Below are 107075 nucleotides of genomic sequence, written 5' to 3'. Positions count from 1 at the left end.
ATCTTGTCACATCAGATAACTAAAGGGAAGAGGGGTTTTGGAAAGTCTGGGGTCGGTCTGGATAATAAGAAATGGTAGGGACCAGGGATGGAGCATCTCACTGCTAAAAGGAGAGTGTTAGAAGCAAGAAAAGTCTAGGGTCATGAGAGGACTTTGAATAATCATCTCACAGATACCTCTAAATTAGATTTATGCCTTTAATTTAAACTGGAGATAATCTACCGTAATTTTGTAGTGGAGTTAATATGGTATATATACAATACCATATTTCACTGCATAATGGTTGCAGATTTTATGCCAAATTTTTTTTGCAAAAAGTGGGGTGCAACCATTAAGTGAAGCTTCTTTAAAAAATTGTGCCTTAAAACTTAAAATTATTTATTGATAAACTGTCTTTGGTGCAAGATTAGGATGCATGGAATACTCCATGAACATATGTTAAGATTTAATACTGACAATTCTAGCGTGCTGGGAATTCTAGGGCTCACAGAGCACAAGGGATAAATGCCTATCCATACTCAACTGATGAATACATTGCTGCTCTGTTTAACTTTTAAGTGTCTGATGAACAGAATTGTACCATGCCACAATTAAGTGATGAAAGGTTATAAGCCAATTTTTGGACTAAAAAAAAAGGGTAGGATGATTATGTAGTGAAATGTAGTACTTATACAGGGAAATGTGATATGTGTGTATGCTAAAAAGGAGGCATCTGATGTAGCTACATTTAGAGCCAGAGCCTACTACTGCTACTAGCCTGCTACTCACTCATTATCTTAACTTTGAGCAAGTTACTTAAACTCTACGTTTCGGTTTCCTCTTCTGTAAAGTGAAGGAATTGAATTAAGTGACCTCTGAAGTACTTTACAAATTTGAAATTATGATGACCCTGTCATCTCTAAGGCCCCCTTTCCTTTTTCTATCACTAGCTTTAGTGATTCTAAGTCTTGAAGGGAGATAATATTAGTAAAATGTGTCATCAGAACTGGTCATTTTGAAACAAAAATCAAAGGAACCCTTAAAGAAATCAACACTGTAACATCCTTTTCTTATACTGATACAAGTAGCTTGCTAGCACCTGTGTATTTACATATTCAACAAGTACCTATGACACACAGTAGTTCCAAGAATACATGTACTGTTGACTTAGGGTGGAAGTCTGGCAAATTTTCAGAAATGTGACATTGTTTGAGATAGAGGAAGTCTCTAATTTATAATCTGTACCCCAAAATTATGTAAGTTATTTCATTGGAACCTGTAATTAATTTTTCCACATAAACAAATGGTGCTTAGAATAGCCTAGAAAAGTCTAGTTAGCTCATATTGTAGCTTTTATGAGGGGGTTAATGAAACTGTGTACACATACAATGAAAACAGTAGAAAATTATTCAGTGTAAACATTCATTAAGCATTTTATGTGCAGACGATGAAAATACAGAAAGATGAGACACAGGTCCTACTCTCAAGAAGTTTACAAATATAATAAGGGAAAGGACCAAAACCAACTAACTACAATATAAGAAAGACTAGAATGAGGAAGTATCTCTTGTGGAAAGAGCCTTGATTCTGAAGTCAGAGGAACAGGGTTTAAATTTTACCTCTTATACTACCTATATGCCTTCAGAGCAAATACCTAAAGCCTCAGCTTCAATATTCTTATATGTAAAATGAAGGGGTTGGACTAGTTGACCTCTGAGATTCCTTTTAGATCTGTGAGCTGTGATCTGAAAGTACAAAAGGAAAGGTGTAGTCCAAGTGTTATGAGAAATTTGAGACAGAAGAGATCCCTTTCACCTGAGGTGTCAGAGGCTTTATGGAGAAGTAGCATCTGAATTGGACCTTGAAGAAAAGGCAGTACTTCAACAAATGAAGAAAGCTTGACAGGGAATCCATTCCAGGCATGGGGGACAACATCATCAAGGCATGGAGAATAAGGGACAGAATGACAGTGGAGAATAAAGAGCAGTCCAGTATTCTTTGTGTAGACTGCATGAAAGCTACTTATAGATAGTAGTGTGAAATTAGGGTAGACAGACAGATTGAAGCCAGATTGTGGTAGGCCTCTCAAGTTCTAGATAAATAATTATCAAGTAGAGGTGCTGGTCTATTGATCTATCTAGATTTATGATTTAGGTAGTTAAATTAGTAAAATTTTTAACTAGTTAAAATTAATTATAATTAAAAGAAAACCTTAAAGAAACCAACATTAGTTTACCTTTTTGTTATAATGATGAAAATAGCTTGTAAGCATCTATATATTTACTCATTCTACAAGTTAGTTTTATTTATCTATTTCAGTCTATGATCCTTTGACTGCTAGAGTCAGACTGTACTTTATTTCTTAGGCAATAGGGAACCTAAGAAATAAAGCCCTAAAAAGACCTTTTTGTAAAATAATAATAATAATAATAATCAGGCAGCTAGGTGGCACAGTGAATAGAGCACCAACCCTGGACTCAGGAGGACCTGAGTTCAAATCAGGCCTCAGACCCTTAACACTAGCCATGTGATCTTGGGCAAGTCACTTAATCCCAATTGCCCTGCCTTCCCCCCTCCAAAAAAAAAAATGCCATGATCATAGCCATATGCATTAGGAAGATTACCTAAACATTGTTATAGAGACTAGATAGAGGAAAAGATGGGGAGGGGGCAAGAATGCCAGTTAAGAGCCTATTAGAATAGTCTAGAGGACAAAAGAGGAGGACTTGAACTAGAGTGGCTGCTGAAGAAGTTAAAAGCAAAGTCTAGAGAGGAATTATGGAAGTAGAAAAGGAAGGATTTAGGTATGGGTGAGGGATAAGGGGAGAGTTTTGTCTTAATCCCAAGGTTATGATGTTGCAATGCTACTAATGAAACAAAACAAAAAATGACAACAGCAAATAAGATAATTTTTAAAAATTCATCTTGAATACTGTTTCATGATTGAAGGAATAATTTTAATTAGAAGAGAAGTAGGGAAACTTCTGTAGTGTTTCTAGAGACTTCTGAACACTTAATGGCTTTAAAAGGTGTTGGCATTAGTTTATCATTCTATCTGATTTCACTTAAAAACCTATAGCTTTTGTTTTCTTTGATATAGGTATGAAATTTTTACTACTCAAATGATTACCAGTCATGGTTAGCATTGACTTTTGGCTCATAAATGTATATCATAAATCTATATAGATCAATATCTGTCTCTGTTCTTTAGTGATTGGTAAAATTTAGAAGAAGGATATCAACTATGTAAAGCTTTGTTACATTTAGTATTATATTTTTTACTTCTCAAATATGTTTAAGAATGCTAAACTGTTGAGAAGGTGTACTAATATTTTTCTGATTTCCATTCAAAGACCAATGACAAGAATACATTAATGGAAGACTGCAATGAAAAGAAGTAGCTTAGCTGTTTGTGTAAAAGTAATAAATAAATGGTCTATCTTTGAAATAACCAGTTAATTGGGGCGGCCAGGTAGCACAGCAGGTAAGAGCGCCGGCTCCAGTGTCGGGATGACCTGGGGATCGAATCTGGGCTCAGACACTTAGCACCTACCCAGAAACACCTGGCCGTGTAACCTTGAGCAAGTTACTTAACCCCGATTGCTTTAAAAAAAAAAAAGAGCCAGTTAATGATTAATTATTCAGGAGATAGCGATAGCAGTTGTAGGTTCTCCACACCACTTCCTTCTATGCTTTGATGCCTTAAGGTGACATAACTACTTATAGTATAGTTGTACAAACAACTTATGAAGAAATAAACAGCCTAAACTTTGGGAGACAAAGTGAATCCCTCTTCCCTTGGCATTCTTTACTATTCACTTGTCATACATAAATGTTTAGTTAACTTAGTTTGTAGTCTATCAGAAGAAAGGTAGGAGGGATAAAAGAAAATGAAACTCCAATCTGAATTGTTAGCTTTTCCAAAAAAAATTTTCCCATGTGAGGAGGAAAATAATGGCCAAAATGAATGTACATGAATTAGGTAGGTATTCAAGATATTCAAGGTGTTCAAGAAATACTTGAAGAATTGATTTTAATCTGGCAAAGATTTTTTTAAAATATTTATTATGTGCTCAGCATTGCTGATTCTGATCTATAAGATATGGTATCTTTCTACCCAGATTTTATGATCTGTGTGGATACATACATACAACCATTAGTAAGCACTTTAAGACATTAAACAATTAAGTGTTGAATTGTGTGGAAAAGAATATACAAACTATATAGGTATAGTAAGTGATATAAGAGTTAAATAAAATAATAATTGGAGTAGTTAGGGAAGATTTCATGAAGATGGTGAGACTTGAGCTAACTAGGCCTTGGTCTAGATTTAAAAAGGATAGGAAGAACAGGACACTCCACAAAATAGAGTAGCATGACCAAAGGAACAGAAGAAGGAATTAGCACAGTATGTTCAAGGGAAAGGTATCTGACTAGAGCCAAGAAATCAGAAATAAATGGTAAATATAATTGAGGTACCATCCTCCCGTGCCTGAAATTCACTTTCTCCTTATGTCTGCCTCAAATTTCCCTGGCTTTCTTCACATCTCAGATAAAATCTTAACTCCTACAAGAAAGCCCTTACTATATGGGTGGCTAGGTGGCACAATGAATAGAGCACCAGCTCTGGAGTCAAGAGGACCTGAGTTCAAATGTGATCTCAGACACTTAATGCTTACTGCCCTGCCTTCCCCACTCAAAACAACAAACCAAGAAAGCCTTTACTAGTTCTCCTTTATTGAGTGCTTTCCCTCTGTTAATTATCTCCAATTTACCATCAGATAAATATAGATATAGATGTATGTGTATCTATATACGTACATCTTGTATATATATAGTTATTTTCATGTTGTTTCCTCCATTATACTGGGAGGTCCTAAAGAGCAGGGACTGTCTTTTGTCTTTCCTTGTATCCCCAGAACTTTACACAGAACTTGGAACACAGTAGAGGTTTAAAATAGGCTTACTGACTGACTTCTTTAAAGCAAAGCAAATAGGTTTAGACTTCATAAAATGTGTGTGTGTGTGTGTGTGTGTGTGTGTATAGAACCATATGAGATTCATCAGCAGATTGACATGATTAAAGGGTTGTTTAAAGATTAGTTTGGAACTCCCTAAGAAAAAATACCCAGGATCAAATGGATTCACAAGTGAATTAATTACAATTAATTACAATACTATTTAAATTATTTGGAAACATAGGTAAAGAAGGAGTCCTATCAAATTCCTTTTATGGCACATATATGGTGCTGATACCTAAATCATGATGAGCCAAAACAAAAAAGAAAACTACAGACCAATTTCCCTAATGAATATTGATGCAAAAACTTTAGATAAAATACTAGCAAGGAAATTACAGCAATATATCACAAGGATCATACACTATGACCAGGTGAGATTTATACCAGGAATGCAGGGCTGGTTCAGTATTAGAAAAACTCTCAGCATAATTGACCATATCAATAACAAAACCAACAGAGATCATAGGATTATTTCAACAGATGCAGAAAAAGCTTTTGGCAAAATACAACAGCCATTCCTATTAAAAATTTCTATTAAAAACACTAGAGAATATAGGAATGATGGATGTGGTAATTAAATCAATATATTAATATTATAGTATATTAATTTTATTAACAATTAATATTATTTAATTAATATTAATTACTATATTAATATAGTATATTAAATCAATTGTTTCTGGAAAGTAGTGTCAACTACTGTCTTACAGATTAATTTACTGTCTCTGTGATTTCCCAGACCAAAACCTCCTTGGCCACTACTTCTTTACATGTGTTGTTTTCCTATTAAAGCTTGAGCTTTTTGGGCCGGCTAGGTGGCACAGTGAATAGAGCACCGGTTCTGGAGTCAGGAGGACCTGAGTTCAAATCCAGCCTCAGAGACTTAACAACTACTAGCCATGTGACCTTGGGCAAGTCATTTAACCCTGATTGTCCTACCTTCCCCCCTCAAAAAAAAAAAGCTTGAACTTCTTGAAGAAAGAAACTGTCTCACTTCTGACATTAGGGTTGGGGGTTGAATTTGTGATCTTGGGCTTGGCAGATGACCTATTGTGGTTTCTACTTAGGTTTCCTAATCACCACTCTATGTGGCATTATTTGTTGAAATAGTTGAGGGAGAAACTGGACTATACTTTTCCTACTTCCACTGTCTTTGCTGGACTTTCTCAATTCTGCATTTTTATGCCTGGCTTATTTGGCCTAACTCATAGTAAGTGCTTAATAAATGTTTTTATAGTTATTCATTTCATTCAGAGTCATTGTAGAGATTTATGTATAAAATTCTAATGGGATAGAACAAGGAGAGTAGAGAATGGACAGATATGAAAAACATTTCAAAAGAAAAACTGTCAGGACTTAGTAACTTTCTCTCTGTAAATGTGAAGGATGAGTTATGCAAAAAATAGCTTTAATTGCCAGAATGACTACGAGGATAGTGATAACATTGACAGTGTAGTTAGGAGGGGAATTTGTATTTGTTGTTGTTGTCATCACTTTTTTGGAAGGGGTGGTAGACATATTTGGTTTTGGACACTTGGAGATTAAGGTGACAGTGAAATATTCAAGTCAAGCTGGAATGTTCAATAGACATTTGGATACAGAGAATTGGCCCTTGAATATGTGGACAATACTGGAAATCTTTGGAGATCATTGGAGTAGATGTAGGTATTAGCCAAATACATCATTCTCCAGATGAGTTATCTGAGGAAGAGAGTATGAAGAGAGAAAAGCAGCCTATTCACTAAATAATAAACATTTATTAAGCACTTACTATATGCAATGAAGATGTTTGGTCAGAAAAGTAAGTAGGTTGACTACATTACAAGAGTGTGGAATAAACTATGAGCAACCCAAGTTTGGCATTGGTACCCAAGTAATATCAAGAGATAAAAAAATAGTTCCCTGGACTTTGGGTGACCTTATGAATGATTTTGGGTCCCCAGTAATTTGATGGTTAAATGTCCCAATGTTCCAAAATCGTAAGAGACTAGATTGTATAAAGTACAATTTAATACATTTGAACTCAATCCTCATAAAATTCTAGACCAGTTTATTAACTAACTGGCTTGTGAGTACTTAAGAAAGAAATTGAGAGAGCCACTGTACCATTTGTTCATTAAAAACAAATCATGCCAAAATAACTTAATTTCAATTTTGGATAGGGATACTGGACAGATAGCTCAAATTAGTATCCTATATAGAGTATTCAGAAAAGAATATTATAAAGTCTCATAGTGGACAAGATGGGAAGAATATAGAACAGAGGATAATATAGTTAGATGATTTTTTAATCAACTTTGTAAACTACTTTAACTGCAGTGTTGAAGTGTCTAGTTATATTCTGTGACTCTGTCTTTGGCCTAATCTTTTTCAAAATTGTTCATGTTTTGTGACTTGGATGAAAATAGAGAAGTCATTCTTGTCAGATTTGTAGATTACTCAGAACTGGAAGGGATAGTTTCTAGATTATCATTCAAATCAGAATGCAAAAAATCTCAGCCAACTAATGAACTGAACTTCACTTTATATTTTACTGAGAAAATTAAGGACATTGGCCATAATAAGATCCTTCTTTTCCCCTTCTCTTTACCTAAGAACCCCTTGACATAATACCCTTTTAATCTTTTCCCCCAGTTTCTGACAATGAGATGACTCTTCTCCCTGACAAGGTGAATTAAAATTACATCTTGTTCTGGTCTCCTTGACCACCCTTTCCCCTTTTTAGTCAGTATAGCATAGTAAATAGATAGTATAAAGGGGCAATAACAGGAAATAAAATTCCAAAGGTGAACCTGGAAGTCATGTGCAAACCGTGTGAAAGATCAAAAGAATATAATTTATGAATTGTATCATATATTAACCAAAATTCACATCCTGGTAATATGTGCTGAATCAGCAGAAGCCATCTAGTTATTGCTGTCAGGATTCTGGTCCTATGATATGTAAATCCCAGACAGATTCCAGACCTCCACAAGTTTCAGACCAGTAGAACATCAAAAGGTACTGATAATTTTGAGATGATTTGTTTATGTAAAAGAACTAATCTCAGGGAGGCACAGATAAGAGTTAGTTTCTCTCCAAATCTTATAAAAACTAGACCTCAAACTCCTGCCTCCCCTACCCCCTTCCATTTCCATTGGATCCTTGCTGCCTATTGCTCCCAAATCTAATCCATGGTTATATGCATGATCTGCTCTGCCTTACCCCTTCCCCATCTTCTTCCCCATGTGACCTTCCTTCTTTTACCATTCCATCTCCCATTCCAATGCCATCTGCCTCTGTACCCCTTTTGTCACTTTTCTCTGTACCTTCTGTGCCTAAATAAAATGTGATTGCTGTTCCACTTCCCTCTGCAAGTCTTAGTCTTTCCCAGTGAGTACCCAAAGGACCAAATGTGCCTGCCCCCATTTCATAATTTCATAAATTACTTATCAATTCACAGAGCTAACCCCTCAACAGGTGTCCTCTTTTTCTCAAACAAGTTCATTGAAAAAAACTGTTTATACTAATTTTCTCCCTTTCTTTTCCTCTCATTTTTCAATCCTTTGTGATCTGGCTTCTAACCTCATCATTCAAGAGAAACTGCTCTCTTCAAAGTTATCAGTGACCTGATTGGTATCTTCATCGCCAAACTCATGGGCTTTTTTCATTCCTAATCCTTATTTACCTCTCTGCCGCATTTGACACCGTCGACCCTTGTCATCCTAGAAATTGTCCTGTCTTGAATTTCATGACTCTACCCTCTCTTGATCTTACCTACCTTTAGTCTCTTTCATTAGCTTATTATTTCTTATTATTAGCTTATTATTTCTATACCTGTGGGTATTTCCCAAGATTCTGTCCCATGTCCTCTTCTCTTTCTAAGTTATCTCTCTTAGTGACTTCCTCAGCTCTCTTGGGTTTAATTATCATTTCTATGCAGATGACTCAGATCTATGTATCCATCCCTAGTTTCTCCCCAGAGCTTCAGTCTTGCATCACCAGCTGCCTATTGGACCCTTCAAACTAGAAGTCCTGGAAATCCTTCAAATTCAACATATCCAAAACTGAACTCATCTGTCCTCTGAATCCCATCCTTCCAAAATTCCCTATTCCTGTCAAAGGCACCACCATTATATCACTCTCCTAGATTTAAAACCTACCTGCAAAACATATAGATATCTGGGAGGGAAAGGTTATTTCCTAAAATGTAGAATTGCTTGGTTTATATTTACACCTTTTTTTCTGACTTTTGTTACAGGGTCAATTTAAATTAAATTAGTAGTATATATTTGTTTCATAAGGAGCTTGGCTCACAGAATACAGCTCCTTATTTTAATGTTCACAAATGGTTGGGAAGTAGTACTATGGTAATACTATAGTAGTACTATATTTAGAGTACTATATTTTTTGAAATCAAGTACCTGACATAGTATTATACTTACTAGATGTTCATTGGACTTTGTTTTTTGGCTTGGAAATGAAAATCAAATCCCACAAGTCTCCACTCAATCTTCTGCTTAATAGAGTTATTCAGAGTATATGTATTGGTCTTAGAGGCAAGTGATACCAGGCAAGTGATCCCTGCCTCTGACATTTACTACCCTGTGTGACTATATAGACAATCAACTGATGAATAATCAACAGGTATTTACTGACTGCTTACAATGTTCCAGTCACTATGCTAGCCAAGGGAGATACAAAGAAAAAAATGAAACCATCTCTCTTTCCTTCCAGAATTTATTTATTTATTTTCAGTTTTCAACATTCATTTCCACAAGATTTTGAGTTCCAAATTTTCTCCCCATCTCTCCCCTACCCCCATCCCAAGATGGCATGCATACTGATTCCCCCTCCCCCCGATCTGCCCTCCCTTCTATCTCATCATGTTTCTCCCCCCCCCCATTCCCCCTTTACTTTCTTGTAGGGCAAGATAGATTTCTATACCCCATTGCCTATATATCTTAAAATGTCTCTGTTTTCAATGAGTTAATATTATTTTTCTAATTAATTTTTATATTTATTTTTAGTTTACATCATTTATTTCCACAAGATTTTGAGTTACAAATTTTCTCCCCATCTTTCCCCTACCCACCACCCCAAAACATTGATCTGATTGTATACCCCCTCCTCCAATCTGCTCTCTCCTATTCCTATTCCCCCTCTGACTTTCCAGTAGGGCAAGATGGATCTCTATACCCCAGTGCCTATATATCTTATTTCCCAGTTGCATGTAAAAATAATAATTATTATATATAATGCTTTCCCTCCCTCCCTTGTCACCCACCCTTACTGGGAAGATAGGCAGTTCAATATAAGTTGTACATGTGTAGCTAGGCAAAACATTTCAATAGTGGATATATTGTGAAAGACTGACTATATTTCCCTCCATTCTATCCCGCCCCCCACTTGTTCTATTCTCTACTTTGACCCTGTCCCTTTTCAAAGGTGTGTGCTTCTGACTTCCCTCCCCCCCAACCTGCCCTCCCCTCTGTCATCCCCCTCATCTTGTCCCTTTCCCCCCAACTCTCCTATACGGTGAGATACCCTATTTAGTGTGTATGGCATTCCCTCCCTGATCCAAATTCAATGAGAGTAAGGTTGACCCATTCCCTTTTGCCTTCCTGTTCTTCCTCTCCATTGTAACAGTTTCCCCTTACCTCTTCTATATGAGATAATCTACCCCATTCTCTCTCCCCATCTCCTCTCATTATATTCGTTTTTTTCTCTCAATTTCACCTTTTAAGTATCATCCCTTCCTATTCAATTTGTCCTGTGCCCTCTGTCTATGTATATCTGTACACATATATACACACACTCACATATAATTCATATGCCCATATACCCTCCTATATGGACATACATATGTATATATATATATATATACACACACACACAAACACACATTTCTATTCCCTTCAACAATTCTCAAGCTGAGAAAAGTTTCATAAGTTAAAATTATTGTTTTTCCATGTAGGAATATAAATATTTCAACTTTGATAAGTTCCTTATGATTTCTTTTTCCCTGTTTACCTTCTCATGCTTCTCTTGCTTATTGTATCTGAATGTCAAATTTTCTATTCAACTCTGTTGTTTTCATCAAGAATGCTTGAAAGGGGAGGCTAGGTGGTGCAGTGAGTAGAGTGCCGGCCCTGGAGTCAGAAGGACCTGAGTTCGGATCCGGCCTCAGACACTTCACACACACACACACACACACACACACACAACCTAGCCGTGTGACCTCCGGCAAGTTACTTAACCCCAATTGCCCTCCAAAAAAGCAAAAAAAAAAAAAGAATGCTTGAAAGACCTCTATTTCATTGAATTACCATATTTTCCCCTGAAACATGATACTCAGTTTTACTGGTTAGGTGATTCTTGTTTTTAATTCCAGCTCCTTTGACCTCTGGAATATCATATTCCAAGCCCTTTGATCCCTCAATGTAGAAGCTGCCAGATCCTGTGTTATGCTAATTGTGTTTCCACAATATTCAAATTGTTTCTTCTTGGCTGCTTGTAATATTTTCTCTTTGATCTGGGAACTCTGGAACTTGGATATAATATTCCTAAGAGTTTTCTTTTTGGGATCTTTTTAAAGAGGTGATGAGTGGATTCTTTCAACCTCTATTTTGCCCTCTGGTTCTAAAACATCAGGACAATTTTCCTTGAGAATTTCTTGAAGGATGATTTCTAGATTCTTTTTATGATTATGGCTTTCAGGTAGTCCAATAATTTTAAAATTATCTCTCCTGGATCTATTTTCCAGGTCAGTGGTTTTTTAGATGAGATATTTCACATTGCCTTCTAATTTTTCATTTTTTTGGATCTGTTTAATAGTATCTTGATTTCTCAAAATGTCACTAGCTTCCATTTGCTCCAATCTAATTTTGAAGGAATTGTTTTCTTCAGTAAGCTTTTGAGATTCTTTTTCCATCTGGCAAATTTAGCTTTTTAAGGCATTCTTCTCCTCATTGGCTTTTTGAGCCTCTTTTGCCATTTGAGATAGTTTATTTTTTAAGGTGTTATTTTCTTCAGTCAGGTTGTTGACTCTCTTTTCATGATTTTCTTACATCATTCTCATTTCTCTTCCCAATTTTTCTTCCACTTCTCTTATTTGGTTTTCAAAATCCTTCTTAAGCTCCTCTATGGCCTGTAACCAATTCATATTTTTCTTGGAAGCCTGTGGTGTAGGAGTTCTGACTTCATTGTCTTCCTGCCATTCCATGCTTTGATCCTTTTTGTCCCCCAAAAAAGGAATCCAAAGTTTGATAGCTGTGTTTGCTTTGCTTGCTCATGTTGCCACTCAAGTACTTGACTTTTGAGTTTTTGCCACAGTAGAACTCTGCTTCCAGAGAGGACAGAGTTGTCCCAAATTGCGGGGGTTTTCTCAGCTGCCAGAGCTATTAGTTGGCTGGCCTCTTTGAAGCCTCCACACACTCTGGTTCATTGGTCACACACCTCAGGATCTCCACCCTAGGCAGCAATACACATTCAAGCAGGTTAAAGGAAGAGCAATTACCCCTCAGAATGGTTGCTTGGTCCCCCTACCATTTGCAGGCCAGGAGCTCTGAAGCAGCTACATGTTTGTGGCTGCAGGCCTCAACCACTTCTCCCTCTGGGGGCAGAAGCCAGACCACAACTCTTGGACCCCCTGTTCCCACAAAGTCCACACTGAACTCTCACTTTGTCTTTGGTATCTATGGGTTGATAATTCTGGAAACTGCCATAGCTGCTGGTAATCTACTCTTCTGAAGTCCCTCTAGCTGTGGCTGGTTGGGCTGCCCTGAGGCTAAAACCGTGGGCTCACATGGGGCTGGGCTGTATTCCCAGCGGGCTGTGATGAACCCTTCCTGTCTGCCTGCTGGGCTATCTTCAGTGGGAGATTTGTTTCTCTCTGTCACTTTGTGGGTTCTGTAGCCCTAAAGTTTGTTTATAGTAATTTTTTATAGGTATTTGAGGTGGTTAGGGAGTGAGCGCAGGGAGTTTTCGTGCTTCTATGCCGCCATCTTGGCTCTGCCCCTGAGTTAATATTATTTTGAGGGAAACTACATGTAACTATACAAGTATATGAAGAATAATATAAAGTAGTTTAGGGAGGAAGAGTCCTTGTAGTTGGGGAGATTATAAAAAGCTTCATGTAGAAAGTGGGTTGAACTGATTCTTAAAGGAAGTAAGGATTCTATGAGACAGAAGAGGTATGGAGGGAGTACATTCCTAGAATGAGAGATAGCTAAAGCAAAAGCATGGAGATGGGAAATGGAGTATCATGTACAAAGAACAGTAAGAAGGTCAGTTTGGCTAGACTATATATATATATATATAGTGAGGGAAGAGAGAGTAATGAGCCTGGAAAAGTCCTTTGTGGCCAGATTGTGAAGGGCTTTAAAAAGCCAAACAGAGGAATTTATATTTTATCCTAAAAATAATAGGAAGACACTAGGGTTTACTAAGGAGAGGTGACTTGGTCAGACCTGCACTTAAGGAAATAACTTTGGCAGATATGTGGTGGATGAACTGGAAAGGGGAGAGATGAATCAGGAAGCTACTGCTATAATTAGGCAAAAGTTGATGACAGCTTGAACTAATGTGATGATTGTGTGAATTGGGATTGGATGCAACAAATATAGAAATAGAAATGGCAAGATTTGGCAATTTATTTAATATGTAATGTGAGGGAAAGGGGAGTTTAGGATAACACTGAGGTTATAAACTGGAGTGACTAGAAGGGTGGCACTGCCCTTGACAAAATAGGGTAGTTCAGAAGATAAGTAGTTTGAAGGGGGAAAGGGGAAGGGTGGGGCTTTGGGAGAGGGGTGGGAGAAGAGGAGTGGGTCCTAAGTCTCAGTTTCTTCATCTTCAAAATGATAGAGATGCAAAATGAGGAAAATAATGCTTCTAATACCTATATCAGAAGTTTGTAAATTTATCTGTGGATCAGAGTCCCTCTTAAAAATTTGAGATATTTACATAGTATGTATGTGTATATATTTTAAATTTAATCCTCTAGTATTCCTATCCTCTACTAAAATGTTTCCTAATAATGATATGGAGGTGATTCTGGGTTATCAAAGACCATACCAATAGAGTGAAAGCTCTGGTATGTTGTACCAGGTTGCCAAGACTTCAAGTAGAACCCACTGATAGACATATGGTCTGTCATCCAAAGCCCTGTGTAGCTAAACTCAGGGAGACTCATCAATAGAAGCTTAGCCACCAAGTGATGATTTTGATTTTTTTGGACAACTCCTCAAGACTTTATACTAATTGATAAAGGGGGTATTATTTGTGTTGGTGTTGGAAGAGCTGGCATTGGTTAGATTATGAATCTTTTAAAGTCCTACAGTTAAACCTGGCAGGAAAACCATTAAAGATAGTCATTCAAAAAATTGAAATACAGCAAGTATTTCGTATATTGTACTTTTATTCTACCAACTTCATGGTTATAAAGTAAAATCCTCCTTATTCACAGACCAGAGAGTATTTATAGAATATTAAATGCCTTTATGAGGCAAGTAAGAGGTAAATATTCATCAGAGACTTTCACAGGATCATATAACAATGATTTAGAACCGGAAGGAACTTTAGAGGCCATCTAGTCCTACCCCTTCGGTTTATAGCTGAGAAAACCAAGACCCAGAAAGGTGAAGTAACTTACCCACATTCACACAGCACACACCAGGTACTTAATAAATACTTGTTGATTAATTTATCAGACTATACCATTGCTAGCATAGAGTAAAATATTTATTATAGCCTATGGCTCAGAGCCACAGCTCCTGGCTGACTCAGGCCAAGTCCCATTATGGGGGCTTTGAAGACCTCTATAGTCCTCTTGTCTTATAAGAAGAATGAACTCAGGGTATCTAAGGAGTGAAACAGCCCCCCTCTATGGTAGATTTCACTTCCCTTGGGACCTACATTTTTAGTAAATCTGCTGTTTAAAAACTACAGGTGCCAGCAAAAGGACAAGTCTAGGTTGCTTTCCTGCATTGTGACTTCCTACTGTGTTGTTCTTTATTTCCTTCTGCATCTCAGTCAGGCAATGACTCCTCTCTTTCAGTATTTCTCTCTGGTACTGGTTGCTTCTTTTCATGTTTCTATCTAGCAATAGTTTATCAATGCACATGGTTCCCTGGTGGGAAATATGGTTTCCTAGAGAGGCTATGTGGATATGCAGGTCTTTCCTGGTAATAATGTGGGTCAAGGAACTGTCATCAGATGGAGATTTGGAAGAAGAGAAGTTATTGCCAAATGGAAATGTAAAGGGGGACATGCATCAGTGTAGCTGAGCACCTATACAGAGGCAGCTAGATGGCACAGTAGATAGACCACTGGACCTGGATTAAGGAAGACCTGAGTTCAAATTCAGACTTGACATGAACTGTGTGATCCATCAGTTTCCTCAACTGTAAAATAAGGACAATAATAGCACCTGAATAAAGAATGGCTGGCTGAGACTCACCAGTTTGTTTGTTTTTTTGCCTTATTTTTTGGAGGGCAATTGGGGCTAAGTGACTTGCCCAAGGTCACACAGCTAGTTTTTGTGTTAAGCATCTGAGGCCAAATTTGAACTCGGGTCCTCCTGACTCCAGGGCTGGTGCTCTATTTACTGCATCACCTAGCTGCCCAAGACTGACCGGTTTTAATGATGAAGACAGTCAATCTAAAGAGGCGTGGTAGAAGATGCAGCCAGGTCCATAGTATACAAATTGAGCCTTCCTAGACTAGTCCAGGGCTATACATGTTGTGAGGATCAGTTGATCTATTTGATTTAGCATGGTGCCTGGCATGTGGTAGGCACTTCCTAAATGGCGATTTTCTTCTTTCCTTTCTTCTGCCACAACTAGTACTGTGAATCACATGGACTTTATAGGTTCCAAAGAGATGTGGTAATCATCAGACAGGGAGATTGCTTGACTCCCTAACAATCTTAAGTTATTTTCTCATTGTGGGGATGTGGGAAAGTAATCAACCTGAATAATATTTTGGAGGTCCTTGGAGAAGGTGGAGAGATGTTTTGATTATATATGGGCTTTTGGTGCAAGTTCCTTGTATTAGATATTAGTTTAAATAAAACCTGTTCTCAAGATGTTATTTTATTAGCCTAAGTGTTTGCATGGAGCTGATGGACCTTTAGAAATATGGAAAATCCTGCTGATGTCACCTGGGGAAACTTGGGTTTGAGGACAAACCATAGGGATTATTGAGAGAAGCCCCAAAATTGAATTTAGATTATGTGAGATCAAACTTGTGATTATGATCGGTGTGTTCAAAACTGGAGTATAAACTGATCTGATATTTTTATTAAAGAATAATCAGACAACTAATTGGTGGCACATTCAGAGATAATTCAGATTAAACACTTTGATTAAACCAATATCCAGTTATCAGATGTAATCACATTTAGTATATATACACATAAATTCCCAGTCAGGAAATAGATAGCATGCTCCATCATAGGTCCTCTGGAATCATGGATAATAATTTTTTTCTTTTTTTTTTTTAATAGTGCAGAGACCTTTTTAGTTCCCCTCTCCCACTTAATGAGAAGGCAAGAAAAACAAAACCTATTACAAATATGTATAGTCATGCAAAAGGAATTTTCATATTAGCCATGTTCCAAAAACAAAAAAGCAAGAAAAGGAAAGGAAGAGAAAAAAATATGTTTCAGTTTGAATCCATCAGCTCTCCAGCTAGAGGAGGATAACATTTCTTCATTAGTGGTGGGTCATTGTGTTGATAAGAGTTACTAAATCTTTCACAGTTGATCATCTTTATATTATTTCTCTTACTATGTAAATTGTTCTCCTGGTATAGTTAATCATTGTGTTGATAATAGTTCTTGTAACTTTCAAAGAGTATGCCTTTCAGTATTACTGTCATTTTAGAAATTGTTCCCCTGGTTCTGTACACTTCATTCTTCATCAATGTATAGAAATTCAAAATTGGTCATTTAAATAATATTGATGTTGTAATATAAAATGTTGGGTTTCTATTTGTTTCACTCTGTATCAGTCCATAAAAGTTTTCCCATGTCTCTTTGAAATCATTTATTTCCTCATGTCATACAACACCAGAATATTTCATTACATTCATATACAGCAATTTATTCAGCAATTCCACAATTGATGGGTATCTTCTTAGTTTTCAGTTTTTGCCACCACAACAAAAGCTGATGTAAATGTTTTTGTATGTATCCTCTTTTTAAAATCTCTTTTGATTATAGGACAAGCAGTGTTATATCTTGGTCAAAGGGCATGCATTGCTTAATAAGACAATTCCAAATTGCTTTCCAGAATGTTTGTATGCAGTCACAGGTCAACAGTGTATCAATGTGCCTGCTTTTCACATAACCCCTTAAACATTTACATTTGTCATCTTTGCCAGTCTGATGGATGTGAGATAAAACCTCACAATTATTTTTATTTGGATTTCTCTAATTAGTGATTTGGGGCATTTCAGGGTGCCCTGATGCTTCAGCTAGGCCAGGTTTGCACAGCATGCCAAAGGATATCCTCTACATACAAAATATGTTTTCCTCTACATTTTTTTGGCTCCAAAAATGCTTTGGTATGCTGCAAGCCACTAGAGGGCCATAAGCAACTCTCAGGCAGCAGGTTGTGTAGGCCTGAGCTAGGCTCTACCCTATGGATAGCAATTGAATAGCACCTGGTGGGCATATCTGGCCCTTTTCCACAGAATAATGGCCTACTACCCAGAATGATGGCATTAGAATCCTAAAAGAACCCTTTAGAATGTAAGCAATTCGTCCTTAAGTCCTTTCTGACTGATCATTCGTTTTTACATTTCTTATTTTTCTCTTTACTCTCTTAAATTTCCTTTTCAACTCTGGTGTTTTCATCAGGAATATTTGAAAGCCCTCTATTTCACTGAAGGTCCATTTTTTTCACTCATACAGGATTGTATTCAATTTTGTTAGGCAAGTAGTTTCAAACCCTTATCTTTTGCATCTTTCAATATCTCATTCCATGTTGTCTGCTCCTTTATAGTAATATCTGCTAAATCTTATGTGATCCTGATTGTAATTCCCCAATATTTTAATTCTTTCTGGTTGCTTGCAGTGGTTTTTCTTATATCTGGAAACTCTTGATTTTGGCAATGACATTTCCAGGAGTTTTCATTTTGGAGTTTCTTTCAGGAAGTAACTAGTGGATTTTTCTCTTCTTCTATTTTTATATTACTCTCTCTCTTTCTCTAATATATTCAGGTTCTCTCTCTTTTTTAATAGTCGTGGATAATCCAATTACTCTTAAATTATCTCACCTATATCTGTTTTGGGGTCGGATTTGTGTGTGTGTGTGTGTGTGTGTCTTACATTTTTCTCTATCATCTGAAGCTTTTGAGTTTAATAATTCTTGTTGTTTCTTGGAGTTCTAACTTATATTTAGTCCCCTCTAATTTTTAGAAAGTTTGTTAGTAGGGTAAGGTTTTATACCTCTTGTATTTACCTATAGATTCTCCCCCCCCCCACCAAGTCTCTAGCCTTTATAATTTATTTTTTTTGGTAGTATCTTTTCTAAATTCTTGAATAATTTCTTAGAGGAATTCTAATTGGTCTTGTGATCAAGCTATTTGTTTTTCCCTTTGATGTTTTGCTTGTAGGTGTTTTTGAGTTATTCTCCACTTGTGCATGTGTCAGTCATTCCTGGCACTGTAAAAATTCCCTATCCCTCATTTTTTGTTTGCTTCTTTTTGATGCCTAGGACTCAAGAGCTAAGTTTTAGATCTCCCCTACTCTAGGGATCAGATCAAGTTGAGGGCCTTTCCTTTACTCTAGGCTGTTTCTTTAGACCAGTTATGGTCCTTTCTTACAAACTGTGCCTTTTCCTTCACCACAGACACCAGGATTTTCTTTTCTTTCTGTGATTGACCTTAGTTGAAACCCTTTTCTTTGGGAGGAGGAGAAGAGAGGAAGGAGAGGCATTTCCTTCAATTTTTGGTTAAATCCTATGTTGTCACTCTTTTGGTGGAACAAACCTAGTTGAGGCCTTTTACTTGAGGGAAAGGGGCAGGGGAGAGAGATTTATTATTTTAATTTACCTCACTGAGGTCCTTTTCTTCCACAGCTCCCTGTTTACCTCCCTTTTCCCTTTTTATTTTCTAAAAGCCAGGGCAGTCTACTTTTTTCCTTCACAATGAGGTTTTTCCCCCTTATGCTGTAGTTTTTATTTTGCCCTTAGTTCTGAAGTCTTTCACTTTCACTTTCATCCTGAGAGGATCTGGATATTTACCATTTGTCTACTAGGGTGAATTAAATGGTAATTGGGTTGTTATTTAGTGATGGGGAATAGCTGAACTCTGCTTTCTCATTCTACTCTGCCTTTTTGAAGCAGCAAAATACAAGCCTTTTTGACTATTTCAAGAGCTGATGAGAGCCTCCACTTATGATATGGCTAGTTCACCTTAACCTGTAACAGAGTGTGCATGTTTCACAGTTTCTCCAACATACTTCCTGACTTCTGGTCCCTGGCCATCTCTTTTGGGTCCCCCACGTGGAGAGGCTCCATCTGAGCAAGTTGATGTGAGTCTACACACGTGCTAGACCCCCATTACAATGTGAACAAGAATATAATCAAACAGAATGAAGAGGCCTACGTTGAGATAATCTTATTAGATAAGGGAGCACCCATAAAGATAAAATCATAGAACCATCCAACTATCAAAACTAAGGGTGTTCCTCAAGAGTGAATGTATTGTGTCATGGTCAACTAGTTTCTGACTAAAGAAAGTACTAGACTTCCTGTCCCTCATCTCAGCTATATACATACAGATGTTGCAACACCAGAAAGAAAAAAAAAAGGTAATTCTGGCCAACATAACATGTCAAAAATACTGCTTATTTGAAAGGCATAGTGTGTTCTTCGCTTAGAAGTTTCCATAAACTAAAAGTTCCCCATAGTAGAATATAAATTCCTTCATATTAGGGAATGTTTCCTTTTCGTCTTTGTATCTCTTTCACCGTGTCCAGTACTTGGCACATAGAAAGCCTTTAGGAAACACTTAATCAATGAAGGAATAACCTAATATAAAACTCAGAATTCTAACAGTACCTGAAAACCAGTAATCTGGAGACATGAATTTTTCTTCCATCTCTAACCTCTACTCATCTATTGAATCTCCTTAGGAGAATCATCTTTCTTTGTGCTTTTGATTTCCTCCATCAACAAAATTGAAATAAATTATATTTACCAGTCATTCAAAGGTTCAGTGATGCTTTATTAAAGCTTTTATTAAAACTTTTTGTTTTATTTTTTATTAAAGCCCACTGAGATATGCATATAAAAGAATATTAGAGTAATGTAACAATTTTGGGACATAGGAATCAGTATCCTCATTTGTAAAATGAAGGTATTGACTTAGAAAATTTCTAAGGATCCTCCCAATGCTAAAATTCCATGGTTCTTTGATCTTATGTCCTCTTCTTGGAATAGCAAGGGTAATCACTCATTGCTCTACCTCCAAACTATCCTAACTACAAGTCTAAAGCTCTTGCCTTCTGTGTCATTCATTTCAACAAACATGTATCGTGTACCTATTACATATAACACACTGAACTAAGTAGACACTTGGAATACAAATATGAAAAGCATCACAAGCCCATTCAGTAAGGAAGATACCCAAGGTAGGCAGATACAAAGTAGAATGTGAAAGGGGACAAAGTACTCTAAAAATATCTGTGGGGGGGATCATATCACAAGGCAGCATGAGGGAAGTTTTCATCAAGAAGGAGGTAGTACCAGATCTTGGCCCTAAAGGAAAAGAAAAAAAGAAAATAGGATGACTCAATAGAAAAACTGTTGGATTTGAAGTTAGAAAAGACCTGGGTTTGAAGGGTTGATCTGATATTTATCAAATAATACTTATATAGCAATACACTATTACATTTGATTCTCGTAATGATCATTGATCATTATAAAAATAATTACCCCCATTTTATAAAGAAATTGAGACCCAGGGAAGTAAAATGATTTTTCTAAGATCACAGAGATAGTAAGAGGCAAAATTAGGATTTTAAATTTTATTCTCTGATCAAAATCCAGTGCTCTCTGTCCTAACTCAATTGTATTTCAATCCAGTTCTCTACTGACTTCAGTTTAAATCTAACTTACTCTTAGACTAAAAAAAAAACTTTATTTTGAATTTAATCATCAATACAAAACATTTTAATATGCCACAAAGAATAAAAATGATTGTATATGAAACTGTATTATGTGATTCTATATAGGACTCTCTGCTCTGTCACCATATAGATCTACTTTACCCTCCCAACTGGCTACCCCACCCTAGGGATGAGAAGTCAAGTACAAGGTGGATGATTCCACTTTGCCTGGACCTGTCTCATGAGAAGATCTAACCACATTGTTTACTCTCCAACTAAGTGTTGGAGTGGACTGAGTTCTATCAATCGATCAGTAAACATTTATTAAGTGCCTACTATGTGCCAGGCACAGTGCTAAGTATTGAGAATACTAAAAGAGGCAAAGGACAGTCCTTGCCCTCAAGGAGCTCACAGTCTAATGGAGGATGATGTTGGGATTGGCATTAGGAAGACCTGAGTTCAAATCCAGAGTCTTTTGGAGGGGGCAGTGCAGGGCAATTGGGGTTAAGTGACTTGCCCAAGATCCTATGTTAAGTGAATGAGGCTAGATTTGAACTCAGGTCCTCCTGATTCCAGGGCTGGTCCTCTATTCACTGTACCGCCTAGCTGCCCCTTAAATTCTTAATTTTATAAAAAAAATTTATTTCGGTTCAAGTGTTCATCAGCCAAATCATCAGGTGATGCCTGCAGCTCTTCTAAAAAATATTTTCCTCAATTACATGTAAAAACAATTTTTTAATATGTTTTTAAGAATTTTTGAGTTCCAGATTCTCTCCCTCTCCTCCTCCCAGATAATGCAAGCAATTTGATATAGGTTATACATTTGTTGCCTGCAGTTCTGTGAAGTTTCCTTACCAAGCTTAGGCATCTTCCTATCTCTATTTTTCCATAGCCACATTAATATAATGGGGTGATGAATCCTTGGATCCATTCTCTAGGTAAGGCCTGATGGGTATTGATTTTCCTAAGTAGTTTGTCTTCAGAAATTTCCTAACAGCCTCAAAGTTGGAAAGGATGTGAGATCATATAATCCAACCTACACATGAATAAGAGTCCCTTAGGACTCTTTACATTTAAAGCTGGAAACTTAGAGGTCATCTAGCACAAATCTCTATTTTAGAGATGAGGCCCTGAGATTAAACTATTTGCTCCAGGTCACACGCCTATTATGTAGCAAATCCAGGTCCTATGTAACCAAATTCAGGGCATTTTCCATACGATTTCTAAATCATCCCTTGTAAGTGGTATCTTTTTGAAGACCTCCAATGAGGTAAATTTTTCTCTGAGACATCCCATCCATTTCATAAGCACTCTAAATTCAGAATGCTTCCTCACACAGAAGTGAAATCTGCCTTTCTCAGATGCTGAACTAGGAATAATAGTTCAACTTTGTGACACAAAGCGGAATTTCTCCTTCATTTGAAAAACCACTAAGTCTTCCTTGGGCTACACCCTAATTTCAGGTCAGGCAAGTTCCGGGACCTAGGAAGCATGAAACCCAAGACGGGCTAAATGTGCTTCTCTCTGCTCGGCTCCTTCCCAAGTTTGCCTGCTTCTCAAGGTCACATATTTGTAAACCGGTGACGATCAGTTTCCAGCCAACACTGGAAGGTCAGAATTCCTTTCTAAGTTTCAAGGCAAAGTAAAAGCATCCATTATGAATATATTTACATGGGCATATTCATAACTAATACACTGTATATATATATATATACACACATATACATAGTGTATATATTCTTAACAGTGCTTCCCGCCCCTCGGTTTATTTTTTTTTTCTGGACAAAATAAAACCGGGGCACTAGGTCAGATGTGGATGGCCTAAGCCTTTCTGTCAGGATTGCTCCAACACTCGGTCCTCCTGCTTCCTCCGGGCATCAATTGCTGGGTGCAAAGCCACAGCCAGCAAGGTCACCAAGAGTCAGAGATCAGGGGTTATTTAGCTGCCAAGCACTCGTGGGTCACCCAAAACCCTTCATCCTACGCATCCGAAAGCACGGTGATGGGGAAACCTATTCCAGTAATGCGGGACCAACCCATAATCCCGTAAATCAACACAAGAAAAGCCCAAGGCCCCAAAGACCAGAAGCAAGGGAGACGAGAGTAAACGAAAAGGCGGGATCGGAGGAAGTGACGCAAGCACCCTCTATAAGGCAACACGCGAGTAGCGCACGCGCAGTCGGATCATGTGCCGCGTGGGGCTCTCTCCTTGCTCCCGGGCTGACTGAGCTTCCGTGGGGATTCCTCTGGGTCCTAAGAGGCGCTGTTGCGAGGCCTACAGCGCAGCTAACCGTGAGTGTGGCAATAAGAATTCACAAATTCTGGAGCGGCAGGCGGTGACTGGGCCTCGTCCCGGACGTCCCCTTACGTCCGGGCCTGCTTATTATTATTATTATTGTTATACCGATGGCTCATCACCGTTGCCTTTAGCGCTCGAGACCTTGTTCCTCTCCCTTCCCTCCTTCCTTTCTTCTCCATTCCTTTCCCACCTCCACCTCCCGGGAGGCGAGGCATGGTTGCCATGGCTACCGCGTAACCGCGGAGGGAGGCTGGGACGGGGGAGTAGGTGGTGGCCTAGGACTCTAGGCCTGGTGACTGAACTGAGGAGGGAGAGTAATGGGTGTGGGCCCAGCCATCATCAATTAAATCTCATCCCAATAACGATACCTCTGTGTAATTGTGGTTTTAAACTTTAGCAAGCTAGTTATCAAAAGCGTGCGTTCCGTTTGTATAGTCCTGCAGTGATGATGATGATGACGACGGGGGTGGGGGGGGGGGAGTATATATGGGGGTTTATAAAGCACCTTTCACGTGACCACCCTCTGAGAGGTTGGTTGTGCAGCTATCATCACCCCTAGTGAGCTCCTGCTACAAATATTGCCAAGCACCGTGCTAAGCGCTGGGCAAAAGGCAATCCCTGCCTTCCAGGAGCTTACAGTCCCGTGGAGGAGACAACACACGAACAGATAAATACAAAGCAAACTATATAGAGGGTAAATAGGAAATAATGAACAGAGTCAAAGCACCGGCATTAAGCGGGACTGGGGAAGACTTCCGTGGAAGGTGGGATTTTTAGTTGGGACTAAAGGGAGGTCAGCAGTCAGAACTAAGGAGGAAGAGCGGCCTAGGATGGGGATCAGGGGAAGTTGAGGGGCTGAGTGTTTGTATGCCCTTTGCTGGAAAAGTGTCAAGGCGGGGATTTAAAAGCTGGTGTTTAAAGATCCGCCGGTCCTACCAAAGGCTTTACCGAGGCTGTCTCCTGAAATCCTCGTTGCAGTGGTGCACGTGGGTGGTGCCGCAGGATTGTGACCTGGGTTTTCCAGTGCTCTACCCACTGCATCGCTTAGCTCCACACAGATGCCCAAGTCCAGCACTTGGTCTATGCTTTTAAAGCGTCAGTTATGGTGTAGTGAGAGCTGTCCTTGGGCCAGGAAGACCTGGTTCAAGTGTCTGACGCGTATTGGCTGTGTGACCTTGGTCAAGTCACTTAACCACTCCTGATCTACGTGTGTGTGTGTGTGTGTGTGTGTGTGTGTTGAGGAAGTCCAGGAACCCCAAGATTGGAGTTCTCTGCCAGGCTAGTCTGGAATGAATTTCTGTACTCAAGTATTCTTTAAGTCAAGGTGGCAAAGATTTATTCTTATGCTTTTCAGTGTGCAAGAGCTCTTAGGGAACCTGCAACTGGGATACATTTAAAGTTTATATAGGACATTCCATGGTAAAACACATGCCAAAGAAACTAACTAGGTGATTCGGGGTGGGATTAGGGACTGGTTAAGGAGTGGTCAGTTCTTAAAGGAACATGCACTTGTAGTATCTACTGGCCATGTGTTTTTACCCAGAGTTCACCAGGAAACGGGGGGGGGGGGGGGGGGGGACGACGACGCAAGAGGTGTGGTTTTAGGCCTGAAATGTCACTATGTCCACTAGCTGTCAGGGTGGACTGAGGAATATGACCCCTGTCAGTGTCTTATTAGACAAGACAAAGGTAAGGGCTAAGTCTAGCATACTTATGATAAGTCAGTGAGTAGTAAATATCTTTATGACCCAGTACACAGCCAGTTCAGCCAGTACACAGCTGGTTCAAACGAATAAATTTGATAGGTGCAGCTGGCTACAGTATCAGGAAGAAAGATACTGTTTTGCTAGGGCATGCAGACCTTGACTGGAGAGAAACTGCTTGAGACAGTGTTTTGAGGCTAGGGAGAGATGTGATTTTTAGAGAGAAATGTGATTTTAGGATTGGGGTCCAAGCACGGACACCCAAGCACTCCATCAAAGTGACAAGCCTTGTCACTGTTGCTCTTTGTACACTATCTCATTTTGACAGACAGTATGACTTGCCACGTTTAAAAAAAGAAGCTGAAGTATCTAAAGATTAAGCCTTTAAAAATGAGGAAGGTGAATTGATTTCTAAAGGCTCATCCAGCTCTAACATTCCATGAACCTATGTTATATCATATTACATAATACATTCTGGTGTTCTCAAATTATTTCTTGTCTTTTGTCTCAGCTAAATTGTTTCGAACTGTTCTCCATTAGTTTAGTGCTGTCATTCTAAATGAACTATAAGCTCCTCTTATCTAGCAAAATATTAAATAGTTGTGGATCATTGGAATATCTACAGTTGAAGTCTCAAACACCCCCCAGACAAATTAAGATGTAATTTAAAATATTTAGCAAAATAAATAAAAATACAATAGAACATAGATAATGTTAATATGTGGTTTTCTAAGTCAATATGCAACTTCAGGGATCCTTATTATTTAGAGTTTAGTGGCCTCTGTTTCTGTTTGAGATTGATGCCATTGTTCTATGCATCAAACCATTAATTAGAAATTTATGATTCTTTTTGCACTTTATCCTAATTCTGATCACTTGTCTAAACCATCCTGTAGAATCAGTAGTGTCTTGTCACAGATTTAACAGTGAGAAGGCTTGAATAGTCTTCATGAGAAAACTGAGGCCCAGAAGGCATAAGTGTCACACAATTACTAATCAAAGGAAATTTCACTTAAGTCCAGTCCTGTGTTAACATCTGTTAACTTTAGCAAAGTCCTGACTGGTTTACATCGTTAAACGTATGAAAGTCAAATTAGATCATAGATTTAGAGCTTGAAGGAATCTTAGAGATCATGCCAACTGAGGCAAACAGTGTCAAGTGACTTGCCTAGGGTCACACAGATAGGGATTGTGTGAGGCCAGATTTGAACTCAGGAAGAGGAGTCTTCCTGACTCAAGGCCCAGCACTCTATACTGTACCACCTAGGTGCTTGCATACTGTCCATGCTTAATAAATGTTTTTTTTTAATTGATTTATATGGATGTAAAGTTACCTTCTGGTTCATTTCAACTACTACTGACAGCTCAGTTGTGTTTTAAGCTAAAGGAAATTCCAGGCACATTGAAGTGCATGGTATAATTATTAGTTTTTTTTTTCTTTATATTTTTTCTTTTTTTGGGGGGAAGGCAGGGCAATTGGGGTTAAATGACTTGTCCAAGTTCACATGGCTAGTAAGTGTTAAGTGTCTGAGACTGTATTTGAACTCAGGTCCTCCTGACTCCAGGGCCAGTGCTGTATTCACTGAACTACCTAGCCACCCATATATTTATTAGTTTAAAAAAAAAATGCTTTTCTTAATATGATGTGGAAGAGCTATAAATTTATGTGAAGAGTTTGTAAATATTCTTCTTCCTTCAGAATAGATATGGATGCTTTCAGTGAGGAATTGATGAGGCCGGTGGAAGAGGATGCTGAAGTAGAGGCATCAGTAGGCTCTGGTCCAGAAATACGTTTACCTTGGCTCTCACAGCACATCCAGAGTACAGGTAAGTGGAGCTGACCTATGGGAATAATATACAGAATATGAAAAACGTATACAAATATGAACTTCCTGATTGTTTGGATTCTAGATAAATAAGAGTTTGCCATATCACAAGGATTTTCTTTATAAATCTTGTTCTTTCACTTGAAGTGGGCCTAATATCCTCTTACGGTTCTAGGGAAGCTCCCTAGTATAGGGTTATATGCTATATACTATATGCAGTTTAGGCCTGAAATGTCTCTAAGTTATTTCTTTTCCACATCTGGAAGTAGAGGGTTTGGGGTGTAGTAACCCCGCAAACCGGAAAATCTACATAAAATGTTTTAGCCCTCTCTTTGTACCAGAGAAGTCTGATTTTTTTTTCTTTTTTTTTTTAAGCAATTGGGGTTAAGTAACTTGCTCAAGGTTACACGGCCAGTTATTTCTGGGTGTGGTGCTAAGTATCTGAGCCTGGATTCGATCCCCAGGTCATCCCGACACTGGGGCCAGTGCTCTTAACACACTGAGCCACCTGGCCGCCCCTTGATTTTTTTCTTTTCCTTTTATAGGGTTTTTACAGTACCTTATTATAAAATTTGGGTTATTTGGTCGTAGGCTCTGCGTCATCTCCTGGCCTTTGAGTTTCATCTGTGGCTTGCCTAAAACTCCCCCAAAATTTCCATTTAATTTCTCATGCTGATCCGTAATATATTAAAACCGCAATGAGGAAAGTTGTGAAGTGGAAAGGCTTATATATCTAGAAAGAGAATTGAATTGGAAGTCAGTTGAGACTTAGATTCTAGACCTCACTCTGCCAGATACTGTCAGTATAACCTTGGGTAGATAAGTTTACCTCTTTGCTTCCTAGCTCCATTTGTAAAATGAGGAGGTTAGACTAAATTACTTTTTTTGTAGTTGAGTTTTTATTTCATAATCATAAACTTAACTCTATTGCCTAGACAGACTGGTGGAAGGAATCCAAAGAGAACTGTAACAGGTGAGAGCACAAGGATTATAGGGAAGGAGAGCATAGGAGTTTAGGGGAGCTCTTCCTGGCTACAGAGTAATGGTTTGGTGGTTAAGAAAAAAGCAAAAAAATCCAAACAGTTTATGAGAGTTGTTCACAATAAGCAGTGGCGGTCTTCTTGTTCTTCTCGCCATCCCAGGAAATGAAGTACTTCAGGTTTCCATGATGTTCATGTATTCTTTCACTCAAAGACTACATGATTGCCAGGCAATCAGTCTTAGCAGTACAATTGAAAAACTGAGTGCCGTTTGTATGGGGCCCAGCATTTGGGGACAAGATGCCAGGACCAGTGATGAAGTTCTCATCAGAGATGGACTTGCCACCAGTGCCATTATGGCAGGTGAAGTCACCACCCTGGCACATGAACCTAGGAATAATTCTTTGAAGCAGAATCTCTTATAACCAAAACCTTTCTCTCTGTGCTTAGAGCATAGAAATTTTCTACTGTCTTTGGAATCTTGCCTGCATAGAGCTCAAAAGTAACTTGGCCCAGGGACTCGTTATCAATGGTGATGTCAAAGAACACTATGAGGTTGGGTATGGTCACAGATGTTCTGGATGACAGAAGCAAAGGTGGTCAGGGTTGGTGTCTGGCAGATAGAACAAAGCCAAGGACTCCTGATGTCAGCTTCTGCAAAGCAGCCAACCAGATGAATTTTCAATGTCTCTTTCCCTCTGAAATTCAGTGGTTCTTTGAGATCTTAAAAATCAAGAACACCTTTGCTACTAGATTTTTTAACATTTTATTTATATAGCATGCTAGATTTTAGTATAGAACTTAGTGCTATCCATTTAGAGATGCCTTTTTTTTTTTTTTAAGGAAATGATGTCTATTAGTAAACAAGGGATGAAAAAATAACTTTTTTGGTAATTTTCCTTATTTATTTAAAGCTTAAATACAAAACTAGAAAAGGAAAAAAAATTGCCATGTACACAGCAGAACATGAGAGGATTCAATATAAAACAATAATTTTCCATTTGAAGAAAACCTATATATAATAAATACTACACATTGTTTTCAAAGCTGTGCAGCTTTTCTTTGCTTCTTTGTAGGTTTTCTTTTGTTCTCTGCTGTTCACTTTTTGCTTTATCTTGTCTCCCTCCTTCCCTACCCTAAAGAAGGCTACAGTTAAATTCATATATCTATATCTATAGATATACATATATACATACTTACATACACACATATATGTAATGTACACTCATACACATATATATGTAAGACTACTGTGCTTATTTCCACTTTATTTGTTTCTATGAAGGTGGTTAGTATCTTCCTTCATAAAACCATATCTTTCCATGTTTTTTTAAATCAACCAGTTTGTCATTTCCTACTCCACAGCAATATTTTAACCCAATTACATCCTATCTGAGAGATTGTCTATGAAAGTTTTTTCCTCAATTTTCTGTATTCCTTCTATTCTTGGCTACATAGATTTTATTTATGCAAGAAAATTTTAACTTAAAATAATTGAAATTATCCATTTTATACTTCAACAATGCTTTTACTTTATAATATAGTTTAGATCTGATACTGCTGAATTTGCTTCCTTTACATCTTTTTCCCCTGGTTCCTGACCTTTGTTCTTCCAAATGAACTTTGTTACTATTTTTTTCTAGCTCAGTTAGTTTTTAGTAATTTAATTGGGATGGCATTGAATAAATAGATTTATTAGGTATTTTTTTATTATGTAGGCTTTACCTACCCATGAACAATAAATATTCAGTTATTTAGTTCTGACTTTACTTGTATAAAAAAGTGTTTTATATTTATGTTCATATTTTTGTTCCTCTGTCTATTTTAGCAGGTATACTCTCAGGTTATTTTAAATGTTCTAAAATAATATTGAAAATGACATTTTAGTATAATCCATTCTGTCTTTCTAAAGCATGACTATATATATTATGTCTTATTTGCATGTAAGCAAGACAAACTGGAATTACTATTTTCAAGACATTTGAAATAGAATTGTTGTGTTTATGCTAAATATACCTGTTGAATTATGTATACTCACCGAAGTTCTTGGCAGAAAACTTTTCTAAAATCTTTCATCCTTTGGTTTTGCTCTCTGAAAATTATGCATCCATAATTACAAATTGAAAATACTTTTAATTATGACTTATAGTCTACTAAAGTAATTGCAGTAATGCCTTTTCCACAAGGCAGAGTAATAGTCCACAATAAAAGCTGAATTTGTCACATTTTTATATATTAATTTCAAAAAGAATTAGTTTTGTGCTTGGTATCCAAATCAATCTACCCAATTTACAAATACTCACATGACTTCATTTTGTTTATAAATTCAAAGTTCTCTGGAGAAAGATTGTCAGGCCATCCATTGGGCCAACTCTATTAAGAGGATAGCAAAGAACAAATTATTAAATGTCTAAAGTACTTAAAGTTATTCTTTATGTCCTACACACAGTAGGTTCTCAACTGTTGACCGAGTGAAAATAAGAGTGGAAATAGTTGGCAACATTTCATGAGAGGCTTTAAAAAGCCAAACAAAGAATTTTACATTTTATCCTAGAGCAAAAGTGCTTAATCTGGGGGTCTGTGAATTTTTAAAAAAATATTTTGATAACTATTTCAGTATAATCTGTTTCTTTTGTAAACCTAAGTATTTTATTTTGTGCATTTAAAAACATTTTGAGAAGGGATTCCTAGATTTCAACAGGCTACCAAAGGGTTCCAACACACAAAAAATATATAACTCCTAATCTAGAGGCAGTAGAGAGGCATTGGAGTTTCGGTGAGAGATCTGTGCTGAAGGAGAGTCGTTTTAGCTGCTATGTGCAGGTGGGATTGACAAAACAGTGACTTGATATGGGAAACCAAGTATATAGCTCTTGCAGTAGTGCAGGAAAGAGGTGATGAGTACCTGAACCAAGGGGGTAGTTGTTTGAGTGTACTGAGAAGGGGTCAGATGTGACAGGTGTTGTGGACATATGAACAGCAACTGTTACCTGTTGATTGTCTATGTGAGGTGAGAGAGAATGAGAAATAAAGAATAACACTAAGGTTACGCACCCTGAAAGGTATGATTTGTCCAAAGAACTTACTGGAAAAAGCAGTGATGTAGTACAAGTTACATCATCATAGCCTTATACATTACCTGGCCAGGTGGAGAATATAGATAACACTTTCCTGTTATAGATCATGAAAGCTACAAAGAAGAAAAAAACAGTGCTAGTGAGAAATTTTGCTTCTCTGAATAGCTACTGGAAGAATTACTAAAAGCAGAAAATCTGTTAAATTGCCTTTCTTTTGCAAAAAGTAGTGGAAACAACAAAGGAAATAGATACTTTGGACGTAATTCTGACCAATCAGGAAGAACAGGTTGCAAATGTGGAAGTGACACAAGAAGAAAGTGATGCATCTCAGAGTTTATGATAGCTAAGGAAGGGAATACCGAACCTAGTTAGATATATATGCTCCAGACTTTAGGAAAACTCATTTCAGAAATCTAGAGAATAACAGATGTAATCTCATTGTCTATGATTCTAAAAATAAAAATGGCCTAAGGGAAATGGGAAGTGCTAGAAGACAGATAGATGAGTATGGAAATGCTCTATATATCGTTACCCCAGAATTAAATTCTGACAATAAAATCTCCAAAATCTTCAGAGATGGAAGAAAATGAAGACACATCTAAAAAGACATATTTAAATGTATCAGGTGCTGAGCTCAGCATTTTAAAGGACATCTCTGAAAAATTCAAGGAGGGTGCATAACTGAGTTAAAGTACAAGAGGTTGACACATATTTTTTTTAGAATAATGTCAGAAACGTCAGAATTCAGATAAAGCTGATACTCCCAAAATGTTCTAAAGGCAATAATGAAGACCTTTCAAGGTTATGTGTTGGGCAAGCTGAACAAGGCAGTTGTAAGCCTGCTTCTTGGGACGGATGGTGTTAATATTAAAAAATGAGAGGCGGCAGAAGGACTCAACTATTTTGCTTCTCTCTTTTTCTTTTTAAGAAGAATAATCTTCAGACTGGAAAAGTAACAGAAATGTGATTAAGAGGGAATTGGAATCAGAGATAGTTGAGGAGATTGTTAGAGAATGCCTGGCTGCAGTTAACTGAGCTTATCACGTGGTCCAGACAAATAACATTCTGTGGTACTGAAAGAAGATGTCAATAAGATCAGCAACATGTTGTCAGTAATCTTTGTAGATTCATGGATGATAGAAGAGGTGTAGAAGACTGGAAATCTGCAAATATGCCAGTTATCAAAAGGGAGAAAAGTATAGATCCAACAGCAGACCATTGGATATATCTGATATGTATCCACACTGACTCAGAGGCATTTTAGAGAGAAACCATAAATTTATGATTTGTGAACACTTAGAAAGGAAATAAGTGATCATTATTAGCATATAGCTTGGGTTCACTTAGAACAGGTCTTGACAGTGTAATCTTATGTTCTTGATAGAATTGGTAGGTAATTCTGTAGCATGTCTTAGTTTCATCAAAACATTTGATGAAGTCTTCTGTACAAATGCAGTAGGTAAAGTAGTAAAACGAGGATGAATCTTTGTTGGTGTATCCTCTGAAAAAGATGATTCCCCTATTAGTCTTTGTTTTTAACAGTTTCTGGATACTTCTTGTTTTGAATCATGGTCATTTCTTGATATTTGGTCTTTTACTTTTGAACCCTCTCTAATAACAACAAAAAACAGGTAAACAAAACAGATCAACCAAGCAAAATATGCTAAGAACAGGGAAATGTGTTTCATTGTCTGTTCTCTATGGTCAACATTAGTTATTGCAATTAATCTTAATTCAAACACTTTTTTTTAGTATTTTATTTATGTTATTGTAGTCATTGCTTATATTGTTCTAGTTCTATTTTTGAAAATCTGCATCAACTCATGTTAGTCTTTCTATGTTTCTCGGAATTCCTCACCTTTGTCATTTATGATGCAATAATATTCTTTCTATTATATTCATTATTCACAGTTTGTCCAGTGATTGCTTAGCCAATGGGAACCTATTTTGTTTCAAGTTTTTTTTTGCAATCACAAAAAGCACTATTTGCTATATATTTGTAAAATATTTTGGTATTTATGGGACTTTTTTTTGATATTTCTAATCTCCTTGGGACATATGCCTCCTAAAGAATTGTAGGGTCAAAGGGCGTAAACAATTCAGCTGCATAATCACAGAATTTTTGAGTTTGAAGGGACCTTAGCATTCATCTATTTCAACCCATTCCTAAAAAGGAATCCCTAGGGTAGAATATGCTTGAGAAAGGGACCTAGTCTCTGCCCAAACATGTCTAAAGAGGTGAAAGCCCCTCCCTTCCAAGGCAGCACATTCCACAATTGGTAGGAAATTTCTTTTGACAATAGCCCTAAATTTGCCTCTTGGCACCTTTTGCCCCTCCTAGGCCTGTTTTCTGGTGATCAACAAAACAAGTCTGACCCTTGTTATACCTCTTTCAATACTTGGAGTCTTTCAATACTTGGAAACAGCTGTCCGGTTCTCCCAGCCTTCTCCAGGCTAAACACCCCCAGTTTCAATCACTTTTTATAGGATATGGATTCTGTTCACCCCCTGGATGCTCTCCAGCTTATCAATGTCTTCTTTAAACCATGGTAGCCAAAATTAAGCATAATGTTCCAGATGTCATCTGACCAAGGCATAGTGCAGAAGAATGATTAATTTTTCTAATTAATATTTCTAATTATTTTATTAGTAGTTCTAAAAGTTAAATCTCTGGCTGCCACATCATACTGCTAATTCATTTTGAACTTAGAGTCCATTAAAATCCCCAGATGTTCTTAGGACAAGCTGCTAAACAATTATACCTTCCCATCATATATTTATGAAATAGATTTTAAAAGTCTCAAATGTAACACTTTACATTTAAGTCTATTCAATTTCATCTTCTTAGGTTTAGTCCAATGCCCCTTCAATGCCTCAGGATACAGTAGATAGCTTCTCTTTGGAGGGCTTCAGGAAGAAAGCTGGATAACCAGTTGCTTAGGGTGTTTTCAGGATTTGGTTAAACTAGATGTGAGGTTCTTTCCCATTCTGAGATTTTTGTGACTGTAAGACAGGCCTCAGTCACCAACTATTTTTTTTTTTTGCCTTTTGGAGGGCAATTGGGGTTAAGTAACTTGCCCAAGGTTACACAGCTAGTTTTTTTGTGTGGGTGTTAAGTGTCTGAGGCCAGAACCAAACTCGGGTCCTCCTGACTCTGGGACCAGCGCTTTACTCACTGTGCCACCTAGCCACCCCTCAGTCACCAACTTTGACAAGGACTTGAGGTAACTTACTATACAGCCATACCCTTCCTAATGACATTAATTGAAGCATTTGAAGCAAGTATATTATTGTCTGCCAAAGCACAATGTAATGACTAGGTCCTTATTGGACCCAGTTCTAGTCCTACCCCTGGGAATTAATGTGTGGTTTTGTACCAGTCACTTCACCCCCTATGAAGCTTAATTTCCTCATCTGTAAAATGGGAAGGGAGATAGGACAAGATCATTCCAGGTCTAACTTTGTATGATTCTGTGGTTGTGCCACAAAACCACAATGTTATAAATGGGTTACTGGCTGAATTATGTTATACCAGTATTAATAATGTTATTATGAAATAATCTTGGTCAAGGCAAACTTATGCAGAGAATAGTTATGCTAGCAAATTTAGTTATTCCTTGTGTTCTGTGGTAACTGTCTGCTTAACTTTATTTTTTAAAGTGAGCCATGGTCATAAAGGGACAAATTTTGCTCAGACGACAAGTATTTGTTTAAATTTCATCCAAGAAGCCCTGCTGAAGCACCAATGGCAGCAAGCCTCAGAATTCCTGCAGAGTTATTTCCAGACCCTGGAGGACATTAACAGCCAGAAACGGCAGGTGGCCCCAGAGGCAAGTGAGCTGACGATGGGAATGGGAGGGAGCTCTAGGAGGTCCTTCATCCTCACCTTCATTGATGAGTAACTTTCTCAGGACTCAAGATTTTTCATCACGATGTCTTTGTTACATTTTAAAGAGTATTTAAAGCAGAAATAGCTTCAGTTGAAGATTGTGTGCATGGATAAGGGGAAGATTTATTTCCCTCTATATTTCCTGTTTCTAATGAAGTGGAATTTAAAAAGTGATAAGGTGGTTTGAATACACAATTTTAAAATTTGCAAATCATCATGATTACTTTCCATTTAATTCCATAGGTTTCTGCTTCCTTTGGCTATAGTTAATAAAATAAATAATCACTTACTTGTTCATTTGCAAAATGAATCTGTCACCTTGAGCAAATTATTTAACCTCATCACCTTAATCTCTCAAGAAGAGTATTTGAGGGGCGGCCAAGGTAGCACAGCAAGTAAGAGCACTGGCCCCAGAGTTGGGATGACCTGGAATTGAATTCGGGTTCAGATACTTAGCACCACACCCAGAAATAACTGACCGTGTAACCTTGAGCAAGTTACTTAACCCCAATTGCTTACCAAAAAAAAAAAGAAGAGTATTTGAAATAGAAAATCTCCAAGGTTTAGCTCTAAAATTCTTTGATTCTGTGATTCTACATTTTACAGATGAAATAAACATTAGTTTCTGAATTAGGAAGAATGAGCATTTAGATTAAGTCAGGTAAAAGGATACATATGGCAAACATGGTTGGATTATTCTTGACTCTTTCCTCTACCTCAACTGATTTATCCAATCAGTTGTCAGATCTTGGCAATTCTACCTATTAGTGGTGAGGGAATAATAAAATTAGGCTTAAGTGAAGAGATTTCTTTTTTGTCTTATGGTAACCTTTGGGAAAATATAGTTTACTTTTTATTTTCCACATGCCCCATCCACTCTAAATGAAATTACTTATCCTAGCTTTTAGGTAGTTTAATGCTTTGTGAAGTTTTTATTAAGTAAATAGTGGAGCTTAACAGTTTTTTTTTTCAGGTAAAAATAAAAACTGGAAGGAATTTAACATTTTGATTCTAATTCTTTTTCTCTTTACACTACATTAACTTGACAGAACATTTGGAAACTGGGCAGTACAATTTTATATCATCATCCTAAGAGCAACATTGAAACCTTCAGTGCCTTTGCTGACCGAATGAAAAATATTGGTGTCCAAAATTATTTAAAGGTAAGGAAGGGCCTGTTTTGTAGGATCATAGATTTAGAGTTGAGGCAGCTTAGAAGCCATATAGTACTACCCCCTTATTTCACAGATGAGGAAACTGAGGCTTACAGAGCAGAGATTAAATGACTTGGCCAGGGTCGCACAGCTAGTAAGTATGATAAACAGAATTTGAACCCACGTCTTTCTGTCAAGTGCAGTGCTCTCCCCACTGCACCATGCTGATAATTGGGTGGTGGGAAATTAATATCCCAGTGATGATGAAAAATGGATAGGAGAGGATAGGAAAGGATAATGGTACCCCTAAATGAATAAGGGGGTGTTTCATGAAGATTGGCTATATAGCATCTACCCACCTCATTGTTTATTTAGTTCTCTACACTATGCTTTCACGTTCTCTGACTTTTTCTGGCCCTTGAGTGTTTTCAAAAGGAAAATACTAAGATGCCTTTGTTTGAATTTCTCCCAGTTTTCCAGAGAAGGATCTCAAAGAAAGTGTGTTCTCTAGTTGTGGTTATGTGATAATGAACTAAATTTTAAAATGTTTGCATATCATTTGAGCCTTTTTTGTAACAAGTAAGCATAATGAAGCAAAAAAAAATTTACACATTGTCTATATCTGAAAAATGTATGTTTCATTCTGTACCTCCAGACTATCACCTCTGTGCAGAGTTGGGAGGCATGTCTTACAGTCTGAGTTCTCTGGTCATTTTGATACCCTGTATTGATCAGACTTTCTATATTTTTCAAAGTTTGTTTTCTTTACATGGTAGTGATTGCTATACAAATTGTTGTCCTGGTTCTGTTCACTTCACTCTGTATCAGCTCATTATGTCTTCCCAAGTTTCTCTGAGTCTGTTTCTTTTACCAGTCTCAATAATATTAATACTGTTCATCCCATTCATATATCACAATTTATTGAGCCTTTTCCCCAACTGCTAGGCATCCCTTCACTTCCAGTTTCTTTGCTATAGCAAAAGGTACTGTTGTGATTTTTTTTGCCTATACTTGAGTCCTTTCCTGCTTCATTTTATTTCTTTGGGGTGAACATCATGATTTCGTTATGTATGCTCTTCCTCCTTCCAGGAGTGCTTTCTCTTCCCCTCTCTATTTCCTCACACTTCAGAGGTTTTGCCTTTGCACTGAGCTCTGTCTTTGAGTCCCATAGCACTCAGTGTCTCTTTCTTGTACTTTAGTCCTTACTCTTAGCACCTTCCTTCAGTGAATACTTCCTCTGGCCCCCATTCTAATGTGGAGATGACCTGGGTTTATGAAGCCTGTACCAGCAGAATACAACCTCTGACAGGGTCAGCCAGGCTAGAAAGCTTCAAGTATGGGCTTACTAGCTAACTGTGTGTCTGTCCTCTGTATACCAGCCTAGCTGTTTTTGGAGAGGTTCATCACCAGGATGTCTGTAGGGTGACTAATTTTCTGTTCCAGCAGCACTAAAAGATCATCTACTAAATTACTAAGGGTTATAGTCTATGTCAGTGAATGGGAGTGCATATAATCAAAAAGATTCTAGATCCTTGAAGTAGTGAATTTACAGCTAGTATTGTTGTGTCATTGTTTCATGAACATAAATCTTGTCTTGACGAGATTTTAAGTTTCTTGACATCAGCGACCATGTTTCAACCTATTTAATATATCCTCTAGTTCCTATGTCTCATTTTGGTGCAGTCTTGTGATTTCTGTGGTGTAGGGAATTCCCGGGGAAGAGATTCCAGCATCAAAGAAAATTCTGGAGTTGAGTGTTATGTCAGAAGCACTGCGAGATTAGATGACTTGCTGGCTCTACGGTCATGTATCATAGAGGACTTGGATCTACTCTGAGGCCACTTTTCTATCCTCTCTTCTTCTCTGCCTTTCCTATTCAGAACTCCATGACCCAGGTTGTTTATATCTGTTGCAGATCTCTTTACAACATGCATTATACCTTCTGCATAAGGGAATGGTTGAGGATGCTTACCAGAACCTAAACCAGGCAGAAAGCTGGAGATATGGTGAAATGTCTGCTTCCCAAGAAAAAGTAATTAAACTTATCCAGGCCTACAGAGGGCTTTTGGACTATTACACATGGACTAAAAAGAGAACTGAACTGTCCAAACTTGGTGAGTGAATTTCAGGCTTTACCTTATGACGTCTAGGAGTGGAAAGGGCTTTGTGAGATTATATTGTTCGTCTCTTGACTTCATTTGCATATTACAGAGAAGGAAAACCTCCAGCAAAGGAAATTTCATAATTTCCTTTGATACAATTTTTAGTGTCTAAAAGCCTTCCTAGACAGGAAACTTTATGGGCATCCATAAAATGGTCAGTTATTTTATGGTCATTGCTTTTAAAAAATTCAACTGCCATTAATAGTTGGTTTGTCATTTACTTAGTAGTGACTTGTGGATGTGGATTGTCCTTTGTGCAGGTTTGTAATGGAGTCCATTTTACTCATTTTGTAAGACTAATCCAAGTAAATAATAGTATCAGGTAAATTCTCTCAAACCCAATTGATTTGCCTGTGAATCAGCCCTTTCCACTCTATTGTTCCAACATTTCCATTTTAATTTTAATGTGAGTATACCCATTTTCTACAGCTGCTGGCATGTAAAACCTATCTCAGCTTCTTAACTTCCCTAATACTGACTATCATATCCTCAAGTTTCTAGGTTTATATTCTTTGGAATTATTTTGATTTTAGTTTTGAATCCACTGTTACTTGTCAGTCAGAAGTCAGGACAATAATTTTCTTCAAAGCCTTCTGCTAATTTCTGGCCTGCTAATCTTCAGACTCTGAATAGCTCCCACCATCTGATTTGTCTACTGCAGCTGGGCTGCAGGTGTCACTGCAGAAAGTCATGAAATCCAGCTAATTTCACCTGCTGTAGATTAATGGTGCATAACTATAGCTGCATCCTCATTGCTAGGTGGAATTCTTTCCATTGAATTACTATTGATTTCCTATCTCTTTTTCCTGGAGTGACTTTTAAAATTGTTCTTTTGTTCTCCAACTCCTAAGCATACTTCTTATAGTCAGAGCAAATGGCTTAATTTCTTACTGGGCAGATTGCAGCCATCTGACAGGAGCTCCTTTACCTCCAGACTCAAAATCCCAGAATTTCATAGTTGAAATACATCTCACTAGCCATCTAACACAACCTATACCTGAAAAAGAATCCTCTGTACAATATATTTGATAAGTAAATGTTTATCCTTTGCTTGAAGACCCTCCCTACCAGTGAATTGGGATCTGGTATTTTTTGAGATGTCCTGTTGCACTTTTGGATAGCTCTAACTTTTAGGAAGTTTTTCCTTATGTCAAACCTAAATTTGTCTCTTTGTCTACCCATTTCTCCTAGTTCTGTCCTCTGAGACCAAAGAGATTAAATTTGATCTCTCTTCTACCTGAGAGACTTTCACATACTTGGAAGAGAACATGCTCCCCCACCCCAACCTCTTTCAACTCTTCTTCAGGCTAAATATTTCCCATTTTTTTCAAGTGATCTTCATTTTGTTTACCCTCGAGATCTTTCACTATCCTGTTTATCTCCTAGATCTTTTCCAGCTTATTAATGTTTTTCCTAGATGATGGCACGTAAACTGAATACAACACTTCACATGTAGTCCTATGAAAGCATAGTACCTCAAGATTGTCACCTCCCTATTCTTAGAAGCTATGTCACACTATTGAGTCATTAAGCTTGTAGTTCATTAAACCCCCACATCTTTTAAAAATTAATATTTTCCCCTCTTCACACCTCTCTCCTTCCTTTCTTAGAACAGAGACTGTTCCATTTTGTCTTTGTAACCCTGGGGTCTAACACAGTGCCTTGAACATAGTAGGTACTTATTAAATCTTTGTGGTTAGTTTTTTCTCTTAGAAGAAAAAGTCTCTCTCTGCTTCTCACCCAGGCTATTGTCTCTATCTGTGCCCCTTACTTTTGGGTCCTGTTTCTTACTAATTTTATCCTCCTTTATGCATCTTCAATCTTATGATTGCTGTGAATGCCTTCCAATTTGATTGAGTTTTCTCAGTTCTACCAAAAAAAATGTTTTCTACCATATCCATCTGTCATCTCTTCTCTTTCCCTCATGTTTAAACTTCTTGAGAAAAGTTGTTGATGAAGGAGGCCCCTATTTCTTCACCACTAACTCTGTTCTCCATGCCTTTTAATCTGCCTTCTCTCCCCACCATGCTATTGTGATTCTGTTTTCAGAGATCAACAGGATACCTGTTCTAAATGGCCTTTAGTTTCCCCAGATCTATTTTATTAGCCATGTGTGTTTTGGGGGAGTCACTTTACTAGTCCTCAGTTAAATTGCCTACAAAACAGGGATGATATTTGCTCTATTTACTTCACAGGGTATTAGGAAAGTATTTTGTAATTATTGAAATACTATGCAAATATGAGTAATTGTTTTTACTGCCCTAATTATTTGTGTTTGTGTCTCATCTCCCTAGAAGACTTAGTTCCATAAGAGTAAGGCTTATATCCTTTCTAAACTTCTTATCTCCCTCGGTACCCTAGCACAGTAGTCTCTTAATAGATGTTTAAATTTAGAAGTTTACATTCAGGAAGCCTTCCCTCATTAATTACATAACTCCCACATTGATTCCCTTATTTCATGTCCTCTACATATGCAGTTAATATTAAATGAATTAGGTGTTGAGCTGTTGCCTTGAAATTTTGTTAGGTTGTTGTATATGTACATATTCATTTCTCCTAGTGAGTCTATATACATTTTTCAAAAACAGGGACTCTAGTAAAATGTTCTGCCCACAAAGCATTTGATGCTCGGGAAACACTCAGTGACCTGTAAATCATTAGGATCAAATTTCAAGTCAATATTTCCCTTTCTCCTTATTCTTTTTTGTCTAAAAGACCAAGTAAATATTTGACAGCTGGAGAATTTTGGTACTCAACACTAACCCCTTCCCTACCATAGATTCTACTAGACTTTCTCTGATGGTTGATAGCTCTGTTCTTTAGCAAAGAGAAGTGAAAAGTTAGCAAAATGTGTATATAGCTTCAAATGACTGTCTTAGAAAGGGTGATCAGAAAGTTTTTTATAATTAGCAAAGAAATAGAATACTTGACCATGTAAGTATCATCTAGTAATTGTTCCTGGCTTCTGTGGCCTTGAAACGGCCAGGTTCTGGGGTATCTGCTGCATGGAATCCCACTTACTGCATCGTACCACCCATCTTCATGCTGCTTACAGATTATTCTTCTTTCTGCACACCTCTAGTCATATCACTCCTTATGAATTTCCAGGTGTTTCCTATTGCCTGCTAAAATCCACATTTCTTAGTCCGGCATTTAAAACCCTTCATTAGAGGATGTCAGCTTATCTTTGTAGTTGTGGCTCATCATACTTTCTGCAGTACATTCTGTGCTTTGGTAAAGCCTAGGCTACCCACTGTGTGTGGCCTTGCTTGTTCACACTGCTCCCCATGCCTGGAATTTCCACCCTGTCTTCTCCTTCCTCCTACTTGCTCCTTCTTCCAGTATCTGCCTACTGAAATCTTGTTTTTCAAGACCTCGTTCAAGCATCATTTCTTCCTTGAGCCTTCTCTAGGCCTCTCCCTCCCCAAATGAAAATAGCTTTTCATTCCTCAAACTTGGACTAGCCTATTATGCTTAGTCTCTCTGGCACTCACTATAGTCTGTTTTTCATTTTAATTGTATATATTTCATATCTCCTCTGCTGAATTGCAAACTCCATTAGCTTAGGGACAATGTCTTTGTCATTCTTTGTTGATGGCATAGGTATCGATAAGTAAATAGTGGTTAAATTTGTTATCCAATTGTTGACTCAATCCTAGTCAAAGGACATGTAGATCATCTTTTGCATTTTTCTTGTCACTTCTTAGTCTGCTGTTTTTTTTCCCCTAATGGCAAGTCTACACTGGCACTAGTTAAATTGGTTTTTGGAACTAGGAGACCCTTTTTTTCTGTTTTTGGGTTTATGGGGTGGTGATATGATCCTGATAGCTCTTGCATCTGGGTGACTAAATAACTTTAAAACTTCAATCTTTGGGCAGATATGGATGATTTTGCCACCAATGCAGCAACCCAGGATATGCACAGCTACTTCCGACAGGCATCAGTAAATCTTCATGAGATCATTAAAATCCCTGGAGTATGGGACCCTTTTGTGAAGAGTTATGTAGAGGTAAGCAGATTGCCCAGTTTAACTGGTTCTTCCTTCCCTGTTTTAAGTATATTCAAAGACTTTACTTTCCTTAATCTTTAATAGCCTAGAAGGAAGATTATACAAAAAATAATTGTTATAGTATTGAGTTCTTGACTCTGTATAATTTATTTTACTAATATGTTATCAAAATTATGCATTGACTTTCACTGTTTGATAACTTATTTATAAACCAAATATTTCGAATGGAGTAGGATTCTTTTTTTGTCTTGGTTATCAAGACTCAAACAGTGGTTAAATTGTAGATACTGATTCATAGGAGCTCAAATTTAGAGCTGGAATGAAACCTAGGAATAATAATAGACTAAGCTCCTCATTTTGCAGATGAGGAAACTGAAGCCCAATTAAGTAACTTTCTCGTGGTTACATAGATACTAAGTAGGTGAGCTAGAATTTGAAACCCAGGTCCTTTGACTCCAAATCTAGCATGCTTTTCCACTGTACTATGACACATTGTCAATTTCTTCATTACTGTTAAGAGAACCTGAAAGAAAGCAGATTTTTTTTTTAAGCATTTGGGGTTAAATAACTTGCTCAAGGTTACACGGCCAGTTATTTCTGGGTGTGGTGCTATGTATCTGAGCCCAGATTTGATCCCCAGGTCATCCCGACACTGGAGCCGGTGCTCTTACTCGCTGAGCCGCCCCTAAGAAAGGAGATTTTTAATACCTTGAAGATTATAGCATCAGTAAAAAAAAATCTGGTAAAAAAAGTCAGAAAACAGAATCACAGTAGAATAATGAATTTCAGCAAATAAGAGAGTTATTTTGTTAACACCATAGGATAGTTGTGTTTAATTTTCAACAGATCAATGTTGACCTTTCACCATTTAGTTGTTGATGCAGAGCTATGGCACCATGGAGTCTTTCCAGAGCAAGAGGGTTGTATTCTTAAGGTACTTGGCAGTGAGGCCTGCAGATGGTGACAAATTGGGCAGTTTACTCATTGAAAGCCAGACTCAACTGTCACCAATTCTGTTGTGGTATAATGTGATTTGTAAAGCTGTTGAGCAGTCACCTACACCAAACGTAGTAGACAGTGAGCCAGTAACTTGAGTGGCTGGGAAGGCTGGGCCACTGAAAAAGAATGAAGATTCTTGCAGTTCTCTCCTTTTAAGTTTTCAAATGTGAGTTTTTGAACGTGGATGTATTGCTTTGAAGTTCTTCGCTCCTTAAGCAAGCTACTGGGGATGTAGTGTGGGGCTTGGAATCAGTTCATGTCCAGCCTAAGACACTCACTAGTTATGTGACCCAGGGCAGGTCACTTAACTTCTTTTTGCCTCCAGTTTCCTCAGTTTCAGATGTGAGTGATAATAGTAACCCCTACACCCCCAGGGCTGTTGTAAGGATAAAATGAGATAATATTTGTAAAAAGTGCCTAGCACATGGTAGGTGCTATAAAAATCCTTATTCCCTTCCCTTCCTCACCCTTAAGGGTTCTCACTGAAATGTTAGAGTCCTTTGGGACTAGCCTTATGCTCCAATCTGTTGTCAGTAGTCCTTCCCACTATAGTATGTGGAATTGAATGGAAATTATATGAGTGATTAAGGCTTTAGTATAACATTTCTTCTATCACAAAGGAAACTTTTGCAGAGTAAAAAAAGTCCATTGAAAGTAAAGCTTGCAACATTTTTTGCTCTCCATACTATATTCTGTTTCTGTGTGTAACGTGCCCAGATAGTATGTTGTGATCTCTTATTCAATCAATAATGAGTTCCTTTGAAATCTAGTTAACTTTGCTGTTACAGATATGTCCTTAATGTTTTTGATTCAGTGTGTTGGTGACTTCTATTTCCTTACAGATGCTAGAATACTATGGAGATCAAGAAGGAGCACGGCAGGTACTCACTGACTATGCTTACGATAACAACTTTCCGTCAAATCCAAATGCTCACATCTACTTGTACAAATTTCTGAAGAAAGAAAAGGCACCAGAAGATAAATTGATTAGTGTGCTTAAGGTATAACATTTTAAAATTTCAACTAGATCTTGATAAAATTCTTAAGTAGAAATTTTCTTGTTTTTGCCAAAAGATATTAATAAAAACTTGTATTCACATTTGACTTAAAATATTACATTCTTAATGTAAAGACTTAAAATACAAATGAAAGATAAATACTTTTTCTTCCATACCTCCCTCACAGTGAGCACCTATAACTCTAACCCCTGTGATTGAGAATAGGAGTCTGAGTATAGGGAGAGAAATCTGATGACAGCTATTATAGTAGTCCTTACAAGAGGTCCTTTACTTACGTAGGCTCAACCTGTATAGGAATGGCAACCAAGGAAAGTTGTCTAGACAGTGGCTACAAACATTTTCCTTTCCTTCCAGTTTTTGGTGCTTAAAATTTCTCTTTTAATTTCCTTTTGCCAGTGTCTGGGTGGACCTCCACACCAACTGTGGCCTCTATTTCCTTACTTACCCATTCTAGTCCAAGGGACATATGTAGTTGCCTGAACTGGTGATTGCAGAGAGAAGGATTGAATGGGGTTCTTATCTATTGTTTTCTGCCCTGTACCAGAGCTATAGCAGTAGTCTGTAGACAAGAGTCTTAGGTCATCTCCTGTCTTCTCTGCTTCTTTCCAAGACCTCCCTCACAAAGGTCCTATGCTTGCTCTTATGATAAAATGTTTAGGGAACTCATTGAGTCTGTGTATATACCCAAGGACCCACCGTTGTCACTTATAGATGCCCCTGTCTTCCTCTGTATGACTGGGTTTATCCCAGAGTCAATGAACTTGTTTTTTAAAAAAAGATTTTGATAACTGCATTTAAATATAATTGGTTTCCTTTGTAATGTTATATATTTTATACATTTAAAAAATATTCTGAGATGGGGGTCCAAAGGCTTCATCCGACTTCCAAAGATCATGGTGCAGAAAAAGTTAATAACCCATGTTATATGAATAATAAGTAAAAACAAACCATTGTAGGGGCACCATGATATTGAACTCTTTTGTCTTTTGCTGTTGTTAGAAGACCTCTGTAGAAATAGGGACTTTGCTCCAAGAGCAGGAGGTTAGGGGGAAAACTAAGACTATATTCTGTTCTGTCATTGGCTAGGGGAGGAGAGAAATCCTATTTGAAACCAACAGAGAATACTGTGGAAAGCCTATTTTTGGTGCTCTCAAAAGATAAGAAATAATGTCATGGAGTCTGTAGTGAGAAGGGGTTTCAGGGATTTCTAGTAACAGAAAGACCTGGTCCTTTTTTTTAAACAATATTTTAAATTTAGTTTTATTTAATTGATGGATTCATATTAATTCCTTTTTTAAATCTTCCTTTATTGCCGTTCCTAGTTCTTAGTCACTTTCTGTATCCTGAATGTTGGTTCTTGTAACCACCTGGTGGCACCAAAAATCAACTTTTTATAGGGTACAAATGATCTCTTAGCAAACGACATTTTTAAAAAAAGAATTAGAATCTCAGTTTATTTTTATATTGTTTTATTATTTATTATTATTTAGTTTATTATTATCCCAAATCCATGAGACTGTTGTGACTGACTTCCTTAGCAACTGCTCAAATTGTTATGTGGTTCTTTAAAAAAATGCCCTTTATGTTATTTAGCATGCATCCTTTAACAGATTTTTCAAAAGCCAAACACAAAATTGGCAGTTTTGTGCTCTGAAAGGTTCTTTGAAAATGGGGAACCAAGACACCTTAGCAAGGAAAAAAAAATGAAACGAGCATTTCTTGTATTAAGTATGTTGAAATGAGAAAAATTGAATTTTCACTTGAAATAAGTTTTTTCATATGTAGTTTATAATACTACTATGTAGTTTAGGTGCATTCAGATATGTACCTATATTGTCATAGTGCTTTGCAATTTTCAAGGTACTTTTATATACATTATTTAATTCTCATAACAATCCTGTGAAGTAAACATGCAGAAATGTTTATCTGCATTTAAAAAAATGACCTTTCTAAGATTCAGTTTCTCTAAGTGATTTGCCAAAGGGCTAGTAAAGATGTAGATTTGGGTCAGAATGAATGATTGAACAAATGAATGAGCATTTATTAATAATATAATGATAGGGGCGGCTAGGTGGCACAGTGAATAGAACACTGGCCCTGGAGTCAGGAGGACCTGAGTTCAAATCCAGCCTCAGACACTTCACACTTACTAGCCCTGTGAATTTGGGTAATTCACTTAACACCAATTGCCCTCCAAAAAGCAAACATATTTAATGATAGCATTTATATAGTGCTTTAAGGTTTTCAAAGTGCTTTACAAATATTACTTCATTATAAGAAGTTATGCAATGTTCACTTGGACACAACAACCCTGGGAAATAAGTGCTATTATTATCCCTATTTTACAGATGAGAAAGTGAGCCACACAGAATTCAGGCCTTTCTGACTCCAGGTCTGGCCTCCACCTGCAGCACCACCCAGCTGCCTCTTATTAAGCTCTTACTTTGTGCTAGGCACTGTGCCCCTCGACCTCCTATTGTGTTTGGGATTTTTCCCCACCAAACCAGGCTGCTTATGTTAAAGCCTGTTCTAATTCTTTCACAACACTTTGTATTTCTTAGCAAATTGTTTATTAAATGCTTAAGGGATCAAGTGACCTGGCAGGACCCTTTGTGCCTATGGAAAAACTTTCCCCGGAGCAAGTCCTTATGTTCTCTTTTCTGGGAACTTTCATTCCAAGTGAACATTGCATAACTTCTTGTAATCGATAACTGTCACAAATTAACCTAAGTTAATTTTGTGTCTTGAAAAATTCTATCAATTGTCTTAATTGGTATTGATTAAAAAAAAAGAAATGAGAAAATAATCAATATCATTTTGGATGCCAACTGTATGATTCTGTTGATAGAAAAGTCGAATTGATTTATTATCTGCAGGAAAGAATTTTACAACATTGTAAAAGGCTGTTTTGGAACAGCCAAAATAGGATGGAAGTAAAACATCTTCAAATTGTTTATTTTTCAAAGAAAAAGTGTTTTTTTGAAGAAGAGGGGGAAGATACTTCTTTGAAAAGAGATAAAATCTTAGAAATAAACTGCTAATATGGTAATAACATTAAGCACCATTCTGTTTTTCAGATTTTGCACCAGATTGTGCCTTCTCATAAGATTATGCTAGAATTTCACACATTACTTAGAAAGTCAAGTAAGTTAAAATTTCAGTGAACAGAACATCTTCATTCCTTTGTATAAACAAACTGCTGAGGTCAGAAAAGGCTAGTGAAGGAAATGGCTCCATAGTTATTTTCCAGTTTATATAACCTACCCATTATAATCACTTCTAGGATCCTTTTCAGTGATTAAAAGATACACTTCTTTATGAAAGGAAATAAATTAGTTAAGTCATTTCTAAGCCCAGCTGTTTCTGAGGCCTCTACAAACCTGAAGACCCCCATTGAGTAGGAAGAAAGCCCATCATCTGTTACCTGTATTGCATTATAGAGGAACTTTGTCCTCTCTTCTATTGTGCTTGCACCATTTCAGAATGAGGAGGGAAAGGAAATGAAATTCTGGGCAACTCAGGAAAAACGGTTTAGAGAGGAGGAGGTTGGAATACTTCGTTTATGCTGAGACTTCAGAACTAACCATATGTAATTATCCATGTTTTCTTTTACTCTGGCAGTATTATGCTCTCCTTTCAGTATCTTCATTAGTAGGAGTTTTGCTTTGAGTTTTTTTTCAGTAATGAGAATTTACAAATATCAAACCCACAGCCCTACTAGAAGCAAACTAACCAGTTCAGTTACCCACCCACATCACAGACTGTGCTTAGAATAATGCATTCTTCTAATGTGTGAACCAGACCAGAATATTTAGTAGCTAGCAGTAACCCAAAGACTATAAATTTTGAGTCTCTATCAGTTCAATGCTGTACATTAACTTCATCTTGTATTACCATTGCAGAGAAAGAAGAACACCATAAACTGGGGCTAGAAGTTCTATTTGCAGTCTTAGATTTTTCTGGTTGCGCTGAAAACATAACTGCTTGGAGGTACTTGGCAAAGTATCTGAAACAAATAATGATGGAGTAAGTATGAAGCATCTTACATCTCTGAGACAGTGGAAACAAAACGACCCAGGTTTCTGGCTAGACCCAATGATGCCGAAAGAGTAAGAGGATCTGTATCTTGTCAATTTTAACAGGTTCTCATTTCTTTAAAAAAAATTTTTTTTCCCAATTAAATGTCAAAACAATTTTTAACATTCATTTTTGCAAGATTTTGAGTTCCAAATTTTTCTCCCTCCTTCTCTCCCCTCTTCTTTTCTTAAAATGGTAGGCAGTTTGATATAGATTATACATGTGCTATCATGTAAAAACATATTTCTATATTAGTCAGAGTTGTGAAAAAAGAAACAGATCAAAAGGAAAAAACCATGAAAAAGAGTAAAGTGATTAAAAAAAAGTATGCTCCACTTTTCATTTAGAGTTCTTTATCTGGGTTTGGATAACATTTTCATTTTTGAGTTCTTTGTACTTTCCTTGGATCATTGTGTTGCTGAGAAGAGCTGAGTCATTCATAGTAGATCATCTCACAATGTTGCTGATGTTTTCCTGGTGCAATGCTTTCCTGGTTCTACTCATTTCACTTTGCATCAGTTCATACAAGCCTTTCCAGATTTTTCTAAAATCTTCCTGTTGATCATTTCTTATTGCACAATAGTATTCATCTGAAAACTGCCTGTTCATATCCTTTGACCATTTATCAATTGGGGAATGGCTTGTATTCTTACAAATTTGACTCAGTTCTTAACATATTTAAGAAATGAGGCCTTTATCAATGTATTTGCTGTAATTATCGCTTCTCAGCTTTCTGCTTTCCTTCTAATCTTGGTTGTACTGGTTTTGTTTGTGCAAAAGCCTCTTAATTTAATATAATCAAAATTATCTATTTTACATTTCATAATGCTCTCTATCTCTTGTTTGGTCATTGTCTATGGCACCTTTAGCAAGATGTAGTTTCCTTTCTTATCTCTTTTAATTAAGTCTATTCTTGCTTTTGCTTTGTCTGAGATCAGGATTGCTACCCCTGTTTGTTGTTTTATTTACTTTAGCTAAAGCATAATAGACTCAGCTCCAGCCCCTTACCTTTACCTGTGTGTGTCTCTTTGCTTCAAGTGTCTTTCTTGTGAACACTACATTATAGGATTCTGGTTTTTGATCCACTCTGCTATCTGCTTCCATTTTATGGGAGAATTCATCCCATACACATTCATAGTTACAATTACTACCTGTGTGTTTCCCTCTATCCAATTTTTCCTACTGTTTGTCCTCTTTCTCCTTTCACCTTTACCCTCCTTGACAGCTTTTCTCCTGTCTACTGCTTTCCCCCATCTGCCTTCTCTTCTTATCTGCCCAACCTACCTTTACATAATCTTCTCCCCTCTTACTTTCCTAATGGTTAAAATAGATTTCTATATTCAACTCGTTGTGTATTTTATTCCCTCGTTGAGCCATTACTGATGACAGTAAGGTTCAAGTGATGCCCATCGCCCACCCTCCCATATTTCCCTCTACTGTAATAGGTTTCTTGTGCCCCTTCATGTGAAATAATTTACCTCATTCTACCTTTCCATTCCTTCTGCACCCAATGTACTCCTCTTTTTCATCCCTTAGTTATTTTTTATGTCATTCCCTCAAATTCACCTTATACCCTTACCCTTTGTCCATGTATATTCCTTTTAGCGATACTATTAGTAGTATAATTTTCCATAAACCCTCACGACTGACAATATCAAAGGCCTTTGTCAGATCTGCAAACGTGTACAGACCTCTCCTGCTCCTGTCATTTCTCTTGGAGTTGTCAGGCAGCAAACACCATATTGACTGTTCCTCAGCCCTTTCTGAAAGTACACTGGCTCCCATCTTCCAGGTGAAAGATCAGCCTATCAAGGAGGACTCTGGCAAGAATCTTGCCAGCAGTGACTAAGAGAGAAACCTCTCTGTGATTGTCACCGGACAATATATTTTCTTTACTTTTGTAGAGAGGGATAATGAACGCATCCTTGAACTCCTGGGGGATAACATCCTCTTCCTATAACCTGGAAAATTTCAGTCAGCTTTTGGTTGCCCAAAGAAGTACATCAGCATTTACACCAATTTCATGACATGCTTACCTGGGTTCTGGATAATGAACAATGCTCTCGTGCTTTCCTAGTCACCAGTGGGGTGAAACAAGGCTGTGTGCTTGCTCCCATGCTTTTTGGCATGATGTTTTCAGCCATGTTGTCAAATGCTTTCAATGAGGATGATCACAGCATCAAGGTTAGCTACTGCACTGATGGTAAATTCTTCACCTTGAAAAGGCTATAAGCCAAGACTAAAGTGGAGGGAGAATTGGCATGTGATTACAGCTAATTGTGCACTCAGTGCAGCCTCTGAAGCTGAGATGCAGCAAAGTATGGATCACTTCTCTGCTACTTATGCTAATTTTAGCCTAACAATTAACACCAAGAAAACACAGGTGCCTCCATCAACCACCACCATACCAGCCATATGTGGAACCATTGGTTACAGAAAATGGAGAAGTTTTGAATGCTGTGGATAAGCTCACTTACCTTGGTGGTGTACTTTCCAGTGATGTATACATTGATAATGAGGTTGAAACATGCAATGCCAGAGCGATCTTAGTGTTTGGGTGGTTCTGAAAGAAAGTATTGGAGAGAATAGGTATTAGCCTGACCATCAAACTGAGCCATTGTGCTGACCTCATTATTTTATGCCTATGAAGTCTGGACAGTGTACCAGTACTATGTTAGGAAAATTAATCACTTCCATTTGCATTGTCTTAGGAAGATTCTGAAGCTCACCTGGCAGGATAAGGTACCAGACTATGAGGTCCTTTCTGAAACTAAACTGCCAGTGGTTCAAACTCTACTGCAGAGAGCGCAGCTCTGATGGACTGACCACGTTCGAGTACAAAACAAATGCTTGCCAAAAAGACTGTTTTATGGAGAACTTACACAGGGAAGTGTTCATGTGGTGGTCAGAAGAAGAGATACAGGGACACTCACAAGGCCTCTCAGGAACTTTGGAATTGATGATGTGATGTGGGAGACACTGGCACAGGACTGTTCAGCATGGTGTGCCAACATCAGAGAAGGTGCAATGAGCAAATCAGAACTGAAATAGCTCAAGAGAAATACAAGATGCGCAAACTTAGAGAATCTACCCCAAATGTTCACATGGACTATTTGCCGACCTATGGTAGAACATTCCAAGCTCATATTAGTCTGATCAACCACAGTCAGACACACTGAAACTTGACCCTAGCATAGTGATGTCATTTTGGTTCTCTTCAAGAACAAAGGATACCACCCAACCAACCAACCATTTATTAGTTGTACAATTTTTAAGAATTATAAGTATCATCTTCCCATATAGGGATTTAAACAGTTCAGCTTCATTGAATCCCTTATGTTTTCCTTTTCCTTTTTACCTTTTGAGGCTTTTCTTGGCCTTAATATTGGAGATCAATTTTTTCTGTTTAATTCTGGTCTTCTCCTTATGAAAGCTTGAAATGCTTCTATTTCATTGAATGATCATTTTTTCCCCTTGAAATATTATGCTTAGTTTCACCGGGTAGGTGATTCTTGGTTGTAGTCCTATCTCCTTTGCCTTAATGTTCCATGACCTCTGATCCTTTAATATTGTAACTGCTAAGTCCTGTGTAATCCTGATTGTGGCTCCTTGATATTTGAATTGTTTCTTTCTGACCACTTGCAGTATTTTTTTCCTTGACCTGACAATTTGGCTATAACAGAGGTGAGGAAGCTATAGTCTTGAGGCTACATGTGGCCCTCTAGATCCTCAGGTACAGCTATTTGACAGAATCCAAACTTCACAGAACAAATCCCCTCAATAAAAGGATTTGTTCTGTAAAACTTGGATTCAATCAAAAGACCAGACCCAAGAACCTAGAAGGCCGCGTGTGGGCCTAGGGTGGAAGGGACGCTATGTCAGGTTTCTTGTTTCAGTGACTGCAGGCCCTGGCTATTACCTGGTGCTACCCTGATATTGCCCTGAGCCCCATGGGGCACCCTCCTGTCTGGTACCATGCTGAGGGGCTGGGGTGGGGAATGGCTGGTGCTGCTGGAGGCTGTAGGGGTCTGGCAGCTTTCCTGGTGCTGAGCACCTGGTTCTGGTGTGTGCTGAGGCTGAGGTTGGTGGAGTGTTTTCTGTGTTTCCTCAGGCTACCCTGAAGCACATGGTGGTTTGGCTGTTAGAGGCTGCCTCTTTGCCCAGGGCTATACTGAAGTACATGGCTGGCAGCTTCCAGTTTGCTTAGGCACCAATAGGGTTGACATCCATCTGTTTGCCCAGGGCTGTACTGAAGCACATGGAGGTCTGGCCACTGGAAGTTGCCCATTTGCCCAGGGCTATGCTGAAACTCATGACTGGTCTCTGAGCTGGAGTCTGCTTGTTTCCCTGGCCATGCTGAGACACATGGGGGTCCTGGGGTTGGCATTTACCTGCACAAAGACACTGGGACTCAGGATCTCCCGATGGTTTGCTGAGGTGGAACTTGCTGCGGGCTTGCTGGGATGCTTCCTGTCGTGGCCTGTGCTCCCATTTTACCTGAGACAGATCTTACCTGCCAATCTTCCAAGTTTCTTGGGCTAAACGATGGTTTGCCCTGTCTTTTTTGCTGGTTCTGCTGCTCCAGGGTTTGTTTTGAGGCACTATTTTATGGTTGTTTGGAGGTGAATATGAGAGGGTTACAGTGATTTACTGCTTACTCCAATACACATTTCTGAAGTGCCTGCTATTTCAGATTTTCATTCTTATACTTTAGCTTTCTCTACTAGCACTTTAACATCCCTTCAGGGCCTTTCAGCTTCATGAAGTACAAAGTCTGAAGCTGAAAGATCTATTGTTTATTCTCATGGGGTGAGGAGAGATTGCCATGCTATCCAATGGAATGTGTCATTCTAGTGGTACACTGCCTCGGGCATTTAAATGTCCAGTTCGAGTTTAGTGAATAAGGACAGTAAGTGAGCACCCTCGTTTTATTTTATTTTATTAATTTGTTTGTGTACTTTTAGTTTGCAAGATTCAATTCCACAGTTCCTTGAGTTTCAAATTCTGTCCCCTTCCTTCCCTGCTCCCCTCCCCCCACCATGGTGGCATACAGTCAAGTATAGGATCTGTAAATACTTTCACAATAGACATTAGTCAAGTTATAAAGACAGATTGTATCAGATGGAATGAACAGTAGTAAAGAGGAAGTAAAACCAAACAAGAAAAAGAGAAAGATCAGGTAGTTTGCTTCAATCTGGATTCAAACTCAGTTCTTTCTAGTTCTTTCTCTGGATGTAGACATCTCTCTCCATCATGAGTCTTTTGGGATTGACATATCACTGCATTGCTGAGAAGAGTTCAGTCTATCAGAATTGGTCATCACAGATAAGTTGTGTCTGTAATTGTGTACAAATTTCTCCTGGTTCTACTCTTCTCACTCAGCATCAGTTTGTATAAGCTCTCCAGGTAAATATGAAGACCGTCTGCTCCTCGTTTCTTATAGCACAATAGTATTCCATAACATGCATATACCACAACTTGTTCAGCCATTCCCCAGTTGATGGGCACCCCCTTAATTTCCAATTCTTTGCTACCACAAAAAGAGCAAGCACCCTAGTTTTATGCCAGTGTACTGTAAGGAACTGACTTGTTATATGAATCTTTCCATAACTTTTAAAATCCTGCAAATGAATTGCATTACCTTTGAAGGAGAGAAAAGTTCATGCTAATAGAATAATAATAGTATACCCTTTTTTTTTGTCCTCCTGCATGACTCTTATCTCAGTAGAGGGTGGCTTCAATCCTGATACTTGTGGCCATGTTATATTTGTTGGCATATTCAGAAAAACATGTTTCCTCCTGTTTACCTTTTTTCCCCCTTTCATTACATGTCAGTATACGAAGAGGAAGGAAAACATTTGAATATGTTTTTTTACTTTTTAGTTTTTAGAAACATACCTATTACGTTTTTGTGAGAAGGTTAATTTTTTTCTGGAATTGATCTTTAGTAATCAGATAATTATATGGTTTTGTATGTTTAACCACATCTGTAAATGTTGGGTCTTTGAGGATTAGTAGCTCAATCTTTGGTGGAGTATGGTGTGTAGAGACACTATATAAAATTAAGATATTATAAACCCTAGATTAGATTGCTTACCTTCAAAAGTCAAACCATTTGCCCTGTTTTTTCTAAAATTGGATTTCTGAACTCTTTTTGTGGCGGTAAAGGATTGAAAATTGAGGAAGTGTCCATCAATTGGGGAATGGGTGAACAAGTAGTAGTGTATGAATGTAATGGAATACTATTATGCTATAAGAAATGATGAGCATGTGGACTTCCGAAAAACCTGGAAAGACTTACATGAAGTGATGCTAAGTGAAGTGAGCAGAACCAGGAGAACATTGGACATAGTAATAGTAACACTGTGCAATAATCAGTTACGATTGACTTAGTTTTCAGCAATACAATGATCCAAGACAACTCCAAAATGAACTCATGATGGAAAATGCTATCCACATCCCAAGGAAGAACTATGGAGTCTGAATGCAGATCAAAGCATATTATTTTCACTTTTTTTTGTTTTTTGTGACTTTTCCCTTTTGTTCTGTTTCTTCTTTCTTAACATGACTAACGTAGGATCATGTTTCTATAATTGCACATGTATAACCTATATCAGATTGTTTACCATTTTGGGGAGGGAAGAGAGGAGGTAGGAGAAAAAATTGGAACTAAAAATCTTATAAAAATGAATGTTGAAAACTATCTTTACCTGTAATTGGAAGAAATGAATACTGTTTACAAAAAAAAATAAAATAATAAACAGAAAAAAAATGGATTGCTGATTAACATGGTAGATCTTGCTAGCACATATAATACTCAAGTGAAGTTGCTGAGTAAAATTTTTCCTGAGTAGATCAATGAAAAATAAGGAAGTTGGGGGAAATTTAATAAAATGATTTATTTCTGTAATGTTCTCCCTCATATGTATCTCCTTCATAATTGAAAAATGTTTTGCTTTTTATTTTTCAAATGCTTTACTAAAGTTAGTCAATTTTCTAGCCCTACACTCCCTCTCCCCATTTTTTTCCTTTAGAAAGCACCTAGACTGGGTTCAGGAAGAGTGGAGTTCTAGAAAGGACTGGTGGCCAACATTTCACTTCAGCTACTATCTAGCAAAAAAGAATTGGAAAGAAAATAAGGTCCTAGCACTGAAAAAAGCTTTCACATCTGGAGTACTGCTGGGTAAAGGTATGTGCCTTTTATTCCTCTATGTCAGGTGTATCACTGGGAGTATGAAGGGTTACTGTTGACTTCAATTCCCAAGAATATTTATCTGTATAGCTGCTTTAATTGAAATTATTCAATAGGAAGAGACATATACTTTTGAAACAAATACTTATACACAATAACCCTTAGACTTGGTGGTATTGGGCACAGTGTATTGCAAGTGGATAGTCTTTTGCCCTCAACGAAGCAGGATGGGGAGGTGGTTAGAAATTCAGATAATATGCTTAGCAAGAATCCCTGGGGATTGGGCCTACCTGTTTGGGGAGTGCCATGTGTATTTTTATGTGGTTGATTCTTGTTTAACTTGTAATGTTGTCTGTTGGTTTAAAGTATTATTTCTAGCAGTGTAATAGGGGACTTTGAGGTGCAGGATGCAGTTGGAAACAACCTACTATCTTAAATGATTTCTCTGTTGCTAGCTTGAAAGTTTTTTGGGGATCTCTGCTTTTTCCAGTCAGGGAATCAGAAATATAATTTATTAGCCATATTACAGTAATAGCAGTAGAGTTTCATTTTTTCTTCCATTGTAGAAAAGACAGCATCTCTACTGTCAAGAAAAAAAATGTATCTGTTAGCCCAGCAAACAAACCCTCCTAAGAGAAAAGAGGAGAAAGTCTTTACTTTGTGAGTTATATCGGCTGCTTGATAAAATTCTCATTCTCTTAATTACCACTTCTGTGTGGAGAGGCAGACAGCATTGTAATAAGTGCTGTGCAGTGACTGTTGTTAGTCTTCAGCACAGCATGTTTAATGAGGCTGCTCAAAGAAGGGTAAACCAAGGTCTCACAGTGATGTCTCCTAAAATATCTGTTTTCCTGAAGTACACTTCAAAACTATCCTGAAAAGGTCCTTCCCTTGCTTGGATTCCATAGTTCAATTTCTGAGAGATTTATTTTGATTAATTCTAATAACTAGCATTGGTATGACCCTTTAAAGCTTATAAAACATTTCTTATTTTGTAGTTACAACAGACTTGAGGGGTAGATACTACAGGTTCTTTCTGCTAATACTATATAGGTATTAACACCACAGGGTGGCTTGGTGGGGCACTGGATAGTGTGCTGTACTGGGAGTCAGGAAGACTTATCTTCCTGAGTTCAAATCTCACACACTTTCTAACTGTGTGACCCTGGGCAGGGTTCTTAATTAACCCTGTTTGCCTCGAGTCCTTATCTATAAAATGAGCTGGAGAAGGAAATGGCAGACCACTCCAGTATCTTTGCCAAGAAAACCTCAAATGGGGTCACAAAGAGTTGTATTTCAATCACAACTGAAATAACTGAACAACAACATTAATACTACAGGTATTAATAATCACTAATTTTTATAGATGAGGAAACTGAGAAGTTAAGTTACTTGTCTGTTGTCCTATACCTAGTAAGTATCAGAGAGAGGATCCAAGCTCAGGTCTCCCTAGACTCTACTTCTACTGATCTTTATATTCCAACATCCCCCACCCTCCTTTTACCTGTCCCTATGATGTCCTCTTATTTCCCATATAGTTTAGGCACCAAGAAATAATTAATAAATTCTGTAATTAGAAGACCTACATTTCAGTCCTAGCTCTGTTCTTCCCTACTAGCTGAATGACCCTGGGCAAGCTATTTAACCTCTCTGGGTCTCAGTTTTCTCACAGACTTGTGAGGACAATACTTTTAGAAAGTAAATTATTATTAAAAATGGTTATATAGCTGAATAAATGATTATTGAATGAATAGCACAATTTCATGAACTAATTTTTACATTTAATATAGCTTATGTGTTTATATGTTTTATATTTAATGTAGCTTATTGAAAATGGTCTATGAAATACAAGCTTCAACAAATACAATCAAATTCAGTGAAAGCATATATAAAAGTTCACAAAACCATATTATTCATCTTTATAGACATACATATCTTTGGAGAAGTAGTTTATGTAATTTCAAACAAATTTTATGAATAAAATTCCCTGTCAAGGCGATAACAAACACATATAAATATACATACACATATATGTATATGTACATACACAAACACATACATATATAAGTCTTAATGAAGAGGAGCAGAGATTGGCTTAATACCCAAATTATTTAAAGAAATGTGATTCCAAATATGCAGTTTATTAATCAAATCTTACTTTGCCAACCTAGTATTTATATCTCAATGTGGATATTTTCCATGTTCTGGGAAATTAATTCATACTAGTCTTTGATTAATTCTTATGGATGGAAAACAACAATCAAAGTACAGCTGGCCTTCTCATATCTTAGAGCAAGAGTTCTTCACCAGAGATCTGGAAACTTGTCTTTTTAAAAGATATTTTGGTAACTACATTCCAATATAATTGATTTCCTGTGCAATCCTATGTGTTTTATTTTATGTACTTAACATTTTTTAATTTTTAATTTTTTTGGAGGGCAATTGGGGTTAAGTCACTTGCCCAAGGTCACACAGCTAGTTTTTGTGTCGTGTCTGAGGTCAGATTTGAACTCAGGTCCTCCTGACTCTATTCAGTGCACCACCTAGCTGTTAACATTTTTTTCTAAGAAGTGGTATATAGGCTTCTACCAGATTACACAAAAAATTTTAAAATCCCTGATTTTTTTGGTGGTAATGCCCAAACTGCCTTTGAGGAAGTCACTATAACTGGTCTCTTTAATAAATTTCTTTTCATTGACTTGGATTAGGAAAATTTACTCAGTGCTTCATGGTAATTGTAAATCCTAAGGTTCAGCAAGCCGTACAAGTTAATTTTTATTATTTTTGATTCTTCAAACCATCAAATGTATCTGTAATCTCATCAGTTTGAATATTCCTTCCCATGATGTTGTTCTAAATCTGTCTCTGCCTATCTATCTTATGTGCCTCTTGCTTATGTCGTCCTCCAAATTCACCACAGAGAGTCTACTCGAATGCTCTGGACATCCACATTGCTGTCTCCTGACATTGCAAGGATACCAGAGAAACATTACTGATATCCATCTCTAACCCTGATAATGTCATTAGTATATGTCTATCTCCTCCTAATTTCCCTGATGACTTCTTTATTTCCCATTCTTATTCAAAGTTCTTCGTTGGTTTTGCAATGCTCATACTTACTATGTGTTTTTTCCATTATTCTGTGTGTAATATTCATTTTTCAGTTCTTTCAAGACTGTTGTGTTACGTATTTCATTGCCATACAATAGGACCAGCAGAATTTGATGTTAAAAAGATGCCGGGGTGGCTAGGTGGCACAGAGAATAGAGCACCGGCCCTGGAGTCAGGAGGACCTGAGTTCAAATGTGGCCTCAGACACTTAACACTTACTAGTTATGTGACCTTGGGCAAGTCAGTTAACCCTGATTGCCCTGCCTTCCCCCCCCAAAAAGCAATAAATAAATAAAAGATGGGCCTCTGTTTCTAGGGTAAGCTTGGAGTCATGAAAGGAATTCTGCAACTTCCTGAAGGTAGTCTCTCAACCTCTTGTTTAATTCTAGGCCTAAATCATTGTCCATTTGTATTTTCCATCTTTCCATCTCACATATATATATATATATATATATACTGAGGTACAAGCTCTGTAGGTATCTTGCTTTTCTCCTGTCTTCCTCCTATTCCTTCATCCTTGCTCCATGAAACCACTAAGAGCTTTGGTGTAGAAGATACAGAGGAAGGTGTGGTTCACAGAGAATTTAGGTATTCTACTGGTGTATAATATAGTTTTGGTTGGGTAACACTGACAGATCACATATAATTTATTATATATATATAAATATGTGTATATATGTATGTATGTTCACCATCATTGAAATAGTTTAATAAATGTTTATTAAAATTTTAAAATTAAAAAAGCACACACTATAGTGATGATGGGTTAAAAGCACTTCAGCACATTATATGTTACTAACTTTAGAAATTTTATTTAGTAGTATAGTCACTGGTCTTGGACTTATATTGCTTGTTTTACATTTATATCTCTAGTATATTCACAGTATTACTATCTAAATCTTTATTTCTCTTCAGAAAGACTTAGCTGGGGTCATCTATCAGGATTCCTTCTTCTCCTGATACCTATACTTCATATCTCCTAAAAATCAGTGCCTGCTCTTTCCTGTTGCTCCAACCTCAGAGGAAGAGGTAGTCAGCCTCAAATGCCAAGGCTAAACCCCTTTATCTATGTCCCTGTTACCATCCCTTCCCATCTTGTCTAAGACCTTATCAACTATCTTGATAAAATCTTTAATTTCTCTTTCTTATCTCGCTTCCTCTCTATTGCCTACAAATATGCCCAGATTATCCCTTTCCGTAAAAGTTTCCACATAACCCTGCTATTTTCTCAAACTTTCTCCTATATCTTCCCTCCCTGTCATCGCCAAACCCCTAGAATAAGCTAAATACTTTTGTTCCCTTTCCTTCTTTTCTTTCCATTCACTGCATACTCCCTTATAATCTAACCTTGAGCCCTAGCCTTTCAACTGAAACTGTTCTCCAAGGCTGTCAGTGATGTCCTAACTGCTAATCCAGTGGATTTCTCAGTTCTGGAGATCATAGATCAAAAACAGAAAAGGCTCTCAGAAGCTGTCTAATCCAGTTCCTCACTTTACCACAAGAAAACCAAAACCTGGGAAAGAAGCTAAATCATTTGTCCAAGGTTGTACAGGTTGTATGTAAGGTATGATTTGAACCCAAGTCCCCTCCCTCCAGAGGCAGTGTGATTTCTTCTCTGCTCTATTTTCAGTGCCAATGACCATTCTCCCCTTCCTAGGGTGTTTGTAACATCTAGTTTTCCTTTTCTTCCTATCACCTTTCTAATTACTTCTCATTCTCCTTTGCTGGATCATCATTCATGTCTTTGCCTGAATGAGTGAGAATACCCCATGGCTCTATCCTAAGATCTCACCCCTTTTTTTGTTTACACTTTCTCTCTGATTGATCTCATTTCCTCCCATGTGTTCACCCAGCTTCCAGCCCATATCTCACTCTTGAGCACTAATCACCTACCTGCTGAACTTCACCCTCTGTGTTCCATAAGCATATCAAACTCAATATTTTTAAACAGAACTTATGCCCCCAAGCCTCCAGTCTTGACTCCTCTTTCTCCTAACGTCACATTTCTGTTAGAGGTCCATCCTTCTAGTCACCCAGGTTCATGACCTCAGTATCATACCTTGTTTCTTCAGTCTCACCTCTCCCCTCACCCATATTCAGCCAGCGCCCAAGTCCTATCAGCTTCCTCATTGTCTCATGCCTGTTCTCTTCTCACCACACAAAGCAACAGTCCTAGTGATCACCTTTCCCTTGGACTGTTGGAGTTGCCTCCCAGTTGTTCTTTATGCCTCCATCCTCTCCTCCTCTTCCAAACGTCCTCCCCACAGCTACCAGGAAATCATCTTAAAGTTCACTTTTGATCATGTTGTTCTCCTATTCAAGAAGCTTCATTTTGGCTTCTGGGATAAACCACAAACTAATCTGTTTGGCTTTTAAAGCCCTTCATACTCTAGTTCCAGTTTATCTTTCCAGACTGATGACAGATTATTTCCCAGCTACAAGCTCCCCTTTGCAGCCAAACTCTTACTTGTCTGTATGTTCAAGTCTGTCTCCCAGCTTCATGGCTTTGCATGAGCTATCCTCCCTGTCTGGAGTACTCTCCTCTCCACCCACCTCTTAAATCCCCGACTTCCTTCAAAACACAGCTCAAGTGCCACCTTCTGTAGGAGGCCTTTATTGGTGCTCCCACTTGGTAGTCTTCTCCCTCCCCCAAAATCACTTTGTATTTATTCTGACACATTTTGTATATACTTATCTGTGTATACATTGTTTACCCTCAGGAGAATATGATATTCTTGAGGTCAGGGACTGTTTCATTTTTGTCTCCATATTCACATAGTAGGCACTCAGTAAATGCTAGTCAAGTTGAATCAAATTAATTGGGTCATTTATGCCTCTAGATAGAGGTCTATGTAATATGACTTGGGTCGCCTGTTGGTTTGAGATTCTTGGCATAGATAATAAAATTAGGTTGAAGTAAAATAACACAATTTAGAGATACAGACTAAGACTTTTGTGTCAGATTTTTAAAATTATCTACTTTTGTGTTTTAGGTTGCAGATATTTTGTGTATGTTTCTAAACATGGTCATAAAGTCAAAGAGAAGAGTATTAAAACCATGAAGAAATTTGTGATGAAGCACAATATCCTAGATTCAGAAGAACTCTAGTGTTACCGAATTATGGCATAATGAAGAGATCACTGGAATTAGGATCAAAAGACCTGGATTTGTGTCCCAGTTTTGACATCTGTAATCTTGAGAAAGTCTCAATAGGTTTGAGACTCAGTTTCCTCACCTATAAATTGAGGGAAGTAACACTTTCTCTGTCAGCCTCACAAGATGACTGTGAAGAAGACACTTTATGAATGTAAAACATTTTTAAAATACGTACACAAAATGCTTTTGTTAAAAGAAGGCAATCTTTAGATCTTCAGAAAAAATTATTTTTCTATGTTGAAATTTTTGTAATAAGTTTTGCAAAGAAAACTCATTTCAGCACAACTGTAGCTTCATTGTAACTATGTTATGTGTTTCTAACTTTTTTTTTGTGGAATAATAAAATAATTTATTCAAGAAGGAATGCTCTTTTTGTTAAGTGAGTCCATACTTTATATCTGGTGATGAGATGCAGTGTGGGTCATTGGGGTCTCTCCCAGCCTGAGAGGAGTGTATTCCTGAGAGTGAATCTGAAAGAAGGATGCAAGAGGCACTGTTGGTACTCTCTGTTTGGGATGAAATGAGCTTTGAATTCCATTTTGGTTCATCTGGGTTACCCTTCAGATTAATTGAACTATTGGTAGTTTTTCCGGTGTGAGGGTGTGTAAACATTATCTGGGATCATTTGTGAGTGTTTTGAGTAAGCAAATATTCAAGATATTATAGATTTTATCAGTTTGTCAGTTGAAATAACATTGCAAAGGCAGTTAGAGAAAATGTTGTAAATGAAAGACCTGACCCTGGTTAGCTCCAATTTGGCCTATAAGAGATTAAAATAGGGGGAAGGGACAGATGAAATTCTCCTGGGCTGAAAACTCTCCCCTATGGTAATGATTAATGAACTTCCTGGGCTACTCCCAGCACCTGTTTTCTGAGGGTGGAGGGGTTCTCTAGATGCAGAAGAAGACCACTTTCCAGACTAATTGAATTAACTGGGTTTACTCCTCTTCATATGTATTAACAGTGATACTATGAAATTGTATTTTCTGGGGCAATACCACATGGAAAATTGCTATGCTTCTGTGGATCTGTTGTCAATGGGGGTTATCTCTTTAATAGTATAAATCAAAATCCGTTGATATTTTCTTAGTCTGTGTAATGACTTTCTCTTTTCCTATAAATCTTCCATAGATCATCCTAATATGTTGGTACTCATCCTTTGTTCCTAGATGGTGATGGAGAGTCCTTACTTAGCCCCTGATGAAGAAGGGGGCAGACTCATAGTGAGACATCTAAAATAGCAGAAATTTGGTATCTTCCCCCACCCCCCATGAAGTTACCAGAGAAAAGGCTATCCTTAGAGTTATCCAAATTTACCTTCACTATGTCATCAGAAAGCAAGTTACTTCCTGACAGTGCCTCCTCTTGGTTCCCTAAACCTTTTCTGGGAAGGGGGGACCTGAGACATATCCCCCAGATATATGAAATATTTTGAGGCTCAGAGATCACAAGACTTTAGTGACTGTTCCAGAGATAGAATATGGAAAGGCTATAGAGGGTCAATCAGAACTCTAGCCAAATCAGTCTGTTGTCAGATAAAACTTTCTGGAGACTGAATTGAAGCAACTAATGGACCAGATTTCCCCATTTCCCCCTTTAATAGGGTGGTGTTGATTCATCTTGGACTGAGCTGCTGGGAGGTGGAACACACTTGACTGTGGTAGTAGATCAAAACAGAAGAACCTTTTGTCCTGAAATAAGGGAAGAGGGCCCCTTTGCTAGTTAGGTGTGGGTCTAAGACCACCCAAGGTAAATGGGCTCCCCAATAGGCATAAGGAACCCTTGGGCAGAAGTAGCTGCTGTATCCTTAATTTAGGGGATCATATGGTCAAAGACCCAGCGTACGCATACACACCCAGCATACATAGCTCCCACATCCAGATTGACAATTGATCTACTCCTGAACTTTTGCCATTTTTATACTATTTTTACTTTAGTAGAGAGTGCTGACATGCTCTTCAAACAACTTCAGTGGAAGGCATAAAAAAAATTCTTCTGCTGGGCCAGATCTGAAGGAGTGAACCTTTGATTGTCCCACGATGTTCTCTCCAGGCCACAGACCAGGGTAAGTGAAGATCTTATCTGATTTGTATTTCAAAGTTCTCCAGCCTTGTGGCTTGCCCCTTATCCTGCTGGAAGGACCAGTAGACTTCCATCCCTCAAGGTGTCCTCTATTATTAGGTTAATGGTTGCTGACATCCAGTTGTCTGTCATAGCAATCAGATCTGTTGGTGAACCAGGCAAAACAAGTGTTTCTCAGAAGCCAGGTCCTTGTAGGTGAATATACCCCCATCACCATTATGTCATCAGTAGGGCTGTATATCCCCTTAGGAAGTGGGGAGTGTTTAATACTACCCATTCTGGTAGTAGAAGGGAGAGTTATGGTAATTTTGGGAAAGGTGGTGAAGCTATAGTGGACTCCTTCCCAGGTGAAAGGGAACTGCTAGTCTCAACCACAGCAATAGAGAACATATTATTAACAAACCCCATATCATTTACTAAAGGCCTAAGTATCTAGTCTGTCACAAATGTGACAATTGTCACAGCCTCAACAATTGGAATGACAACTTTTTTCAACATCCTATAGTTCACTAATCACTTCCAGGTGCCATCTGCCTTTCTCACCCACCTTACAGGGTTACTGTAATGGGAGCTGGTATACCAAAGTATCCTGGCTTCCATTTCCATTGCTAGGGAAGAAGTTGTTTTCATTCATTTCAGGACCTAGTACTATTTGGTGTTAATTACACTGACTAGCTTTGGTATCTCCAAAGGTTTCCGTTTGCCCTACATAGAATTACTGACACTCCTCAAGAGAAGTTCTCTATACCAATGAAATTATAGGTACAGTCCAAATCAAATTAAAAATGATCACCAAGTATTCAAGTGATAGGTCAAGTGCCTAGTCAGTCTTACCTTTCCCAACCTTAGATGAGCCTTAGGTGACAACATTTCTGTGATCAAGAGCAGGGAGAATCAGCAGAGCTGAGAGATAAGACAGCCACCTACCATGCAGAGAGCTATGACATTTTAATGCCATCAGATTGCACATTGTATTGCAAAAGGAATTTGTGTTACCCATGTTATAGTGAAGGCTTAAAACTTCTAGTAGACAGTGGCATAGGGGGCACAATGTTCAAACCCTGACTTAGGAACCCAATTGCCTTGTCCTGGTTCTGTAGACTCTTCTAGCCCAATGATCATAGGTAAACATTACCTTTTAGTGGATAGAGCCCTGGATGTGGAATTGGGAAGACCCGAGTTCAAATATTGCCTCAGTAACTTAACTTGCTGTGTGATTCTGGACAAGCCACTGAACCTTTCTAGACCTGTTTATTCATTTGTATAATGGGGATAATAATACTACCTACTTCACATCATTATGAGGATCAGATGAGGTCTCTGTAAAGCACTTTGCAAACCTTAAAGTACTATAGATTTAAATGCAAATCAGGTGGAGTGGTTATTAGAGTACCCAACTTGGAGTCAGGAAGACACAAGTCTAAATTCTGCTTCCAACATTTACTAGCTATGTGACCCTGGGCAAGTGACTTAACCTCTTTCTACCTCAGTTTCTTCATCTGTAAAATGACAATAATAGTAGTGTCTAACTAACCAGGTTGTTGTGAGGATGAAATGCTTTGTAAAGGAGCATTGGACCTGGAGGTAGAAACACCTGAGTTCATTGCAGCCTCAGACCCTTACTAGCTGTGTGTCCCTGGGCAATTCACTTAATCTTTTTTTTTTTAACCTGTATATAGATTTATTCTGATATTGATCAGTGAATAAATATCAGTAATATTTGTTAGTGAAGACTCCCTCCACTGATAAAGATCAGAACTCTTCTGCTCCTCAGCTTATAGTCCTCAAGAGTTTCTTTGGACAAAAGCTTCACCATCTTTTCAAAAGATCTGTGTGGGACAAGAACAACCCTTGCCCAAAATAAAATAAGCAGAGATATCTCCAAGGAGAGACAGGAAGGATTTATTTAATTATTTCTTCTTGCAAGAAGGGTGGTCTCACTACTAGAGGCAGTCTAGTAGGAGAGGCAAAATACAAAATGCAAAGCTTGGTGATATACCCAAAAGACCACCCCTTTCCCCCTTCCCTTATTCTGTCCTGTTTCTGTTAATTAGGAACGGAGGCACACAATCTTAACCACAAAAATCTGCTGGTGTTTGCAGATGAAATGTCAGTAATATCAAAAAGCAGAAGATACATGTCTAGTGGACATGGAAACAGACAAAATGTGTCATCAATATCAACTTAGATATGAAAGCAGAAGATAAATGTTCTAACAATATTAATATAGATATGAAAGTGGACAATATTTTATGAATCATGGGGATTTTAGAGCATGGTGACCTGCCCGGAGTTCTGCAAAAGGATTTCCAATTTTATATTTGTACAGGTCAGGTGGTGGTCAGTGGAAACAAGTCTGGAATATTTGGGCCTGTGGTTAAGTTTGAAGGGTCTGTGCCTTCCCCTCTTACGCTTAATTAAGCTTAGCAAAAAATAACCAGGGAAGTAAGGCAAGGGTCCCAGTCTCCCAGCCCAGGTTACTGGGTCTTTGGTACTTTATTACAATTCTGTTCAGATTTCTGGAATGTTACCTGAGAAGTTTTCACTTTCATACCATTCAGATCTGATGCTGAACCTTATGGAAGTTAACTAGTTTGGTCCTTGGATGACAGTCACAGTCTCTCATCAGGCCTATACTTGAAGTATTCCGCCCCCCGCCCCAACATTAGTTATGTTGGATTCACTTAACCTTTGCCTCAGTTTTTTCATCTGTAAAATGGAGATAATAATAGTACTTAACTTTATTACGCTATACTTCAGTTTAATCAAGAAATGATGTATGGGTCTAGGATCTTTTTTATGAAACTCCCCCACCTAAATTTTATGTTTTCATCCTTAAAAATTCATTCATTCTAACTATGTAACTCTAAATCCAATAACCACAAAACCCATCATTTGCTCTGTAAATCTTGTGGCTAGTAGCCAAAAGCAATGCCATTGGACCTGACTTTACAAGTCTAGAGTGTCTAGGAAAGCTAGAATTTTGTTAAATTTAAATTATTTCTTTACCACCTGATGATTTGCACAATTAAAAAAAAAGCTTTTTATGAAAGAGATAACTCTTTTCATGGAAACTTTGCTTCTATAAAAAAAAGGCAACTGAAACTCAAATAAATAGGCATTAAATAACCCCAAAATATTGGTAAGTGCTCCATAAAATAGGAGAGTGTTCACTCCAACTTGGGTGAGGATAATCCTCTTTTTTTTTTCCTGAGAAGCCAATGGCAGCTCTGTCTTCATTGACTGGATTTAGGTAGGTTTTCTTTTTTGTTACATATCTTGCCTGAGACTGCCAGAATACTGACATTGTTGTTATTCATTCATGTCTGACTTTTTGTGACTTCATTTGGGAGTTTCTTGGTAAAGATACTGGAGTGGTTTGCCATTTCCTTCTCCAGTTCATTTTACAGATGAGGAAACTGAGGCAAACAGATTAAGTGACTTGCCCAGGCTCACACAGCTAGTTAGTATCTGAGGCCAGATTTGGACTCAGGAAGAAGAGTCTTCCTGACTCCAGACCTGGCACTCTATCCACTGTGCCATCCAGCTGCCCTTTGGTAAGACTGCCAGAAAAATGACTTTACTGGACCATTTAGCCGCCACTCCCATGGAAACTACCCAGTCAGCAATGGATGAATCAGGTATGTTGGGCTTGTGGTCATTAAAAAAAAAGAGTAAAACAGGTAGGACACAGAGCTTTACAAACAGGAGAGGGGGGGCCAAGGAGAACTATGTAGACAATAGCAATCTGCGTAATTCATGGGGGGAAACCCTCTGCCTTTTCTTACCTGAATAATGAGCAAAAGTATTTTTGCTTTAGTTTGATTTTTATCTTGTGCTTGAAGTACCTGGGTAGTTGATGAGGCCAGACTATTTACATACTTCTTTGTCTCTCATCTATTGAAATACAGCCAGGGCAAGCTTATGGTGGGGAATTGGAAGAAGGGAGCCTTTCTAAGGACATGAGAAACTGGACACCCTGTCTCTTTTATTAGCATTTCCAAGGGCAACTTTTAATCATGAACAAATTCCACGCTCCTAACAGAGCTGTGAAAACAAACAAACAAACAGCCAAGAGTTATGGGTACAAATCCTGCTATTTCATTTCTCCTTGGCCCTGTGTATGGAGTTATGGAGTTAGGGGAATTCCAAATCTCTTTCTTATTCATTCATTTATTTTTTATTTTACTTTCACAAAAGAATTGAACCTGTAATATACCCAAGATATTCAAGCAAAATGCTGCATCTTTCTAAAGAGTGACTATCCATACATCAAGAACTTGCATTATAGACGGTTAGGTGATGCAGTGGAGAGAAGTGCTGAACCTAGACTGAGAAGACCTGAGTTCAAATGCAGCCTCATATGCTTACTAACTGTGTGATCCTGGGTTGGTCATTTAGCTTCTTTCTGTGTCAATTTCCTCATATTTAAAACAGAGATAATAATAATTCAGACTCTTTGGAGGGCAGCAAGGTGGTGCAGTACATAAGAGTACCAGGCCTGAAATCAGAAAGACTCATTTTCGTGAATTCAAATCTAGCCTCAGATATATACTAGCTGTGGGACCCTGGGCAAGTTTCTTAATCCTGTTTGCCTTAGTTTCCTTATCTGTAAAATGAGCTGGAGAAGGAAATGGCAAGCCACTCCAGGATCTTTGCCAAGAAAACCCCAAATGGGGTCACTAAGAGTCATGACTGAAATGATTGAAAAGCAGCAACATAACTTCTCACGGTTGTTGTGAGGATAGGACGAGATGATATTCGTAAAGTACTTTGTAACCCTTAAAGTGCTATATAAATCTTGGCAATTATTGTTATTATTTTGGTATGGCAACTCCCTCCTTTGATTCATATTACTACCTGGTGTAATTTTTAGCCTTAGAGAGCTGCATGATTGACTAGTTGAACATAAAATATGGTGCTATTTCTGACGTACCTCCCCAAGTATTTCTCACAGCTCTCTCATTTGGCTTTTCCTTACTCTTGGTCATGTGTAATTCCCTAAATTCACTCCCTACCACTTCCTCTGGATTGGTGTATCCAAAATCCAGCTATTTGAGGCATAATTCATCAATTCCTAAGTCCTCTTTAATATCTGAAATAACATTGAAATAGTATTTTTAAGGTCCTCTCCACTGAAACTGGGTTTTGTGTGCTGTTAGGAACATGCTGCATCAGGATTCCTTATTCTATAAAGTGAGCGTCCTAACTGGGAAGCATTGTGACTTATTCTTCCCCTAGACATTGAAGAGAGTCTTGTGCATTTGATGTTAGCATAACCTCAGTTCCAAGTCCAGGATGGAGGTCATTTATCTCCACTAAAAAGGAGTGGAGTGTCTCATACCAATGGGCTTTGGTACTGGGGTTACATTCAAGTTATAGATTCTTTGGACTTAAAGCCAGAATGAACCTTAGAAATCACTACTATGGCTACATTTTCACTCTGCTAATTAATCCATCAGAATCATTTCAGCACTGAGGGTGGTGGGTGGTAGGAACAGTTACAAGGGATCTGTCCTTTAACAGATTCATGTCTAATTGTCGTTGGGTTGCTCCCTGCTCCATCCTTTGAATGAGGGTGGGGGAGATCTTACAGAGAGAATGACTCTCTGCCCTTTAAGAAAAGTTCTGCTCAGCAGATTGCTACTAAACTTCATGGAGAAAGAGGAGGGAGGGGGAAGAAGGAGGAGGGAGAGGAGGAGGAAAAGAGAGGGAGGGATCAAGTAAAAAGCAGGGAAGTCAACCTGGGCAAACAGCAGCTTGAGTGTTTCCCAGGCCAAGATGCTGAGAAGGATTGTATCTAGAGGTGGTCCAAGGAACTTGGCATCTCGACTTGGCTTCCAGCTCCCAGAATCTTGCTATGTTTCTTGCTTTTGCCTCTTGCTCTTCCTAAACCAAGGTGCCTTTCTCCAGGGACATCCACAGTGCCTGGATTATGGGCCCCCCTTCAAGCCCCCTGTGCATCTAGAGTTTTGTTCTGACTATGAAACCTTTGGCTGCTGTGATCAGAGAAAGGATCGTCGCATTGCTGCCCGTTATTGGGACATCGTGGAATACTTAGATCTGAAAGGCCATGAGCTGTGTGGTGGTTATATCAAAGACATCCTATGCCAGGTAGGGATGGATATGATAGCTATGAGGCAGTAAGGGATGGAGACTGCTTTAGGATCAAATACAGCCCTGATCTTAGCTGCTAGGGGTGGGTGTCAGGTTGAATGGCAATAGGGAAACTGAAGCTATTCTGCTTTCCTCAATCACTGAATCTTAGAATTGGGAGGGAATGCAAAGGCTGTTTACTCCAATTTGCTCTTAATCAAGAATTTCCAATCATTGGTCACCCAGTTTCCACTTAAAGACTGTCAGTGTCAAGGAACTCACTGTCTACTAGGGCTGCCCCTAATCCTGTGCTCCCCATCTGGGTAGGAGCTTACATCATCTTGCCAGCTAAATGTCCCAGATTCTGATTGTAATAGCATCCCTATCCTCTGTGCTGCCTGTACTGGACATGGACACCCACAGAGAGAAGATGTGTGTAGGATTAGGTTTTAACTGCAAAGGCTTTGACAGAGGCTGCCTTCCTTGGATCTTTCTAATATAAGGCAGATAAAAACTGGCTATGCTTTGTAGGATTCTCTCTTTAACCTGTATCCTCTCTCTATAACCCAGAGGAGCTTGAAATAATTTCCTTATGGGATTTTTCCCTCTCTCTTTTTTTTGGCAAGAGGGTAAAAGGTTGGTGGGGATGGGCCTCTTGGGAGTTCTAGCTGCTTTTGCATCCTCTCTGCAGTCTTAGAGGGGAAAGGTATGGGGCCAGTCTTTTGCTGGGTCCTTTGAGAGATTCTTTCCTTCCTGGGTCTTCTCTTCAGTGCAAGGGTAGTGATGGGGATCAGGAGCAGGGAGGAGAGTGGGAAGGAGAACATTTCTATCCCTATAGACATGGCTCCACAGGTTTCCAGGAGTTGGTTCAGTAAATGCCATGCTGCTGACTGTGTGAGTCATGGAGGTTTTGCTTTCACCAGCTGTCCTGGATTCAGCCAAAATCCACATTCTAGAGAAGCACCAATTGTAGTTCTCCTCAGCCTAAAAATGTGAATTGTGAATATGCATCCTGATTTTCAGTGTTAGGATATGGGGAGATGGAAGATTAGGCAGGAAGATCCATCCACCAGGAAACTTATGATATTCCTGATTTTGCTGTGAAAATCTATCAGTAATTTACTATTAAGAGAGGCAGTGTGATATAGTGAGTTAGAGAGCTGGCCTTGAAGTCAGCAAAATCTGGATTCAAGTGTAACCGTCTTCACATGTTGGCTGTGTGTCCCTGAGCAAATCACTTAGTATCTTGCTGCCCCAAACAACTCTTAGATGAGGAGGTCCACAGAAGAGACATTCTGTCTACAGAGACAATAAAACACACACCCACTTCTAGTCTTACTACCTTGATGGATTCAAAGAGGTTAATAATATTACCAGAATTCTTGAAGAGAGTCATGACAGTGCCAGACTCAGAAGCCAGGAGGAAGGATATTTATAGCCCAAGGCTGTATTGTCAATTCCTGGCTACAACCACCCTACTCCTTCCATTTTATTGGGAAGAGGCCAAGTGTGTGTCAATTGATATGAAAGCTTTCTTTTTTCTTTTTTAGAAAAACTTTAACATTCATTTAAAAAAATCTGAATTCTAAATTCTCCTCCTTCCTTCTGCCCCCTGTTCACTCATTAAGAAGGCAAGCAATATGATATCAATTATGCATGTGAAGTCATGCAAAACTTATTTCCATTATTCTCCATGTTGGGAGAAAAAGCAAAAAAAAACACACACACAAGAAATATAAAGAAAATTTTAAAATTATGCTTCAGTCCACACTCAGAGTTCATCAGTCCTCTCTCTGGAGGAGGGTAGCATTTTTCATTATGGTTCCTTTAGAATTGCCTTGAATCGTATTGATCAGAGTAGCTAAGTCTTTCACAGTTGATTATCATTACAGTATTGCTATTATTCTGTACAATGTTCTCCTGATTCTGCTCACTTCACATTGTATCAGTTCATATAAATCTTCCCAGGCTTTTCTGAAATTATCCTGTTCATCATTTCTTATAGCACAGTAGTATTCCACTACAATAATATATTACACAACTTGTTCATCCATTCCCCAACTGATTGGTATCCCTTCAGTTTCTAATCCTTTGCCACCACAAAAAAGCTGCTTTAAATAATTTTGTACAAATAAGTTCTTTTTCCTTCCCTCTGACTTCACTGGGATATAGACCTGGTAGTGGGATAGCTGGATCAAAGGGAATGCACGATTTTATAGTCCTTCAGACATAGTTCCAAATTGTTCTCCATAATGGTTGGACCAGTTTACAAGTCTACCAACAGTGCATTAATGTCCCTATTTTTCCATTCCCCTAGACATTGAGTCTTGACTCTGTCACTTACCACGTAACCTCAAGCAAGTAATTTTGTTTCTCTGGGCTTCAGTTTCCTCATCTGTAAATAATGAGGCTGGACTAAGATGGTTTCTTCCAGCTCTAACTTCCTGTGATTCTTCTTGTCCTTTCTTCTCTCTCATAGGGGCCAGTTTGTATCTAGCATTAATAGATTGTTAGGGACTGAGCCCAGGCCTGCTGGCTCTGCCCAACTCCCCAGGGAGCTGGCTGACCCCCGGGGCCTGCGCCCAGCTCTGTGCCTTCCTCCCTTGCGGCCCTGGTCCGGGGAGGCAGGATGGCCCGGGGCTGATTGGGCCTGCCCGGTGGGGGGTGCCCTGCACCCCTTGTCTTTTCCCCTTCCATTTTGAAGTTATGATTTGCTCTGAGAGGCCTCTTTTATCTTTGTAAACACAAAACACTTTTTGCTTTCTCCTATTTTCTGTTAATGGTGAAAGAATGGAATAGAATAATGTTTTACTGATTTTGATAAAAAAAACAATAGACTGTTAGGACAGGAAGCAGTAGGAACTTCATCCCATCCTTAATTGTTACCACCTGTATTTGACCCAGAGCTACAGTGAAAGGGTATGAGTAGGACAGAAAACCTTAACCGAAGTATGGCCTTCTTCAGATAAAGCTCTTAACCCACCCCCATCCTCACCCCAAATATATAAAGATGTTATCTCACAGCCAGGGAACTGAGCTGCTGGGCCAATTCAGTTTTACTTAAGAGTACTGGTAGCCATTATTTACGGAGGGCTTTTTAGGAAACAGTCCTTGCTTCAAGGATCTTACATTCTATTGGGTAGCATGACATATAGTCAAACACTCCAGTAGGATTCTGATCTCATCAATGTGGGCATTCCTTCCAAAGACAGAGATTATACCTCATGCGTGGTTGCTTAACAACTGATGAAACATTTATACAGGTTCACAAATACAAACTGATTTCCTTTTTTTTTTTTAATTTTTGGAGGGCAATTGGGTTAAGTGACTTGCCCAAGGTCACACAGCTAGTTTTTGTGTTATGTTTGAGGTTGGATTTGAACTCAGGTCCTCCTGACTCTAGGGCCGGTGCTCTATTCACTGCGCCACCTAGCTGCCCCTATACAAAGTAATTTCATGAGGGAGTGCTAATACTTGGGAAATCAGGAAAGGTAGGTGGACCACCAAGCCATCTTGCTTCTCCCACCACTTCCTTCTGCTCCTTGCTATTCCTAGTAGTTCATAAGTTGTGGTGACAACAGCAAAGGATATTGAACCACAGGACCTGGGTTTGAGTTCTATGTTTACTTATTGGCTGTGTGACCATGGGTGAGATGTTAACCACTATGAGCCTGTTTATCTGTAAAATAGAAATAATATGATACCTACCTTCGTAGGACTATAGAGAAGAAAGTTTTTTGTAACCTTGAAAACTGCTTTGTAAATACAAATTATTATTATACCTTCATAGCATTCCTCTTCCTCTTGACCCTGATCCCTAACAAACTGGATAGTTGGGGAGAAGAGATTCAAGTTAGTTAATTTTGTTTCATTCAATAGTTCAGGAAAAAAAATGTAAAGAGGGAGTGCGTTTATATATGGGGTTCAAAGCATGAGATAGCTATCTATCACCAGGGGTCAGGTGATAGGCAACCCCACAGCCAGAAGAGAAGGGAGAAATTTGAGAGAAAGCTGGAGCTATAAGATAAACATTTCATATGGTACCTGACACAGTTGGTGCTTAATAAATGCCTGTTGATTGATTGATTGACCATGTAGAGCAGTACAGGACAGAGATGACAACAGATAGACTTCACTGCAATGGAGCAGGTGACTAGGTCTCGTATAGGTGCCACCAGGCATCTAGGTGGCTCAGTGGATAGAGTGCTAGGCTTAGAGTCAGAGTGACCTGAGATCAAATCTGTCCTCAGAGACTTATTTACTAGTTGTGTGACCCTGGGTAAATTACTTAACCTCTATTTCCCTCAGTTTCCTCAACTATAAAATGGGTATAATAATAGCACCAACCTTGTAGGGTTGTTGTGAGGATCAAATAAAATATTTATAAAAAGCTTAGCATTTTGAGCAAGTTACTTAACCCCAATTGCTTTAAAAAAAAAAAGCATATTATCTGGCACCTAACATAGTAGGTGCCACATAAGTGTTCATTCCTTCCCTTCCTTGTTAGAAGATGATGAGGAAGAGGGAACAACCCCAAAACAGGCAGATTGTGGTCCTTGCATATAAGAATAGCTTACAGAGAATGAAATTCTGGGTGTGCAGAGAGGCCATTGACCCTATATGAGCCCCTCATTCTGAGCTCTGTTGTGAGTGACTCCCCTGTATTTGTTTTCTTCATTTGAACAACCTGATCCAACTCTCTAATTTCTACTTTCTCTGTGTCTGTCTTTCCTTGATACATCTTCCTCCTTTAATTTAATCACATTTTATTTTTACATATCAGTCATTTCTAGATATACTTTACAACTCCCATTGCCTCTATCACATCAAACTCTCATTCCATTATATTGGCTTAACTGAAGGCCTAAATCAGTGGAAAAGGCCTTCAGTTCCACAACAAACATTTATTAAACAGCCACATAAAGACACTGTGCTAGGGACTAGGGAATGTGCATATTAAGTTGATGACATCTTTTGGGTCATTTCTTCTTCCTTAGGGCAAGTTGTTGTCACAGTTGTGGGGACCCTGACAGTCAGAGGTTATGGGACTCTGAGATAACTAAGATATCAGATAGGTTCTGGATTATCCAATGTATGTGTCATGTTTTTTGATTCTTTTACATATTGTTTGTTTTGGATCATCTCATTGTTCTTTGGAACTTCCATTAGAGGGTAGCCTATGAAGTGCAAAGGCTCTGAGCAGTCTTACTCATTTGAGAAAAGTTAGCTTAGTTGACTAGAGTAGTAATGCTAATGAATCAGAAATCAGGAGTTTATCTGTTGATCCTCTGGTTATTAACTATCTCCTATCCGGCTTGGCACAGTTGAACAAGAGTGGATGAATTGGTGAAAGTCTCTCATCCCAACAAGAAAAGCACATGTGCCGGACAGTGGGTCAGTGGCATTGTCTTCATAGGTTAAGGAAACAACATCTCTAAGGCAACTTTGCTGCTTGTCAAGGACTCCAGTGCCCCTCCCCAGAGCAGTTCTTGGGGAGTTCAGGTGGCAGTCCTAGAGTAAGAACTGGCTTCAAATTTTGGATGCGAGTTTTGAAAATAAAAACTCAGCAACTCTGTAGCTGAAGGAGTGGCAGAGTATTTACTAGATTTTGTTTGTATTGGGATAGGCTTAAAGGCTGAGATTTTTGCTTTCCAGAAATCTAGGAAAGGTTCCTCATTTCCAAGAGGCTATCAAAAGGGAATATCTTTTTCAACTCATAAATGTCACCAGGCCCTAGGTCTTTATATCAGGAATGAAGGAGCAAAATGTTATTTTAAAATGCTAACTTTTGGACTTTTTGTGTTCCCTGTTTTACTGCTTGTTAGCCTGACACCAACCCAGTTAATGAATACCAATGACTGAAAAACCAAGTAATGAAGATATGCCCACTCACCACAGAACTTAATTTTTTATATTAGTTTTTAAAGGCTTTATATTAATGAAATCTTCAGATTAGTATTAACTCTGTGTTCTGTTTCAACAGAAGGCTTTTTGAGGTATCATTTCTTAATTATTAACTAATAAACATGCATTTATTGGATACACTTGTACAATGGTGAGATCACAGGTTTGGACCACAAAGAAAATGAATGTTAGAAATATACTGGATGAGATTTATCTACTCAGACCCTTGTTTCTTGAACAGCAAACAATCAACAACAATTTATTGAGGGGCTACTGTGAGTCAGAGACTGTGCTGGGTGCAGGGAATACAAAGACAAAAGTTAAACAGTATTTGACTTACTGAGCTTACATTTTATTGGAAACATGCATATATATTAATAAGTCAACAAATATTTATAAATCACCTGTTCTATGCCTGGTACTGTGCAGACATTGAGCATAGAAATGCAAAGAATGAAATAATCCCTTGTAAGGATTATTACATTCTAATGGGAAATAAAATATAGACAGAATAAAAATACAAATATATGCAAAAGTAATGAAATATAGTAGTTTGGGAGGGAGGGCACTAGCTATTGAGTGGGATTAGGAAAGCTTCATGTAGAAGATGGTGCTTGAGCTGGTATGTGTGTGTGTGTTTGTGTATACATACATATATAATACATATATATGTGTGAATAAATTAGCCAAGTACTCTCTGGCTCTACTTTTTGGGGTGAAGGTATATTTCTCCCCTCAGAGTTCTAGAGCAGAGGTGTCTCTTCTCTAATCCTGTCAGCTCAAGACCCCATTCTGGTATGGGGAAGCCATCAGTGTTAGCTATTCAAGTCCTACTTACTCATTTAACATCAATTAGCTTTTATAAAAGGATGTTTATTTTGAAGCTATAGCAAGAACAAAAGTATAAACATTTTAATATAACAACTGGGTATATATTCTCCTCTATATGTTGCTAGGGAAAGTAGACTCAGACTTAAAAACATTTTCTACATAGCATAAGTCCCACGAAATTCACAATATTTCTGTATGAGACCTTGTCTCACTATTGCTTGTCTAGGTCCCAAAGATCTCCCCTCAGTCTTCTAAACCTCAAAGCTAGACCTGGTGGCTACAAAACTGAGCATGGATTTGAATCCTGACCTTTTTTGAAACTCACAAGATCATAGCCTTCAATCTCCTTCATCTTAAATGAGAAAACAAATGCCAAGGGAAATAATTAAGGACTACATTCACAGACTACATGTTTAGCCTTAGATGAGGAGGGCCCAAGGTCACTCTCTTTATAGTATTATCTCTCACTGGAATACTACGAGGCTAGATGAAGGTCCTTAGAAGGAGAAGGACTAAACTCTGGACAACTAATGCATTTTGGATGCCCCTACATTCTGGCTATGCAGACAATCAAACAGGCTCTTATTTAACACATAGCTAGCAAACCAACACCAGGGACAGAAAGTCTATGCATGCTCTAAATTTCAGGTGAATTGAATCAAATGAACTTTCCACACATGCTTATAAGGACTGGATTCACTAGCCAGTCCCTCATTATACTCATCATGACTCAGGATGAGAACGGGCTAGTCTTCCATTACATAAATATACATTGATATATGTCTTCTATCTCATGTCTATTATTAGTGCCTCCTGAACTACATCACACAATAGGAGGGAAAGGAACATCCTTGCTGTACTCCTGTTTCTATTGGGAAAGCTTCTAGTGCATTCCCATATGCAAAATTAATGCAACATAATTGGAGGAGAGATGACATTAGTAGATATGGGGATGGCTTCATGCAGAAAGTGATGTTTGAGTTGGCGTATTCTAGGAGGTGGAGATGAGGAGGAAATGCACTCTAGGTATGGATGTAGCCAGCGCAAAGACATGGAGGTGGGAGATGGACTGTCTAGCATCTCGTTGATAGGATTACATTTCTCCAATTGCTTCTTGTCTTTATATTCAGTTTATAACACATATACAGTAAAACTAGTCTCATTGCTCTCTGGTCTCACCTCATTTTTGAAGCTAATCATATCTTAAACTACTTTATTTGCCAGACTTAACCTTGGAAAAATGAAGAGGTATCATTTAGGAGGGGTCAATAAGCTCTTCTATAGACTCCGGAGGCAATTCTCAAAGTCTCCCCTCACCCCTTCCCCTGCCCAGGTGCTCGGGGGCTGTGATGACATCATGGAATGTCCATTCCCCACCAGGACTGCTCTTTAGGAGATGGTGTTATGGAGTTATAAATTTAGTGAGTTTGTTTCAAATCAGTACCACTCAAAGGAGGTTTTTATAAATAGTAACTAAGTTCCAATAAAAAGAATCAATTCATTTGGCATATGAGTGGGAGAGTCTGAGAATAGAGCTTAAGAGTCCTGACTCTTTATAAGTTGTCTCAACCAAAGAGTCCAAGTCCATCATTTTACAGATGATCCAGGGTCCAAAGTGAGATGACAAGCAGTGAGTAGCACAGCCAATATTCAAATATAGGTCTTCTTGGTCCAGATCCATTGTTCTTTCCTTACTATACCATTACACTATATTTCTATTCACTCTTTAATTGTGATCATAGACGGAGACAAATAGCCTATTGCTGTCATTCTGGATCCAGAACGTTCTTAAAAATTATACCTGACATTTATGTGTCCTCAGAGAGTCAGTGCTGCACAGTGGATGGAGAGCTGGCCTCAGTGTCTGGAAAATCTAGGTTCAAGCCTAGTCTCTGACACATACTGGCTGTATGAATGGGGCAAGTCACTTAATTTCTCTGTAGATGCTTTTGGACTGAGAGGTTTTCCCAGGATCCTTCAAGCTCTAGTGGTTTTGAACTTGACCTGGGGCAGATTATTCAGAATCTCCTAGGCCTTAAAAGTGAAGGAGCTTTTAGAAAGAGCAAAGAGGAAACCATGACAAGGAAGAAGACACCACAGGAGCCATCATAGAGCAGCAGGAACAGAAATCATCAGAACAGCAGTATCCTGCCAGTATGAGTGAAGAGATGGTATAGAGCTGGAGATGAGAGGGACTATCTGAGCAAGAACCATGTGCTGACCGATGTACTGATCAAGTGTGAGCCAGGGGGAGAGACAGTAACAGGGTCACAGGATCAGATTTAGAGCTGGCAGGGACCTCTTCCCCCTTCCCTCACTTTAGAGGGAGGGCAAATGTCTTTTTAGTTGTCTTCTCATTTTCATCCCAGCCTTCTGCCTCTGTGTACATGCATGCATGTGTGCATGTGCACATGCGTGTGTATAAAAATCAACCTGAAGACTCTGGAAGTTTTGTTCACTTTCTCCTGCTAAGCCTTTAAAATGTGATAAACCAGTGACGAACAATATATTTTATCGATGTACAGATATTGAAAGTCACATTCTCCTTTTATAGATGAAAGATGTATCGTTCAGCTAAACTGAACAAAAGAAGGCTGAGCTGAGTAAATTGTATGTGTATGTGTGTATGCATGCCCATGCATATGCTTATGTGTGTCTCATATTAATAAGGATTACAAAAGAACAAACCAAAAATTTGGTTGATTTCCTTTATGTAAATAAGTCAAGCAGCAGTGTGAGAAAAGCCATAGTGTTTAGGCTAAGATTGTTTTGGTGGCTTGACTCCTTGGAGGCATTTCAAGAGCAGCCTAAACTCAGAGAGGGCATATGATAGCCTTCAACTGGGCATGTGTGGTGGGCAAGGTAAGGTAGCACAGGATACTGGAGCCTAACCTCACACATAACTTCCCTAAGTGGTTAGATATATTAGGAGCACCAGGAAAGCAGGGATTTTAACCTTTTTTTGGTATTATGAACCACTTTGGCATTCTAGAGAAGTTTATAGACCTCTTCTTAGAATAATGTTATTAAACGCATTCAACACAGTATTACAAAGGAAACCAATTATATTTAAATACAATTATCAAATACACACATACATATACATACACCCACACGTATATTTAAAGTTCATGAATGCCAAGGTAAGAAACCCTGGCTTAAAGATTCACAAAGCTCTTTATCAAACTCGTGTCCCTTCCATTTTCTAGGAGTGCTCACCCTATGCAGCTCACCTCTACGATGCTGAAAACCCTCAGACACCCCTCCGGAATCTCCCAGGCCTTTGCTCTGACTACTGCTCAGCATTCCATTTTAATTGCCACTCTGCCATCTCTCTGTTGACTAATGACCGCCGTATCCAGGCATCCCAGGAGAAGAATGGAGCCCACTTTTGTCACCTCCTCAATCTCCCAGACCAGGACTACTGTTTTCCCAATGTACTAAGGAATGACAACCTCAATCGCAACCTTGGAGCTGTGGTGGAGGATCGGAAGGGCTGTTTGCAACTCTGTCTGACGGAGGTGGCCAATGGGCTGAGGAACCCAGTCTCCATGGTCCATGCTGGGGATGGAACTCATCGCCTCTTTGTTGCTGAGCAGATTGGAGTGGTGTGGGTCTATTTACCAGATGGGAGTCGATTAGAGGAGCCTTTTCTGGATCTCAAGAGCTTGGTGTTGACAACCCCGTGGATAGGTGACGAGAGAGGCTTCTTGGGCTTGGCTTTCCACCCCAGATTCCGACACAATCTCAAGTTCTATATTTACTACTCGTGCCTGGGCAAAAAGAAGGCAGAGAAAATCCGTATAAGTGAGATGAAAGTTTCTCAGGCTGATAACAATAAGGCTGACATAAACTCAGAAAGGTAAAGAGCTCTACAGGTGTCAGAGGCTGTCTTTATTGATGACCCACAAGAATACCTTTGGTTGATTGTGTTCTGTGATTCATCACATTTCCAAAGAGGCATTGCCAAATAATATAGATGGTCAGAGTAGATTCTTGTAATGCATCCTCTTTACTCAAGGGCATTTCACTGATTGAGTGGGGCTTCTACTAGACTTACAAAAGGTAGACAGTATTGTGCCTATACTACAAGAAAAAGCAGGTGCAAATAGAAGGGAAGGCTTCCTTTTAAAAAAAAAATTCACTTTTTTCTTGCTGTCTATACAGATGGACTGGGAAATCCCAAAGACCATGGAGAAGGGATACAATAATTCAAGCCAAGCTATTTTTTTTTTTTTGCTTTTTGGAGGGGGGAAGGCAGGAAAATTGGGGTTAAGTGTCTGAGGACAGATTTGAACTCAGGTCCTCCTGACTCCAGGGCCAGTGCTCTATTCACTACGCCACCTAACCATCCCAAGACAAGCTATTTTGAACCCTTTCTTTACCAAATATTAAAAAGCCATTTAAAATTTTTTGGTAAAAATAGGGACTTGTAAGTGCCATTTGGATAAAATCCACACTAATAATGTAAAGCACTTCTAAGTATCATAGGTACATAGTTTGGCATTCTAAATCTTCAAATAATGAGGTCAAACACTGGGAAATAGTGCCCTATCTACTTATAACAAAATGACCACAGGCTAATTATCTATCTACATGTATACACACATGCATACATGCATGTATATGTATGTATATACATAGATACACACATATATACATATGCTGGTATGTGGAGGGGTGTGCATATGGATATATATATACTATATAGGTATGTGTGTGTGTGTGCTGGTAAATGTTTGTTTAATAATGGCTTCCCAAGAAAATGTACATATAGGACATATTTTAAGATTTAATCTGCATTATTAATATCTTCTCCATTACTTTCTGTAGACAGTCAACAAACAATAAATCAAGCCCTGATTTGTGACAATTTCCAAGGCATAAATGCTTTTGGTGAAACTTTTTTAACAACTACATTCTTAGGAGCCAATATGTGCTAGCTCCAGCCTAATACTGGTCATAGGGAACAGTTTCAAAGACTCAACTCTCCAATTATTACCAGAGAAAGATACTGGTCATAGGGAACAGTTTCAAAGACTCAACTCTCCAATTATTACCAGAGAAAGATTTGTCCCTTTGAGATCCAGACTTAGAGCTGGAAGGGACCCTAGAGGTTATCTAGTTCAACCCTCTCATGTTACAGATAAGGAAGCTGAGGACCACAGAGCTAAAAAGTGAGTTGCCCAAGGTCTCACAGTTAGTAAGTAGTAGAGCAGGTTTTCAAAGACAAGTCCACGGATTCTAAATCCAACCTCTTTCTGAGGTATCACCTTGTTTTCTATTTTTCTTGTTGCCACTAGCTTAATTCTGAACCTCAAAGGGTCCTGACTAGTCAGTCCCCCTTTCTTTCTTGACAGGATGTCAGGGGGTCCTCCTAATTCAACTGAGGCAAGGTCAAGGTTAAAAATATTTACCAATTAGTAGGTTTGAGCTGGAGCTGGTGAGTACCAGATGAAGAGCCACTTGTTAAACTTTTGGGGTGAGCATTTATACTTTGGCAATTTGTTGCAAATCAAGGCTTGATTGTTTTGTTGATTTTTTTAGAATTTAAAAAGTGATGAAGAAAATGTTAATAATGCAGATTAAACTTAAAAGCATTTCTTGCATGTTCTTTTTTTGAGTTGAGCTAGTTTATTTATTTTTTTATTTTTAAATATTTTTAGCATTTTAAATGTTTACAGCACAGCCCTGCACATAACCAAACAAAATGAGGTACAGAATCCAAGGTGGAGGTCATGTTCCCGAAAGGACTCCTCCTGGAGGCCTTGCCAGACTCAGTAAAGTCCTAAACCCAACTTAGTGCCCAAGTTAGCAGACTAGTTAGGAATTCACCCAGGGAGTGTGCTAATCGGGGAAGGAATTTGATTAACCTTAGCATACTTGCTTTGATTGTAACCTGAAAGTGGTAAGCACTTGGACCTGGGAAACATGGGGTATCTTGGCTGCCTTAGAGGACTAATTATTTTTATGTATCTGAGATTTTTTAGTTTGAGTCAAGGATGTGTATAGATCTTATCCTTCTCTTCTAGGGTTATCCTGGAGTTAGAAGAGCCAGCTTCCAATCATAATGGGGGTCAGCTCCTCTTTGGCCTTGATGGTTATCTGTATATATTCACTGGGGATGGTGGACAAGCTGGAGACCCCTTTGGCAAGTTTGGAAATGCTCAGAACAAGTAAGCTGGGGGATGGGCTTCAACATCTCTTTGTGCCTGGTACTTACTTGGGTGGGGATAGCAGCCAAGATGGGGAATTTCTTGGGAGGTAGAGACCAAAAGCTCTTTGAGCTTGCTGTAAGTATGAAATCAAGGCATGTTGCTTAGCTACCCCTCCCTGCATGAGGAGATCCTGTGGAGAAGCCCCATTTAGCTTCTTTTTAGTGTTCAAATTCCAGATTTCTACATGGTGCCTTGTTTGGTTAATTAAGCTTTTGGTCCCATAGTACCTTTCACTAGAGAATAAATTTTATTTTATATCCATATATGCTAGTCAGTTTTCTCATTGTTAAGACCCATAACTTCCCTTTTTTTTCAAGGCAACTCAAATTCCACCTTCTGTAGGAAGCCTTTCTCATCTTTCCCTTGAGACCCCAAGTTGTTAGTGCCTTCTCCTCTAAGGTTACCTGCCATTAAAAATGTATATATCTTGTATGTACCTAGTTATTTACAAGTTGCCTCCTTCATGAGACCATCAGATCTTTGAGAATAGGGACTGTGTTTTTTGCCTTTCTTTGTACTCCTAATGCTTTAACATAGTGCCTGACATAAATAAGTCCTTAATAAATGCTTGTTCTCTGACTGTTGACTTGAGAAGTTGGGTAAAAATCAACTTTCACCTTGAATACATTTGGAAGAATGTGACACCATTCTTTTTTTACATTCCTAATATCTCACTGAAATTGAAAGGTAGCATTATTATTTGTCATATGAAAAGGCTGAAGTGCTGAGAAGGGAGGAAACTTGCCCAGGATTATATAACAAAATCAGAAGCAAATGTGTCACAAATGAAATTCAACAAAGGTAGACTGAAGCATGTATTCTCTGAACAAGATAATAGTTATTAACAGGGCATGAATCTGATGGTAAAGGGATCAATGACTCGCCTCAGTCTAAGGCAAAGGCCCCTAGCAAAAGAAAAACTCTTTTGTAGTTTTTGGGGAACAGGACTTCATAGGCAAGAAATAAGTTATGACTGGTTACAGGGTTGGCAACATGGTGGAAGTAAGGACAACATGATGATTACGGAATTGAGGGATGGAGGACTACATGACTAGTTGCAAACTATAACTGACAGGCTAGCAGCAACCCCCTTCTTCCCTCCTGTGACTAAGAAAAGTTCACTGTTTGAGTTTGCCGGCAAGGTTAGAGATAGTGGGCCACACTTCTTTGGATAGCAAACAGATATCCTTGAAACATAACTTGGTTGGTATAAAAATACTAGACCAGACTCCCTGGTGTCCACTTGCATTCCCCCAAGGACAGCAGATTTCCTTGAGGCAAGAATAGGACCATGATAAAGGAGAACTGGATTTCTGAACTTAACTCAATATAGGCCAGCTGAATATCTGCACTAAGTTCAGAGACAAAGAACCATGACTTAGACAGAAGGCAAAATCAACGAACTGTAATCAGGATCAATAATAAATGATAGAGAATCAATATCACCTTCTTACATGGTAACACGGTGAAATAGTTCCATTTTTGTCTTTGTATCCTCATCACAGTATTTCAGTACCTTACACATAGTAGATACTTAACAAATATTTAAGAAATGATTTCTTGAACTTCAGCATCCTAATCTTTGCATGGATCGAAATGTAACTCAAAACAGAATGTATGTTCCTAGCAAGCCATTTCAAAGAATCCTATTGTACCATACAATAGCCTGCCACAAAAGGTATCTTAGGCAGGCAAAACAAAAACTATAACTAGGGTAAGGGAAGCTGTACTTTGCCCTTGAGTACCAAAATGTATAAATTCCTGACAGCATTTGCATTTCTTAAATAAGCACAAGTAATAAGCTATGCATTTAGTTAGAAACAAGAATTAGATAAAAATAGAAGTTATTACGTGGCATGCTTCTTTCTCCTTTCCCCTTTCCCCTTCCCCAACTCCCAGAACTCCTTCCTAGTGCTATCTTACTCTACTCCTTCCCTCAGTAATAGCTTCCCCAGAAGCAGCCTGTTGGTACCCCAGGGTGTCTAGTGTTCCACCTCCCACCCAACCCCTCCTCAGTTCTGAGTCTCCCTTTCCCTTTTCCCCTTAACAGGATTTTATTTTCTAGAGCCTGAAGTATCTCCTGCCCTCTCTCCCAACTGTGTGGTTTGCCCCAGGCCTGTTCTGTGGCATTTGCCTCATCCCAGAATTTGTAGTCAACCTTGTTCTCTTATTCTCTCATTCATTGCTAACTCTACTCCCCCTCCCCCCTTATCCCTTTCTTTTCTTTTTTCTTCAGAAGTTCACTGCTGGGAAAAGTGCTGAGGATAGATGTAAACCGCAGAGGCTCTGATAAGAAGCGTTACGGGATCCCTCCAGATAACCCCTTTGTTTCTGAGCCCGGGGCTCACCCCGCTATCTATGCATATGGGGTCAGGAACATGTGGCGCTGTGCAGTTGATCGAGGTGACCCCAGCACCCAGAAGGGCCGAGGCCGGATATTCTGTGGTGATGTGGGTCAGAACAGGTTTGAAGAGGTGGACCTCATTGTTAAAGGAGGGAACTATGGCTGGAGAGCTAAGGAAGGCTTTGAATGCTATGACTTTAAACTCTGTCATAATGCCTCTATAGGTAAGCAAGAAAATCTGAAATTTGGGAGGATATGGGTTGGAAATGAGAGACACTGTGGCATTATGAGGGTCAGAGAGAACCTTGGAATTAAAGAGACCTGGATTCAAGTTCTAACAGGGATATACATAACATATTGCTTGTGTATCCTTACATGTACTTCGATGAAATCACAAGTTGTGTGTGTGTGTGTGTGTGTGTGTGAGAGAGAGAGAGAGAGAGAGAGAGAGAGAGAGAGAGAGAGTCAGGAGATAAAGCCTGAAACAAAAGTATTTCTGAATTCAACGTTCTCTGCCCTGCTGGGTGTTCTTTGTTTATCCTTCTACTTTGTGGGTCCTGGAAACAAAGAAGGCCATAAAATGCTTCTTTAGCCTGACTAGAAAAACCAGCCCCTTTCCTGGATCCCTTCTTTCACCAAGTGCCCAGAAGTAAATCACATTTCACTGGATCAGCCTCATCTGGTCGTTGATAGACTCTTTCTCCTTTCTTGGGTGCTCTTGATGCAGGTTGTGACAATCCCTTGCTAAAAAATATGCATTTCTAATTCTTTTGATATGTTAGCTATTGCACCTTCTATATTTTGAGGTTTTCCCAGTGTCACTGTTATAAGGATTTGTTCATCTCTAATACCACCATGTCTGCTTCTTGTATTGCAGTAGTTTCAAAAAACACTTTCAAAGTTGCTCCCCCCCCCACCTCCTACCATATGTCAGTTTCTTCTACATCACCGTTCAATTCTTGTAGCTGATAAACAGTAGTTATTTTTCCTTTGTTTCTTGACAGATGACATCCTGCCGATCTATGCTTATGGCCACGTAGTGGGAAAGTCAGTCACTGGAGGATATGTCTATCGGGGGTGTGAATCCCCAAATCTAAATGGCCTCTACATCTTTGGGGACTTTATGAGTGGGTAAGTTACTTCCTGTATCATCTTGGGCAAGGATCTTAACCTCCTTGGGCACCCTTGATTTTTTCTATAAAATTAAGGAGTTGGACTAAATGACCTCTGAGATCTCCTCTAGCTATCAGTTTGCGATCCCACGATCCACCATGTTTCCTCTTCTAATTCCAAGAACCATTCTTTAGGCAGGCAGGTTTTATTTCACTCTATCCCCATACTTTCCCTTTCCATAGCTACCTTCTTTCTTTTCTTCTTTAATCTTGGAGGGATTTGACCTTAAATCTGGAGAACACTGGAATTCGTAGTCAGAACAGTACAGTAGGCAAATTAGTTAACCTCTCTGGGCCCCAGTTTCTTCTGTAAAATGAGGGCATTGGATTAGATGTCCTCTGAAATCCCTTCTGACTCTCAATCTATTATCCTAAGATCATAGCTCAGAGCTCTTATCCTTTATGTGTGTGTGTCATGGACCCCTAAGATGGACCCTTTTTAAGAATCATATTTAAAAATGCACAAGCTAAAATTACACAGGATTACAAAGGAAATCAGTTCTATTTTTTTAAGTTCATGGATCCCAGGTGAAGAATCCCTTATTTAAATCATCTTTTTCATTTTGAAACTCAGAAAACTGAGGCCCAGAGAAGGTAAGTGAGGAGTCCCAGAGCCAAGATCTAAGATCCTCCCCTTAGTATTTAATATCCTCAGTGCCTGGTCCATAGCATGTGCTTAATAAATGCTCATTGATTGACTGACTGAACTACTTCCAGGAATATCAGGAGATGGTCTATCAAGGAGCTCTTGCCAGCACACTTGTAGTGTGAGACCAAAAGCTTTTATTGGGACCCCTACTGAAGTTATACTAATAGCTTGGAATTTACATAGCTCATCATATAACAGCCTGTGGAAGTGTTACTTTATAAGTAAATAATGATTACTTACATATCTATTGTGTAGATATGTATGCAAGATAGTCATTGTATGACTGAGTAACTGATGGGAATCAGGAAGCCATTGATGATTCCTGAAAAGAGGAGTAATATGGTCATACGTGCTGGTGGATATCAATTCAGCAGCTGAGTAGAAAGTGAATTGGAGAGGAGAGAGGTGACATGTAAGGATACCAATTAAGTAGTTATTGAAATAGTCCAGATAAGAGGTGATGAAGGTCTAAACTAGAGTGGTTGTGTTGTGAGTAAAGAGAAGGAGGCTGGATATGAGAGATGATGAAGACGCAGAATCCATAAAACTTAGTGGGGGGGCGGTGAGGAGAGTATAGAGTCCAATATGTGACTTCTGGGTTTCAAATATGGGTAACTAGAAAGATGGTAGTGTCCTTAATAGATATAAGGAAGTTAGAAGAGGTAGATTTAAGGAATTTTCTTTCAGACACATTGAGTTTGAGATGCTGATGAGAGAGCCAGGTGGAGAGGTCCAGCAAGTAGCTGGGAATGCAGGACTGAACTTGAGTGAGAGATAAGAGCTAGATATGTATAGGAGATTTGGGAATCATCTGTGTGGAAATGACAGCTGAAGCCATAGGAGCTGATGCTATCATTATGAGAAGTCCTTCCTGACCTCCCTAGATATTAATGCTCTCTACTTCCTTGAATTATTTTGTATTTTCTTTTTATGTATACATTCTATTCCCACAATACCCTCCTTCCCCTCCCAAGTGAAATGTAAGCTGCTTGAGGGCAGGAATGATTTTTTTTTTGTTTTTTCTTAACACCTGTGGTGCGTAGTATAGTGCCAATCATACTATTACAATTACACAGCCAATGCATAATAAATTATTTGTTGAAAAGGAGGTACATAGGGAAAAGAGGAGAGTTAGAATTCAAAATTATCTTAACAGGTTAGAACATTGGGCTGAATTAGAAAAAATAGAATATTTATGAAGCATTGACTATGTGCCAGATATTGTACTAAGCTCTGGGGATACATGTAAAAATAAGCAAGCAAGACAGTCCCTCCCCTCAAGGAGCTTCCATGCTAATAGGAATATATAAGGGGAACTGGTGGTAAAAACTTGCAGCAGAATGATGTGAAGATGGATGGCATGGAGATGGTGGGGTGCCCTGGATCTGGGCAAAATAACTTTTCAGAGCCAGGGAACCTATTGGCAGAGTCCAAGGTTGTGATTGAAGGGAGTTTCTCACCAATCTAACACGGTGAGTTGCTTTTAAATCTATTTTTCACTTTCATCCCACTCAGGATTAACTCCCAATCTTTCAGCAGCCTGTCCCCAAAAGTAGATCATTAAAGACAAACTTGGTTTCTTGTTCTGAACCTAGCTTCCTAGGATAGGCAGTTCTAATTTCCATTAGGATGTTGCCTGGCTCCCATTTATGAGGAGTGCCAATAAAAATCATTTTCATAAATCATTTATTATTTTTTCTATTTGTTTTTATGTATCATTTGCATTTGCTCTCACTTAGCTCTTTTTATGTTAAATTGTAATCTGAGTTCAAAACTTCAAAGTTTAAACTTAGTAAAACTGGAATTATGAGTAAAGTCTAAAAGAGAAGAGGCGCCATGTAATTACAGATTCTAGAATTGGAAGTTGGCACCAGGAACTTTCTAGTCCAACTGGTATCTGCAGGAGAATCCCCTGTACAACAATAACCAATTTGTGATTATCCAGCCTCTCAGCTCAATGACCTCAAGTAAAAGAAGGAGCCCAGTACCTCCAGAAGCAGCCCTTCCACTCTGGAACAGCTCTAAATGTTCAGAAGTTTTTACTTTTATGGAAGCTAAATAAAACTCTCTTTAACTTCCACCCACTGCTCCTGCTTCTACCCTTTGGGGCCAAGTTAAATAAGCCTAAACCCTTTTCCAAGGAGTTACAGTCCTTAAAATACTTGAAAATAGCTTTGATAGAGAGATGATAAATAGATACATAGACAGATGGACCAATAGATAGGAAAGAAAGAAGAAAAGGAAAGAAAGAAAGAACTTCTATGAAGTGCTTATTATATGCTAGATATTCTGCTAAGCCCTGGAGAAACAGGGTGTATATACACATGTATGTATGTATGTGTACATGTACACACATATACATATATGTATATATACATATATACGTGCACATAAAATATCCATGTTCTCAAGAAGCTCTTTAATGGGAGAAGACTACTTAAAAAGAAGAATTGGAAAGTGTGTGTGAGGGAAGTGGTAGCCTGGTGTGGTGATGGCTGGGAAGTGTTGAGAAACTCTGATTCCAGGCAAAATAGGTGAAAGTTCCTTTAGTAGAGCTTAAGGAACCAGAGATAGAGTCCAAGATTGAGGCAGTCGGGGAGGAAAGAAGATGATGACCAGAGTATAGACAGCATAATGAGTGATGACCAGGAAGTGATAATAAAATAAAGTTTAATAGGGATAAACGTAAAGTTTGACATATGTGCACAAAAGAGTCAGTTATACAAGTACAGCACAGGGGAGATGTAGGTAGCCACTCATCTGAAAAAGCTTTGGGGGTATTAGTGGACTACATGCTCAATATGATGCAATAGTAATATGATATCAAAGCAAAAAAAGCTAATGAGATCTTAGGTTTCATTAAGACTGGCATAGGATCCAGCCTAGAGAGGTAATGTTCTATTGCATTACACCTTTATTAGACCACATCTGACATATTGTGTTGAATTCTGTGTACCCACAGTTAAGAAATGACATTTGTAGGGCATAAAAAAAGAACCATCAGGATAGTGAAGAGTCTCTATTATTACTTAAGATCAGAAAAAGGAATTGTGGATGTTCTGCTTGGAAAAAAGGCTTAATGGGGACATGATAGCTGTCTTCAAGTATCTGAAAAAGTTGCATTTTGAGAAGGATTAGACTTGTTCTTGTTCCCTAAAAGACAAAATAAGGGGTGTTAGGTGGACATACACACTTAACTCTGAGTGTGCCCAAGGCTTTATTATGGGTCTCCTTCCACCTTCTCACTATACACTCTGTGATCTCATCAGCTGTCGTGGATACAACTATCATTTTCTACACAGATGACTCCCACATCTATATATCCAGCTTTTCTCTATACCCTGAGTTCTTGTCTTGTATCACTCACTGCCTTAATTGAATATTTTGAGCTAGATGACCCAGAAGCATCAAAAACTCACCATGTATCCAAAACAGAACTCATTATCTTTCCCACCAAATTCACTTTACTTCCAAAGCTTCTATTTTTGTTGAAGGAATCACCATCCTTCCAGTTACCTTGCTTTATAACCTGGATCATTCTTGATTTTTTATCCTTTGTCAACACACATTTGCAACAGCTGACAACTCTTCTGTATTCTGTCTCCATATCTCTTCTATCTTTCCCCTTCTCTATTACAGTCACTACCCTAGGCCAGACTTTTACCACCTCTCTTCTGCACTATTGAAGCAGTGTTCTAATTGATCTCCCTGCCTTGTATTCACTCCATCCTTCTCACAGCTGCAAAGGGTTATTCTTCAATCACAGTTTTATTATATAATTCCCTTGCTCAGTAAACAACTGTGGCTCCTTATGGACTCTGTGATTAAGTACAAACTAATCAGCATTTAAAACCTTTATCTTGTTTCCAACCTACCTTTGCTGGCCTGTTATATGTTATTATCCTTTGCGCCCTCTTTGTTCCTACCAAAATGGATTTCATGATGTCCTTTACACATGAGACCCTATATCCTGTCTGTGTTTTCACGCAGACTGTCCCCCATTCCTGGCAAGTATTCCCTCCTCTTATCAATCCCTAGCTTCCTGATGGCTCAGATCAAATGCCACCCCCTCCTCAAGGTCTTTCCTGATCCCTCCAACTTCTAGTTCCTCCTCAAAATTAACTTGTATGTTTTGGACATATTTATGTATTTACACGTTGCCTCCCCTGTTAGAATGTAAACTCTTTTGAGTTCAAGGAGAGTTTTATTTATCCATTTATTTATTTGTATTTATAATCCCTAGTATAGTATCTGCCACATAGTAAATTATTAATGTGTTTGTTGATTGGTTGAGGTTGCAAAAAGATAGATTTCAATTTGATATAAAACTTCCTAACAAGCAGAGCCATCCAAAATGGGCATGGCTTGCTTCAGAAGGTGGGTTCCTCCTCACTGGATATTCTAAAGCAGGGGTGGAATTACTGCTTGCTTGAAATATTATAGAAGGGATTCTCATTCATTCATAGGTTGCACTAGATAGCCTCTTTAGTCCTAATTCTGTGCTTTTTATACAAAAAGAATCCTGCACAGTAGACATATGGATCCCTAAAATATAAGGTTTTGCTTTTCATCTAGTCGACTTATGGCTTTGCAGGAAGATGAGAGAACAAATTCATGGAAAAAACAAGACATCTGCATTGGCAACACTAAGACATGTGCCTTTCCAGGATTGATCAGCACCTACAGCAAATTCATTATCTCCTTTGCTGAAGATGAAGCAGGTAACCTTGGTTTATCAGAACTCTCTGGCTGCCGTAGCACCAGAGACAGAACTCCACAGCTTAGATGATGCCTACACATTCATTTACTTAATGCCCTTTCTCAATGAATCCCCACATCAGATTCTGTCTTAGCCCAAGCCCTAAATCCCTCTGCTGTCGGAAGTTTCCATTTGCTCTCTCTTCTCTTTGCTCTTCCTCTTCTCCACTGGAGTTTGCTTTTAGGCACTCCACTGGTGACATGGTAGGGACTCCTTAACTCTTCAATTTCCTTAGATTTGGAGCAATAGGGAAGAGCTTTCAGTTTTGTCTTAATAACCCCAGAATCTATCACATGGCAGACTCTTAAAAAGGCTTGTTGATTAATTGATGTAACAAAAATGTCAGCACTCTTTGAAGTGCTCTAGCAAACCATCCAGCCAATTTTCAAAGCTAAAAGTTTCACATGAACGTTTTGTAGCATTAGGTTATTTTGGAAAACTAAACATTTTGAAAGGAAAAAAGCCATTGAGTTCCAAACAGAAAACCCAAACATGAAAAATAAGAGGGACCACAGGTTGGCAACCTGAAGATCAATCAATGCAGGGCAGATGATCTAAAACGCCACAGGCTATGGTGGTAAATCTCTCCCAGAGCACCCCAAAGACAAGAACAGCCTGTCTACCTACAGCATCTGTGGGCTGCAGTCTATTCCGCGGCTCAGTTGCTTAAGTGAGTACTCTGGCTTTGGTTGTGACTGCAGATGAGTCTTAGAAGAAAAACAAGCTATCTTTGCAGACAGAACGTAGGCAAAGAAAAACATCTTTGGCTGGGGTTTGGTGGAGAGGACTCCTTAGGCTTGTTTACAGAGCCAGGGTGCACCTAGGGAATTTCTGATGAAAATTTGTTCTCAGTGGAGAATTTCTTAAATTTGGAACTTCCCACAAGATAATAAACCAGCCCATCACATGTAATAAGTACTGTCTCTTACCTCCCTGGCATAAGCCTGCTAGCACCACGGTCCACATTCCAGACAGGACTGACAAGGTCAGGTTTAACTTAACATATGTGTGTTTGGGAGTTGGTGGAAGGGGTGGGGAGGAGTAGAAATTCAGGAAAACTACTTTTACCTACATCCACATCATCACAGTTATTTAAAACATAACATTTCCCAAGCTTTACTACTCTGTGGACATTTTAATTTATATTATTTATAAATGTAATATAGAAATATGTGTGGTGTGTAAATTAGTGCATATTTATGCATTATACGAATATATTTCAAAATATATTAACATGTATATTCATTTATAATATATTTTTATTTATTTAATATACTAATGAATAGGTTTATATAATGCAATATAAATAATATATAAGGAACAGATATATTACTACAATATAATAAATATGATATAAATACATATTTATATTCTTGTAAGAGAGGCATCCTAGAGCAGTGGAGAGAGACAGACACAGAGACTTAATGTTCCAGGGAAACTTCCTCATTATTTGAGCTTTTCAAAAGTGAAATGGGTTCCCTGGGGAGGTCATATGACTTTTTCTTCACAGGCAGTCTTGGGTCATTTAACTAAACAAAATTCTGTGGTTTTGTTCATTTTTTGGTTGTTTAGGAGAGCTATATTTTCTGGCCACCTCTTATCCAAGTGCCTATGCACCACATGGATCCATCTACAAATTTGTTGACCCTTCAAGGTAAGAACTCTTCTTATTTCTGTTGGGGAATTCCTCTGCTCAGATATCCCAGGATGTTCTGAGAGAGTTAATTCCTCCCACCTAGGGCCTTTTGACTGGAGTTCAATAAATCTAGAGGCCAGGCTGGAAGAGAAAAACTTGAATTAGTATAAGCAGATGGGCAGCTTTCCAGGCTAGAAACACACTCAATAGGGTTTTCATAGCCTTAGGCAGGCAGCAAAAGAAATCTATTTGGTGAGACTGCTCAGCCCTTTTCCTTATTTGGGAGGCTGAGTTAAAGGGACAGGATGTTGGGCGATTTAGAGAGATTGGGGAGAACATCTTGATTTTGGAGTAACTTTGGTGTCATTGAAGATCAGGTTTGTGGGAACGTTCCCTGTAGTTAATTTCATCAGACTATCCGGATGGGGCTGGAGGTCTCTAGTTAATCTCATCCTAATATTTAGGTCTAGGACAGTGGAGGCTTCCTTTTGAGATGGATCAAACCAAGAGTCTGTTTTTTATTTATACAACCCTGAAGTCTATATTTCTTTAGCCTCTGAGGTTACTGTTTCTGGGGAGGTTTTCCAAACTCACAGCACACAGGTTATGTACATTTCCTACACATTTCCTAATTGTGTCCGTGGGCAAGAGACAAAAAGCAATGGTTTTGGAGTCAGAGAGTCTGAGCTCAAATTCAATCTAGTACTATTTGTGTGACTTTGGGCAAGTCAGATAACTTCTCTTGACTTAAGTTTCCTCATCTGTAAAATGAGGGATTGCATCAGATGGTTTCTGAAGCCCCTTCAAACTTGAAATCTATGATGCCAAAATTTGTCCATATTCATATTTGAATATATGCATTAAACGGAACTGAGAGTTGAACAAATTCAATCTAGAACAATGCTGCTCTAGGAACTTTGGAAATGGGAATATGGCAACCCTAAAGATGGGACTGACTGGTTTGGACTGGGCTATAATTGACTGGTTTATGTTCTAGAACCCCTGACCTTTAACAAGCTTCTAGGACTCTCCTACTAAAGAGCTCCCTAGTTGCCCCGAGACAGAAAAACAAAAACGCTTGATAGTTATCTCTTGGTTATACTGGCATTCTATCTAGTTCCATACAGAATGATAGAGAAGTGCTTCTACACTTGGGGAAACGAGGAGGGCTGGTACCGTATGTGGCAGACGGACTAGTACCACTCAAGCTTCACATACCCTTCCAGTTGTGGAAGGCTGGAGAAGGAAAGGGAGGTGGCAACCCTCATCTAACCTTCTTTTTGGCAAGCTGAGGTTCTTGGTTTATTTTTCTATTAATTTTTTTTTTATTATTATAAACTTTATACTCTCAACAAACAAGTAGTTTTGTTTATTTTTTTCCAAAATGTTCTTGAAAGAGATCTGCAGGGCTTAGTGCTCCCAGCTAAGAGGTATAAGAGAAGGCAGCATCTCAAAGGCTACACTTGGGAAGGTCTTGTAGGTACTCTGGGATTACAAAGTATCCCACCCATTTGATTTATTTTTTTCTATCATTCCTGGGCTTCTGGTCTCCATATCACACCTTATTGCTACTGTTACCCTAGGGGACTGCAAAGAAATATAGAAATGATTCTTCTTGGGGGCAGCCAGGTAGCACAGCGAGTAAGAGCACTGGCTCCAGTGTTGGAATGACCTGGAGATCGAATCCGGGGCTCAGACACTTAGCACCTACCCAGAAATATGTGGCCGTGTAACCTTGAGCAAGTTACTTAACCCCTATTGCTTTTAAAAAAAAAAAGAAATGATTCTTCTTCCTAGCAGCCAGACCAATGAATGATTTAAAGACCAGGAAACTGGACTGCCCTGGACTGGGAGCCCTATTCCTATCTTACTAACTGGGTAGTATTTATAAATACCCTTATTTTCTATGCTCATTAGCCTCTATGATCTATAGACATTCATTGGGATTAATTTACAAAGCTATTCCAAGAGTTGCCACAAGATATAACTCAAAAAACAGATGTAAAGCTCTTTACCAAGTGTTAAAGAGATTCTTATTTTTTTGTGGCTTATCTATATAGACCATTTGCCCATTCTTCTTGGTTCATTAACAAAGGCTTTTAGACTGGCCCTAGTCACAAAGGATGTAGTGGTCATTTCCTATATCCAGATTACTGTATTTCCCCATAAATCAATCAATCAGTCATCAATAAACATTTATTAAGTTCCTACTATGTGCTAAATGATGGGAATACATAATAGGAAGAATGAAACAATCTTTCTCCACAAGGAATTTATATTCAAATAAGAACTGTTTTTTTTTTAAATTTTGGTGGGGGTAGGGGGGCTGGTGAGCTAACTTAAAGGCCAGAACCTTGACAATTTTAGCCTGAGGGGAGAGGGAAAGAAATTAATTTTTTTTTTGCACAGGGGTTGGGCTGGTAATTATTAGGTGTAAAGTAGGAAGCAATAGTGACTAGTTGGTAAGCTCCCAACCCTCCCTTCTCCCTCTACCCAGTGACATTCCATGCTAGAAACCCCAATCTTTCAGACTCCTTTTTTGAGATCTGTCCAGTGGATTGGGACCAGTTATAATATTAATAATGTACATTTAAATAGTACTTTAAAGTTAACAAAGTATTTTACATACATATTTTTCATTTGAGTCTCACAGCAATCTGTGAAGTACATAGAGGTTTTATTCTGACTTTTAGATAAGGAAATTAAAGCTCAGAGAGATTAAATGACTTGTTCATGATCATGCCACTAGCAGGTATCAGAGGTGAGATTTGAACCCAGGTCATAGCATGGTTTATTAAGTAGAAATGTTTAAGGAGCTGTTCAGAGAGGCAGCAGGGTGTAGTCAGTAAAATATTGCACTTGGAGTCAGAGAAACCTGAGTCCATATTCTGCCTGGGATACTCACTTATTAGCTGTGTCACCTGTGGCAAATCACTTAACCACTCTCAGTCTTCATTTCCTCATTTGTAAAATGAGGGGTTTGGATTAAATGGCCTTTAAGGTCAATTCCAACTCTAAATCTATGATGCATGGACTTTGGTCCTCATAGCATCTGTTTCAAGGCTATACATAAACACCAGTAGAACATAGAGCTATTTTAAATTTTCAGTAATTACACAATTGAAATTTACCTCCTGGTTCTCCCCATTAACCTGGGTAGCTCAGAGTTGACAATCAACAAGCATTTACTAAGAGTCTCCTAAGTGTCAGGCACTGTACTGGAAGGTAGGTATACAAGTTCAAAGAATGAAACCATCTCTACTGACAATGAGCTCACATTCTAATAGGTGAGACAAGTGTATACAGAGATATACATAGTATACATATAAAGTGAATACATGCAAAGAAGTTAAAGTCAAGGTAGTTTGGCAGAGAAGGCTCTAGGAGGGAATCTGGAAAAACTTCTTACAGAAGACATTGCTTGAGTTGCATCTTAAAGAGAGGGACTTGATGGGTAGGACGTAAGGAGGAAGTACATTCCAGGTGCTGGGGGCTGGCCAATGCATTGGTACAGATATGGGAGTTGTGGTGGCATGAGTGAAGAACAAAGAAGTCAGTTTAGCTGCATCAGAGGGGGAGTAATGTCCAATAAGACTGGAAAAGGAAGTTGGGACCAGGTTTGAAGGACTTTAAAAGCTCAGCAGAGGGTTTTATATTTTATCCTAGACCTAGAAGCAATTGGAAACCACTAGAGTCCCTCTGGGGCTCTTGGTAGCCAGGTTCTCCAATTCCCTTTTTCCAGTTCATATACTCAGCCTCTCCCTCTTTGTTTTACAGGCGAGCACCCCCAGGGAAATGTAAATACAAATCAGCACCTGTCAAAACCAAGAGCAAGCTGATCCCCTTCAGGCCACTTGCCAGTGAGTTTGTCTTTGAGTTTCAGTTTGGGTACCTGAGGGGTCAGAAAAACCCCCTGCTGTGGTTCCCAAGAGGGCTATCCTGGCTTCTATTATAAATTCATTGAGCATGAATCCAAAGCACGAATCTACCTATGGCATTTTTGACAGTCATGTAGGCTTCTCTGGATGGTTCCCCGATTCCCACTCCCACCCTCATGGGAACTCAGTGTGGTGTAGTATACTGGGTATTTATTGGATCTGGGGTTAGGAAGATATAGGTTTAAATCCTGCTTCAGACATTTTACTAGTTGTGCAATTCTGGGCAAGCCACTTGACCTCTCTGTGCCTTAGTCTCCTCATTTGTAAAATGAGGAATGAGACTTGCTTGGCTTATAAGTTTCCTTCCAGCTCTATATCAGTGGGTATGTGGTCCTTTGAACTCACTTAACAGTCAAGACAATGCTGCCTATCACTTTTGGGCAGCTCTAAACATTAGGAAGCTGTTTTTCCTTAGGATGAGACAAAATCTGCCTTCTGGCACCTTCCACTCCTTGAGGGCCAAGTAAAGCAATAGAGGGGTCTAATCTCTCTTCCACATAACAGCCATTTATATCTTGAAGACAGCTGTCCCATCTCTCCCAAGTCTAAGCCCAAAGCTAAATATTCCTATTCCTTTAAGTGATCGTTCTGTGTCTTCCTCTCCATTCTGGTCCCTATTCTGGTCCCCTCTTCTAAATAATAACTGTCCTATGTAACTCTTTAAAGTTTACAAAACACCTTATATTATCTTATTTGAGCCTCATAATGTTTACTCAAATAGGTAATTTCCGTATCATTCACTCCATTTTACAGATGAGAAATTTGAGGCTTATATGGTCACATGGTTACTTCCTGTCAGTAGCAAAATTTGAATCCAACTCCAAACTCAGCACTCTATCCATTTTTCTATGCTGCTTGTTTTTCAGTGTTCTTTCGGAAAGAATGTTTATGATTGTTGATTAGAATTTCTTACTTGTAACCCTTTAATTTATCAGAAGCTAACTTATTACCTCTCTGTACCATCTGGAAGTGACTATGTTTTTGTTGTTAACTTTTTCTGCTATAAATACCATCTGGTAGACTATAAGCTCCTTAAAGGTAGGGACTGTTTCATTTTTGGTTTTGTATCTCTCTCTGGTGCCTGGCAGAATGCCTGTTGGTTGAGTGGGTAGGAATCCTACCTTGATTCATTCATTGAATGGTGATTTATTAAGCATTTGTGATAATTTAAAATTTTTTATCTTATTTATGATACTTCTTTTATAATGATGAAATACAAAAATAAATTATTTACAAAAATTAAAAAAAAAGTTTTGGTACTGAAATAAGAGAAACTTCCCAGTGTCACCTCTCCCTGTGATAATAATCCCAGTAGCTAGTAGGATGCTTCCCGTTCAAGGATTTGGGCTGACTTAATAAGAGTTTATATGTAGAGAATGGAAAACCCTTGTGACTTTCATAGGTGGTGGGGCTTTACTAGAATTAGTTTTGAATAATTTAAGTTTTACATTTCTTACATATCTTCTTATTAAAATTATTGTTTTTCAGAGACTGTTCTGGAGCTGCTAAAAGAACGTTCAGAGAAAGCTGCTAAAAAATTGTTCAAAGCAGTATCAACTTCCAGTACTCGAAGAGGGGGCTCTTCTCAGAAAGCCTCCTCTAAGAAGACAGCTTCTCCTAAAGGCACCCAGAAATTGCCTGCCAAGCCCAGACCCAGGAAGAAGACTGCTCGAGCATTTGGCAAGCGCCAGGCAAAAGCCAGAAGACTATCCACTAGACCTCAGGAGAAGAGAATTGGGGCCTTAAAAGCCAGCATCACTAAAACTAAGGGCAGCCAACATCAAGGCAGGGTTGGTAGGAGTCTTCTCTCTGCCTTTTTTTTGTCCTGATGGCCAGCATAGGAGAATGATGGAAGGAGAAAGAAACCCATCTCAGAGGCTCTGATTCATCCTCAGCCCCAACCCCAGCTTAATTGAATAATTATTGGAGAGTTGGGACTGACAATGAAACCAGTGTTGTTTTCCTTTTCATGTGAGTGTCCTTATCTGTCAATAAGTCCACTGTTGGTAATTTTGCTACTAGCACATAAGGACAGCAATGCATGGTACTACTTTTTTGGAACGCCAGTTGACATTACTGTTTTTGTTTAAAAACTTCCATGATAACCTCAAACTAATATAAGCCCCTTGAGGGCAGGGGCTATTTCATTTTTGTCTTTATATATTTAGCACATAAAGGGTATGCAATAAATGCTTTTTGAATTAATTGAAACAAAATGTCCAGGCAAATATCAAGGTAATATATGTTTCTTGAGGACAGGATTTGTTTAGTTTTTGCCTCTATATCCCTAGTACTTAGCATAGGGCCTGGCACATAACTAGGTGTTTAATAAATGTTTGTTTAATTGATTTGGTGAATAAAGCAGAATTTCCCCAAACTGATAGATCTTCTGACCTTTTCTCTTCAATGGTTAGCTAAAATCTAAAATGCCTTGCCCATATCCTCCTAGCTATTTGTTCCAGAGGGTTCTTATTTACATTCAGTTGTAGAAATTTGGGTTCTGTCACAAGGCTAGGAATCTTGTGCCTGACAGTATGGTAAAATGGAAAAATCCCTGGATTAGGAGAATGGACATCCTGGCTTCATTTCCCCATATTTTCACTCTTCAAATACTTATGTTTTAAACCTTTTGGTGAAAAGGGGCCTCATAAGTGCATAGTACAGGACAATCCAGTCAAGATTACCCTGGGTATAGGTATATAAATTGGGAATTAACTTTAATTTCTCAAAAATAAAGGAATGGACTCAATAAAAAGCAGGGCATTATGAATATTATTCTTTGCTTTCTCCATACACTTGGTGATGTATCTAAAGAAAGGAGCTGAAGGATTGTCCTTAATCAGTTAGACTGGAAGCTGGCTGGATAGAAGGATACTTCCTGGGTAGAGTAACTTTTTTTTTTTTTCTGGATGATGAGAGCAAAGCCTGCTGATGCCAGCTATTCATCGAAGATGTCTGTTCTCTTTGAAAGAAATCCTTCAGCGGTGGTGAGCCAAAACAAATGCAACTACTTTATAGCCCCAAGGTTTGAAAAAGTACATTATGTTAAAAAAAATACTTAGATGGCTATGCCTTTTCTTCCTAGACAGAAGTCTTTGGGGGAGAAGGGAATTGATGGCAGCTGATATGGTTAAGGTGTCTTAATTTGACAAGACACTTATTAAGCACCTATGGCGGGTGCAGAGAAGTAAGAACTGTAATTAGTTGAAGAAACTATAACCTGGATACTTATTCTTGTGTTTTGGCACCTGAATATCAGAAAATGTTTTAGATACTGGTTTATTTCTTTCCCTTGCAAGATACCATTCCTAGTATTCCTAAACATGGATGCCAAGTGGTAGATATATAATAATATATATTTATAATATATATTATATATATAATATAAATGCCCATGTCTTTGAGGCATTCTGAGTATGGTCCTTGACAGCAAACTTTTTCAAACTTTGGTGTGTGGAACCTTAGTTTTCTATGTGATGTGAATAGGGGTTTCTGGAGAAAATTATTTGCTAGTACTGTCCCCCCCTCCCCCACATTCCATTAAATTATGCATATATTAAACGTGGGAGTGTGAAAATACCTTAATTTCCTCTATTTATTAGAGATTTCCCAGAACCTGCTCTTTCATTTTTAGAATTAGAACAGCATTTATAGTTCTCCCACTTTATTTCAGGTCCAGAATTAATTTCATGGCCAAATTAGTTTAAGGAGCATTGCTTTAGAGCTGATTTCATTTTTACAACAATCCTGGTAGGTAAGCAATGGGCTAAAACCTTGTGGACAGATGAGCAAATATTAATTAGTTTAAAGGTCATTTAAAGGCCAAGAGGTTCTTGGCTTTCAGATTATGTTTCCAGTTCTACATACTGTTTAAAAAAATTTTTTTTTCATTAAGAACTTAACTTAAATAAGATGAAAATTTCTAAATACAAAGCAGAAAAAAAGATGATTACACATGCAGCAGGTAATCTGTATATTATATAGCCTGTTTCTTCCTCCAAATGTACAAAGTCAACATTGTTTAAAAGCTGTCCTGTTTCTGTTTCCTATTGACTTTCCTTCTGTTGTCTTTTATGCATTTTAAAAATGTTTCAATAACTGTCTTTTCTTAGTTTTTTTTTTTCCATTTTGGTTATCCTGTTGCTACATTCCTCCACCTCAATTTGAAAGAAAGCACAAAACCCTTGTTTGTATACTTATGCAAAACAAATCCCTACATTGGCCAAGTCTGAAATGTTTCATTCTGCACTTTGAATTAATCACTGCCTGCTAGCAGGTCCTTGGGAAATATGATTAATTATTGCATCGATCAGAATTCTTATATATTTCTTAGTTTTTCTTTACATTTTCCCCCTTTTTTGGGTTATTTTATAAATTGCTCTGTGGATTCCATTCACTCCACTTTGCATCAGTTCCCCTAAATTCTCCTGGTTTTGTCTTAAAAGGTCCCTTTCCTAGTCCTGTATACTTATTGACCAGCAAGGGCAGAGGCACAAAATCTGGATGACTGTTAACAAGGGGATTCTTGTTCATGCATTGGGTTGGAATAGATGGCTTATGAAGTCCCTTCCAACTTTGAGACTGACTTGGCATTTAGGAGATGAAATACAAGCCAGCTTAAAGCAATGCTGGATAGAAAGATTTGGAGTTGCTCCACTGTCGATGTTCATTCAATTAAATAGGGATTTACTGACTTCCTTACCTAGTTTATTAGTCTAAATAAGAACAAAAGAAGAAAAAAGTTGTACAGGTATGCACAATGTAAGGTAAGCTGGACTTGGAATCTGAGAACCCGAGCCAGAATTCTAGATCTGCCACTGTGTTCTTCAGCACAATCAATCAGCACTTAAGTCCCTACCACCAGCTGAGTGCTGAGCATACAAAGAGAGGCAAAAGACAATACCTGCTCTCAAGGAGTTTATAATCTAATAAATCAATTACTGACAAGCGGATTAAACCGTCAGCCTCAGGCTACTGTCTGCAGAAGTAAGGGCTTCAGAGCCCCTCCCAGTGAGACGCTCTCTAGGTTTGGGAGGCTGGTGCTGGAGGCAACTGAACCAGCCTATTATGACTCTGGAAGAGGTACAGACGTCCCTGTCACCAGCCCATGCTGACGTGCTTAGGGAGCGGGCTTACAGGAATGGCTTGGACACGACTGCAACGAGGGGACAACAAAATATCTAGTCAGCCCAGACGGCAGCCCTTGTACGTGCTCTCCCCCCACTGCTCCCCGGCTCTCTGAGGGCTTTTGTATCCCAGCGGTTAGCACACAGTGGGCGCTTCACCATTGCTTGCTGATTTAACTAGCAATCTCTACAGAACCTAGGATAGAGAACTGGAAAGGCCAGCAGTGGGAGAAGAGGGGGGCGGGGTCAGCCCGGGCCCTGCGGAGGCTGCGTTAGGCCACGCCTCCCCCCCGCCACGCCTCTCCCTTCCGTATTCTCGACCTCTCGCCGAGGCCGGGACTTTGTACCTTATCCCCGCCCCGCCCCTCCGGCAGACCGGGACCGCTCCCGGCTGCCACGTGGCATTGTCTCGGCTGGGAGAGCGGAGGCCGCGCCCCCAAGCCTCTGGCGCCCCCTGCCGGCCGCCCGGAGGAGCTGCAGGCGGTCGCGACTCCGCCCGAACCTACCGGACTCCACCCTCCCCGCTCCCCCGCAGCGCTCAGGCGCGCGGAGCTAGGTTGGTGGTCCCCGGGGCGCCGCCTCTCAGTGCAACCCGAGGAACTGGTGTCCTGCGCAGGGCCGCCTCCCCTGCCTTTTGCCTAATGCAGCGTGCTTAATGAGGACCCCGGGCGTCCCGCTCGGGCCCCCGGAGGTGCCCGTGGCCCCGGGCGTCTGGATCCCGAGCGCGTCGCCTCCTTTTCCCGAGCGGCTCATTCTTCGCTTCCAGGGCCCGCTTAAGCATCGCGGCTTCTGGAGCTGCTGCAAGCAACACTTTTAGAAATCGAATCTCTCTGTGGAACTTGTAAAATATATTTTGAGGGGAAAAATGCAGTCAAAGAAGAGGCCCCAGCGAGGATCGAACTCGCGACCCCTGGTTTACAAGACCAGTGCTCTAACCACTGAGCTATGGAGCCACCTATCATCCTTTCCAATATAATTGAATGATAGTGAGCTCTCCGTGGCTTCCGTTTTCTATTAATTTCATTTTGCTAAGTATGCTTTCCCCAGGAGTGGCCTTCCTCTTTCCCGTCAAATAGAACTTAGTGACGCTTCACCGGCTCTCGCACTTAAAAGAAAGAATTAGGAAAGCAAATGCTACCTAAGGGCGGGGCTCCACTGAATATCCTGCTTATTTAGAAGTCCTTAGTTAATTAAACAATTACTGCAACAGGGGTGTTACAGTTGCTTGCCGGTAGCTTTTGTTGAGTTGGAGCGATTCTGCACCAGAAAACAAGACCCTCTTGTTGCTGCTGCTGCTTGCAAAGCCTTCATAGTTCCCATCCTGACATCATTAAGCACTTTGGGGGAAAAGCTGTAATTCCTGGAATCATCAATCAATGAGCGTTTATTAAGTGCTTACCACGTGCCAAGCACTGGGCTAGGCCTGGGGATACACATTAGTGAACGAGGCAGCCTGAGCCCTTGAGGAGGTGACATTTTAATTCGAGACCCAACTCTTGTAGAAGGGAGGTTCAAAGAAAGCCTCGATCTGGGAAGTCACACAGCTGATCGGGGCAAAGAGAGGCCAGTCTATTGACATGCTCTCTCCAAAGCTAAAGTTAGAGTTGCTTGATGATAGTTCTCAGAGTAAGTAAGGGCTGAAAAACGGGGCTTGGGGGAAGGTGGGATGCCCATGGCAGGGAATACGAGGATCAGGGTGAAGATGACAGTGTTTGCTCCCAGCCAGAAGGGTGTCTATTCCTAGTAGACAGGTTGTCTAGAGGGCAGAACAGAAGCAGCAGCAGAAGCAGTGAGGACCAAGGCCAGGGTGGACATACGTGTGGGCTCATGGTCCCAAGCAGGGCAGAGCTGACTTGATTGGTCATGCAGAGAACCTTGTGATCCTGTAGTGAGAATTCCTCAGGTTTCAACCTTCTAGCTAGAGAAAGGGGATTTCCTTGGCGACATGATTCCAAAATTTATTCTTCTAGCCTGAAAAGAGGGAAGTTCTTGGATAGCTCCAGCCAATGCCCAAGTTTGAGAGTTCAGGAATCTGGCCTTCTGTTGAGAGGACAATTTCCTAGGCAGCATGCTTGGCAGGAGAAAGGGGTTTTGCACGTGGCCCTTGGGGGGTAGATGAAGAGCAGTTAGGGACCGAAGTCACATCATGTAGGAGCAAAGGACCTAGAGGGGAGAAGGAGGTTGAATGTCTAGTAACCCCAAATGTGTTTCCATTCCAGGGGAGTTAAAATCTTCAGAAAAGCGTCTCTCTGGTGATGAAAGTATGATTCACTAGAATTTCAGAAATTGATTGTCTACCCATTGCAATTACATTTCCTTTCTGAGGAGTTCAAGTCATCAGAGTGACATAACGCAAAATATTTGTTTAAATATAAGGTACAGTGTTGAGGTGTTGCCTGTTTAGCAGACCCAAGGTCTTAGCAAGACCTTCCAGGGACCAAATCACTGGGTGGCCTATGATTCTGGGGATTCCATGTGTACCAATGGAAAGATGAAATCATCAGAGAGGAGACTGTTTATGAAATATTATGAATCCTTTATTTATCTTGTGCTTTTGATTGTGAGCTCTTATGAATCCCTTGTGTTTTCTGTTTTTTTTTTTTTAATTTAACTAAAGGCTATCCTATACTCAATATATATGCACTGTTGCCTTGAATACTTGTAGGGGATCTGTGAATACTTTTTGGAGACTTAGACACAAAATTTATTCTGAACTTTCTGAGTATAAATTTTAGGTGTGGGCATAATGAGCCAAAGAATTGTTAATTTTGGGGAAAGTCCCCAAGACTGAACCTGATCTGTTGTAAACTTAAAAATTGGGGACCCAGGATCATGGGTCGCATTTACATATATTTATTTCAAATGGCCCTTGCAACAGCATTGTGAATTAGGTTTTACAGGTATTATTACTATATTGCACTTCAGGAAATGTGAACTCGTTGATGAAGCTATTTGTTCATGGTAACACAGCTAGTAAAAAGTCAGAAGCAGGATTTGAACTCTGGCTTTGCTGTCTTGTAGAAGTGTACTAATTTAATTAGCTACTGTGATTCTTTCAGTCCCAAGGATTTGGCCAGCGTGATATCAGGGCTTAAGGTGGAGTTAAAAAGAAAAAAAGAAAAAGAAAAAAATTCTCCTGTTCTTTTCCATTAACTCTGGTCACCCATCTTCAAATTTCTTCCTTGGAGGAGAGGAAAGGAGATGAGAGAAAGATTAGGAATGTTGTTGAAGATTTTCTGAATGATTTTTCTCCTGCACCTAAGTGGAATTAAATTTTGACCTCAAAAAAATTGTAGAATACTTTATATCTTGTATTATAGAATATCATTCTTTCTTCCTTAACTCCTCCCAATAAACATAGGTTCTTGCTCAGCTCTACCCCATAGTCTGCTTGCCCTCTGACTTTTCCTAGTTTCTACTTCCATTTCAACAGAAAATCCCAGAAGAGAATTTGAAAATGCAATTGCACTGAGAAAAGCAGCAACCTGGGAAGAAGAGGAAGAAAGACAGGTAACAGAGATTGTGTAAGCTTCTGGTGAGCCCTTGGAACTTTTTGAAAATTGTGTCCCTTGTGCATCCCCATGCCTCGGAAGAGGAAGAATTTTCATTGTCATAGGAGACTTGACTTTCCACCAAAGGAATGCTTTGCTGCCACACAAAGTGGATTTTATGCGCATTTTTATGTGCATTTTTTTTTAGCACCCTTGTTCCACCCACTTCCTTTTGCCATGACTATGGAAAGTGGGGGGTGGAGGAGGCAGTGGCCAAGTTCTGTGTCTTGGGTTGAATCCCAGTGAAGCTTCTGAGAATGGACACTGCAAGAAGAACTGAGGAGAAGGGGGTGGATAGAGGAATGGAGTAGTCATGGCAGGGCTTAGGGGCTAGTGACTGAGCTTTTCAAGGATGGAGAAGGAAAGAGGTGAGAGCCATGAGACTATGGAGTCTCTGAGCAGGAGCTGGTTCATGAGAACATCAGCAAGACAAGAGAGGCTGGAGACACAGCTAAACAGCACAACAGGCCAGAAGAATTATGGCCAGAAGAGAGGGAAGGTTTCTCAGTGAGCTTCCAACTTGAGAACTCTTTTAATTGGATAAATCCACATTAATAACACGCTTTAGGGTGATACTAGTGTTGCTTTAGGCAATAATGAAGTGTAGATAGCCAGTTTTCTGGGAATCATGGACAACTTGACACTTTCCTAAAGCTTCCTCTGGTGTTGGGTTTGGTATAGCACAATCCAAAGCTTGGTTTTCACTGTGAAAAGCATCAGGATAGTGGTTAGCAGTGCCTCCTAGTGGTTAAACATTTACAAAAGCAATATGAAAACCCTATGGTCCTCCTGTTCATAGGTGTACATGGAGTGTGGGCTGAATGTTCCCCAGTATGCCAGTACACTCTGAAATCAGCATTACCATTAGTCCTTCTTCTTCTTATGGGAATGGGCAATGGTAATGCTTGGTCCAGGGTGTGCCAGCACAGTTGTGGGTGTGCTGATGGCCATACTGTATTGTATCATTATGGTATGGAGGTGACCAGTGGTTCTCCAGTGCTATATTAGAAGCTGCA

The 107075-nt window shown here is 38.8% G+C and overlaps 2 protein-coding genes, 1 long non-coding RNA gene and 1 other non-coding gene across 6 annotated transcripts; 2 read left to right on the top strand and 2 right to left on the bottom strand.

Moving 5' to 3' along the window:
* Positions 1-20195: 20195 nt before the first annotated feature.
* On the bottom strand, positions 20196-25608 carry LOC138167747 (uncharacterized). Its single transcript, XR_011169955.1, has 2 exons — positions 23524-25608; positions 20196-20749 (listed from the first exon to the last, which is right to left on the bottom strand). It is a non-coding gene; the product is annotated as an uncharacterized lncRNA (long non-coding RNA).
* On the top strand, positions 23237-62117 carry TAF1A (TATA-box binding protein associated factor, RNA polymerase I subunit A). Of its 3 annotated transcripts, none has more exons than XM_069096713.1 (11): positions 23237-23391; positions 26801-26928; positions 34645-34814; positions 35923-36036; positions 37943-38141; positions 42068-42198; positions 44040-44198; positions 47294-47360; positions 48119-48242; positions 55328-55482; positions 61590-62117. In XM_069096713.1, the coding sequence occupies exons 2-11, from the start codon at positions 26808-26810 to the stop codon at positions 61703-61705; spliced, it is 1356 nt and encodes a 451-aa protein (XP_068952814.1). In that variant the 5' UTR covers positions 23237-23391; positions 26801-26807; the 3' UTR covers positions 61706-62117. The 3 variants fall into 3 exon arrangements, with proteins under 3 accessions (XP_068952814.1, XP_068952816.1, XP_068952815.1); XM_069096714.1 differs by having other exon boundaries at positions 23251-23391; positions 26806-26928; XM_069096715.1 differs by lacking the exon at positions 55328-55482.
* Positions 62118-69616: 7499 nt separating this feature from the next.
* LOC138167744 (HHIP-like protein 2) lies at positions 69617-99266 on the top strand. Its single transcript, XM_069096712.1, is given in 10 exon segments — positions 69617-69949; positions 79876-80528; positions 82699-82842; positions 85121-85452; positions 86233-86359; positions 91625-91770; positions 93381-93462; positions 97222-97304; positions 98871-99196; positions 99198-99266. Coding segments are annotated over 10 exon segments (2295 nt in total).
* A 4122-nt stretch (positions 99267-103388) lies between these two features.
* TRNAT-UGU (transfer RNA threonine (anticodon UGU)) lies at positions 103389-103461 on the bottom strand. Its single transcript has one exon. It is a non-coding gene; the product is annotated as a tRNA-Thr (tRNA).
* Between the last annotated feature and the right edge of the window lie 3614 nt (positions 103462-107075).

The sequence above is a fragment of the Petaurus breviceps genome, unplaced genomic scaffold (genome assembly GCF_028583685.1).
Source record: "Petaurus breviceps papuanus isolate PSGF00001 unplaced genomic scaffold, PetGlider_PUasm1.0 289, whole genome shotgun sequence".
NCBI classification, from domain to species: Eukaryota; Metazoa; Chordata; class Mammalia; order Diprotodontia; family Petauridae; genus Petaurus; species Petaurus breviceps.
Note: the sequence above shows the minus strand (reverse complement) of the source record. Positions and strands in the feature narration are given on the sequence as shown.

Bases quoted from the DNA above. Each gene is read 5' to 3' on its own strand.
- TAF1A (XM_069096713.1), top strand. From the start codon at position 26,808: ATGGATGCTTTCAGTGAGGAATTGATGAGGCCGGTGGAAGAGGATGCT. The intron at 34,815-35,922 runs GCAAGTGAGCTG...TTAACTTGACAG, and splicing joins AACGGCAGGTGGCCCCAGAG to AACATTTGGAAACTGGGCAG. The intron at 36,037-37,942 runs GTAAGGAAGGGC...TATCTGTTGCAG, and splicing joins GTGTCCAAAATTATTTAAAG to ATCTCTTTACAACATGCATT.